Raw genomic sequence first — 144179 nt, 5'->3', positions numbered from 1 at the left:
ACACTGGACTCTTTTGGTTCACGTACACTCCCCCGATGGAACATTCGCTGAAACTGGCGACCCGCGAATTACCGGTGGATACTGACATCGCAAAACTCGAGGAGGAGCTGAAGAACCGAGGCTACGAACAGGAGTATATCCGCCCCATCCAGGCCCGCACAGGCAAGCCTGGTTGCATCTTCTTCGTGGAGATCCGGCAAACACTGGAGTTCCAAAAGATCTACGAAACCTCCGAACTCCTATGCATGCCCGGTATAAAAGTCAAAGCATAGAGAAGACCCAAGCGCCACAATGCCACCACTGCCAATAATTCCGGCACAGCAGCCACAACTGTCATCGTCCCATAGCCTGCGTGCGATGCGGTAAGAGCCATGCGGCGAAAGACTGCATGCCTCTCCGTGAGAAACAGGCTACCTGTTGTAACTGCAGCGGACTTCACCCGGCTAACAGCTCATCCTGCCCGGTACAGGTGCGCGAGCTGGCAACACGAATGGAGGGCACTACGCCATCAACGAGTGCAAGAGCCTCGAAACCCACAGCAGCAGCTACCGTCGCGAAGCATCCCAGCGAACTGACAGCCCAGAATTCGCACATGGCAGCGGCAGGCAAACGTCCAGATGGGCATAAACCGCACAGGTCGAAGCACTCACGTAAGAAGGCAAAATCTGCCTTGTCTGCCGCTGTGGATTCCGAACCACCACGACCAACACCAACCGCAACAACAACAGCGGTCGCCGCCCCTCCATAGGAGAAGAAGGCCAAGCGGAGACATTACTTCCTACAGTGAATAAGCTGGAGATGCTGGAGCAGACTATCCAGCTACTCTACGATATCCTGGACGCCATCCGAAGCAAGATAGACCCGGTGCCCATTATAGTGAGAGGCTTGACCTCACTACTAATCCAGTTCAGTGGCGGTATTGACCATCTCCATTGAACTGCCAACGACTGGAACGAGGCTGTCCACATCTACTACTCTTCGCTGAATAGTTAGTATTGTGGTCACCTTCGAGGGTGAGTGAAGTTTCCAAGTGGTAGTTAACAGTCGTCGCCCCAAACCTTCTTCAGACCGAGCAATATGACGGAGCAGCCGGACGGCTCCAACACCGGACTCGACCATCGCCACAAGCTGACGTGCGCTCACCGGGCCTCCCCCAATGGGTAACCACCCGGTGGGCTAGACCTCGCTAGTGGCAGAAATAAGGATTAGACCAACTCCAAATGGACAATCCCGTGACCCACTCGTATAAGTAATAATAAATAATTAAAAAAATGACTCCATATTGGTAGCTAAAAATAGTTACAGCAAATATGTCACTCCTTCCCGACTGTCGCGGAGTAACTGAGCGACGCGGTAACCCGCGGTCATATACGCGCGAGCGCGTATTATAATGGCGGTAAATGCGCATGACCAGTAAATAACGATGTTTTTAAATTGGCGTAAGTTGTCATTGTCTATAATATCATACTTGTTTAAAATGTAGTAAACAACGCCGATCAACAGATTATTGTCTAATAAATGTAGTAAACACAGTACGTTACTTAAATGTGTTATGCAATTATGCAGTAACCCGCACTGTACACCATTAAATAGTGCTGTAACTACAAGGATCAAATTATTTGCAAAAGCAAAGTTGGTGTAAAAGACATATCACAGAAAAATGCTGTTTTTAATGCTATTTACAGCAAATATTGAGTTGTCTTTTTGGAAAAATAAGCAAAATCCCAACGCTGTACAGAAATTTCTAGAGGTCGTAGAGCCATGGGAATAGGACCATTCGACGCAGAATTTTTTTCTGATTCCGAATCAAAAATAAAAAAATTTTGGCCAAGGTGTGGTTTACAGCAGGATTGCTTTTTACCGTCGATATACTCCCGATATTTCGATACCGTTGCAAGCGCCAAGATCACGGGATGACATATCTCTACTTTAAACGCGGTAAGAACCCGTTATTATGTGTTTTAATTATGATTATAACCGCGTAAACTTAAAACAACATGAGCCATGTCAGGGGCCTTTGGCGGCTCAATAATAACCCTGATACCAGGGTTGATGAGGTTGGTAATTCACCTCACAACCTACAAGATAGAAGAAAGAGTTTCCAGGATTTGTGCTTGGTTAATGGCAATAGTCTCGCCTCCTATTGGCGAGTAGTGAGTGTATGAACAGTCATGAGCAATATAATGTACCCACTTTAGGACTGTCGCACTAACATATTTGACATTTAGTGAGACTTACAGTTCAATTTGTCAAAAAAGTTAATGTGACATGGTACCAAAGTGTATACATATAATTAATGCTCGTGACCATACACCTCTACCTACCCCATCAGGGATACAGGCGTGATGCTACGTTATGTTATATGATCACACCCATTTCCCGTTGGGGTAGACATAGACCATGGAATTACACTTAATACAATCTTGATACATCATTTTCGCTTCTAGTAATTCCACTCATCAAAATCTTCATACACGCTCGCCGAAATATGTTTAGAAATAGAAATGTTTTATTGCGACTATGTGTTCGTACAAATAGTGGTGTTATAAAAATACAGAAGTAAGTATTATAGTATCAACATGAACCCGGTAAGGGCACTGCAACTTGTAGAGAGGACAACAAACATAATTATGTATTTTACAGTAAGTATTTTATACCACTTTGCTAGTGACCAAGCATGGACGATGAGGGCCCTGAGGAGAGGCGCGCGGGCAATACGCAAGTTGATCGACGTCGCCCCGACCAAGGGTCAATTCGCTAGATTCCATTTGTCTTAGAGACCGCATGTCATACATATTTTTGTAAAATTAAAATAATAAAGTAATAAGTACATTCCAGCTTCCAACATCCAACTCCAGCTTACGACATCGTATCAACAGTGGCTGCAAGTTGTCTTTGATTACTTGTGGCTCTGCCCACCCCATTAGGGATTACGGGCGTGAGTTTATGTATGTATGTATGTATGTAATAAGTACATTGAAGCTTAAAAACTGTTTTCTTTCCAACACGAAGCCTGTACAGCTAGATATCAGATATACATGCCAGCTGGTTAGTGAAATACACCCGCCTTTTTCCAAACATCACAAATGCCCCAAAATTGTAATCTAACCGAAAACAAATTGCAAAGAAACCAATTCAATTACAGTCTGGCAAAAACGCAAATGTCGATACCGTCACTATGGCGCCCGAGGGAGCGTGGTGATGCATAAATTATACAATTGTCGGTTTTAATCCTACCCCGGAGGGTCCGTTTTCATGTAATGTTTGCGAATTTATTAGCAGACCGTCGATATCGGAATGAAATTAAAATTGCTATTTTATGAGAATTTTTCGGCAGAAAAACTGGTTGTTTCTGGTTTGTACCGAAATGTAAGCGCAAAAATGCATCTTTATACTGTTTTCCGCGACATTTATCGATTGGGTAATTTGTTTTTTAATTGTATAACAGAGTTTCAAACAACATTATCGTATACGTTGTCTCAAAAATCGGAATACGTTACGATGAATTACTGTCCACCTGTGGTACACTGGCTTGCTTCTCATACGAAGAGCGCCGGTTTGAACCCCGGTCCGACCTGGTTCCAAAAAATATGTCAAGAGATACAAAAAAGTGAGGAAATGAGTAAAAAAAATATTAAAAGCATACTATATGGGGGTAATACCAAACCAAATAACTAATAGGGTGTTTGATTACTGATGCTGTGGGTGAGCGAGCCGATTCGCGCTCGTATAAACCTCATAAGGTTTCTTTAGTGGGTCTTAGAAATGGAAAACAAATACGTATGTTACTTGTATTGAACAATCACAAAAAAATATATATATCTTAAGTGCACTTTTCACTGACACTGGCTCGACCCCCAATCATGTTGGTCTAACTAAAAACTCGGTGGGATGTGGGTATTTATTTCATCTTACGATGGATTTATCTCTGACTACCCCATTGGGATATAGTCGTGAGCTTATGTTATTACGACAATGCCTGGTTCTAGGTTTTGGAAGACCGAAGGAAAGAGACATGAGAGCGATTTAGCTTCATCGTAAGATGAACTTCTTCATTTCACCCTCATTAATTCAGATATGTTTCATTTTTACCTTTACTACTGGATTTCATTCGACATGTCATCCAGGGGGAATAAAATGGCAGGTTAAAAAAATCTATTTGACATTTGTTGTTTACATATACTTTTATATGCGCAAATGTAAAATTCAAATGGCGTTTTTCATGTGAAATGCTCATCAGCTCAGTACTATATCCCAATCACAGCGTAGTCACAGCTGTAGGGTAAGGTGGTGCAAGAGTGCGCAGGCGATAAGAGTGCGCATATGGCTCTGTGCAAAAACTGAAAGATATTTGCTGCTAATTTCAATCATGTTTTGAACACCTACTATGCTGGTTTACACTCCCCAAAAATAATCGCGATTGAGTAAAAACTGTGTCTCTCAGGTAAGCTCGAAGTTTTTTAATGCTTTTTATGTTAAATATCAACTATTTCAATGTGTGATTGTTTCAAAAAACAACCCATTACAAGTATTTGATTACAATTATTAAACAACCTAACCTGTCAACTTGCCGCTCGAAAGAAATAATTATAATCGCTGCGCAGAGATGGTGCTAGTAAAGTCATTACTGCGATTTGAGAAAAAATGTAAGAGTGCGCACTACGAGGGTGTGTAAGATGGCGCGTGCGTACTCTTACACTACGGTGGATATTTTAGTGATTTCTAATTTTTATGCAATTTTTATTGACTTGCAGCATTACCAGAAGATAAAGGAAAACTGACCGACAAAATTGTCCACTTTCGTTATTAGAAAGAAGAAGCTCGTAAATGCGTCAATGGAGGTGAAGTAAGAGATCGGTTGCTAAATCTCTTGGAATTGCGGTATCTACTTTAAGAAAGAGGTTGCTCAGAACTTCAATTGCAACCAAATCAGGAAGATATGCTCTTACATTTCCGATAGAAGTAGAACAAAAAACCAAAAAAGCCTCGATTAGATTTTAAGACGCCTAAAAAGCCTAAGAATGCTCCCAAAATAAAAAAGTGGAAATGTGGAGGGTGCGACGTAATATATAAAAAACCTATTGATGAAGACTGTATTGAGTGCTCCGGATGCAAAAACTGGTGGCATGAAAAATGTACAGCGTATACAGGCGTAGGAGCTTACATATGTGCCTTTTGCGTGGACAAATAAACTGCGCACTCTTATCCGTCTCATAGCGCACTCTTACACACACCTGAGTGTAAGAGTGCGCAAATCTCATTTTGTGATTTAATTGAAATACGTCCAAAGATAATTATTATAGATGAAAATAATATATTCCAAATAATAGTCTATTAGTTACTGTATAATATTTAATAGAGTTGATTTTCCTAATTGCTTTTGTTTTATTTTTAGAACTAATTGAACTTTAAGTGCGCACTCCTGCACCACCTTACCCTATCCGTCGCAAGATGAACTAAGTACCCACATCTCACCGAGCTTTCAGTTAGACCAACGTAATAGGCAGTGACAAGTATCGCTGTCTATAATGGTAGAGCCAGTGTTAGTGAACTGCACTTAAGATAAATTAATAACTCATCGGTGCAAGTGCCGTACTAAGGTTCAAACCGGCGCTACCCGTTTTAAAAGCAAGCCAGTGAGTGTACCTCCATCGCAACGTTTTCCTGTTGTTTTTTCAAGTTTGTTTTTTGATTTACGCGCAAATATTCGTAGTTTGAGGCAACGTCCTATTTTATGGGCACCTTTTGCGAGAACTAACTATAGACATAATACCTACTTGATACGATCTATTGACAGTTTTAACAGCTTACCACCTGAGTACGATCTAGACTTGTTTTGTTCTAAAGTATCCATGATGCGACAAAAAATTGCGACCGCTGAACAACAGGCCTGAGGGTGCCCAGTTGGGTGCGAACTTCGGCTCAAGACGTCGTCTGAGAGGAAACATATGTGAAAGAATTAATCGACCCTAGTCTGTCGATAGCGATAAGCGCTGATTAAGGGAAGTCGTTGACCACGCCGGCGGGGTCGGTATCGCGGTGTGTTTGGTGTCGCGAGCTGATTGGCTGCCTCTATGGCTAGAGTAATCGGATCGTCGGGAATTCCAATAGATAGATATAGATAGATACTTCACTCGTACTTCTGCGAACTCAGTTGAAAAATACTCGCCATATCTGGTATCTTTTAAAAAGTTACCAGAGGGAGTTACATCTGCGAAAGTTGTGAGGGCTGCGCCTTAATTAAGTAACAAATGGCTTCGCGATACACAATGGCTTAATCAAACCGCATTAAGATAAGGGAAACAAAAGACCCTTTTCTTGGAGTATGGTTCTGGGCATAAGCGTCATGTTTTAGAAGGTACATGTAACGTACCAGGGTATCATCTGTTAGCGATTCCGTAAATCTGATCGTATTTACCCGATTGCGGCGGAGCAAAAAGGAGTTTCATATTTGAAAAAGGAATTGCGCGTTTATGGCGCCGTCATGCGGCTTTTTGAGGTTTGTGTCAGCCTTAATAATGAATTTGTGATGTGATGATTTTTCTACACTTAGACAGAGGTGACAACTAGATATGAAGCAATGACATTATAATCTAAGTGCAAATGAGTGTTAAAAAAAACCATAAAATCTATATCTCAATAAAAAATAATAATAAGAAGAATAAAAAAAATCGAAACACTTCCTAATTCGAATTCAACAAAACATTCGACGAGTCTAATTTTATTTTAAAATTTAAACTTGGAATATACGTTATAATACGTGGGTAAAATGTAATTTCTTTTTATTCATAATAAGTACTTACTCGAATTTGAAATTTTTTGATAATTCTTACGACACACAAACTTGCGAGTTGTTTTATTTTTTGATGAAAAGTTTAATAAATTCGTAAAAGAATGTGCTAATTTTAATAAACTATAAGTAAGTTGCATTGCTCTCTTATTATGGACCACAATTCAACTTCTGTAAGGGTCCTAATAAAAAGTGACAGGATAAAATGATTTATGGGGTTACTAGATAAAGGCAGTGCCAAGTTAACATTCCTCTGATAAGATGATAATAGATCCATTTCAGCTGTCACTTGACATCGCAAAAACGATCCTTGAGCGAAATTAAGACCGTCTTGTTTATGGGCGATGGGTAGTATTGATGTAGCGGGCAATTTGATTAACCGGCCAGTATCGTGGATCAGTCGTTATGTGATGATCTATTTGTTTTTATTACTTTGCCCGGTCAGTATAGATAATCACGCTATCTTGGGCAAAACAATAAAACAAATGAACGGTAATATTTTTCTTTATTATGTTATCATGAACTCACATAAACAATCAGACACAAAACAGACAATCACAAAAACAGAAACACAGAAAACTTGAACACAACAGAAACAAAAAAAAAATATACGGTCGAATTGAGAACTTTCTCCTTTTTTGAAGTTAGTAAAAAAAATAACAGAAAGCTCGGTGAGCTTAGTTCATCTTGTGATAGATGTACAATCGGTTTCTTGCAAAGTAATAAATTGTCTGGTTGCACTTAAGACCTCCTGGTTAGACGTCGTTTCTGTAATAGACCAACGCCTATAAAAACATAAATTTAATAATGATGACAACTAATGGTTCATAATTTCGCCACTGTTTACTAATAATTCGCTAGGCTCAGTGACTGAATTTTTGCTCTTTGACTGTACCTCTAAGTATCTCAATTGGCAAATATTCCTGAGCTTATGTGTTATGTTAAATCTAAACAAGTAGTTTTCATCACATTGCCTCTTGATGCGGGTATTATTAATACAAATGAGGCATTAATAATAATGACTGGATTTCTCAAGATACCCGTAACGTAGATATTAAATACTTGGATACCTTCGAGAGGTTTCGTTGCTTCGAGCCATATTGTATTACTTTTTATATTATAATAACAGTCCTACACCGTGGTCTTACTAACGGCTAACATTTGCAAAGTGATAAAATTATCAATCGATTCAATATATTTTATCGAAATTGATAAGTTTGTTTTTTCCAACATGCGTGCCACATGATTTTGTTGATATTTTGACAAAAGCACCAATCAGCAACACGACATAATTATATCGTCAGAATCGATAAGATGACCGTGACAACATTTTATCACGATGCGCACGTTAGCCTTACTGCGCTACTTGGTAGTGTCTAACCTTAACTTATAAACATTTTTTCTAAATATTTTACTCATAACATCGTGAGGAAACCCACATGCCCTAGAAATGGTTTTTCGGAGGTATGTGACCTAACCTGTATTGGGCTGGTTTTCCCTCCGCAGGTTGGAAGGTCAGAGAGGCAGTCGCTTCTATAAAAAACCGTGCATGGGCCGAAGCTAACACGTGTAGGACTAGTGCAGATTATGGGAACAAAGGGAACTGGGCTATTAGACTTTCTGTTCTATTTCGTATTTCCTGTTATGATTTAATTAATTTTATCCGTTTTTGACATTCGTTTCTCTCTGTTGGTATTAAAGATAAGCCCGGAAAGATAAACCGTTGGATGCGCTCATTGTTTTTGATTCGCTCTCAGTCGAAGTATGTTGGTGATACTTTCTCGCTTTTGTTGTATGATAATATTGAATAATCAGTATTAGTTATTCAACTCAATTAGTTTCTGTTTAGCCATGCTAATGAGAACGTACTAATTTACAATTTTGTTAATTGATAACGAGACTGCGTGAGATAGTTTCAATTAATGATGGAGGAAGCAATTAAATGGAGCTAGGGTGGCAATTATAAGATCTGCTAATGAATACTATAATTATTATTTTATTTTATTTATATAACTTTTATCTACCATCAAAGTGTATTTGTATCAGCCGTTCGAATTTTCAATCACTTACCCACAAATAAAATTGCTAGAGGGTAAGACATTTAAAAAAGCCTCTAAAAAATTGGCTAGTTGATAAGGAATTTTATGACTTGAATGAATATTTTCAACCAATTATCAATTCAATTCAAATAAAACAATCCATTTATTTTAATTTATTTTTTTTTCAATTTTTTTTTATTTTTTTTTATTTGTTGTTTAATAATGACATTATTTGTAATATTGTACGCCCGACATGGACATTTTATAATGTTTGACACCTGAATGTATGTACCTACACAGCTTCTCAATAAATTTTTCTTGTTTCTTGTTTATTAGACGGCGAAACGGCTCACCACCTATCACGCTGGTCCAAAAGAATGCTCGGTGAGGTGTGGGTACTTAGTTCATCTTGCGATGGATGTACCTTTGAATATGCTCTGTCTGCTTTGGGATAAAGTCGTGACCTATGTTCTTATGTTACACTGTTGAATATTTTGCTGGCGTAGGTACGGTCACGAGCATTAATATGTATACACTTTGGTACCATGTCACATTAACTTTTCTGACAAATTGAACTGTAAGTCTCACTAAATGTCAAATATGTTAGTGCGACATAGTCCTAAAGTGGGTACATTATATTGCTCATGACTGTACTAATGGAGTATGCTCCATATCCCCTCCGGTTGATTGAGGGGAGGCCTGTGCCCAGCAGTGGGACGTATATAGGCAGTTTATGTTTTTATGTTTATGTATGACTGTACTATGTCTACTGTTTTATTTCTTCAGGGGTGCGTGTGAGTATTGAAGACTGATGTGTGCTCAGTGGTAGATACTGACAAATGTCACAATAACATAAACTTATAATAGACACGTTTCATCACAATCGTCTTTTCGTGTGGGTTGTAATTAAAGGTCGATGACCGATTTCACCAAGGTGGATTAGTTCTTTTTTGTTTTAATTAGCTTACCTTACCTTAACGGTAAGGCCACCTTTTGTATCCATTGTTTTTGTTAATTTGTATGTCTTTATTGTGTATACAGGGTGTTAGTGACATCGTAACGAATACTGAGCCCGATGATGATTCTGAGTTAATCTGAAATGAAATTTTCCATCGCAAAAATCCAAGTTGTTTTTCGTGTTCTAAAAATTCAAAAATAAAACAGTCAACTAAGTACTTTATGATTCGATATGGTTATTGAAGACAAGACGAGATTTAGTAGTAATAAATATTACTTAATAGGCCAAACTTTACGATACAATCCGCACAACAAAACTTCCCGTTCGAGCCGAAAAATGTCTGCCTTTCTTATTTTTTTGTTACATTAAAACTGCGAAATAATCTGCTAAAGCGCTGGTCATTCCATTGTTAAGTTTGAGTGATGGTTTGGGAACCAACTGTCTATTGAACGATGTGTAAAAAAAACTATTTTCACAGTTAAATGGTAGGAAATCGCGTGGTCACGATTGGGAGATTTTTTCCCTTAACCCATCTCCTGCCACCGGGTGCCCGGCAAAACCGCGCATGGTACACTGTCAGCGAGTAACGACAATCAATTGTTAAAAAAAAATCTATATGTGTTCAGTAATCAAGTCTTACATTTACACGATGTCACAAAATGCTGAATAGAAAGTTACAAAAAACCATTGTTAATGGATGTAACTTACTAGGGATCATAAAATGATTTTTGCGATTATGTCCCCACCAGGACTTGAAGCCAGGACTTTTTTCAGGATCGTGAGCCCAACGCTCAACCATCACCACTGAAGCTGTTGAACGACATTAATCGTAGGACTACAGTTGGTCTAGTTAGGCCTCCAGTAAAAACAAAGACTAAAAGATAAAATACTTACATAAGTTACCCCTCTCTGCTTACCCCGGTGGGAAATAGGCGTGAGTTTATGTATGTATGTATGTTTGTTCACTTCATGTATAGATATTGCCACATGACTGTTACGACCAACATTTTACATATATATCCTTTTTTATATCAAGAATGAGTATGTTTGTGTATTAAATATCTATATTTAGTGTACTACAGACATGTGTTTATTATATATTTTTTGTTCTTTTTACGTTTCTGTTCAATGTAATTTTGTGACTTTTTTCTGATATTTTTGTATTGTTATTGTAGCGTTTGCGAATAATAAATAGTTTCTTTCTTTCTGTCTTTTTTATATTAAGTGTGTAGTATACCTTAATATAGATATTAAGATACCAAACCAACTGACCCCAACATTATGACGCTACCCGCCGAGGCCCGTGATCGGCAAAAAGCCCCACAAAAACTGCTGAAGGGAAAATTACTTTCCTCACAACCGGTATAGGGAACAGAATTGTAGGATGGTTATTCGTCATGTCACGATTAAATAGCATCTTATAATTGAGATGTTCTTGGAAAAAAGTAAATTAATAGTAGATGGGGCGTGATGAATCAGTCTGTGATAAAAATAATATATATTGGGAGATATTTAGGTATATCGATCGCAAGTTTTCTGACGCACATCATACCTGAGAAATTTTGTTGTGGGCTGGTTTTCCCTTCGCGGGTAGGATGGTCACACAGGCAATCGCTTCTGTAAAAAACCTCAAAGATAATGTTAATGGTCGAAAGATCGAAATTCTTAAAAGGCGCTTTGAGTTACGCTTTTTACCTCAACAGTTTCAATAGTTCAATAATAATCTTCCTAACGTTATTCTGCTTTCACAGGGTTTTTGTATTTAGCGAGAATTACGTATAGGTTTTTTAAAGAAAGACTTTATCCACCTTCTTTTACATCTGTAGACATTGTTTTAAAATAGGGCTTAATACTAATTTCATTTCCCAAATAAATTTAAGTCAATAAAGACTTTTAGCTACCATCTATTTAAGCGTACCTAAAATTGTTTTCAAATATAAACCTGACCATCACTTTAATCCTCAAAAACTACATGAAGCATTGGCAATAAACACTCATACTTGCTGCTCGTATCGCTAGTATAAAGAACTGTATTCTAACCATAAATTCGTTTAACTGCATCCTATATACAACCGTGCAAGATGCATGCTCGACTACGACTTTAAAAACGTTCATAAATTCGCCAAATCGTTCGGATCAGCGTGCTAACGCCACGTACACAGATACACAGTGTCACAACTTAAATAACTTACCGCTTATCTTGTTTGTTCAAGAATCGAAATGAACGGCGGTTTTTTTTTGGTAATTATGTCCTCTACCTGAGTGACTCAATAGGCCACATTGCCATCATTAAAAAAACAATATTGCAAATTGACATTTGCGTAGACAAAAGTAAGTGTGCAAAGCAAACAAATTTTAATGTCAAATAGCAATAAAATGATAAGACGTATTGCTTCAATGTGGCCGTTTTAACACTTCTGGAAATAAAATCCTTTCGTTATTTGACATTTGTTTGCATTTCGCAATTACTTTTGTCAAATAGCAATATTGCTTTTTTAGATGAATTGCTTCAGTGTTAGCATTATACTAATAAAAATCCACCTAAATAATACAATGCACACATGTAGAGAACACAAAAATATTTGTGTTCTATACCTCATATTTATTTAACTCTGCGGCACTGAAAAATTCGAATATAAAGGACTTTTGTTTATATTATGTAATAATTAATACGTTGAAAGTCTCTCTTGTCACATAGGTCAGCTGGAAGAAATCTCTTTGTTTAGAGATAAGCTTGCCTGTACTATCTGTTTTCTTTGTATGTTTCTTGTGTACAAATAAATAAAATAAAAATAAATAAATAATATATATCTGTATAGGCGATTCAACACGTGTGCGATTCGTATGTAGTTGCCAAACTATCTGTATTTATCAGTTGCTAGTACTAGTTTCAAAGTGCCAGTTTATTTTGAAGAAATATGGATATTGAATTTAGGTCTTAGTTATTTATACTGAGCTAGAGTTTTATAGCTCGGAACCAGATTATGTTGATAACAAATGTATTACTGGATTTTCGGGTATTATTATAGCTGCGTTGGGATTTTGTGCAGGATAAACATAAAAATACGGATCGAGACATTTCTTTTATGACGTGACTTAATGATGGTATTAACGGCCAAGTGGCCGGACAAATAGGGAACGCTTTTTATTAACAATAATACGAATGTCTTCTTCTTCTATCGTGTGGGTTGTGAGGTGGATTACCAAACCCATCAACACTGGTGTCAGGGTTACTATTAAACCAAACTAGGCATGATAAAGTGATATTTGTGATATGTCCCCACCGTGATTCGAACCCGGGACCTCCGGATCGTGAGCCCAACGCTCAACCACTGGACCACGTTAGAGACTAAGTATTGAATGTTTTTTTTTTTAAATTCGCCTTATCTAAGGCAGGCAAAGATCTGAGGAAACATGCAGCCTTGACGTTAGTAATTTACTCTTCGAAGTATATGTTCAAAATAGGCCTGAGCGTTGTCTTCAGTTTTTAATCCATTTAATGGTGCTAATTCCTGTAAATACCAAAATTTTATTTTAAGTTATATCCGTCATTTTCTTATACGCCGAAAAGGAAAGGGACGGGTAATCGACAAGCATAAATGTATGGAACACACGTCAATTTTAAGGACAAATCTAAAACAGCCGTCTAAAAATTTTACATTGGTCAATCACCCGACAGAATTAAGTTGACAGCACACGTCAAACGGTTTGCATACCAGCGAGATACCTTTTTGATTCCTAAAATTAAGAGCTGTCAGTCATCCATCCCTTTCCTATTTGGCGTATAAGAAAATAACAGGTATAACTTAAAGTTAAATTAGGAAGTGTCTGCAGGAATCGGGGCCAATATCCATTTCAGGCCAACGTTGATGGTCATCTACTTAAACTTGTCACTTATTTTCATCTAAATAAGAGGCAATGGCGTCCACTCAATCAACTAAGGCGTACTTTCCGAAGTTTTATCTACTCCTCTACGAAATTCAATTACAATACACAATAAGATACTCTTTATTGGACAAACACACAAGAAAAGTGTAGTAAAGAAAGTACAATAGACTTAATAGTATTGTAAGTAAACGAAATCCGCAAAATTCTTCCGTTTCCTTTATGTATGTATTAAAGTTTCGCCTCGCATGGCATTCACTTATTGGCCGGACAATTGGGGAGCGCTGAGGACTCTCACCCGTATCAGCCGAGTCATACCTCTGACTACCCCAATTAGGATACTGTTGTGAGTTATGACTTATAGGGCATATTATTATATGCGTATCGTCGTAAAACGGCCTTTATGGTCCAGTGGTTGAGAGTTGGACTCACGATCCGGAGGCCCCGGGTTCGAATCCCTGTGGGGACATATCACAAAAATCACTTTGTGGTCCCTAATTTGGTTAAGACATTCAATTCAATTAGGCTGATCACCTTATTGTCCGAAAGTAAGATGATTCGTGCTTCGGAACGTATATTAAGCCGATAGTGCCGGTTACTATTTACGGATGTAAGTGAGTCATCGTTATATGAGCCTGGTCAGGGGCCTTTGGTGGCTCAATCATAAACCTGACACCAGGGTTGATGAGGCTGGAATTTCACCTCACAACCCACACGATAAGAAGAAGTCGTATTCGTAAGCTGAAGTATCAAGAAGATAAATTCATCATACTTTGGATTTATGTTTTGGGGTCTTTATCGGCTCAATAGTAACACTAACACCAAGGGTGATGATGTTGGTCATTGACCTCACGACCCATACGAATGAAGTTTATATTTTTTAACATTGCAGTCACGCGAGCTTGGGTTATTGTAGGTTTATTCTTTCTATTTCGTTGTTTCAATTTAATGTATCCTATCATTTTATGTAATTTTCCTATAATTATAATTTTGAAATAATTATCATAGGTAACTAAGTAGAAACCTTTGGTTGGAGAGCCGTGGTAGCCCAGTTGGGAGAACGCTTAGTTCGAATTCCAGCATAGGCCTTTTTTTGACGTTGGGAAATGCGTTATTTGTTTTATATTTGTAACTGTGGTGTCCCTTTATAATAAACGTTTCTTTCTTTCTTTCTTTCTTACGCATACCACGCCGCCCGGGGGGACGACGTGGTTATGTGGGACTCCCCGGTTGTCGCCACCCGGTATACCCACTAAAACCCAACGGTGTTCCTCTTTGCCGCCGTGTGGCGGGGATACGGGAACGCAATTGCACACAACCGCGTCCCCGCCGGATTCCAGCATAGGCCTAAACCAACAATTTTCGAATTTGTTTACGATTTCATGTTTGGATCATAAATGATTATCACGTTGTGAAATTCACATTCCCGAGAAATGCACTTCCTATATTGGGTTGGTTTTCTCTTCGCGAGTTGGAAGAAACTGGACCTGTCAAATCTTCAGGTTAGGTAAGCGGACTTTGTTAAAAATGGGATATCGCTAGGGAGATGATGACCAGCTAGAAACCTACCTAGCATTTAGTTAATCCAATTCTGAGTTCTCAGTATAGAGACTATATCCAGAGTATATTTCGATAGGGTAAATGCCCAATGGCAGACCCACACTCGGCAGCCTAATCCGCGTTGCCGACTGGCCACTAACGACGGATTAGTGTCCCCGCAAACAAAAGGGACGTGACACTGCCTGGGATATCTACCCTAACTGATAAAGAAATTATATACGGACTTGAGAATTTATATGTTTACACTTTAGTACCCAGTCACAGTAACTTTTTTAACAAATTGAACTGTAAGTATCACGAAACGTTCATAATGTTAATGTGACAGGGTTCTAAAGCTGGGGGTATATGATATTGCTCGGACTGTACACTTGAAAAATTTATTTGTAGATTCAAAATAGAAATGACTGACAACGATGGGCTTAAATGTACATACAATCCTGACGGCCCGATAATTCTAACCATAGAGGCCAATAAGGTCGCGCCAACAAATACTTCAAGACCCCGTTCGTTACCCCGCCAGCGTGGTGGACGATTTATTTTATTCAGCGCTTATCGTTATCGACCCACTAGGGTCGATTAGTAGCTTCAAATCCTCTCAGGCGACGTTCTGACCCGAGGTTCGCGCCCAGGTGCCTGTTTAATAAAACTTACAATTGTAAATTACAACGACAATTTGGTGTTCATTACGTAGCTAATATGAAACTGCAAAATATTTGTGATCACAAACTCCGCAATGTACATCAAATTGTCATTGTAATTTACAATTGTAAGTTTTATTAAACAGGCCCCAGATGGGCACCCTCAAGCTTGTTGACTTAAATTTGGACAGGACACAGGGTGCCAGGGACCTCTTAGCGGTCCCCATTTGTCCAGCCAAATAGCCAATGCTGTCTGTGGCAAATCTGAAAGAAGGCATTTCAAAAAAATACAACGAATTTTGCGACGGAAATATCCATAAAAACATAAACTGCCTATATACGTCCCACTGCTGGGCACAGGCCTCCCCTCAATCAACCGGAGGGGATATGGAGCATACTCCACCAGCGCTGCTCCACTGCGGGTTGAAATATCCACTTGATATTAAATTAGAATCATGAGCTAAATCATCCCCCTCAGTATTCGTTACGCTGTAACACCCTGTCACTAACACCCTGTATACACAATGAATACATAACTACATAGTTAGCCTCATTACAACTACATTGTGTTACTTTTAACGTTTCCAAGTTTAATTAACCGGTTAACTGTAGCTTTATAAACGCATTTAATATCTTACAGCCGTTTTTGGTCCAAGTAACAAGCGTAATGAAACCAAAATACTGGTTGTTAGTGACATCATAAGGAAAATTGTAGGATGATTTTGAATTTGTATCAAGAGGAATTTTACAAATTTTATGGAACTGAAAATAATTAAAAAAAAATACTAAGCATGAATTTTCCGACAGAACATTCTACTTGATATCAACTCAGAATCATGGTCTGAATCATACCTGAACTATTAGTTACGATTCAGACACACTTCTCTTGCTTCCTCCAAACTCATGAATCGTTCCATACACGCACGCCGGTTCAAAGTAAATTGTTCTTGTAATAATCTTATTATAAGAGCAGTGACCTCACCTCGATCTCAGTGGTCCAATGGTTGAGTGTTGGGCTCACGATCCCGAGGTCCCGGGTTCGATTCCCGGTGGGGACATATTACAAAAATTACTTTGTAGTTCCTAGTTTGGTTAGGACATTACTGGCTGATCACCAGATTGTCCGAAAGTAAGATGATCCGTGCTTCGGAAGGCACGTTAAGCCGTTGGTCCCGGTTACTACTTACTGATGTAAATAAGTAGTCGTTACCATGAGCCATATCAGGGGCCTTTGGCGGCTCAATAGTAACCTTGACACCAGGGGTGATGAGGTTGGTACTCCACCTCATAACCCACACGATAGAAGAAGAAGAAGATAAGAGCAGTTTCACAGTGCGTTTTCACCCACTCGCTTATTCCTGTGACTTGGGATAGCATTCGCAATACGGTCAAGTTATAAATCCTCCCTCTTTGAGATATAATTTACTTACCGCCTTCCAACTAGGGTGTTACTTTCAACTTTCGTGCCTCCGGTTTATGACTTAAAACTGCATCTTTATTGTTATTGCTTTATAGGTAGGTAAATAAGAAAGAATAAAGTAATTTTTCTTCAGTAAGTAGCTTTTTTTATTAAATCTAGATATTTTTTAGTTACCCCGACACTGGACTTGCACCTATTAGTTATTAATTTATCTCAAATGCAGTTTTCACTAACACAGTTGGCTCGACCTTTATAGACGGCGATACGGCTGACCACGTATCACGCTGGTGTAACAGAACGCTCGGTGAGGCGTGGGTACTTAGTTCACGTTGCGATGGATGTACCTCCAGTACCTCTGAGCAACCAATTGGGATATAGTCGTCAGCTTATACGTAATATGTTAACTTGTCTTTATTAAAACTAGGCATGTTTGTTGTATAGCCCTCAGCGTTCCCCATTTGTCCAGCCATGTTAATGTCGTTTGCGGCAAATCTACGATAAGTCAAAATTTTCCTATAAAGATTCCGATTTTTCTTTATGGAGTTCGGAATCCTAAATTCAAAATTATTTATTTGCTCATAAAACATGGTACAATAAAGGTCTAAAAAGAAGTAAGAAATAAAAATCTTTGAATTTAATATATTAAGTATTTCTTGATGAACAAACTAACTAGTAATCTCCCTAAAATTTTCGTCTTCTATCATTTGCGTTTTGAGGTGGATTACCAACCTCATTAACCCTTTTTTTTTTTGGTTACGAAGGGGAAATCCTCATGGATACCTCGCCACCCGGGGGAGCGACGAGGTTATGTCGGACTCTTACGGACTAAAACCCCTCCGATGGCCCTCTGCTTCGCATGTCGGGAAGCTCCGGGATCTCTAAGGAACGCACCGGTGCTTCCCTCGCGCCTGCTATAAAAAGCGCGTCCCGGGGTAGGTCCCCACCCCTACGCCATCCCAGTTTTACGGCAATGCGAGGCCATGTCACATTGCCGTCCCTCCCGGAGACCGTATGAAGAGCGGCTCGGGCCCCCGCCCTTACCACTCACGGTCTCCAGTGTCCCCTTTCAGTCGCCTTTTACGACAGGCAGGGGGTACCGTAACCCTATTCTTGCGCCCGGAACTACAGGGCGGACCTCATTAACCCCTGTATCAAGGTTATTATTAAGCCGTCAAAGGACCTGACATGACTCATGTATATGCTCAACCACTGGACTACGGAAGCCGTGTCCTAAAATAATGAAGACTATAGATTACCTGCTTTGATATTTAGTCCTTGGAATTCAAATTCAAATTCAAATTCAAAATATTTATTTCGGAAACTAGTCCATATTTAGTTAGTAACAAAAGGCTTAACCTAGTATTAGTAACAGATTCGAAAGACGAACAATCATAAAAATAAAACACAAGAGACCGGCCCGAATCACCGAAGCCGCGGACCAATGTTGAGGACTTCAGGCTCTCGTCTCCTTTTTTCTTATGGGTGTGTGCAGGCGCTCTTCAATGAATATCTTTATTACGTTGTTAACAAATTTATTTATTTTAGAACAAAGGTAGGTAAGTCTACAGTAAAATAAGCGATGTGCGTATTAGACGACGTCGTGATAATATGTGTTTCAAAAAAAAAAGGTATGAGACGAATGTGGCGGCCGCTGCAGGAACCGGAAGACCGTCATCGCATAATAAGTCGATAGGTGGCGCCACGCGATGTGGATGCGTTTCGTTTGTGCGCTTGTTAACATGCCCCCGGCCTTGGAAGCTGCTGGACTGCTGGTTCCAAGAAGCTGCTGTCCCTAGCGGTGGAAATATGTTCTCTGTCTTCATGTTTAGGTCGAGGTTCTCTGTCTTCGTTGTGTGTGAGAAGAGGACATATTTTAGGGAATGTCCGTTGAATAATGCCCGTAGAAGTCTTAATGTTTGCGACACGTGACAGGCCGTCTTTCCCTGTGAATGTGTGAATGACTCGTCCTACCCGCTAGTTGAGAGGAGGCAGGTTGTCTTCCTTTATTAGTACCAGCATGTTGTTTTCTATGGTTTCATTGTGGTTCTGCCATTTGGTTCGTTTCTGAAGTTCAGCTATGTATTCCTTAGCCCAGCGGCTCCAAAAATGCTGACGCATCTGCTCGACGCGGTCATAGCGAGTGAGGCGCTGCGCAGCTGTGGCGGTGAGGTCTCTGCGAGCAGGCGGCGCAGTAAGCGGCCGGCCAATCAGGAAATGAGCTGGGGTTAAAGGGAGTAAGTCGTTCGGATCTGTGGACATAGGTGACATGGGACGGGAGTTGAGGACGGCTTCAATCTGTGCCAACACCGTACTCAACTCCTCGTAAGTTAGATTAGCATTGCCTATGACGCGGAGAAGATGAAACTTGCAAGACTTGACTCCCGCCTCCCACAAACCACCAAAATGAGGAGAATAAGGCGGAATAAATGTGAATTTAATTAAATCATTAGCGGTAAGGTTAAGAATATCTCGTTCGTTATCATTTAAAAAACTAGAAAATTCTTTCAGAGCCCCTACAAAGTTCTTCCCATTATCTGAGTATATTTCAGCGGGTTTACCACGTCGTGAGAGGAAACGTTTAAGTGCTAGTAAGTATGCCGCGGTAGTAAGCTCCGTGACTAACTCCAAGTGAACGGCGCGCGTAGCAAAACATACAAATAGGCAAATATAACATTTTTGTAGTTTTGCGCCTCTGCCTTTGCGGTTTAGCATGTATAGTGGACCGGCATAATCTACACCACAGCGAAGGAATGCGTATCCCGATTCTAATCTTTCATAAGGTAAGTTACCCATTTGAATTTGTAAAGGCTTTGGTTTCATGCGTATACACCTAACACAAGAATGTACTGTTTTTCTTGCAAGGTCCCGCCCTCTGAGCGGCCACCAGCATTCTCTGATATTAGCCAATAACAGTTGGGGACCGGCATGTAGTGATAGTACATGTTGGTATGAAAAGAGCAGTCGAGTAAACCTATGTTTCGAGCACAATAGTATGGAATTACTCATAACTTTGATATTAAGTCCTTAGAATTACTTTTCACTTTTCTTAGTTACTTTGTCATCGCCTTTGTAACTCTATATTAACTTAAAGCAGCAGCGTATAAACTGTCCCTGGTAATTTCCTCACTGAACCTAGTATTTTACTCTACTAGATATTAAAAGGCGCTATTTTTCAGCTTAAGAGCAACACGCTGGAAAATGAGTTGAGCGTTACAATACCTTTGTCGCCATTAAAAGCTTGCCGCTCTCAAACTCTTAAATCTTCGGCACAGCACAGCTCGGAGGCACGCTTTTATACTGTGAATGGAGTCACAAGATCCATTCCTCGTCTTGGAGCTTGGTGACGAGATACGCGGTAGCGGAAGCGGAAGCGGATATGTTTAGTGATGTGCCTTGAAATGTTCCCGGCACTAAAAAGGCACAAAATTTATGCAAAAAGAACTTTATTACCTAACCTTTAGGCAGGTGGGATCAGAGTGCAATAAAGAACAATTAAAAATGGCAGTGTCTTAACCATGAAAGATATTTTTACAATAGGTACATTCCCACTTTGGGAACATTCTCTGGCATCACAGCTCTGGCATCATAGCCTTATTGATTTTTTGACGTGCTCACGATCTGGAGGTCTGGGTTTGATTTCCGATGGAGATATTGTCGGAATAACTTCGTGTGAATGTCCTTTGTTTAGTAACACTGCAGGATTCGATAATAGATTGTCCGAAAAAATAAGATGGATCCATGCTTCGGAAGGCACGTTAACTGTTGCCGGAAAGTGGGGTCCCGGCAATAGCCAAATCGAAATCGAGTGCAGAAAGCTGTATTGAACACAAAGCCCTCTCCGAAACGTTCAGTCGTGTTTACAGCTTTAATGGGCCGTTTCTACTTGAAACTAATAACACAGCTAATAAGCTGTATAACATCTCCACCAACCCACAATGGTGCAGCGTGGTGGAGTGTGCCATATACCCGTTATTACCGCTTTCGCCTCGTCAGTGTGACGACAGGCTTTATAGTCTTATGCATAGCGGAGTGCAGGCCCAGTTTCAAGTAGAAACGGCCCATTCAAGCTGTAAACACGACTGAACGTTTCGGAGAGGGTTTTGTGTTCAATACAGCTTTCTGCACTCGGTTTAGCCCCTGGGATTACAACTGGCGACGCTTAGACAGTTTTGGTGACGACGCGACGATACGAGTAGTGAGAATGGAAACACGCACGCGCGTTCTCTTTACAAAATGTTTTGCGATAACTTTTTTATAAGTAATAAAGCGGCCAGCGGTGCTGCCACCGACGTTTGAGCTTCTAGTTTTAATCCTTAACTTTATATGAAACTGACATAATTAAAACACATAATAACGGGTTCTTACCGCGTTTAAATGGGGATATGAGACTCCCGATATTTCGACACTGTTGCAAGTGCCATGATCACGGGATGACTGATGAGATTGGAGTGGAGTAGGTAGATCCATAATTTTCTACGGGCAGTCATATCTGTCTACCCTCTTTCTTTGCCGCTTGTTTATGTTTTTGATATCGGAATCCAATCTCATCAGTCATCCCGTGATCATGGCACTTGCAACAGTGTCGAAATATCGGGAGTCTCATATCCCCATTTAAACGCGGTAAGAACCCGTTATTATGTGTTTTAATTATGATAATAACCGCGTAAACTTAAAACAATGAAACTGATATGTCTCCTTTATGTCAATCCCATATTTTTTTTCGTCATTGTCACTGTAGCGTTTCGAAATCGTTTGCTTGTTATGAATTTTCCGAGAGGAAATTCCACTTGGTATCAATTCTGAATCGTGGTCTGAATCATCCCCCTCGGTATTCGGTGCGGTGTCACTGAACTTACACCCTATATACCCAATTATAACGACGTCGTCGATTGAGAATTTTTAAGCGCACTTACAGTTAAAGGTAAGTCTAATATACATAGTAGTTAAGGAAAGTCAAAACTCCAAGTAAGTACATATACGTTATGAACTTGAGTATCGGTCAGCGACATATTTCGCGTTCCAGCATCCCGTTGCACTCAAGCCTGCTCAACGCAAGGAGACCATTCAATATTTACGATTGTTTTACTAAAACGCGCTGGTCTGAACCACGAGATTACAGCGAGGTTAAGAAATATTTAGGCAAGGTGTGTGAAAGAGAAAGCGATGATTGTGAAAGAGGGAAGAGAGAGTTGTGGAATGACAAGTGAATGGCGGTCGGTCGGTTGTTTTTGTGTCGAAGCGTGTAAAATCTAAAAAACTGAAATAAACAAGTTTTTGGATAAATAATTATAATCGTTTCCATCATGCTCCGTCCCACATTTTTTGAGGCTTTTAGTTATCTCTTGAGTAAATAAACAACTTAATCTATAAATACCAATGAAGGATGTATGAAAGATGTAGTAATCTGACTTTTTGTAATTTTTTCTTTTTATTTCGGTGCAATAAAGTGTATTTGTATTGTATCGTATCGTATCGCATCGCATCGCATCGCATCGCATCGCATCGCATCGTATCGTATCGCATCGCATCGCATCGCATCGCATCGTATCGTATCGTATCGTATTGTATTGTAATCTGTGGCACCCTAAAATTACAAATATATCTTTATTTACTTTACACTGATGTAACTTAGCGAAATGGCCATACTTGCCAAATAATAACCACCACCACCACATATACCATATATTTTGATTATGATGTAGTTTTTGTGAAGTTAGGGCTTGTTGATATTTTTACAAAACCTATTGGGTTTATAGAGTTAAGGCTAGTAGAGTAAGAAGCTCTGATAATTTAGTCAAAATTAAATCGTGACTATCAATCTATGTCGATGACCCTTCTTTGAAAGTAACAGATTTCTTTATTTTTTATCACTTTGAGCAAAAGTGGGCAGTTTGGCATCAAGCTTACACCTTAGTCCAAACAACCAGGTGTCCACACACGGCAGTATCCGGCAGCTGTCTCGGGACTTAGCCTGAATGTGGCTATAGCTCCTGATGGTAATGCTCGCTCCAACTATAAACACGCTTCGAAGCTCCTCTGGCTTAGGTACTACGCCGGCGAAATATTCCAGTATTAAGATAATATTGAAGTTATGCTAAGATGGCTTAGTGTGTACAATGGGTCTGGGAAGTGCAGATTTTTTCGCATGAAATTTCAAATAGCTACTGCTAAAAACTCTGCCCATCTCGATATAAATACGAATTTGATCTTATATACATTTACCTACGTGTCATGTTAAATTTACTGTAGGTACATAATACTAAAAATATAGCGTGTTAGTGACATCGTAACGAAAATTCTGAGGGATGAATCAGACCATGATTATAAGTTCATATCAAGTGGAATTTTCCGTTGCAAAAGTATCTAACTATAACTTAAAAAAATATTTAAAAAATTTCGGAGAGGAAATTCCATTTGATATCATGTCAGAGTTATGGTCTGAATTATCCCCCTCAGTATTTGTTATGGTGTCACTAACACCAATACGTACTTGGGGTAACGAATACTGACAGGGATGATTCAGCTCATTATTCTGAGTTAATATCTGTTCTCTTTAATTTTGTACCGGGTGAGAGCCCTTAACGCTTCCCATCTGTCCGGCCAAGTAGCTAATGCCATCTGCGGCAAATCTGCAATAAGTCACGTCAAGAAAAAATCTGTCGTTATAATGTTTGTCGCTTTCTGCATTTCAGAAGCGAAAGGCGATGAATGAGTTTGTATAATAAAATAAACAAATTACTGACGACAAAAAGGGTCCCAGCACAATAAATGCCAACTTTTTCAATACCACTTAAGTTTTCTATTCGAGCTAGAGATTTCCAGAGCGCTCTTACCCTTAGGGACCTTCCCCACTGAGCGATTCGATATCGCATATCGCGATATTAAGGTAACGCAATCAGTATTGCTCCACACAAAACATATAAAAAAGTTCTTAATTTGACAGATGGTCGGAGGAAGCACTGGAGATAGGATCCTGGAAGAAATGGAGGGAGGTCTTTGCTCAGCAGTGGAAAAAGAAAAAGAAAAAGCTAGAAAAAGAACCAAAAATATTGACAGATAGCTTCTACGCTGGGTTTCCCAAAGCTTAAACACATATTCAACTGCTTGTCTTAGTAAGTCCTTTAAACCGATAGAAGGACTGCGTCCTTTTTAACATAGTGAACAATTAATTGGCTAGTTTCCATTTAGTCAAATTTGTTACTTTTTACTAAGCGTCAAAACACGAAATTACTATGAAACTTGTATGAAAAAGTACACTGTGACGTCATAGAAAAACTTGATAAAATGTGGGACTTATTATTACGTTTTTCTTGATTAAAATTCATAAATAAGTTATTAAATAGGAAAAAGAAAATGTTTCTTTATTTAGTACTACATAATTTATCAGAATTTCATAATTTATTTTGAACCTAGTACATACACGACCCAATTGTAAGTTGTCCCAATATCGAATCGCGTCGCGGTATTGGGAATATCGCTAAGGACTTATTAAACAACCTAATTCATCGGCCCCGATGAATCGGGTGTAAGAATAAAATGTACAGCGATGTCGTGGCCCACGCCCACGCCCACGTAATGAGCTAGTACAATACCCGATACCCGATGAGTCGGACCCGATGGATTGGGTAGTGTAATAAGACCTTTATCCATATGTAGCCGTAATCCCGTCCCAATACGGCTTGCGGGAACAATAAGGTGCAGGGTACACTGGATTCGAGTATTTGCCCTACACTTACATAGGATCTCGTATAGAATGGGGTTGAATTTAGTAGTTTACTCATGGAGGTATTTTTAGCAGGGACGAGCAAGCGGTTTTGTAAATTCGCGGAAAGTTATCCGAAGCCAGACGTTTTCCCTTTTTTATAAGAACTAAACTTACTGTGTCTTATTATAAACTTGTTAAATAGTAACTTTGCGTGACCACAATATGATGTTTTATTATAAATGTTTTCACTAAAACAGTAACTAACGTCACGCGTTTATTTGGTATCGAAAATGATTTTGGCGAAATACTTATCTACTGATAAATAGAAGTAGGTACCGGTAGCGTTACCGTTATTTTAACCCGGTTACCGTTTTTACCGGTAGCGTTCTTTAATACCGGTACCATAATCGCAATACTTAGCCTTTACCTGTCAAATACAAACTCAATAATATTTTTTATTAAGTTTGAATCGTAAATTTTTAGATGAAATATATTTTTGTCCGACAAAACTACTGTAACTTTTTACTTTTTTTTCTTTTTAGCCGAGGAAAAGTAGCTACAAGAAAAACCCTTGCTATTGAGACCTAGACGTTCATAAAACAAAATCAAAAACGATTGTAAATACTATTACAGTAATTTGGCTGCTTAATATTAGTTCCCAGGTGGTTATTATTCAATCGGTATCGTAATTTTATACCGATAGTGTAACCGTATACCTTAACGGTTTTCAAGCCCTATCCAGGACCGGGTATCTAGTTAAGATTGAGGTATTATGAACCCCGAATACCTCGCATTCATCCCGTCTTCCCCTTCGCAAATCCAAAAGCTTTGTTTATTTTTTTGTCTAACTTTCAAACTAGCGACCAATACCTGTAACACTTCAGATACTTTTTAAAGAATTCCGGTGCTTCCTTCTAGCCTTTGAACACCGATATATTGGGAAAGTTAACAAGCAAAGTATTGAAGAACTGGCGAATCGAGAAACTTATATTGGAGATTTGTATCGGTGAAGCCTCAATTTGCGATCTACGAGTATATAAACCTAAATACTTACTTACACAGAGATACGTACTTAGTGGAAGCTTAAACAAACATATCCGCTTTATTAAAGATTTTATTCCGCTTTATTTCCGGACCTCGCTTACTTAACTTGAAATTATTGTCAGGTCCGAACAATGATGTCACTTATCGGGTCCGCGTTTTTCAAAAGCCAATCTAATCCCATTTCAATAACCACACATTTTTTCTGGACAAATAAAAGTAGTATAAAACTATTATGTCTCCGAAAATAATATTCATTACATTAAAATAAAATTTTTTTTTTTTTTGATATTATGTTGCAAATTGGAAGCGACGATGGTGAATGTCGGTGTACGGACAAACCAAAGTTGGTTTTTGTTGCAAAAAGAAATACTTAAAACGAAATAAGGAAATTCGAAATTTAATTTTATAGTCACAAAAGAACACAAGGTATTTGAAATTCCGGAACAAATTAATCGGAAAAGTGCCTTCAAAAGTGCAAAATTTTTACTTTAATCCCCGTCGTCCCTTTAGGGTAAAAAGATACATAAATTCGGAATCTTCATCAAGATGTCATCGTTCTAAGAACGAGCGACCATAGAGTGAAAATACTTTAGATGCGACATTCAAAAATTATAACGGTAGGTATTTAGTAATAAAATAAGTAGGAACTGAGTGAACTATACAACTAATATCTTTGTCTAGTAAAAAATATTTTCTAAAACCAAATATTGCATAATTCTGGTCTAGTCTTTTTTAAATCTTTAAATCTATAATTACAAAACTTGTAATCAATGTTGGCTCAACTCATTAAAACGTAATTCTAGTTTTGACCTTCGAGTTTGTGATCAATTATCTACTTTTTTACGTTAAGATAATTTACTCTACCTACATATACATTGTATATTTGGTTACCCTACCTGCGAAAACAGCCATAGAATCACCCCCATTACTACCGTTTGCCTGCACTAAACGCTGTTAAAATGCTAGCACCGTAATTCACGTCTGTACAATCCTGATCTTAGGGGAGGAAATATAATTAACAATTAGTTAATGGAAGAGATGGCGGTGGTGAATGTTTGCAGTCAACTCATGGTCAGGGGTAGAGTGGTCTTTGTTTGCGACGATAGCAGACTTTAATATTAAACTTGCCTTCCTTGATAAATCTAATTTCGAGATGGGATTACCTGGAGCTAAACGATGGTTTGGGACGAGTTTTGGAACTAAAAAAGACTTCTGGAAAATCCAGTCTCGAATTTCGTAACTGCGGACTTGAATCATTGAAAAAAAAAAATCACGTTTATTGGTCAGCTTAGAGGCGCACATTTGCAGCGAATCGATTTGTAGACTTTATTAAAAAGAACCCTACCCTTAAGGTTTTTAATTTACGACCATGCCACGTGCCCAAATTTTTAGCCAGCTCCATCAAAACATTTGTTCCCTAAACATCCATTTGCGGTCACAATGCAGTCGCCCTCACACGGAAGCTACCTAAAATCCCACCATGGTATTAATTAAGTACATTACATTTCTCCCAAGGGAACATCGACGACGCAACCTCTAGATGCCTAGTAAAAGACGGATTCTGTCAACACATCTGATTAATAAAACTGTTATAAGATGCTGCCTGACAATGTTCGACCAAACGCGACCTTATGATTTTTGTGACCTTAAAACGTGTAAGACGTGTAAACCTTGCCAACGTGGCTTGCCTTTTGCCTTGACGTGTGCCAACGTATAAATCTTAACGTGTAACGTTAAGATATATCTTAACGTGTAACGTTAAGATTTTGAGTGCGCCATTCAGAACCCAGCGCCTCGCTTGCCGCTTTACCTCAGCTTGTTGACAGAATGAATTCCATATCCCCTCCAGTTGATTGAGGGGAGGCCTGTGCCCAGCAGTGGGACGTATATGGGCTATTTATGTTATGTTAACCGCCTTATTATAAAACGAAGACTATAAGCAATTCAAAGTTTAAAATGGAGTCCGCGCCACGAAAGAAGGCCTGCTACTGTACCTGATTAGAAGACGGGAACTTCTGCCCTCGCGCGGACAAATTGTTAAACCAGCAGGCTCTGCACGTCAACCGCTCCGGGTGCGACGCGAATAATATAGGGCTTACGACCAATAGACGCAGCTAATGCTATCTACGTGGATAGACGACGTACGGCTATTGGTGAAAGCCAATACGCTGGTTTTTAATTTTCGTTTTGTAATAGGTGGTTGGTATCTATTTGGTTGTATCGCCGATGCAACGGAGTCTCCTTACTATCATTACTCTCCCCCAATATTATTCTTTCCCATCGAGACGGTTCCATCTGCGATGGCCGGATGGGAGCTATTTGTTCTGCTCTCGTACCGAGTGAGAAGGGTGCATTACATGACTGGGAAGCTATTGAGGTAGCTAGTTTTAGAATAGTCTATACTTTAGTGAAACGTTTAATTTGTCTTTTTAATTTCACAGGGTCCGCTTACCTAACCTGAAGATTTGACAGGTCCGGTTTTTTACAGAAGCGACTGCCTGTATGTCCTTCCAACCCGCGGAGGGAATACCAGCCCAATACAAGTTAGATCACATACCTTCGAAAATGCATTTCTCGGGTGGCTGTGGGTCTTTTTAATTCCTTGTTTCACTAGGACAACATGGGTGCGTCACCAGATTTTTTTTTGGGATTCTGTTCTTTCTCTCTTCGTTGCGTTATTCTCACGTGATGTGGGGTCTGCTTTTCACATTTGCTTCTCGCGTGTCTTGTGTCATCTGTTTTTTATTTGGGATTCTGTTGCCAGCAACAAATTGGTAACGCTACCAATTTGCAATTCATCTCATAAAGCTGCCTGACAATTTTACATTTGCGCATATGAAAGTAGATGGATAGTTCAATGTGGGCTTTCTAGACCCCTTGACCTGAGTGAATTTCAAACCTTGAGAATTCGTTTCATAAGTGGCTGCAAATCGTCTAATTACTTACTTGAATGAGTTTATGCATAGCGAATAGCCATAGAGGCAGCCAATCAGCTCGCGACACCAAACACTTCAGGACCCCGATACCGACCCCGCCGGCGTGGTCGACGATTTCCCTCATTCAGAGCTTATCGCTATCGACCCGCTAGAGTCGATTAATTCTTTCAAATATTTTTCCTCTCAGTCGACGCCCTGGGCCGAGGTTCGCGCCCAACTGGGCACTCTCACACCTGTTGTCTTAACGTTATACCGAGTGAGAGCCTTGAGCGCTCCCCATTTGTCCGGCCAAGTAGTTAATGCCATCTGCGGCAAATCTACAATAAGTCACGTAAAAAAAAAAAGCATAGCGAATACATACATAGGATTACGCCTATTTCTTGTTGGGATAGGCAGAGTCCACGGAATTCTACATACTACCATTTTGATACCACCTTCGCTTCCTCTACTCTCATCAAATTCATGTGTGCTCGCGGTTTTAGAGTACCAGGGGAGTTAAAATGGCCACATCGAAGTAATTCATCTAAAAAGCCATATTGACATTTGTCTGCATTGCGTACTTACTTTTATATGCGCAAATGTCAAATTGCAATATTGCTTTCTTAGATGAGTTGCTTCTATGTGGCCATTTTAACCCCCTTGACGGCCATTCTGTAAAAGATTATAGCGAATTTTTCATCTGAAATTACTGGTATTAATTAATTTATGTACAGTTGGTGTTTGCAGGTAATTACTACAGTGTTGCGGTTATTTTGCGGGCTCTGGTTGCCGAGTCTGTGAGTGTGTGTTGAATAATTGCTCCTACCCACTGCGAATTATTTATTTACTGGCAAATAGTCACAATAAAAAGTTTGTTGGGTCGAGCCGCCAAAGGCAAGACAAAAATGTCAGGGGCCTTTGGCGGCTCGATAATAACCCTGATAATAAGGTTGATAATCCACCTAACAACCCACACGAGAGAAGAAAAAGTATGTTGGGTTACCTTAGTCTGAATATAAAAGTCTGCTCTGAACCGGCGTGCAAGTATGAAACGATTGATGAATGTGAAGGAAGCAAGAGAAGTGTGCCAGGATTGAAGCAAATGGAATTCCATAGTCTCTGCTTATCGAGGTCGGAAATAGGCTTGTGTTTATATAAGTAAATATAAAAGTGGCCTTTGATAAACAAAATTATTGGTTTTTAGATTAATTTATTTAATGTATTTTTAGACCCTCCTGCGGATAGCACAGGTAAGGGTGGGGGGATGTTTATAAGTAATAAATGCTTTTGTCGGCATTTGAAGATTAAGCTGTACTTAGATATTTCAGATTACATAACACACGAAGAATCTACTACAATCACAAAGTACAATAAAAATATAAGTTTAAAAAGTAAAACCCGGCTACGGAAAAATATCGCTCTAAAAATTAAGAAACAAGAAAATAGGTATATTTCTCTGAAATTCTTCCGAATTAATGAATGATGTTTAGAAAATAGCCGTGGTCGTATGCCAATCTGTGCTTATATACATACATACATAAACAGCCTACATACGTCCCAATGCTGGGCACAGGCCTCCCCTCAATCAACCGGAGGGGGTATGGAGCATACTCCACCACGCTGCTTCAATGCGGGTTGGTGGAGGTGTTTTTACGGCTAATAACCGGGACCAACGGCTTAACGTGCCCTCCCAAGCACGGAATCATCTTACTTTTTTGGACAATCAGGTGGTTCAAGCCTGAAAAGACCTTACAAAAAAAGGACAGTCTCACAAAGTGATTTTGACAATGTCCCCATCGGGAATCGAACCCAGACCCCCAGATCGTGAGCCTAACGCTCTAACCACTAGACCAGAGAGAGGCTGTGTGTTGTGCTTATATATATTATGCAATAAAAGTTTGCTTACCACAGCATATGACCACGGCTATCTACTTAACATCACTGTACGGAAAAATTTAAGAGAAATATTTTTATTTTCTTGTATCATATTTTTTAAAGCGTGATTTTTCCGTAAACCGGTTTTAGTTTTTATTTTTAGACTTATATTTTTATTATTACTTTGATAAATACTAAGGTGTGCTGCTGAGTACGTCTAAGCTTTTGCGATAGAAAAAAGTAGCAAATTGTGGCTCTACATCGGAGTAAAAATCGCACGAACGCGTTGCTATCCGATCTAACCATTTTTCAATGTCAAACTTTACAGTCATTCTATTAGCGCTTGGTATTCGTCACGTATTATGGCTGTTAAAGTATATTTTTACTGCTGACTATTTTTCAAGTTTTAAAAGTTTTTAAGTCAAGTAATTAATTATAATGAAGAATGAACTCTCCTCACGAAAAAAATGCTTCAAGAGAAAATAACTCTATCCTACCTACATGGTATATAAGTACCGTCACGATCATCAATATGCATAAACTTTGATACCATGTCACATGATGTTTTTTGACAAATTGCACTGTAAGTCTCACTAAATGTCAAATATGTTAGTGCGACAGGGTCCTAAAGTGGGTACATTCTATATTGCTTATGACTGTTGTACATGCCTAACATAACATACGTGGGTCGTTCTTTTTTATCGACAATAAAAAGACATTTTCCCAATTAATCGGACTTAACATCTTTAAAATTATAACGGCAATAAATATTTTAAAACATCATATAAAGATCTGTCCGTAGAGGACTATTTAGTGGTTCTCTTTATCTTGGTAACATACTTTTCTCTGCAGGCGCATTCCAAAAAATATTGTGACAGAGTGGCCCTTTTCATCGGAGACAGCATTTCAATATACCACTCTGTCACAAAATTTTGTGAAAAACAATGAAGCTACGTTAATAACTAATTGAGGAACCGATTAGTATTTTGCTTGTATTTTGAGTATAATAAGATAACTATATATTTGGACAATGGAAACATGAAATAAAATTCTAAAACATAACTTATTAAAAGCAGTACGTAAGACAGATCATTGTCGATAAAAAAGAAGAACGACTCACCTACATAAACAGGTACCTACTCACTGAATAAATAAATAAACTGAAAACACGTACAAAAATTAAATTGTTTTAAACTCTCGTTCTGACTTGATATCAAACGACTAATCGAATTTAGATGCATGTCTAAAATAGATACATTTAAACGGCGGTGTTCGTTTAAATTGGTTTTAGTCAAATAGAACCTTTCAATTTACTAGACAACACACAAATTAAGAGTTGAAAAACGGTCCCCTCTCGTTAAAAACACTTTTAACGCCCCAGTCTGAGTTTGAAAGTGTGATAGACATTACTTTGGCTTACCCTTATGATATTTGCTATGAATATAATATTCCTATAACATACCATAAAATAGCCTATATCCGTTCCACTGCTGGGAACAAATAAAAGAAATTAAAAAGAATAAAAGAAAAGGAATAATAAAAAATAATATATTATATTCAATTAAAATGTCATATTATATTAGGTATTAAGTAGGATTATAAACTTGTAATATTACCTAATACCTACAAACAAAAGAAATAAAAAATAAATAAAAGAAAAGGAATAAAGGAATAAAAAAATAATAATATATTAAATTATAATATTATATTAGGTATTAGGTAGTATTACTAACTTGTAATACTACCTATACATAAGTACGTATGCCATATATAACTATGTATTTACTTAATTGGAAGAGATAGTGCACCCCGTTTTAATACGGAGTCTGAAGTATACAGGTGTTTTAATTGTATGAAATTTAAGAAACTTCAAAAAAATATACCTACTATTTTCCTAGCTTTATGTATTCCAATTCTGAATTAAAAGCCCTTCTCTTTTTTTCACTGTAGCCCACCTATCTGGGTGCAGTCTCCAAACATAGCCGGTAGAGTTTTACGCAAAACACTATTTTGTCTTTTTGCATGCGAAAGTGTTTGTTCATTCCACTTTTACATAAACGGCTGAAGGAATTGAGTTGGATTTTATGTGAGGAGATTCAACTCTGGATTTACAAATAAGGTCTTTGTCTTCTTCTATCGTGTGTGTTGTGAAGTGGAGTACCAACCTCATCAACCCTGGTGTCAGAGTTACTATTGAATGAGGTCGCGAACCGGAAATTTGTAATGACTAATATTATTTAAAATATGAAAATAACTCTGTCTGTCTGTCTGCCAGCAAGCAGTTTTATAGCTTAAATGAGCTTTTCAGTTTATAAATAGGTTTTTTTTACTTTTTTCTTTTTTATATATAGATAAGTGTTTTTGTAATATTTTTCAGTACTTTATGTAAGTACTTAGTTATTATTGTATGTCACAACATGACTAAATGTGCTGAGCGCTATAAACTTTACTTCCATCGACATACTTACCACATTTATTGCAATAAATTTTCATTTCAAAATTTAATTTAAACCGTTAAACCGATTTAAATGAAATTCAGTATTGCGATAGTTTAAGATAGAGAAAAGAACTTAGTTTTTTATCTCCCCTAAAGGGATGAAAAGGGGTTTTTCGTAACTCATCCTTTAGATGGAATACACTCAACGTTTTTCCATATTTTATAGCAATTTATCACGAATTTTAGCTGGTCAGTATAACTGTCAAAATTTAGGAACACTCAACAGTGCTGCTGCCTACATTTGAGCTTCTAGTTTTTGTACTTATTGAGAAGATATTTAATAAGTATTATCAGTTTAAATATAAAAAAGTTGAACGTAGACTTACCGAAGTAATTGCACAGAACCGTGCAACCAGCCAAGCCGTGAATAAATGCTCGCGATAAATAAATTAGGCTCAGATTTAAGCGGTGCATTTTTCTGGGTTAATTCAAAATGGGGTCGTTCGCACAAAATGGCCGCGCGTCACGATGATGTATGAAAAGCTTACCATAAATTTATTTGCGTCTTTATCTAAATTGAAAGGGTTCTAAAGAGTGACGAATAGGTACTGTTAATATTTTAAAGTTTACTTAATATTTTAAATTATTTGTTTATTAAGTTAAAAAATTATGGCAAATTCGTAGAAAAATAATATTCGTGTCAATAAAATTAACGGAGTAATGTCAGTATTATTTTTCATTATTTGTTTACCTAACTTTTTCATTAAAAAATACAAAAGAGACTTACTTAACTAGGATTTATTTACATGTATTGTTGACTTCTTTTTATTTTCTTCTACATTTTCTTGATATAAGTAATAATAGATTGACTGGGTCCAAGATAAATCATAAAATGCCAATCTAGAAATAGAAGTCAATCTAACGTGATTCTAAATAAATCTCTAAATAAATAAATAAATCTCTTTCTACTTTCGACTTATTTTAGAATGTTATTTATGAATTAAGTAACAATGAGTACGACGTTTGACCGCTTTTATTGATGGCGTCCGAGGACAGTATTCTCATACAAACTCCAAAGAAAACTTTCGTTTTGACGTTTCATAAAATGTATATCATTTAACTAGGTTCCTAAGTAGTATTTTATTTTTAAATACTTACTCTTAATTGTATAAGTTATGAACGCCATAATTGTCATATATATATATATATATATATCAGTCACAATACCGTAACCTTCTAAAATTAAAAATGTTTTTATGTATGTGATGTGGCTGATGTGGATGTGGCTGTACTTTATAAATAAATAGCCTATCGTGTAATTGCTTTACAATATTTTTGGCTGGTTAATAATTTACTGGTAGCCCCTCACTAAAGTAATCTTCTAAGTATTACTATACTTATATCTAAGTACAGTCATGAGCAAAATCATGTACCCACTTCAGGACCCTGTCGCACTATCATATTTGACATTTAATGAGACTTACGGTTTAATTTGTCAAAAAAGTTGTTGTAACATGGTTTCAAAGTATATTCATATTAGTACTCGTGACCGTACCTACCCTAGAAGAATAACTAAAATTCTAATTAATGAATCTCTAATATGTAGAAGATAAAAACCTATTACTAATACTTACGTTGAACCCTTGAAAATAACTCCTATTCGATCCCGCTTAAAATACTTACTTCAAAACTCAAAACTCTTATTAGTACTCAAGTATACTTGCTACTTACGTTAACGATACCCTAAGCCCTCATATTAATAAAATTCTCAAGAATTTCAATACAAAAATTCCTACCCTATAATATTTGAAACACGATGCATGTAGGGGTTTAAATTTACGGGTGTACAACGTAAACTCGGGTCCCGAGGAAACCAGACCCCTAAAGCCTCATTATGTTTGGAGGAAGGGACTGTACGGGTCATCGACCTTGCATATGTAGAGCCTGATAACGACTCTGGAAAATTAACAGATTTTTTGTTATGGTAAGCAGTTTTTATTCTGTATAATTATTACTATAGGGACTTCTCCAATGTTATGTTTATTTTATCTTCGACGACATAAGTTAATTTTCCTTCAAACACAATAGGCTAGTTTTCAACTAATCAAATCACTTACTTTTAACTAAACGTCAACGGCCTCTGGTTCAGTGGTTGAGCGTTGGACTCACGATTCGGAGGCCCTGGGTTCGAATCGCGGTGGGGACATATCACAAAAAAAAACACTTTGTGATCCCTAGTTTGGTTAGGACATTACAGGCTGATCACCTGATTGCCCGAAAGTAAGATGATCCGTGCTTTGGAAGGCACGTTAAGCCGTTGGTCCCAGTTACTATTTACTGATGTAATCGTTACATGAGCCATGTCAGGGGCCTTTGGCGGTTCAATCATAACCCTGACACCAGGGTTGACGAGGCTGGTATTCCACCTCAAAACCCACATGATAAGAAGAACTAAACGTCAAAACACGAAATTACTATGAAAAAGCCCTCTGTGATGTCATAGAAAAACGTGATAAAATGCTTGATACTGCGTTAAAAGCGAAGGCCACGCGAACAAAGTCGCGGCCGAAAAGTTAGTCATTTAACGTACACACATTTAAATGGACGTAACATTTGACCGACTTATGTCTCTGCTCATTTAGGTACAAATTGGCCCCGATTCCTGCAGACACCTCATAATTTTATTTTAAGTTCCCGTTATTTTCTGATTTGCCGAAAAAGAAAGGGACAGATAATTGACAACTGTTAATTTTAAAATGAATGAGTGATTGAATAACCCGGGCAAATAAAATACGCATCTCGCTGATGTGCAACCCGATTGACGTGTGCTCTCAACTTAATTCTGACGGGTTATTAGCCAATATAAAATTTGTGAAAGTCGTGTGGTCCATAAATTTTTGCCTGTCGATTACCCGTCCCTTTCCTTTTAGACGGATAAGAAAATGACAGGTATAACTTAAAATACAATTTGATGATGTGTACTTGTATCACCACCAATATGTATGTATAATGTGTAAATAATAATAATAATAAAAACACTTTATTGCATACAAATTCACGAAACATTAAAAAAAAATAAAAATAATAATAATAATAAGTAAATTATGGTGCTAATTCCTGTAAATACCATCTAATTTTATTTTAAGTTATATCTGTCATTTTCTTATCCGCCGAAAAGGAAAGGGACGGGTAATCGACAAGCATAAAATTTATGGAACACACGTCAATTTTAAGTACAAATCTAAACCAACCGTCTAAAAATTTTACATCCGTCAATAACCCGACATAGTTAAGTAGACAGCAGGTCAAACGGATTGCATACCAGCAACGTACCTTTTGATTCGCCCGGGTTATTCATTCATTTACTCATTCTTCCTAAAATTAAGAGCTGTGAATCATCCGTCCCTTTCCTTTTCGACGGATATGAAAATGACGGATATAACTTAAAATAAAATTAGGCGGTGTCTGCAGGAATCGGGGCCTATGTATCATTAAAAAACAATTCTAACAATGCAGCTCACGCACGTTCTGAAACTTTCTACAAAAAAAAAACCTGTAGCAGAATTTAAATTCTAGATGAAAAGAATTTATTATTTAGGAAAGTACCATGTCTGGCTGCATGAGTTCGTTCATCCCCATTTGTTATTCAATTTTAAAACCTACGCTATTGAGTAGAACGTCACTTCGCTTAATTTATTTAGAATTTTGTGTAAAAGCGGGAATCTAAACATGTATCAGGTGGGGTCAATGACCTAAAATAATGTCAGAGTCATTGAAATTTAAAATACAATACACAATTTACAATAACGATAGTCATTTATATTTATTTAGAAAGAAAGAAAGAAAGTATTTATTATTAGAGGACACCACAGTAACAATACAAACACAGTAGGGGACAAAAATATTACACAAAATCACAATTATTAACAAAAACGTAAAAGAAACAAAAAAATAATAATAAAATTCAAAATATTGGTCGTACAGTCATGTGGCGGTGGTGGACGTCCTCAATAAATGGACCTCGCTCAGCATAAGCCGCGGCGTGAGCCACGACGCTGGTATTCTGCGGGCCCAGACGAGTGAGGCATGGACATCGTGTTCCATACTTATTTATTAATTTTAATATATTTAATATAATAATATTTAACATAATGTCGTATAAATGTAATTACAAAAATCCGTGATAACCCTGTTCAGCGATCGTGTTACGTAGTCGTAATGACACGGGTTTGGACCCCGGCAAGGGCTCTAAACCACTGAATGCGACTTCATGTTTGGAAATTACAGGGTGCTGGCATCAACACCAGTATATACTTGTACCTAACTAGAATAGAATAGAAAAAGTTTATTATAAAAGGACGCCACACATAAAAAAGACAACAACATCATATCAAATTTCCACTAAAACAATTACAAAAAAGCAAGACGGATGTTTGTCGAAATGACCATAAGGTGGTGGTGGACGTCCTGAGATAAAAGGGCCTCACTCAGCACAAGTCGCGGCCGTGAACCACTTATATACTTATAGTAAGATAACTTTGCCGTATGACGTCATCATCTTTTATTTAAGAGCCACGCTCTTCTCAGTGTAGCATTGTTCATTCTTGTCTACATAACATAAACTGCCTATATACGTCCCACTGCTGGGCACAGGCCTCCCCTCAATCAACCGGAGGGGGTATGGAGCATACTCCACCACGCTGCTCCACTGCGGGTTGGTGGAGGTGTTTTTACGGCTAATATCCGGGACCAACGGCTTAACGTGCCCTCCGAAGCACGGAATCATCTTACTTTTTCGGACAATCAGGTGATTCAAGCCTGAAAAGTCCTTACCAAACAAAGGACAGTCTCACAAAGTGATTTCGACAATGTCCCCATCGGGAATCGAACCCGGACCTCCAGATCGTGAGCCTAACGCTCTAACCACTAGACCACGGAGGCTGTTCATTCTTGTCTATCAAAGACCAATTATTTCACTTCCTTATAAGATACGACGTTCACTTTCTCTTTAATCTATTCCATGTACTTAAGCTTTTCTTGGTCTTCCCCTTCCTTCTGTCTTACCAACTATGATGTATTAAATTCGTCGTGCCATATGACGCAACAAAACAATTTGCATTCAAATTGTTCTCAAGGTGGTACAGCCACATCTGGCAAAGGAGAGTCGTTAAAGGACGATTAAAGACTAAAATAAAGTCAGTTGAATGTTTAACGCTAACTGCTAAACTAATTAAGCAAATGTTGGGACCTAACTCCTCAGACCGATGCCCCAGAGTTACTGTCAACGAATTTGCGAAGAGCATGTGTACCTCTATAAAATGCATATAATCTATACTGTAGGCGTATAGCTGAGTGAGTGATAGGTGAGTTGAGATGATTGTGTGAGAAGTAGACGAGTAAACAAGTGTGAATGAGTTAGAGAGAGATAGAAGGAGTGAGGAGGAAGGAGGGGATAGATAGACGTTGGCCCCGATTCCTGCAGACACCTAATTTTACTTTAAGTTATATCTGTCATTTACTTATCCGCCGAAAAGGAAAGGTACGGATGATTGACAGCTCTTAATTTTAGGAAGAATGAGTAAATGAATGAATAACCCGGGCGAATTAAAAAGGTATCTCGCTGGTATGCAAACCGTTTGACGTGTGCTGTCAACATAATTCTGTCGGGTTATTGGCCAATGTAAAATTTTTAGACGGTTGTTTTAGATTTGTGCTTAAAATTGACGTGTGTCCCATGAATTTTATGCTAGTCGAATACCCGTTCCTTTCCTTTTCGGCAGATAAGGATATGACAGATATAACTTGAAATAAAATTAGATCGTGTTTACAGGAATTAGCACCGTTACCGGATTTTGAAATAAGGTTAATTATCACCTCCATTAGGGATTACGGGCGTGAGTTTATGTATGTATGTATGTATGTATGTTAATTATCACGTTAAATCTAAATAACGCCATCTATATTGTTTTTTGTGAACCTAGCCTGGAAAGTCCCTCAATGGTTTCATTTAAAGTCTATTAAGGGGATCGTTCATCCAATTGCGTGTTCCTTCTTGGTTAATTCTTACGAGTATTCAGTATTATGTAAGTGTCCAAAATCTATCACAAACCTATAACGTTTGTGTACCAGAAAGTTCGGTGACGTGTGGGTACTTAGTTCATCTTGCATAAATGTACGTCTGACTACCCCAATTGGGATATAGTCGTGAAGTTATATTACGTTATTTCCAAAATCCTTATCTATTGAAGCTGTAAAATAAAGTACATCGTATTTGTCTCTCTCTCTCTCTCTCCTCTTCTTCTTCTTCTTTTTTGCGAGTCGATGGCGATCGATATTAAAGCTCCGCTGAGCAGTAATTGGCCACGCTTACGGCATTGTCAGTGGCTTCGTGAAGGTCGTTAATAGTGCAGGTGTTAGGGCATTTAGGACAGCATAAAAGGTGAGCCATAATTTGTGGTGATACTCCACACTCGCACACATTGCAACCATCAACCAGGTATCCCCACCTGCAGTGATTATCTTTGCAGCGGCCAACCTGTGTCCGGAGAATTTATTATTCCCATCTGATGGTGGGGTCTGCCTTCTTCGTACTTCTCTTCCACTTCGCTCTATCAGACGTGTCGTTCTCGGAGACATTGCACATGCACAGGTTCTTTTTGACCACATCCGCCCATCATCATCATCAGCCTATTAACGTTCCCACTGCTGGGGCACGGGCCTTCCCTATGGATGGATAGGGGGATCGGGCCTTAAACCAGGTCCCCGATACCGACCCCGCCGGCGTGGTCGACGATTTCCCTCATTCAGCGCTTATCGCTATCGACCCACTAGGGTCGATTAATTCTTTCAAATATTTTTCCTCTCAGACGACGCCCTGAGCCGAGGTTCGCGCCCAACTGGGCACCCTCAGGCCTGTTGTCTTAAACGTTGTACCGGGTGAGAGCCTTCAGCGCTCCCCATTTGTCCGGCCAAGTAGTTAATGCCATCTGCGGCAAATCTACAATAAGTCACGTCAAAAAAAAAAAAAAGAAAAAAAAAAAAAAAAAAAAAAAAAAAAAAAAAAAAAAAATGGGCCTTAAACCATCACGCCGCGGGCCCAGTGCGGATTGATGGTTATTAACGACTGCTAATGCAGCCAGGACCAACGGCTTAACGTGCCTTCCGAAGCACGGAGGAGCTCGAGACTAAATCTTTTTTTTATGTGGTCACCCATCCTATGACCGGCCTTTGCGAAAGATGCTTAACTTCAATAATCGCAGACCGAGCGCGTTTACCGCTGCGCTACAGAGCTCCTCAACATCCGCCCATCGTATTTATATACTAGAAAATTCATATTTTATATGTAGGTATGCATATTTTTTTTTTATTTTTACATTACAGTTACGCTGTAAAAAAGTTTCATATCATCAAATTGTAAGGTCTTTTTTGCACTAAAGTAGATTTTTAAGTTTGACTACTTATCTTTAGCAGCCAGTGGCTTTAATTACAGTTCCATGATAACATTAGTGTACTAATGAGAAGGCGGCGCGGTAGTTTTATCTCTAGATGGTTAGCTTCGCTTATCTACCGCTACTTGCACGTACTTTATTCTAAGTACTTACCTATCTACTAAGTATAATTAATCTTCTTCTATCGTGTGGGTTGTGAGGTGAACTCCCAACCTCATCAACCCTGGCGTCAGGGTTATTATTGAGCCGTCAAAGGACCCTGACATGGCTTTATTTTAAGTTATACCTGTCATTTTTAACCACCTCAAACTAAAGGGACAAGCATAAAATTTTAGGAACACACGTCAATTTTGGGCAGCAATTTAAAAAACCCTCTAAAAATTTTACATTGGCTAATAATGACCCTACAGAATTAAGTTGACAGCACACATCAAACGGGTTGCCTATTTTATTCGCCCGGTGATTTAATAATTTTAAAATTAACAGTTGTCATTCATCCGTCCTTTGCCTTTTCGGCGGATAAGAAAATGACAGGTATAACTTAAAATAAAATTAAGAAATGTCTGCAGGAATCGGGGCCAATCGTACTTAAATGACGGTAAGTATATCGTACACGTTTATCTACATATATTAACGTAACCTAAAGTTCCGTAAACGCACACAGAAAGTAGGTATCCTGTAAAATTTGCATGGGAAGTGGGCACTTAGTATACTCCACTGTAATTTGCAACATGTAATGAGATAAGGGTGGGCTTAAGTAAATTCTACATGCTAATTTAGAATGACTCGCGAACGTGAGCGCTCTTGTTTGAGCTTCTATTCTGTTATTCGGGCATCAACTCGCACCCGTTCTTTTATTTGTAAATTTGTGAAACTAAGGTACATAAATTTTACATAGGTAATCCCTTTCTTTTTAATTCCCTTGCAATGTTATACGGTATTTTTTTTATTTTACTTTTGTTTTCCTTTCACGTTTGATGGTAATATTGTTACCTAAAATTGTAAAATTACTTATGACTACTTATTCTGTGGCATTTTTAACTTACCTATATTCTTTTAAATTTTTATTATGTTAAGTTCATTTATTTTTTGATTGCTTGTTAAACTTATTTTTTATCATTCTATTTCAGTATTTCGAACACAATTCTTGTAATTGTTATGCGAATAAATACTCATAGTCATACTCAATCACCTCTCTAAACGCAATTCCCTTCACTGGTAATTTTTTCTACTTATAAATTGACACTTACACACTTTATTTCTTAGATAGGCTAGACTTCTACAATAATTACTTACGTATCTATCTAAACTAATATAGTCCTCCTTGTCGTATCCGACAACGGCGACCTCAGTCTCTTCTCTCGTGCGCTCGAATGTGACTGGCAAAGCCAAACTTTGTTCTGAAAACCCTAATAAATAAGCTATCTAAACTAATAAATAAGCGGTTAAATTAAAAAATATATACCTACTATTGAAATAATATTATCATAAAGATACATATTATTTGATATGCTATTAATAATAAATATCATAATCGGTATTATAATAAATGACTACACTTACTTTTCCAAACAAAACACAATCAGCATTTCATCAAGTGTAAACAAAACAGCTAGCCAATTAAAAGGCGTTCTTCTAGAATTTTCTATTATTCCAACCGGGGTCGGCACTGGCGGGACATTTGTATGCGCAGCGAGATATCAGACAGGACGCGGGTGTACAAGATTTACGGGCAAAGCGGGACAGTCCCGGGCGGACACGGCTACGACATGTCCCGTAAGATTAATTGCGGCCCCCACTATTTGGCCGCTGCTGATTTTTAATCTGTATCGGCGTTCGAAATTCAAGTGGGAATCTATTTTCGGATAACGGAGTTAGGAAGGATTGTTGGACGGTTTGCTGTGTTTTTTACGAAAACGTCTAGACACTCTATTTTGCATATAGCTGTTTATTCTTAATGTAAATTGCATAAATACTTACACAGGTATAAAGATAATGATTTAATATTGTAAAATCTAAAAAGAAAATGGAATTACAAAAAATATATATTTGTGTTTAAGTAAGTAGTATTAAGTTTGTAAGTTTTTTTTACATTAAGCTTACGAATAGATAATAATACATAAAAACATTTCTCCTTTACACCTTTTCCAGCTCCCACGAAACCGTAAAGGCTAATTGATAACAAATTCGAAATTCGATTTCAACCGGGGATTTCCTTGCCACTAATAAGAAAAAATTGGAAAACATCGGACGACGAAATGATATTAAATTTGTCTACAACGATACCATAACACATGGACACAGCTGGTTCTTAAATTCTATTTTGCATAAATACAATTTTTTATTCGCTTTTTGAAAACGTGTTAAGGGAAAATAATATGAGTACTTTTTCATGTTGAATTGGGAAAACAAAAGCTTTTTTATATTACTTATCTACACTACGCGACTGTATAATTACTACTCTACATTACGACAAGTCAACTAACCTATTATGTATTGGGCTACGTCTCCCTTCGTGGGTGGAAAGGTCAGACAGGTAAACGGACCTGTCAAATCTTTACGTTAGGTAAGCGGACCCTATGAAAAACGGTGAACTTTAATAAGAAGTCGAACACCGTTATAGACGGCGATAAAGCTCAACCTATGACGTTGGTCTAACAGAAAGCTCGGTGAGGTGTGGGTACTTAGGTCGTCTTGCGATGAATGTACCTCTGACTACTTATCCCATTTGTTTGGGATATATACGCCAGTAAGTCTTGAGCTTATAAATAAATGAATGTTGCTTATAAATGATTAGGATTTTGTGCTATGAAATGTGTACGGTCACGAGCATTCATAATTATGTATACACTTTGGTACTACGTCACATTAACTTTTTTGACAAATTGAACTGTAAGTCTCACTAAAATGTCAAATATGTTAGTGTGACAGAGTCCTAAAGTGGGTACATAATATTGCTCATGACTGTACGTACACCAAATATGCGTTTTAGGTAACCAAATAATCTTCTAACCTCAGAGCGTGTAGTATGTAAATGCAGCCAATCTGCAGTTCTGCACTTGTCGTGCAACTGCGCGCCACTGTCTCAGAGATGATTGCTTGGAAAGTGAACAAGCTCTTATTCGCGCCTGCATTGTGCGCCCCGGCTAAATGGGATTAGGTTGGCAGACGGGAAGTGTGAGGAAACCTGTATTAAGATTTTCTCGAGTTAGACTTCTCTTGGTGTGTTCGTGTCATGTTTAACTTAAAACACACCACTGAAGATAAAATCATCTTTCTTTACAGTTTACATATCGTTTTGTGCTGATTCCAGTAGACACCATTTAATTTTATTTTAAGTTATATACCTGTCATTTTCTTATCCGCCGAAAAGGAAAGGGACGGGTAATCGACAGGCATAAAATGAATGGAAAACATGTCAACTCTTCCAAAATTGTGTATTGGCCAATAACCCGACAGAACTTTCCAAAAGTTTCCAACTAGTTACTTAGTCACTTTAGTCTTATTAGTTACTTTAGTTTATACTTTTTATTATCAGTGTTGTGTGCGTCTTTAATTGGCAGGCATACCAGAACTTTTCCTATGTATATTTTATATTGCGTGTTTGTGTATGTGTACTGCTGTTGATTGATGTACCATAATAAATAAATAAATAACTAAAGCACATAATAACGGGTTCTTACCGCGTTTAAATGGGGATATGAGACTCCCGATATTTCTACACTGTTGCAAGTGCCATGATCACGGGATGACTGATGAGATTGGAGTGGAGTAGGTAGATCCATAATTTTCCACTCCAATCACATCAGTCATCCCGTGATCATGGCACTTGCAACAGTGTCGAAATATCGGGAGTCTCATATCCCCATTTAAACGCGGTAAGAACCCGTTATTATGTGCTTTAATTATGATAATAACCGCGTAAACTTAAAACAATGAATAAATAACTAGTTAAATCGAGCCAACTGTGTTAGTGAAAATTAATAACTCATTGGACAAGTCCGGTACCGGGCTTCGAACCAGCGAATGTAGTAAGCACAATGTGTGTAATAAATACTTGTAGGTGGTCCAACATTGCTGCTACGCGAGTCATTACATCCGTGCATTCATGCAAATATACAAACGATGTAACGTGCAGTTATGTGTAATTGTTTGACTTGTTCAATCGGTTTACATGCCGACAATATGTGAAATGAATTATAAATGGTATGCAAAGTTGCCCTTCGTGAGATGTAGGTACTGGAGTGTACCTTTATAGTTGCGTATTTAAGTAAGGAACGGCCCCGATTCTTGCAGACACCTCCTAATATTTTTATCTTCAGTTATATGCATAATTTTCAAATAAATAAATAACCCCAGTGAATAAAATATTTGATTTTTCCTCTCAGACGACGCCCTGAGCCGAAGTTCGCGCCCAACTGGGCACCCTCAGGCCTGTTGTCTTAAACGTTGTACCGGGTGAGAGCCTTCAGCGCTCCCCATTTGTCCGGCGAAGTAGTTAATGCCATCTGTGGCAAATCTACGATAAGTCACGTCAAAAAAAAGGGGAATAAAATAGGCTTTTCGTTCATATACAATCTGTTAGTTGTGTGTCAACTTAATTGGGTCGTTTTCATTTAAGTCCGATATTTTATCACGGTTTTCTATGACGTCACAGTGTGCTTTTTTCAAACAAATCCAATAGTAATTTTGTGTTTTGACGTTTTGTAAAAGTAACTGATTTGACTAGTTGGAAACTAGTCTATTAAGAGGAGGGGCGCACATACTCCACGACGCTGCTCCAAATATAGACACATTGTAGATAATTTAAATCACCCCCACACCCCAATCTAAATATATACGTATAAAAGGAGAAACTGACTAACTGACATATCAACGCACAGCCTAAACGGCACTTGAAATTTGGAAGGGACGTAGCTTAGGTACCGTAAAGGTGCACTAAGAAAGGAATTCCCACGGGAACGGGAATTAGCGGGAAAATCCTTTTGTATGAAAAATCTAAACCGCTTAAGTTAGACGCTTGAAATTTAGCATGCAGGTACCTTAGTTAACTTAAAGCTGAGTTGCAACAGGATATTGCAAAATTCCCACGGAAACGGGAGTTAGCGGGAAAAAACATTTGTATGAAAAAATTGAAACCGCGTAAGATAGATGTTTTCAATCTAGCGCATACCTTAGTAAATATAAAGTTTAATTATGGCTGTATTTTGAAAAATGGGAGTTAGTGGGAAAAAAAATTGTTTGAAAAAATCTAAACTGCATAAGTTAGATGCTTGAAATTTGATATACACACACACCACAAAGATCTCTCTTTTATAACACGTCACGCGGACGAAGTCGCGGGCATAAGCTAGTGTTACATAGAATGTAATAATCCTTTATAAAATGCAAAACACATGCTTGTCTGTAATCGAAGCCGACAGAGAGGCGCAAATAGAATTGTGACACAAACGTCATGTCGCATCTGCGATATGCAAATTGAATCCACATACATTACATGTATATGCATATCCTACATTAATTCTTTATTACACATAAAACAGATAAAAAATAACAATTACAAACAGGCCAAAGTTAGTACAATAGGCGGCCTTATTAAACTGTCAACCTTAACCTTAAGGTGAAAGAAACTGTCATCATCACTAATTTAAGATACTTACCAAAAACAAGAAAGACATCGCTTTGATACGTTGTTTACAAGTGTAAGTGAAGTATAGTTATTTTTAAGTATTTCTTCGGATTTCGCTGCGGTCACATCCCATTGAATAGCTTCGGATTCAAGACGGGCAAGGTAGAATGCCCAAACTGTGATTTATGCGGTATTATTAAAGATGTGACGCACATTACGGTGGAGTGTGATCGGAATGAATCGTTACAAAGAAGGTGTATATATAGGAATTACAATGTCGGTATTGTGAATAGTATTTTGGCGTCTCCAGAATCGGCAGATGCTAAAGTTCTATTTAATTTAGTGCATTTCGGCATTAAGAGCCGAACAGAGTAAAACTAGTTCAAGATTTTCTTACTTAATTTTATTGGTGCGTCATTATGAGGATGTCATGCCTTTAGGTAAAACCTACCTTAAAAAAAATCCGGGTCCTCCGGATTGTGATCTCAACGCTCAACTATTAGGCCACGCAGTCTGTTACAAAAAAGTATTACTATGTAACGTCGTGGAGATCCTTGGGGGAGGCCCATGCCCAGCAGTGGGCGTCGTACGGCTGATGATGATGATGATGTGACGCCTACATGCAACAGATCCGCAAAGACATAAGGTAAGTTACCATTATTAGCAATCATTACGTCTTTGTGAAACTTCAATTAGTTGAGTGACTGATCCCCGGAACTGACTTATCTCGTGTATCCGTTGCCAGGTAACGCTAATTGAAGACTTGAATCCTTTTACGCAGACCTAAATCTATTGAAATGTGTATATTCTAGATAGGATAGGCTTAGAACAGCGGGCTTAAAAATATATATCGATGCAATTCATCTAAGAATGCAATATTTATTTGACATTTTGCTGACATTGCGCACTTAATTTTACATGCGCAAATGTCAAATTGCAATATTGCTTTTTAGAAGAATTGTTTCGATGTGGTCCTTTTAACCCCCCAGCAATCAACTTAAATCTGTGTTATACGCCAACGTTAAAATTTTGACGAGGTTGTAGTCTACAACTTGTAAATTTTTGTCTAAAATTTACGTGTGTTCCATAAATTAAAAGACCGTCGATTATCCGTCCCTTTCCCTTTCCGCAGATAAGAATATGACATTTATTAAATTAAAAATATAATAAGGCTTCTGTTCACTGTACAGAGAGTTCAAAACGCCATATAAATAACAATTCGCAAATAGGTAAAAATATGTAGCAATTCAAAATAGTTTGCAATATCAACAAATGTCAAATAGCAATATTGCTTTTTTAGATGAATTGCTCCAATGTGGCCTTTTTAGTCCCCAAGGAAATAGCAAAATTATTTTAATAGATAAAGTCATATCTATTCCAGTTGTCTGTTAGTTTAAATCTTTGGTATTTATTTTACGTATTTTCTCGAGACGATATAGTTTGTCTGTAACCCAGGATGAAGGCAAGGTGGAGTTAATTACATACTTCATCTAATCTCTCATAATTAAATTTAAATTTATGACTCAATTATGAATTCGAAAACAATTTCGAAATTCACTGGCTTAGTTTAGACGACCTAAGTCTTTTTCTATAGTTAGTATTAGGTACATCATGTACTTCTTCTTCTTCAGGTGCCTCTCCAACTAGTGGAGGTTGGCCATCAGCTCCGAAAATTTATCCTTATCTCCTGCGAGGCGGAACAGTTCGTACGCACTCGTGATCCCGATCCACTCCCTGATGTCATGCAACCAGGACTTCTTCCGACACACTTTTATTTTTCCTGCGACTTTGCCCATCATTATGGGTTGCAGCAGCTCGTACTTTTCGTGTCGTTTTAGTACATAATGTACTAAGTCATAGTATTTGAATAATGGCGTTGACAGCGACTTGAATGGCGATTCTTGCCACGGCGAGTGCCTCGACGTCGCGCGTCGCGTGTCTCTACAGCCCGTTAATTAGGGTGTATATAATTGAGACACAGACTCCGGGAGACACGATACGTTTATTTAAGAGAACGTAGTGTAAAGAACATCTTAGAGCTAGTTATTTATGTTTATATACTGACCTAATGCAATAATAAATTGCTTACATCTAAAATCTTAAACTAGGTTATTGCAACAACATACAATTTCTTAATCTAGTTCTTACATATAAAGTTGACATCAGCATTCTTATGATGCGGAAGTGGATTCCTTAACTCGTTCGCTTTATTTTCCCTTTACATCGAGCGAATTTTTTTTAGTACTTACAGTTATGGTAAAATCTGTTTGGAAATCAAATTTTCATCAATCAGAAATGTATTTTTAGGAAATAAACCAGCAAGATTAAAATTTAGAAATAAGAAAACAACGAAAATTTGTTTTTTTTAAGGTCCGTTCTGGGGTCGAAGCTGTGGCATCACAATGAGAGACTAACGTTCTTCCAACTGCACTACTACGACTCTATTGTGAAAGTAATTTTGACGTGATTTTCTTCAAAATTAAAGTTTCTAAAACAAGTCAATTTCTCAATTTTCATTACTTACCTTGTCTACATTTTATAGTAATTACTGTTGAAAGCTAATTAATTAATCGGGAAACAGGGTGCCAAGTTTTCAACCAAAGACTTGAGTTATTACGTTCATTATTACCGGGAGACAAAAGAAAGGGGGAAATAGGGGAGGGGAATTTTAGGTGAAACATTGATGGGATTCTTCTCGAATGAACACTCAAAGGTTCTTTAAAGGAGGAAAAAGAAAAAACTTATTCAAATAATGTTCATTCAAATTCAAAAATTTCTTTATTCTATAGGTATAACATACACTTCGAATCGTAATTTTTCACATAACGAACGTCACATCCGCCTAAAACTACTGCTTCTCACAACCTGTACAGCCGGGGAAAAGGAGCTGCAAAAAACCACGGCACAGGGCCCTAGACTTTCTTTATAAAACATATATACTACCCAAACTCATGCCCTTTTCCCACCGGGGTAAGCAGATACTATGGAATTCCATTTGCGTCGATCCTGACACGCTTCTCCTGCTTCCTCCACGTTCATCAATCGTTTCATACACGCATGCCGGTTCAGAGTAGATCGTACTGAACTTTATAAAAAACATATTATTATACAATTTAGTAATTTGGATAGCCTAATATCAGTTCCCAGACAATAAATTCCATGTATTCATATCTTCTAAATAATCACTAACCTTATAATAATCTTTTTTACAAAGTTTTTGTTTAATTACATAACATACATAAACTGCCTGTATACGTCCCAATGCTGGGCACAGGCCTCCCCTCAATCAACCGGGGGGGTATGGAGCATACTCCACCACGCTGCTCCACTGTGGGTTGGTGGAGGTGTTTTTACGGCTAATAGCCGGGACCAACGGCTTAACGTGCCTTCCGAAGCACGGAATCATCTTACTTTTTCGGACAATCAGGTGATTAAAGCCTGAAAAGTCCTTACCAAACAAAGGACAGTCTCACAAAGTGATTTCGACAATGTCCCCATCGGGAATCGAACCCGGACCTCCAGATCGTGAGCCTAACGCTCTAACCACTAGACCACGATTACTGCCGTACTAATTTGACTGCCTTATACGATTACTGATTTGTTTAATTACTGCCTTATTAACTCGAACGCCGGAACGCGGATCTCGACCAGACACAATGTAAAATCTATTGTGTCTGGCATCTCGGCATATGAGAGGTTATTACTAACGGTACGGTTCCTTAATTGAATATGTCTACGTATTGTCTGGAACAATAAAAAACCTACGTAGTTACTTAAGTATCTACAATTACTTGGTAGTTTCTAGGTCGTTTGAAGCTAATGTAGCCTAACAATCAACATCCCTATTGTAACTACTTTCTTGTTTAAAAATTAGTGGGTCTTTTTCTAGCGATCCGTACTTTTATAAAAAGTCGGGTAAGTTGCGTTACTTTTGTACCTAAGTATATCACATCACTAATTTAAGAGCCGCGCTCTTGTCGGTGTAACATTCTCCATGCTACTTTTTAGGTAAAAATAGGGCAGTGGTGTCTCTCTTGCCTTCTACCCTACAGTACTCTGACGCGAGTGTGATGGCGCCCAGAGTAGTCTATTTCAAAGCCGTACTAGGACTCCTGTCCTCCGCCTCTGAATAGTACTGCCAGTTACTGCTGCCCTCTGTCAGGCTCCAGTTTACAATCTCTGTGACTCACCTCTTCCGTCCTGCATTGCCGTACCGATGGCTCCCATCTCCGTCTCTGCAACCATTGAGGTCTTCACCCGTATCCCTAGGCAAGGGTACTTAAAATGTATAGACGTAATAATACTGTCCAAATACAAAGATCTTCAAATACCAGTGATTAATCTCATACCGTTAACGCAAAAGTATCCTAGAATATTTGTTTTTTTTTGTTGCAAATATCGAGTTAGAATTTACGCAAATTGACGACATACATAAGTTATAACAGGATTTTTGCAAAAGGACAAAAAAATCTAGGATATTTTTGCGTTCACTGTAACGGCATTCGAAAAACCCTACAAAATACTTTATTAACTATTTCCTACCACTTTTCTTTCCATTTTAGTTGAAATGTATTTACGTTCATAATTTTCAAAATTCCATTTCAGATTCCACTCAATAATAACAGGATCCACACGCCACATTTCCGCTGCCATTTCCTTAAAATCCAAAATCTAGTTGAAACCAGTTTAAACTGGAAAATCCTCTAGATAATCGGCGGCGAGTGTACCTGTACAGTCAACTGCAGATTTCCCCCAGGACCTTGCCGGCTCATACGCCGGATTGCTCGCCTGTTGACGTCTGCCTACGACTTTATTTCTATGAAAAGGTAAATATTTTGTTTGGCTCGCGAAGGGGCCTTTTGAAAGGACGACTCGTTACAAAGCTGCATTTTGAAAGATTGTTTATTTTAAAGCGGTTTAGGATTTATTGGAATCAAATTCAAAGACGTTTTGTAGTGTCATCAGTTCGATAAGATATAAAGGTAAAAGGTAAAAAAAATATGGTAAATGTAAGATGATTCCGATCTTCGGAGGGCACGCTAAGCCGTTGGTCCCGGCTATATGCCGTTAAAACACGTCCACCAACCCATGTGGGCTACTCCACTGAGCAGCGTGGTAAAGTATTCTCCATACCCACTGCGGTTAAATCGTGATTTGTGTCTTACTGTCAATTGTAAAAGGTGTAAATCAGTTCCTAGAAAAAATGCAGATTCAATACAATACAATACAAATACACTTTATTGCACCAAAATAAAAAGAAATAACGTCAAACGTCGTTCAGATACGTCATCAGCAATGAATTGAGGGAAGGCATGTGCTTAGAAGTGGGACGTATATAGGAGGTTAATGTTTTTGTAAAAGATGTTTATTATGCAAAGACGCTATAAGTCTTTTACTTTGTACTATCTAATATATGTGATAGCTAGTGGAGGTGTAGTTCGGTGTAGATTGCTGCCTTTGTTCTACATTCTTGGTAGAGTCATTATAAAACCAGGCGGTCTATATCGGTCCCTTTGTCGTCACAGTTCAATACAACGTTAATACATTTTGTGGATATGGTGTCACGAGAAACTCTTTCGGAGTTTAACTACGTCATATTAATAATGTTTTTCGTAATAATAAAATGTATAAATAATAATATAAAAGGTATTATATATATAATAATAATAATATAAAATAATAATATAATAATATAAAAGGATATAAAAGGCTGATCACCTGATTGTCCGAAAATAAGATGATCTGTGTTTTGGAACGCACGTTATCCGTTGGTCCTGGTTGTTACTTACTGATGTAAGTACGTAGTCGTTATACGAGTCATGTCAGGGGCTTTTGACGGATCAATAGTAACCTTGAAACCAGGGTTGATGAGGTTGGTAATCCACCTCACAACCCACACGATAGAAGAAGGATAAAAATTAGTTTATATTTTTGGGTGAAATCATATTTTTATTCATCGTCATCATTAACTTAAGAGCCACGCATTTGTCGGTGTATTCTCCATTCTTGTCTATCCACAGCTATCTTCTTGGTCTTCCCCTCCCTCTCTTTCCTTCTATCTTCCCTTCATATTGTTCTTTTTTTTTCTGTCTAAATAAGTAAATAAACTCTCTAGGAATTCAAATTCCCTTAACAAAACTATTGACATATCAAATTCCATGCGCATCATTTGTATGTTTATAAAATCCTGCGTTTATATAAAGGACAATACTCATAAGTCTAGGTGCATACTACCTATCGTTATATCCACGCTATTGTCAAGTTAAGTATTCCAGTATTGTGTCTGGGTATTCGAGTATTTAAAGAACCGATTTGTTGATTTATTATTGGTATAATATGCCTATTAATTCCCATATATAGTCTACTAGACGGATAGACATAGATTTTATTGTGATAGGTGCAGCCTTCTGAGCATCAGCCGAGAGGTGAGTAAGAATTTTATTAACTTCTTTATTAAGATTTCATTTTTTTTCATACGTTGTTCTTTGATTTCATTTTCATTCATACATTGTTTGGTGATAAATGCGTTTCAGAGGTATGAGACCTAACCAGTATTGGATTGGTTTACACATCATGGCTTGGAAGGTAAAAAATCTGTTTTTTTTTACGTGACTTGTAGATTGATGGCATTAACTACTTGGCCGGACAAATGGGGAGCGCTGAAGGCGCCCAGGAAAGGTAAAAAACCGGAACTGTGAAATCTTTAGGTTAGGTAAGCGGACCACAGGGAAACGGGATAACGCTAGGGAGAAGATGACAATATGTTTTGGTAATATCAAACGAATTATTTATTCAAAACCTTCCAATTTGGAAAAGTCCGTAAACTACGCAATTGAAACATTTTTCATTTTACTTTAATTAATACAAGTCGTATTCGCGACTCAATTTAGCAAAGAAAACCTCTCCAAAATACTCGAGAGAAGCGACACTTTCATCATCCAAAGCCTCTTAAGAGGTCGTATTTAACAAGAAAATCCGGAAAAGTTAAAAGTTATGAACACCGTAGCGTTCAAAGGGACAGTCCGAATTAGCATCGGAAAGGCAGACATCACACGGCTCATTTCGCTTACATTGTGGTCCGATTGTCTTACGGCTGCAATAAAAAAAAAAACTAAGTCCTCTGTGTATAAAAATCGATTGTTGTGCGTTTGTCTCGCAAAACTCGAAAATGCGTAGACCAATTTTAATACTTTCTGATGTTCATAAACATACATATACGGTCCGGTTTTTTAGGAACGACTGCCTGTCTGACCTTCCAACCCGCGAAGGGAAAACCAGCCGAATACAGGTTAGGTCACATACCTCCGAAAAATGCATCTATCGGAAATGTGGGTTACCTCACGATGTTTTCCTTCACCGCTGACGTGATAATCATTTTATGATCCAAAGATGAATTTGAAAACAAATTCGACAATCATTGGTTTAGGCTTGTGTTGGATTCATACTCGATCTCAAAGTAAGAGCTAAGCGTTCTACCAACTGGGGTACCACGGCTCTACTTCATTATCTCCTAATATGGCGTAATTTAAGGGACATAACATTCGTGTATTTGCATAAGACAGATAAGTTTATTTCCTAAGGTTGACGACTGACGGCCCATCAGTCAGTGTAAGGGGTGAGCAAGATTTCCTGTACGTTTGTATATTATGACATTGTTTATTTACATGAGGGTTCACTGTGTTACACTCAGGGATGTGCTGTTCCCGGGAACTTTTCCAACAGGAACATTGAACTGTTCCTGTTGTCATCATCATCGGCCTTATACGTCTTTTTCCGACGATTTATGACGTCATTGCCTCGAAGAAATGCACTTTGTTTCATGGCTGTGTAAGCTAATCCTAGAGCGGCAAAGTCTACCACACACTCTAAAAAAATATATTTAAAAAAATCTGTTGTACGTTGTTCTGCTGTAAATTCATTAATAAGGACACTGGCTTTTGTTTTTCAAAATTGTTAGGAAATGAAAGAGAAGTACGATAGAAGTTTGTATATTATTTCATCATCATCAGCCGTATGACGCCCACTGCTGGGCATAGGCCTCCCCCAAGGATCTCCACGACGATTAATTAAAAATATGTGACAAGTGTCATCAGTCAAGCAAATGTTTTATCTTGGGTCACTTACTGGGATGTCTACTGGGTACAAGAGTCCCAGTGGTCTTATCAGTAAGTCTATTGGGAATTTCCTTCCCAATAGTTCAACTGGTACTCGATAAAACTACTGGGAATAGGTTTTCTTTCATGTATTCTGATACTATCTGCCTAAAGGATAGGTTAAATAAACCACTTTTGACAGACTCTGTGGTCCAGTGGTTGAGCGATGTGCTCCCGATCCTGTGGTCCCGGGTTCGATTCCCGGTAGGGACAAATCACAAAAATCACTTTGATCCCTAGTTTGGTTAGGACATTACATGGTGATCACCTGATTGTCCAAAAAGTAAGATGATCCGTGCTTCGGAAGGCACGTTAAGCCGTTGGTCCCGGTTACTACTTACTTACTGGAGTACGTAGTCGTTGCATGAGTCAGTCAGGCCTATGGCGTCTCAGTAATAATCCTGACACCAGGGTTGATGGGGTTGGTAATCCACCTCACAACCAACACGATAGAATAAGTAACACTTTTTCATAAATTTTTCGCCTTTTTACTGCGGGAAACATTCCCAAAGTGGGAACATTCCCTGGAAGGACATCACTGGTTACACTAGCGGGGGGTAGGGTAATAGACCGGATTATAAATGATAAATATAACTATACCTGATAACGGTAAATCACTGCTACCTGCAACAGACATATTCATAGCTACACACAGTTTATCAAATAATTAACTTCGATAATCGCTAATACGTAAATACAAAATTGAAAGCGTTGCATAGTTAACGTTAATCGTTAACACGTGATATTTGTTTTTTTTTTTACTTTTGATGGGTTTGCTCTTGGCACCAGACTTGCCCAAAGGCATTGAGGAGACGTAAGATCTCGCCCAGAAGGCGCCTGTTCACTCTGGCTTTGAAAGCACCCGGGTTATATGCATTCGAAAATACAGAAGACGGCAGAGAATTCCACTGCCTTATAGTATGTAGTTGCGTAAGTAATTTTAAGCATGACTTGAAAAGTAATAAAAGAAGTGTGTGCCTTACTTGTGTCCAGCTATGGTATAAATATAAATTAATGTATCTTAACACAAAAAAAACACACCATCAAAACAACCACCGCTCACCCCTACCCACCCAAACAACCGCCGTTCATCCCCCACCCACCAAAAGCTACCTGTGAAAAGTAACAAGTTATCTCCGTTTTTTGACATTTATTTTGTTTAATCAGAGAACAAACAATAATAGATATACAGACGTGTTAGTCTACTGTTAGGGCAAATGCTTGTTTATCTTAGAGCACTGACCGATAAAAAAAATACCTATATTCTTATGTTAGTTTAGACTGACTTCGGTACCGGACTTTTACCATCATCATCATCATCGGCTGATGATCAGCCCATTAACATCCCCACTGCTGGGGTACGGGCCTTCCCTATGGATGGATAGGGAGAACGGGCCTTAAACCATCACGCGGGCCCAGTGAGTTATTAATTCATCTTAAGTGTTGTTTTCAATAAGACAGTTGGCTTGACTAGTATAAACGGCGATAAGGCTCGCCACTTATCAAGTTGGTATAACGAAAAGCTCGGTGAGGTGCTGGTGCTCAGTTTTTTTTTGACGTGACTTATCGTAGATTTGCCGCAGATGGCATTAACTACTTGGCCGGGCAAACGGGGAGCGCTGAAGGCTCTCACCCGGTATAACGTTTAAGACAACAGGCCTGAGGGTGCCCAGTTGGGCGCGAACCTCGGCTCAGGGCGTCGTCTGAGAGGAAAAATATTTGAAAGAATTAATCGACCCTAGCGGGTCGATAGCGATAAGCGCTGATTGAGGGAAGTCGTCGACTACGCCGGCGGGGTCGGTATCGGGGTCCTAGAGTGTTTGGTGTCGCGAGCTGATTGGCTGTCGCTATGGCTAGATTAGTCGGGTCGGGAGGTACTTAATTTATCTTGCGATGGATGTATCCCAAGATATAGTCGTGAGATTATGTTATATGGTTCAGTTTATTTGTTTAGCTGTCTACCTTCGCTGCGACGGATTATTATTAATCAATAACCTCAAATTCCATAAGCAACTGAATGTTATTTCTGAGGATTTGTGGCTCCGTCTCGATCCGCCAGACGTGATTTTATATACTGAAGTTACTTATCTCGATAATAATTATGGAAACTGTATTGAAATTCATAATTCCAGAGCGCAAATTCCTAAGGCTATTTCATACATCGCCAGTTATTTATCAGTAAGATTTCAATTCATCATCACTAATTTAAGAGCCACGCTCTTGTCGGTGTAGCAGTCTCCATGCCACTATTTAGGTAAAAATAGGGCAGTGGTTTCGCTCTTGCCTTCCGCCTCGCAGTGGTCTGTCTAACGCGGTGGGATGGAACCCAGGTCTATTTCTCAATGCTGCCCCTGTGACTTGCCCCTTCCGTCCTGCATTGCCCTTCCCATGGCTCCGATCTCCTCTCTGCAGCCGTTGAGGTCTTCACCCGAATCCCCGAGCAAGGGTTCTACGTTATACCCAGTAGGTTTGGGTTAGATTTTCAATTAAGTTACCTAAAATTACGCCCGTAAGCCTAGAGGCCAAGGACACCACAGCATACTCGAATATCGTCGTCTTATAGTGAAAACTGCGCATGCATAAACTCACGCCTATTTCCCACCGGGGTAAGCAGGGAATATGGAATTCCATATGCTTCGATCCTGACACACTTCTCTAGCTTCCTCCATCATTTCATACACGCACGCCGGCAACAGCTTAACTCGATCTTTGTATATGTGTACATGAGTGGTGTATAATGTATGTGGAAGTATGTTTGTTAATTCCCACGCCAGAAAATAGAAATATTTGACATGCAGTCGATTAAGTAAAAACTTACATACATTTTACAGGTTTACCCTTACTTTCAAAATTATTAAAAAGTTATCAAACTATAAAGTTATTAATCGTACAATACAAATAACTTTACAAAATTATTATAAAACAATACAAAAATATAAATTGAATTATGTCAAATTAAATTCCAAATATACATTTAGGTCATAAACTTGTCCCTTACAAAGGTAAAAAAAACAGGGTAGAAGAACCTTCGCATCTGTTAATTAAATAAATAAACTCGACCTTAGTCACCCTCGAGGTAATCCCGGCTGGCCATTAATGTTTACCGTTCCACTAAGATTTTACGGGCAATCAAATTAGTATGTGAAAACCCTAATTCCTTCCCCGATGAATACAGTATATGCCAACGGACAGTTTGATAGTTAAGCAGTAATGAATTTCCGAGTTCAAATGCGTCTTCTATCGTGTGGGTTGTGAGGTGGATGACCAACCTCATCAACTCTGGTGTCAGGGTTTTTATTAAGTCACGAAAAGCCCCTGACATGGCTCATGTAACGACTACGTACTTACATCAGTAAGTAGTAACCGGGACCAACAGCTTAGCGAGCCCACGAAGCACGGATCATCTTACTTTCGGAAAACCGGGTGAAAAGCCAGTAACCTTACCAAACTAGGGCTCATAAAGTGATATTTGTGATATGTCCCCACTGAAACCTCCGGATAGGCTCAACGCCCAATTACTAGACCGCAAGACCGATCAGATGTGATACCATAGAAATGCTTATAACTGCCGATGACCATACCAGCTTCTATGCTGGACTGGAAGCAAATAAAAAACATTAAAATTGTGCAGCTGCTCGTCTTCTCGGGCATGTCGTAAAATCCAACAGAGGGATTTGTCTCCTTTCTAACATTATCATCATTAAGAGTCGCGTTCTTGTCGGTGTAGCATTCTCCATTCTATCAATGGCCAATTATTTCACTTCCTTATAAGACGCGACGTTCACCTTCCCTTTAATCTGTTCCATGTAAGCTCTTCTTCGTCCCTTGGTCTTTCCTTTCTAATATGATGCACAGTTGTTATGGGCGATAGGCTGATCCCTCGTCATCATAAGGTTCATTATAACCATCATAACTTGTAGCCATTGCTGAGTGTTGATACGTAGTCATAGGACTTCTACAAGTGGATACAAGTTGTCTATGATATTGCTTTAATAAATGCTAAGTAGTTGTGACACTACTATCTAAAATGTATACTGCGTTTAGGGTCCAGTGATAAATTTACTGCCTGACTAGATAATACCTGCTAATACTTATGTATGAGCCCTTAGGTTAGGCTCATTTGTTACAGGTTAAATAGTTCAGGCACATACTTACGTAGGTACATTAACAAAATGTAATCCCCCTGAATTAGACAGAGCTACATAAAGTTAAAATAAAATTTATTGCTTTATCTAGTTAAAAGACAATGCATATTTACATAACACATAAGAACACGCCAAAATCGGATGTGGTCAAAAAGGACCTGTGTATGTGCAATGTCTCCGAGAACGACACGTCCGATAGAGCGAAGTGGAAGAGAAGTACGAAGAAGGCAGACCCCACCATCAGATGGGAATAATAAATGCCAAGGAGAGAGAGAGAGATAAGAACACGCCAATTCCCGTAAAAAGGCCCGTGATTCAAAATATGCGTTAGTGTATATTTTTAATCATATTGTATTAAGTTTTATTATGAATTTATGACGAAGTGCTAGTAAGAGAAAAGAAACAAATATTGCGAGTTATTGATGACAGAAGAGGCAAGATGATTGGACACTTAATAAGACACGACGAATTTATTAAAAACATCATAGAAGGGAAGCTACAAGGAAAGAGAGGAAGGGAAGACCAAGAAGAGCTTACATGGAACAGATTAAAGAGAAGGTTCTGGTTCTATCGTGTGGGTTGTGAGGTGGATTACCAACCCCAACAACCTTGGTGTCGGGGTCACTATTGAGCCGCCAAAGGCCCCTGATATGGCTCATGTAACGACTACTTACTTACATCAGTAAAGTAGTAACCGGGACCAACGGCTTAACGTGCCTTCCGAAGCACGGATCATCTTACTTTCGGACAATCAGGTGATCAGCCTGTAATGTCCTAACCAAACTAGGGACCACAAAGTATTTTTTGTGATATGTCCCCTCCGGGAATCGAACCCAGGACCTCGGGATCGTGAGCCCAACGCTCAACCACTGGACCACGGAGGTCATTACAAAATCAACAAAATAAAAAAAACATAGCTTCGAACGACTTCAATATACAAGTCACACCCAGTGGCGTAACTTAAACTTTAACTACGTCGATTACGGCAGGTGAATATGTCGTTAAGTTAGAAAACAAAGAACGGAGGACTATTTATTTTATGTATTCCACGCGAATGATTTTCGGCCGAAGTTAATTTACTGCCCGTTTTAATCTGTTCGCACTCCAATAGTTGTAACTCAAAAAATATACATTTTGAGGTCCTGTCGTATGATAAAATAATTACACACATACATTCTTAAACTCACTCAGGTAAGCAGAATCTATGGAATTCCATTTGATTCAATTTTGCCACACTTCTCTTGTGTTCATCAATCGTTTCATACACACACATCGGTTCGGAGTAGATCGTACTAAACTATGGTCATCTATTTTCTATGGTCATCTCCAATTTGGTCCTAGACGGACGACATTAACCACCATCTCCCTAGCGTTATCCCGTTTTCTCGGGGTCCGCTTACCTAACTTGAAGATTTGACAGGACCAGTTTTATACAGAAGCGACTGCCTGTCTGACCTTCCAACCCGCGAAGAGAAAACCAGCCTACTATAGATTAGTTCACATACCTCCATACATTAGGATACATTTCTCGGGAATGTGGGTTTTCTCACGATGTTATCCTTCACCGCTGAGCACGTGATAATAATTTATAATCCAAACAAAAAACAAAACAAAAACACAAAAAAAACACAAAACAAAACAAAAAACAAAAAACAAACAAATTCGAAAACTATTGGTTTAGGCCTATGCTGGGATTCGAACCTGCGACCTCAAAGTGAGAATCAAGCGTTCTACCAACTAGGCTACCACGGCTACCAAGCCTTTAGGAAAGACGTTAATTAACCAAATAAATACGTCTGACACCTATATACGTCCCACTGCTGGGCACAGGCCTCCCCTCAATCAACCGGAGAGGGTATGGAGCATACTCCACCACGCTGCTCCAATGCGGGTTGGTGGAGGTGTGAACCAAATAAATAAATTGTAATTAAAAATATATTGTATTTTTTGTGGCATCCACATAAATTAGCCCGAAGCAGCTGGGAACAGGCCTTCCCTAAATTTGATAGAGGGGTCATGGATCAGCGTAATGGAGTGTATAAATATATGTCTGTAATTCCTATAATACACGTAAGACATACGCAAGCAGTAAGGCGGACAATAGTTTTAGTAAATTCAGTATTATGAAAACATGAGTTTTTTGGAAACAAGTAAATCTATAATTATATTTCAACTTGTATTTTTGGTTCCAGTAAAAAAATAGAAAGAAATTAATACAAAAATCTATTACACACATAATATTCGTTACCAAATTACAGTTTACTAATGAGTGTGAGTGTATGTGTGTGTGTGTGAGTGCAAGGGTATGTGTAGGTATATGAATGACAGCACAGAAACAAAACACAATTACTATAAATACAACACAGCAGTCTGACCATAATGCTTAAGGCGACATCTCCCAAATAACCAACCGTATTTAGCTTCTCAGATGACGCCCTGAGCCCAGTTTCACGCCCAACTGGGCACCCTCCACCCGATTGTCTGAAATTTTGTACCGGGTCAGAGCCCTCAGCGCTCCCCATTCGTCCGGCCAAGTGGTTAATGTCATTTGCGGTAAGTACTATAAGTCACGTCAAAAAAGGCATATACGGATGAAGCACTTCACACGGCTGCTGTTTATTTTTTCCCATTTCATATTTTTTTAAGTTACATCAGTTTGACAACTATTAACGTTACGGCAAAATTTTGTTCAGGCCGCATCCTTTGTATTAAAATTGGATTTCTTTTATTGAATTTGTCAAAATCGTCAGCAATGGAATCGCTTTATTAATTCCCATTGGAGTGTCTTTAGGGTTTTTTACAGTTTTTGACATGCCCGCGCTTCGCAATTTTATGTTATAATAATGGATTTATTTATCATCTTAGCGCTATCCCTTTTTTCCACGAGTTCCATTTACCGAAAATGAGGAAGAGAAGTGAAACCCCAATTACTGGTTAGGCCATGTACCTCCAAAAATATGTTTCTCGCGGGTGTAGATTCTTCACGATGATTTCCTTCACTGCTGAGCACATTACAACTAGTTTAAAACTCATTGGTATTCGAGTCCAACCTGCGACTTCACAGTGAGAGTCAAGCGTTTTTCCAACTGGGCTACCACGTATTGATAAATTAGTATCTATTAATAAAGTATTTTGCACTTTACGACACAACACAACACAACACAACACAACACAACACAACACAACACAGCACAACACAATACAATAGAATACAAAAACTCTTTATTGCACTTAAATCACATTAAAAATAAATAAGTATCAGTATATTAGTGGTTTCACACACCTCCACCAACCCGCATTGGAGCAGCGTGGTGGAGTATGCTCCATACCCCCTCCGGTTGATTGAGGGGAGGCCTGTGCCCAGCAGTGGGACGTATATAGGTTATTTATGTTATGTTATGTTATGTTATATTAGTGGTTTAATTCTCGTTGCGTTGGATATAAACATCATTTTCTAAAAATATAAAGTCTTAATACATAATTTATCCTTAAGTAAGATATACCATGCAGTTGCTTTTGGTATCAAAAAATATAATATAAAAATAAAGTTTAAAAACTAAATCCCGACTGCGCAGAAGACGCGCTCCCAAAAAGTATGAAACAAGAAAATATTTCTCTGAAATTCTTTCCCATAGTGATGTCTAAGAGATAGCCGTGGTCGTATGCCGTAGTAAGCATACTCTTAGGACAGTTTGGAAATTATATTTTTTTGTTATCAGTTTGAAATACAGTGAGGAAATACAGGGCAGTCTATTGATGTATAAATTACGTTACTATAGGGACAGTCCTTTCAAAACATTACCTAATAATGGTCACTCATCTACCCTTTTGTTGCCGAACTATTAAAATAGATGAAAATAGAATAAAACAAAGGTATAATCATCCATTGTTTTCGATTCACAAGTTTAATTTAGCTACAAGCTTTCAGAATAGTTTAAGTATAGCATAGTATTTATTTCTAAGAGCATTTTCACTTCATTTTAAGTACTTACTTATTACTTATAAATTCTGTTACAGTCTCAACGTTACGTAATATATAGGATATTATCCCAAATGGAGTAGTCAAAGGTACATCCGTCACAAGATGGACTAAGTGTTCACACCTCACCGACATTTCTGTTAGACCAACATGAGCCATATCGCCGTCTATAATGGTCGAGTCAACTGTTTTAGTAAAAACTGAAGTTAAGATAATCCGGTAGCGGGGTACAGACTCAAAATACCTACATAATATATACTCAAAAATATGAATAGGCAGGCGTGTAAATAAAGCAATGGAACTTCCAAGTAACAGGATATATTGTAATTGGTAACGTGATGAAAGTATCCGTAAAGAGAACGGGTCAGAGAGCTCTACATCAAAGCTTTAGTGCAACCTTTCGTCATGTTTTCCGTTGATTTCGCCCATCTCCACTGAAGAGGCTTCTCCTCTTCGAGTACTCGGGTCTTCATTAACTCCTCGCACTCCAGACTAGCGAAAAGTTCTCACGCGTTTCTGTTATCCTATTACACGTAGCCCATATAAACATCTAATTCTTTCCTGCGCACCTCTGCACCTTCTTCTGTCCCTTTTATGCGTATAGCTCTATCTCTGTTACTCGCAGTTCGGGTTCGAAACACTGTGAGCTCCTAGTTTCGTCCGACGGTCCCGGGCGCTCGCACGTGCCCGCCGTCCGCTAAAAACAGATTTCTCGAGTTACGCCGGTTTTATTGAAAAATTGATAAAAAAGATACAACGTCTTTTGCCGTTCGGGCGGAGCTGTGCTTGATTGAACGTTTGTGGAAAGGATTCGGTGGCGCGGAATAGGTGAGTACCTGGCAATATCAGGTGACTGAAACTGTCATTAGATACGGATGGTTTCGTACGTCCATTTGTTGTCGTATTTATGTTTTTGACGCTCGTATCTGATGGCTGTACGAGTAAACGTCGTGTCGTATTTGTAACCATTATTACGGGATAGGATATTTTGTGTCTTCATTAACGTTTTTTCTCGTTATCGCTGTAACGAAGCCATCAATTCAATCCTAAAGGGAAGGTAAATTATATAAAGTTTACTCAATTTTCATGCAGGATAGCTTTTTGCTGAATTAATTACAGTTATTTATAAACATTACGGTGATTATATAGTAACGTTTTGAGGGAAACGTATTAAAAGAATAGAGATTAACTTACCTGATTCGGTTCCGACTATCTACATTGGGAAGACTCTCACAGTGACTCCTTAGATTATGTTTTCTCTCATCTACCTAATTGTTTTGCCAAGTCGTTTTTATCAATATATCAGCACCAGTTGCAGTTGTACGTTATGATAATTTATATTATTATAAAGAAGACATTTTCTAAAGTAAACAAGCAATTTAAACGTAATCACGTGTATAACATAATGATCTTTATATTTACGATAGCCAGCTGGCAAATAGGTACTTTAGAATAAAATTTATTACCTAGAAACAGTACGAAGACTGATAAAATTCCCAATTGAATGATACATTGACAGACATTTGATCTTATAAAGGTTTGAGGAAAAATTGGGTACAAGGCATCCATTAAAAGGAAATACATACGACATTCGATTATTTACTTATTTTGATAAGTTGTCTACGTAACAAGGACCTACCTACGCAAAATAAATGTTAATGTACTTCTAAAGAAGTAGATTTCCATCTTGCCAGCCCAAGTATCTTATCAATGAAATTACAAACGGGTAAATTTTGTGTAATTATATTAAAAACATTTTTTTATTCATTATAAAATTATCACGACAATATTTTTTATTGTCACGTCACTAATTCAAATTCAAGATTCTCTTTTGTCCTGTATAACTCCGGCACTATTAAAGAAAACGTTAATATAAAATACTTACGCTATTTTCTACATTTATCTATGAACTGCTAGTTTCGTAGATAAGCAATATCCGTAGCACCCGTTCATCCTACGGCGTAGCAGTGTGCTACGACGCTATTATTATTATTATCTTCCACCCTTCCATTGTGCCTTTTATACTTTTATCCATTCCGTACAAATGGATTAAATGCAACACTGAAGCTCAAATAATGTTTCGCAAATTGACTCGTTTTTATTACAGGCCATTTGTTTGGAACATTACTTAGCAAAACGTCTGTTTTTGTGAAGGTATTTTTTTTGCTTAGACTCTGATAAAGACATTCTACAGTCATTATTTTTCGCCTTTATCCCTTTTGCAGACAGGTGAGATTGTAATTTAGCATTCTTTTTTCGTCAGATATCGTAGTGGGTAGTACTTAGATTTTCGCTATCAAAATATTATATTTGTTTTACTTATAGAATGATTAAAATTGTGAAGGAAAATAAAAATGAAAGATTGTGTAATTTCTAATATGGTAAACTAATGTTATGGTCGATAGGCTGATCCCTTGTCAGTACAAGTTTCATCACATCCATCTTAGAACTTCGTATGAACAGCTGCACGTTGTCTTTGATTACTTGTGTCTGCGTCTACTCCATTAGGGATTACCGGCGTGTGTTTATGTATATATTCCAACAGTTCACTTCTTTTAAATTATCACGACGATATCCTAATTAGGGTAGTCAGAGGTACATCCATCGCAAGGTGAACTAAGTACCACAGCATAAGTACCCACACCGAGCTTTCTGTTTGACCAACGTGCCAACTGTTAGTGATAACTGCACTACCTAAAAATAAATTAGTGATAACTGCACTAAAAATAAATTAATAAGTCATTGGTGAAAGCCCGGTACGCTCCTCCAACCACATGCCAACAGTGACTTTCCTTAAAAACCAATATAATTAACCGTGCAAACAGACAATTTGGCAGACTTGATACTTCGTTCGTCGGCTTCAGGTGAAAACAATTAATTTACGGCCTCTATTTATGAAATTCAGGCGATACCTATCTGAGAAAATGGCGTTTAATTAACTCTGAAACATTGCTTTAATCAGCTATGCGAGGCTCGTCGCCTGGTGGCGTTTGTTGATTGAATCGATCTACAATATTAAGCGGCTATCGGCATGGTCTAATCAAATTCTTTTTTTTACACCAATATTTGTTAGTAAAACAGCTTCCGTGGTCTAGTGGTTAGGCTCCTAAATTATATTTATTCGTTCAGAATTGTTGGTAGGTATTAATTAGAATTTGAGTTTTTTTTTCTTTTATATCTAAATATATAATATATATACTATGCAATCCACGTAGGTCCGTATTGCTGTATGATTTTACGTGACATGTGGACTGGGGGGTTAAAATAACCACATCAAAGCAATTTATCTTAGAAAGTAATGTTGCAATTTGACATTTACGCATATAAAAGTAAGTGCGCAATGCAAACAAATTTCAAATAGCAATATTGCTTTCTTAGATGAATTGCTTCGATGTGGCTATCTTAACCCCCCTGATTGTCCGAAAATGTAAAATGATTCTTCGGAGGGCAAGTTAAGCCGTTGGGCCCGGCTTTATCCTTAATAACACCTCCACCAACCCGCAGTGAAGCAGTGTTGTGGAGTATACTCCATACCCTCTCTGGTTGATTGAAGGGAGGCCTGTGTCCAGCAGTAGGACGTATATAGGCTGTTTATGTTACTGTAGACTAAAGATTCGACCCGTCTCTACCTAGGTACATATTTCATCAAAGCAGTAAAGATCACATTCATATTAATCAGAGGTTCTCGATACTAGCCTACCAGAGAATAGTTTTTTACTATTTACCCATTAATTTGCCACTTATAATTTGGGTGATTTTCTAACGGTAAAAGTCTAGCGTTGCGGCGTTGGTCCCTGTTACTACTTACTTACTCGTAAGTGGGTAAACGTTTCATGAGCCATGTCAGGGGCCTTTGGCGGCTTAATAATAACCCGGGTTGACGAGATTGGTAATTCTCTTCACAACCCACACTATAGACGAAGATACCTAAGACTATTAGATCTCTAAGTAACTTCTATCCTAAGTTCTAATTTACGTCTCTGGCCATGCATAAATGATTTATGTTGTTAACACTTCTTCGAGCCTTTTAGGCTTTGCCCATCTATATATCTACTTAGTTGAGTAGATTACTATCCTACAAGCAAATCCTAAGCCAGGTCAGACGTCGGGTCGGAGGGCAAAAACTTGTAATAACGTTGAAAAACCGATGAGATCTGATTACGAAAGATTGATGTAGGTCTAATGTATTTTTTATGTTCGCACATTTAAAAAATTCATTTTTTAAATTCGGAATTTTACATCTTTCTCTGTTGATGTCCGTCAGCTAGAATGCGAGTGTAATTAAGAAAAAATATTATTATTATTAATTTATTATTATATAGGCTGTTGGTGTACCTTTTTTTATAAATAAATAAATAAAAAATAATAAATATCACGTGGTCTCCTGGATTTTCGCCTGGTTAATGGCAATAGGCTTGCTCTCTATTACTTGGGACTTAACATAGCTGGTGAGGAGTGGGTGTACCTATATACCAACTATATACGTTTGCCTACCACTAAGACACATGTTATGTATAACGTAACATGTATAATGCACCATAATCATCATCACCAGCCCATTAACGTCCCCACTGCTGGGGCACGGGCCTTCCCCATGGATGGATAGGGAGATCGGGCCTTAAACCACCACGCGGGCCCAGTGCGGATTGGTGGTTATTAACGACTGCTAATGCAGCCGGGACCAACGGCTTGACGTGCCTTCCGAAGCACGGAGGAGTTCGAGATGAAAACTTTTTTTTTTGTGGTCACCCATCCTATGACCGGCCTTTGCGAAAGTTGCTTAACTTCAACAATCGCAGACCGAGCGCGTTAACCGCTGCGCCACCGAGCTCCTACAACATACAATATCGGTGGTAAATACAAGTCACTTCAGTCTACGAGAATGTTCTGGCGTAAATACATTATGTCATTGCCACTCTTCACCATTAAAAGCATCTGCCAATATTGGGATGTCAAAAATTTCAATACACAGTGTTATATTTATCTCTGAGCGTTCGCAGCCTGAACGCTTTTTGGCCACAATTTATATCCTTTTTTCAATTGAGGAAAAAAATTTTAACGTCCCACTTTCCATTAGCTTCTGCCACATACAGTGATTTAAGGCTGGTGGTTGTTGAGTTATAACCTCATAATTTTACTCAACAAATGAAGCTGGACTTGATTTTTATTTCTGCCTATTTTCTTGATTATTTTTCCTTATTGTATTGCTAAAGAAAGGTGGCAGTGGAAGGCCTACCGCGATCACATCCAGGATGTCTTAAAGAAAGGTCAGGTCAAAAGTACCTTCTCTTAACCGGTGAGCATACTTCTTTACGTATCTCCTGATATTCGGAAAAAGTAAGAAGAGTCTGTGCTTCGTAACGTATCATCACACGCATACAATCTGCCTATTAGGTACACATACTGTCTCTGCCTAGCAAGTACATAATTAAGAATATGTAATTAAACTTGATCCCAAGACCCTCGGGTCGTAGGGCTAGACAGCTTTTACCTATTATTTATTTTCATTATCGAAGTATAAACGCCATAAGCATTGTAATCTTTTTCTTATCGTGTGGGTAGTAAGGTCGATTATCAAACCATTGTAATAGTTGTTAAGTATTTAGCAATTTCTTTTAAGTAACTAAAGGTGCGTGCGCCCGCCAATAAACTGGTAAAAGTTTTGCGAAATTATTTTTTTAAGCAAAATTGTACCTTTTTTGGAATAAAAAAAAAATACGAAGCACACTCTTCTTACTTTTTCGGAAAATCAGGTGGTTCAAGGCTGCATGTAAGGACAGTCTTACAAAGTGATTTCAAAAATGGCCCCAACGGGAATCGGTTCCGGCCCTCCAGATCGTGAGCCCAACGCTCTAACCACGGATGCTGTCAATATACCCGCTGAAAAATATACCTGAGGTTTATTTATTTAGCCAATAGTTCCATCACATGACGCGCGATATTCCCCCTATTTCCAGTCTTACCGACTAGTCCTGCCCTGAATTTCCTTCCCAATAGACTAACTGAATAGTAAGACTCCGCTTTTCCCATTAATTTTACTTTGTCAAAACTCCATATACCACTATTTTTATGGCATGTAGTAAATGTAACACTTTTTATTCCAAAAAGCAATTGTAACTGAAAATTTTAATAGAGATTAAATGCGTAATATTTTTAAATGGCGGTAAAATGGCGCAGTGCAGTTTTTGTATTATTGCCCCGATGGGACTCGGCCGCTTTTGTTCGGCCCTTGAGTGCAGCATTTTAGTGAATTGTGGAGCAATTCCGTTATTCCGTGAATCTTTGGAAGGGGTTTTAAATAACGTAAATATTGGCCTTTCATTACTGTTCGTGTCTGTCTTCCAGCCTTTTGTTGTTCTCTAGTGGACATTGACAATTGGTTTTTATTTGTTAAGTGTGAAGGTTTTCACCCGTCTGCAAAACGGACATTTCGCATGTGTGTGAGCGATATGAAGATTAGGTAGTATGTATATTGTCCTTTTCTCTTGGTATTTCCTAGGCATTTTTCTTTTTGGTCAATCGGAATTAAATATACAAATCGTAAGTCAATCTGTGGACAGAATGACTTATGAGGACTATAATAATAAGTTTAGATGATTAAGGAAGGCGTGATCATTATGATATGAATACGTATTCATGTAATTGGGTAGTTTCCTAGGTCAAAGATAAATGATAAAATTCTGATTGATAGACAGATCTCATAATCACTCATTTAAGAGACACGGTATTGTCGGTATAGCATTCTCCATTCTTGTCTAACAAAGGCCAATTCCTTCACTTCCTTATAAGACATGACGTTCGCCTTCTATTTAATCTGTTCCATGAAAATGAAATGAAATGAAATAAAATTTATTCGCTCTAGAGTGGTTCAATGTAATCTCTTCTTGGTCTTCCCCTTCCTCTCTTTCCTTGTAGCTCTAAAAACAGATCTAAAGGTGATAAAAACCGTTTTCTTTTTTCTATTTAATTTATTTATGAATTTAAGAAAAAAAAATAATAATAAGTGCTACATTTTATCCCGTTTTTTATGACGTCACATGTTACTTTTTCATACAAATTCCATAGTAGTTTCGTGTTTTGACGTTTAGTAAAAAGTAACTGGTTTGACTAGTTGGAAACTACCCTATTCAATATAGACACAAAGCAAGCTTTTCACGCCTTTTGTTTACTGAATTTTTCTTAATGAACTCGCACTGTAGGCCAGGGGTTTACTTTTAGAAGTATCTAACAACAAAACAATAAGTGGTAGAGGAAAATCCACTAACGGAAAATATGTTCCTACATAACAAAAATATCCAGATAATCTTGTTTCTATATCTCCGGCCGTTATTGATTTACCTCAGCGCTTATAGGCTGAATATCTTCGGCGCAGACGATCCCTAGAGGTTATGCTTGTAAAGCGCTTTACGCTGAAAATTGAAAGTGACTTCGGTAGTAAAACGTACTCCCAGAATGGGTTAAAGCGCTTCAAGAAATATCAATTTTGGGATTCAGCGATGCTTCGCTGCTTTTATGTTTATTTTCCTTCTGTTGTAAGTGGGCCGTTAGTATGAGCGGATGGTTTTCGCGGGTCTATCGGATCTCTGAAAATTTTCAGTGAACGAATTTCGTGCAAATTCTGGCGGCCATTGAGTTTTTTGTTAACGTTAACGGCTTGGGCAACCATCTATTAAATTATTTTTTACTCCATAGTGATTCAATAATAAAGCTGTTGAGTTCAACAACAAAATAATAATGAATATTCAACAATTTCGGTTAAAACAATATCTAGACCGTGCCTACTGTAGGTATTTACAGAACTTTGTAATTACTTTTAGAAAACTTTGATGTTGAGATAAAAGCAAACTAAATCAAACAAACCTCCTATTTAAAATACTTAATTAATAATATCGTGCTTTGCTCGGTAATAAAACAATAATTTTCATTAAAGTACTAAGTAGTACTAAATATTATCATTAACTAAAAGTACACTCATTCATAATAATTATTATTTGAAGAGACGCTTAGTCTCAGTGTCCCACAGATAATAGCTGTATTGGGCTGCTTTTCCTTGACGGGTTGAAAATTCAGACGGTCAAATTTTTATGTTGTTTAAGTTGCCTGGAGGAAATTGCAACTTAGCAGTAAGGTCGCCTATTGTACTCTTTCTCTTTTGTTTTGTATTTCATGTTTGTGCTATAAATATTTTTTTTATGTTACGTAAACGGAGCCCGTGAAGAACGGAATAACGCGAGGGAGATGATGATAATGATGACTCAGTAAGAGTCATCATCATCATCATCATCCAAGCCGTGTCCGGCGACGGCGACTCCTAAATGTCTATCCCAGGTCGATGTTATGATAGGCTCTAATGTGGCTAGCAAAACCGAACAGTAAGAGTAGGAGAAATATGACACATTTTTTAATGTTTTTATTTTCGAATAATTTGAAAAGGAACCTTATGTAGGTGGGTATGAAGTATTATTGAGATAACACGTCAAAGCGAGAGATGCTCGTCTAAACTAAGACGAGTGTGGCCTACACACCTCGTCCAAGTTTTGAACTTATTGCGATAAAGCATAGTAAAAAAGGTTATTATAAGGTTTGTGATTATTTACAAGATATGAATGCATGGGACTGACTGTCTGGGAACTGAATGTAGGCAGCCAAATTTCTAAATTGCATAACAATATTTTGTGTTTTTTTTTTTTAAAGAACGTCTAGGGCCCTGGATCGAGTGTTTTCTTGCAGCTTCCTTGCCTCGGCTATACAGGTTGTGAGAAGCTGTAGTAGTTTTAGGCGGATGAGACGTTCGTTATATAAAAATGACGATTCAAAGTGTAACTATGTTACCTACTGAATAAAGATATTCTTTAATAACGGCTTAACGTGCCTTCCGAAGCACGGATCATCTTACTTTCGGACAATCAGGTGAGCAGCTTTTCCGCTTAAATCTTATATCTTACCACACAGAGTATACGCAACTGTGAAGATTTATTTCTGACTTGCTTTTGACACGGTTTGAGTTTGTTTAGTCGCTAACCACGGTTAGAGAACGAGCAGTTAAATTTACGACTTAACCACACGTAGTTAACCCGTAGTTTAATGCATGAAAACAATAGGTTCAAAGAAAATAGTTAATGGTGATTTTAAAGGTGTAATAAAATTTTGATATTTTTATGTGGCGAAGTGGTTTTGGAATGGAAACGTTGATTGAACCTGGGTATGAAAGTTAATGTTTTGATATTATTTTCAATTATTTTATTAAATTGTCTTTTCAGAAGAATATAACGCTTTTGGAAGGTGCTTATTCAATTTCCAAGTAAAAAAGTCTATCTGGCAGACATTGTACTATTCTTTTACGAAATAAACTGATTAAGAGCTCTGTATTAGTCAGGTTTTTTCTTTTTCTTTCACATGGGTTATGAGGTCATTGACGTTCTTATAAACACTGATTTCAGGGATCATAATATATTAAATTCCACCCAAGGCATAAAAAAAAGAGAAATGAAATCACTAACATTGGCAAAGACGTTGAAAAGCTATCGTTAAAATTCCTAAGCAAGACACGGTATATTTTCACGTCGCTCTGGAATTTACTACAATAAGCTTAGACGTAAATAAAACATAAATATTTCAGTAACTTTACTACCGTGTTGTAAGTTATAAAATTATATCGTAAAAATAAATAACTCTCACGTCCCACTGCTAGGCACAGACCTCCACTAACGATCAAAAAGCCCATGTACCTACACCACTATTCATGTCCCTATTATACTACTATTGTACCCAGAGACGTACAACATAGCATAAACAGCCTGTATACGCCCCACTGCTGGGCACAGGCCTCCTCTCAATCAACCGGAGGGGGTATGGAGCATACTCCACCACGCTGCTCCAATGCGGGTTGGTGGTGTTTTTTTACGGCTAATAGCCGGGACCAACAACGGCTTAACGTGCCCTCCGAAGCACGTACGGTTACCGGAAATATTCCCAAAGTGGGGATGTTCCCGTTATAAATACTCTTTAATAGTAAGGACACTGACTGCTTTTCTTTTTTAAAATTGTTCTTGCTTGAATGCTTGTCTTTTCTGCCTAAAGGTTAAGTAAAAAGCTCTTTTTACATAAGTTTCCCGCCTTTTTACTTCTGGGAACGTTGCCATAGTGGGAATACATAGTCGGTAAGCGCACGTCACCGGTACCTACTATACTACAACTATATCTTATGTCAAAAGTAAAAGAACTTGTATTTTTTAATGTAAAAATAATTACAGATGTCTATAAAACATACAAAAGTTTTAAACATCAAAGAGGTGTATTATTTTATTTGTATTTTATTTCCATCAATCACAAAAATCACAAATAAAAAATTAAAATATTCTCAAATTCGACAAAATTAAAATATCAAAATACATTTTTCTAATCAATTTACCACCACAAAAAGCTAAGACTTTTATTTTTTAATTTACTTTTTCATAGAGGCAAATGGCCACGCGTATTCAACCAAGTGATGCGCTCGATATTTCGCGTCCACACCGAAATAGACGTGAAATAGGTCATCGCTCGGTGACAGCGGAGGGAGTTTAGAGACAAATTTGGCACCTGTCACTATATTAAGTCCCATTAACGATGCATTGCTACCTCTATTAAGCTTAATTGTTTTTGGTGAGTGATGAATTTTAGTCATTAGATGAAGTATGATTGATTTGTGTATGTACTTTTTTGGAATAAAATAACTGTAGACAACTAACTAACTGTTACAAAGATTTATGGAATATTTTATAATAATTAAAAATTGTGTACCCACCATAAATGATAGGAGAAACGGAGTGTAATACCTAAAAGCGATAAACAAAACTATGACGTTCTTCAGTGCGAATGTTCATCACTGCTATGCACGTTACACTATGCTTCGATGTATCTTCTTGCGATGTGTTAACATCGTGAAAATACTAAATTGCGATGCATCCTGCATTTCACTGCGATAGAATAAAACTTTAGTACACTGTGTTATGCCTGTATCGTAGATTTATTTCTTCGATGTAACGTGCATAGCAGTGATCAACATTCGCAGTTTTGTTTATCGCCTTTAGGTTACACCCTAGGAAACTTCTGGATTGAAATGGAAAACTAGTCAAAATCTTATTACTCTCGCGATACCCACAACATTAGGGATTAAGGCATTAGTTTATATTTATATGTATATATGGAAAGGATTAAACGATAATTATTCATAATTGTATATATATTTAAAACGCCATGGGCAACTGTCGTTTAAATAATAAAAAAATAATAAATAAATTAATCTTAAAATGTTTGTAATTTTCACAAACCAAACAAGATAAAGATAATAAAACACAATCCGAAGCGCGTATCTCTTCAAGCGTGGACCTAATAATAATAATTTTACTCAGTCCATTCCGTTCAGAAATAACTGCTGGAACCGAAATATTTTCGTGTCAGTGTGTCATACGTAACGTTACATTGTCGAAGAGTACCAAGGCCGAATTCTTAAAAAAAAAAAACATTTAAAAATACAAGTTCAGGTAAACAAAACGAGAGCTTAGCGCCGTTTTTTATTAAGATTTAAAGATAGAACGCATTCGGCTGCTTTTCCTTTTGAGTATGTTGTAAAAAGTTGACAACACGATAATTTTAGGATGTCTGATGGGCTGCGGCTATTAGCCATAAAAATACCTCCACCAACCCGCAGTGAAGCAGTGTTGTGGAGTATACTCCATACCCTCTCTGGTTGATTGAAGGGAGGCCTGTGCCCAGCAGTGGGATGTATATAGGCTATTTATATTTATGCTATAGTTCAGAGCCCGCGCCGATATTCGAACTATGGATATTACTAAATCACACGTTCTAGAAACAGGGCTGTCACGAGTTTTTATGCCTGAAGTGGACTCTACACACCCCGAAAAAAAATCCCAATAAATATTGCAGCCCAAAAACCCTATTCTCGAACGTTTCACTCTGTTGCACAATATCCTGTAACAAAATCTGTTGACGAACATATTTTCTCTGCTGAAACATTTATTTAACACGAGCCATTTGTATTTAAAGCACTGATAGCTGGTTTCGGTGAAATTCATAGCTCTATCTTGGCTGTGGGCAGACTATGTGAAGCCTGCGACGTTGCCTGCAATATTTAATTACTTAACAATTGGGTAGTTACTTAGGTCAAAGATAAATTAGGAAATACTGATTACTAAATCAACACAGATAAAGGTGACAAAAAAAGTCTTTTATTCAACTTATTTATGAATATTCTTAAAAATAATAATGATGTTAGTGCGACATTTTGTCATGTTTTTCTATGACGTCACTCACTTTCTATGACTATAATCCATAATGGCTTATTTTCTAAAATGGTAGAATATTTTTTGAAAATTAAGTACAAACTTATTTATTAGTTTTATTTTTATATTATTATTCTAAACAAGACAAAATATTTGGAGACTACGTGTGAAAAATTATTTAAAAAATGTTTGACGAAGCCTGTGGTGGATGCCTATTTTTTTGTGATTTCTTTATTTTAAATTACTTATATAATAGTCATAGCTAATCTTTTTCGAAAGGCAATTAATATGTTTACACAGTTTTATTTAGTAGAGAGATACCTAAGGTAAAATAAACTCCGTATAACCCCGTACGCATAAGTAGTTTCTGTTTAAATTCCTATGCAAAAATAAATTTTCTTCATATATAAAATACAGACTGATTTACTTACATAACTTTACTAAGTATAACTCTCTTCAAAATACAACAGCGAAACGTAGCACCATTTTAGTTCCAATTCACTCAGTCGATAGAACGAACTGAAGTCTTATGTAACATAATTTATTCATTCAACCACTATCCACTTGAACGAATTGCCTTCATATAGAGTGTCTCTCGAAGTATAAATGTCACGAGTATAGACACTTCTATCGAGTATAGACAGCCTCCGTGGTCTAGTGGTTAGAGCGTTAGGCTCACGATCTGGAGGTCCGGGTTCGATTCCCGATGGGGACATTGTCGAAATCACTTTGTGAGACTGTCCTTTGTTTGGTAAGGACTTTTCAGGCTTGAATCACCTGATTGTCCGAAAAAGTAAGATGATTCCGTGCTTCGGAGGGCACGTTAAGCCGTTGGTCCCGGCTATTAGCCGTAAAAACACCTCCACCAACCCGCAGTGGAGCAGCGTGGTGGAGTATGCTCCATACCCCCTCCGGTTGATTGAGGGGAGGCCTGTGCCCAGCAGTGGGACGTATATAGGCAGTTTATGTTTATGTTATAGACACTTATATATAGATTTGTAAGAATACTAATCGTGGTTTTAGGCAAAGAATTGATTGTCAATCGCGCACGAGGCGACAAATATTGCTACAAGTAAAAACGTTTAACACTCAACATAACATATCATCACTCCTGTATTCCTAAAGGACTAGGCAGGTAATACATAGACTCCTCGCCAAAAAGCACCAAAATTCCCATGAATATTCCAACAAGAAATTCCACTTGATATCAACTCAGAATCATGGTCTGAATCATCCCTCAAAGTATTCGGTACGATATCACTAACAACCTGTATATAAAATTATTCGTATTAACTCAGAGTCATCCCCCTCAGTATTCGGTACGATGTCACTAACAACCTGTATATAAAATATTTAGGTACTTAGATTCAACAGACCCAGCTGTTAGATACTTCACCGTATTCGATTCCCTTCCATTATTTTGTTAACGCGGGTGTGTTATTTTTGGACTTGAATCGATCAACCTAACGCTTAGACATTTTAACATAATAATATAAGAAAAAATTAGGTACTTGTATTCTAAAATATTTTCGGTAACTATGTAGGCGTAGAACACGTGCTCAGCATTGAAGGAAAACATCGTGAAGAAACCCATATTCCCGAGAAATGCGTTTCGCAGGTATGTGACCTAACCTGTATCGGGCTGGTTTTCCCTTCGCAGGTTGGAAGGACGGACAGGCAGTCGCTTCTGTAAAAAACCGGACCTTTCAAATCTTCAGGTCATGTAAGCGGACCTTTTGAAAAACAGGATAAGGCTAGCGAGATGATTTTATAGGTGTAGAACACAACATAAATAAGCGAAAGGTAATATACATCCTGCTCCTCGCCAGTTATGATTAAGTCCCATGGAGCGAATCTATTGCAATTCAACCAAAAATACGGGAACCCACGTGACAAGATCGGAAAGCTCGGTGAGGTGTAGGTACTTAGATCATCTTATGATGGATGTACTACTCCACTAATTACTCCATTGTAATATAATCATGAGCTTGTGCTATTTAATGTAATCAATTATTCTTTTTATATAGGTGTACAAGTTTAAGGCTTATCACAACGTGAAGATAACATGTCTTAAAAAAAAATTATACCGCTTTCGCAAATCTGATTCTACGTATAAGTAAATAAGGCTTCATTTCTGATATCTCGTTCCGCCAGTCTGATCCAACCACAAATACTGAATACTTACTTACAAAATCTCTCTTAATTGAATACTGAAACTAAAACTAATTGGTTCAATCCTTCCTTTGACGTGTTTGGCAGGATATAACTCCATTTACGTTTAACATAGCTTGTTCCTTTAATGCTTAACGTAAATATTTCATCTTGTAAATTATTCTAGACCTTATTGGAAATAGATTTATTTCCCTCCGACAAAACACGATAAAGCTTTTACTATCGCGTTTTGGTTATTAACCTTTATCAATAAACTTTGGATATTTGGTGGAAGTTATAAGGGTCTTGTCCTACTGAGGACTCGACTGACCGTGAGTGAATTTAATGTATGGGCTTGTCAATGAGCGGTTAGCGTAGAAATTCTCTTATAAACGCAAAAAGCATGCCCATGTCCAGTAATGAGCCGATCCCGAGAATGATCCCACTTTAGGAAAGTTCCCGCCGGTAAAAAGGCACAAAACTTATGTAAAAAGATCTTTCTTCCCTTACTTTTAGGCAGTTAAAACCCGAGTATAAGAAAGAACAGCGTTGAGTCGCATCTGCGTGACTCATAATGAACTAATGCCGCAATGTCTGAACTAGACCTAATTTCAATTCTCTTAGGCAGTATAAGGATAAAATTTATAAATATTTATGTCCTCCAGCATAATATATATTTTACTATTTTAATGTATTTTTTTTTAATTATTTGTATTTTAAATTTTAATACAAATTATATCTGTATAATTTAGTTACGTTATCTTACACTGTAAAATGTTGTGTGCACCTATAATTGGCTTATGTAACAGTCTAATTCCTGATGTAACTTTTATTTTATTTAACGTTATATTATAATAAATAAATAATGAACATTTTGAAAAAGGAAAACAGCCAGTGACCTTACATAGGTAGTCACTCAAAGGATGTTGTATGCTATTATTGTATTTATTCTGCAAGCAACAGCTCGCGTATACGTATTTATAGCGCCATACATTCACCATTAGAAAGCAAGACGACGGACTTATACAGGGTGTTAGTGACATCGTAACGAAAACTTTGAGGGATGATTCAGACCATGATTCTGAGTTGATATCAAGTGTATTTCCCGTTGCAAAAGCATGGAACGGAAATTAATTCAAAACACAAAAATATCATGAATTTTCCAACAGGAAATTCCACTTGTACGAGGTGTAAGTGACATCGTAACGAATACTGAGAGGGATGATTCAGCTCATTATTCTGAGTTTGTTTCAAGTGTAATTTTCGATCACAAAAGTATAGAATTTAAAATAGTTTAAAAACTAAAAAAAATCATGAGTATTGGACCGGTAATTCCACTTGATATTAACTTGGAATCATGGTCTGAATCATCCCCCTCAGTATTCGTTACGATGCCACTAACACCCTGTATAATATACTGTGCATATTACGTGTTTATATCTAGGAAACTACCGTATTGCAAGTGTGATATAACCCTTAGGGTAAGTAAGGAGTATGTCAATCACTGTCGTTGATAGAGTGAGGTCAATATAACTCACCCTTTTACATTAGGTACAGTCATGAGTGATATCATGTACCCACTTTAGAACCCTGTCTCAGTATCACATTTGACATTTAATGAGACTTACGGTTTAATTTGTCAAAAAAGTGAAAGTGACATGGTTTCAAATTGTGTACATTAGTACTCGTGACCGTACACTCTCGTAAAACATAAAAACATAAGTAGCCTATATACGTCCCACTGCTGGGCACAGGCCTCCCCTCAATCAACCGGAGGGGGTATGGAGCATACTCCAGCACGCTGCTCCACTGCGGGTTGGTGGAGGTATTTTTACGGCTAATAGCCGAGATCCACGGCTTAACGTGCCCTCCGAAGCACGGAATCAACTTATTTTTTTCAGACAATCAGGTGATTTAAGCCTGTAAAGTCCTTACCAAACATAACAACATAACACTCTCGTATTAATGTAAATATATTTATCACGCTTTAGTATCCAACGATAATTCCGTTGTTTGTTTTATCTTAACTGTATTATAACCGGGACACTCGATACAAAAATCCCATTATTACCATGTGCTGTCTAACGCCTAAGTGGGAGCGAGACAAGACAATCCGCGCTCTCTCTCTCTCTCTCTTACTCCTTAGCAGTTTAGGTCCATTTAAAACTAAAGTACTGTAAGACCCAGAGGGGGTGAGATCGGCGCTCAATTTTTATAAAAGTTTTATTGTTTAGGGTTCTGAGCCTCAAAAGGAAAATCGGAACTATTAGTAGGGGAATCAAAACCTATGGAGTACATAATGGTAACGTTTGAACGTGACTTCTGCGATACGGGCTTTAGCCTAGTGCAGGAGTTACAGCTAATCTTGTATGAATGTTTAATAACAGTTAAAATATGTACCAATACTTTGTTTGAAGATGATTGTTTGAAAATAGTTATAAGTACTTAATGTTTATTCTGAATATTTTTTTATTATTATTATTACTTTCCATTGACCTAGTATCATGTAATTTGGCAACTAAGAAGGTCTTACAGGACAAATAAAGTAAACAAAATCGATATGTTTTAGCGATTGCAAACTTATTGCAGTTAGTTTTACTTATGTTGAATTATGGTGTTGACAGCAGCGCCTCGAACGGCGCTTCCCCCCACGGCGAGTCTCTTTACGGCGATTCTCTTTCCGGCGAGTCTCTTTACGGCGAGTCTCTTTAAGGCGATTCTCTTTACGGCGAGTCTCTTTAAGGCGATTCTCTTTACGGCGAGTCTCTTTCCGGCGAGTCTCTTTACGGCGTTTCTCTTTCCGGCGAGTCTCTTTACGGCGATTCTCTTTACGGCGAGTCTCTTTAAGGCGATTCTCTTTACGGCGAGTCTCTTTAAGGCGATTCTCTTTACGGCGAGTCTCTTTAAGGCGATTCTCTTTCCGGCGAGTCTCTTTAAGGCGATAATTCGGATTTATTTCGATATATGAAGACATTTTTTTTTAACGGCAAAGTCAAATCGCCCCCGACGCGCGAGTTGGATCGCACTTGTTTTATTACATACACCTCATAATTAATTACACAAACAATGGTGCTAATTCCGTTATACACCATCTTAACTTATTTTAAATTATACCTGTCATTTTCTTATTCTCTGAAACGGAAAGGGACGGGTAATCGACAGGTATGAAATTTTCCGTCGCAAAAGTATGCAACTGAAAATACTTCATAAAACGTGACATCGTAACGAATACTGAGGGGGATGATTAGATTAATATCAAGTGTAATTTCCCATGGCAAAAGCATATAATTGAAAATAATTTAAAAAGACACAAAAATCATGAATTTTGCGATGGGAAATTTTACTTGATATTAACTCAGAATCATGGTCTGAATCATCCCCCTCAGTATTCGTTACGATGTCACTAAAATATAAATACCTAAACTGTTAAAGCAAAACCCAATTAACATTTTAAAGAGACCTAGAGACCTTTGTGGTGGAACTTGATAACAGTTCAGAAACACGCTGAATTATTAAAACTTCATCAAGAACTCTGTATTGCGTATTAAGTGTGCTAGAGGTTATGACTCCGGCTTTAAGTGGCGTTTTGTATGTGAAATTAAACTTTCATGAACAATTTTGGGAAAATTATCAACTTTGCTAATTAAAATCGATTTGGCTATTACCGGAACGAACAACTTTAACTTATGTCCAAAGAATTTCTTATCCGAAACTCATACTCTACACTATCCCTTTACTGACCTCGCATTCCTGTAAGTTATTTTCCTTAAAAAAAAAAACATTTTTTTATGATCAGAAATAATAAAAAAAGGAAAGAAGACATATGTTTGAGGTAGGATACAATAATTATAAGTTTTACAAAATGAACAGAGGTTCCCAAACTAGGCGAAGCCTGTAACAGTTCCTTTTCCCATTTATAGGTTGTATCCAGCTATAGTCTCATTATATCTTCATCGTTTTCCATACAAACAGTTTTATGAACTTTTAACGAAAACAACAATGGTCTAATTTGTTAGTAATAACTAAGAATAAAATCTTGCACTTATGAAAAGGACAATATTACTCGTACTATTGTTAGAACGAATTCGTTCCAAGTAGATTTTGAATTTGTCAGAAAGTAAATTTAAAGCTCATGTGAAGCTTACTTTATGTAACTGATTAGCTAATCGATAAAAATGCTTGGATAACTTGTAATGTAAACCTAAATTTATTTAAAAGATGTGTTGCTGTTGCAGTTTCTTGTCATTTCTTCTTCTCAGCCGTAACACCGTAGGAAATGACGTAGATTGAACTTCAACAAGTTTACCCATGATAATTACGTTGAATAAATGATTCTGATTACTGATTTCTGTAGGCCTGAACCTTTAGAACGAGGGTAGAGCGGGGCTCCATACGTAGTCTAACCCATGGCCCGACCCTAACAAAGGACCATCTCTCCCCTTTCGCAACTCACTCTACGAGAGGCTAATTCGATTACGTTATGGCTTTATATCTAATATCGTTGGCAAGTTACACAGCATTTACACAGTCCATAATGCGGAGGATTCAAAACTAACAGGGGTGAATACATTAAACGAATACTGGATACATTTGGCGGCATGAATTGTGTGAAATTTGCATAAACTAACAGAATTATAGATGTGGAATATGAAGTGGAAGGTTTGCGAATGGAATGGTGAGTGTTTGAAAATGTGATGATTCACGCAGTAATGTAGATAATAGAATTCTTTTGTGAAATTACATTTACTGGGTATGTGTAAATCTTCACTTCCGGTGAGAATTTGGATTGTGGTCGAATGAAAGACATTTTTGTACAATATATGGCTTGAATCAACTGATTGTCCGGTAAATTAAGATGATTCCGTGCTTCAAAGGGCACGTTAAGTTTTTACTTTATGAAAATGGTTAAGAAAAAAAGCTTCTGCGCTCATTACGAGGGCACGTTAGACCTAGTAATAGCACGGCGTCATCTTACTTTCACATTTTTTTCTTTAATCATTCTTTTTTTCTTAGCAGTTGGTGTCGGTTATAAGCCGTAAAACATTTTCACCAACCTAACCAAACTAGGGATCACAAAGTAATTTTTGTGATATGTCCCCCACCGGGATTCGAACCCAAGACCTCCAGACCGTGAGCTCGACGCTCAACTAGTGGACCACGGCGGTCGTTACTTCTAAAATATTGCGCAAATGTCAACTTGCAATATTGATTTAAAAAATGGAAAGAAAAGGGTGAAATTCTTCGCTCCCAAACTCACGCAATAAATAGGGACATGGCTTTAAGCACGTAAGCAAAGCCACTTTGTAGGGCCAACTCATGAAAATACCTAATTCCTCGACTAAGGTTAAAAGGTCTTTGGAAACTCAAAACTATTCCCGTCACGTCCTTTCGTTTCGTTTTGCTTTTAAATTGGTTCTCCAGCGTATCGTAAGGTGATCGCCTCTTATTGCCTCCATAACGGCCCACGCTAGGGATTTCATTGAAAACTGCTTTAACGCCATAAAGAGAAATTAACGGTTTAGAAAGATTAAGAGTTCCACAACTTGAGCAAATTGTATTAAATTCTTTGGAAATTTCCGCGAGAGCTTAGACGGTGTCTATAATCCATCCATACTAATATTATAAATGCGAAAGTGTATGTGTGTGTGTCTGTCTGTTTGTTTCTCCGTTTCACGGCAAAATGGAGTGATAAATTGAGTGGACGTTTTAAGTAGAGATAGTTGAAGGGGTGGAGAGTGACGTAGACCACGTTTTGTCTCTTTCTAATTCCTCATTTCCCTACAATGGAGGGTGGAAATTTGTATGGAGCATTCCGAAATTTTCAAGGTAGAAAGCAAAAAATTGGCATGCGAACTATTTGTGACTAACAAAAAAAATGTGCATCTTTTTTTTTGGAAATCAGCCCCCAACCCATTCAAAGACCCCTCTTTGAATTTGATATGGGACTATTTCATTTTCAAGGTAAACATTGAAACATTAGGAAAGAAGAACCGTGTCAACACAAATTAAACGCAAACGAAGCCGCGGGCAAGAGCTAGTATTGTTATGTTTGTGTAGAGATGTCTTGTTAAGGGAGAACTTATGATGTCTCTTTTGTCAGATAGGGCTGTACATGAAAGACAGTTAGAGATTCCTTACAGAAGCCTACATGTTAAAACATTAATAATACCCGGGCTTACCTATATACTTACTTACTAATAGTAGACTATCCTAAACATCATTATTTTTAAAAATCCTTTCCATATCTCAACATGAAACTAATATTATATTCAACCCTGAAACAATGAAGCGTAGGACTAATTGCTCTTTAGTAACAAAAAAAAAGTTTTAAAGATATTATATTTTTTGCTGAAAAGCGTAGGTAATATTAATACCTGCGTAGGTTGAATTCTTTGTACTATCGTTAAGAAGAGTTGCCAACCCACATTTTTACGATGACACATCAAATTAATATATTCAGGTCAGATCGTAAAGTGTCCATACGTTGTGGTACGGTATTAAAACGTGTTACTTTCCCCATGACGTCAGCACCTCCCCATTTTGAAATATTGGCAAAATATTGGCGGGTAAGCCAGCGAAATTTCAAATAAAAGAAGGGTTCCGTCTATTATTATTTTCTTTTTTGCATTGCTAGCCAACTACCCCAGCCTAGGTGCCAGACTTACACCAATGACATATTCATTTATCACATTTTTCTCTAACACACGGCGATACGGCTCAACATCTATCACGTTAATTTTACAGAAGAAAGTATAACATTCTGTCTAATATCACTTCTAGATCTGACTTCAAGTTGTGCTTTGATGACTTTATATTTTACTAGGCTAAATCCAAACAAATAACAAGGGTTTTTTTTTATTTATATACCTTTTCCCAATATTGCGTTGCTTTTCAGTTGCTCCTGCAATTAGGGCTTATCTTATGTTTACCATCAGGCATAGTTGAGCCAACATACTTGGCCAATATAAAAAAAAATATAGACAAAATATAGAAAAAAAATATTCAAATCACTGAACCTTGTTAACAGTACATTTTTATCCAATGAACAACGTAGAACTTTAATAACAAAAAAGTTTGTATTTATTATGCACAATTTGAATTCAATTTGATAATTGTTTTTGCGCTAATCAGCCTGTAGGCAGGCGTTGGACAAAAAAGGGTTTTGAACCTTTCATTGGTCCCTAAATACCCGCCTACTGTCAAAGTCATAATATGAGGGTGAATAATTGTGCACTTAAATATTTACGATTCCCTTATTTGTTGAGTTTAAAATTGGCTTAAATTATATTTAATTAGGTACTTAGGTAAGTACTTAATTTATTATTGTACAATGCCAGGTATTAGATTTCAAGGGTCCAGGGGTAAGGAATTTATAGGTCGAGATCCCTTGGACTTCAATGGGTTTTAAAAAAAGAATTAACCATGTTATTAAGTTTCTTGAGGGACTTCTTTTCCGTAATACATTCCGAAATGCTGGTAGATAGTTAAGTGTCAAATAGAAATAAAATTGAAACAACTATCTTTGAATGAAAGAACGACGGGAAGTGGCGAGGACAAAGAAGAAGAAGAAAGTTTCGCTAGGTTTGGAAACAGGTATTTTACTACTCTCAGTAACAACTTTAAATCGGCATTATTTTTACGTTAATCAACTCACATAGGAATGGAAAAAGGGTTCCGGGCCAACTATCAACGGAACCCTCTCTCCCTGTCAGCCGCAGGCGGGCGGTGGTCGCATGCAATATTTATGACACACCCATGTGCATTGGGGTTCTGACCTCCTTTAGAACGTACGCTCAAGATCCTTACGCGTTAAATAAGTTCCGTATTGTTTGCGAGAAAATCTGAATAAATTGGAACGTCATTTTAAGTTTTGTTAGGGCTTTTGTTCTGTAAAAATGATGAACTATGTATGTGGGAACGAAAGATTATTATGAACGTCATGTTTATGAGATGAAGGCCTCCGTGGTCCCGGAGGTCCCGGGTTCGGGTTCGGATTCCCGTCGAAAATCGTCTTTTGAAGAGATTACGAGGCTGCGTCTACGCTCACTGTGCGTTCAAGGTCACCACTTTTATCCCACACATGCTCATTAAAATAATCGCGAGGACCCCCACATTCCCGAGAAATTCATTAACGGAGGTATGTGACTTAACCTGTATTGGGCTGGATTTTCCTTCACGGGTTGGAAGGTCAGACAGGCAGTCGCTTCTGTAAAAAATGAGACCTATCTAATCTTCAGGTTAGGTGAGCGGAACCTGGGATAATGCTTTTAATATACACAGCCTATCCTTCCTAATGGTCTCATTAATTAAAAACCCCAATGTACACTCAAATTCTACATAGATAAACCACTCGAGGATCAATAAAACCACATAACATACAACTATTGTGGTGAATGGGCAAAATGCGCCATTTACTCAAACATATCGGTTGAACCTGCAAAAATACGAGCTTGTGAACTGAAAAACCGAATATCGGAGTGAATATTTCACCGAATAACCGTATATAACCGGGTACGTCGTGCAATAATACGCTGGCGTTTAATCTCTCAGTATACGGTCAGTGGTACGGTCACGACTAGTGCTGCGAAACTGGGTATTAATAAGTAGACAGACAATCAAGTTTATTATTGTAGCATTGAAAATGATTACCCGGTAATCGACTGCCGTAATCAATCAATCTGAAATAACTGATGTGGGCACAAGCGCTCGGATATTTAAAATTAGAATCATTGTAGTAATTAAGTTAGGTGGTATGCAATCTCTCTCTAGCATTTTTTCGGTTTCGCAGGGTCCGCTTTCCTAACCTAAAGATTTCACAGGCCCGGGTTTTTTACAGAAGCCACTGTCCTGTCTGCCCTGCCGATCCGCGAAGGGAAAACCAACCCAATACAAATTAGTTGATATAACTCCAAAACGCATTTATCGGGTACTTATATGTTTTCCCTTAGCGCTGACCATATTGTGATAATCATTTTGTGATCCAAGCATGAATTCTAAAATAATTGATTTAGACCCGTGCTGCTTATCGAACCTGAAACCTCACAGTGAGACCCAAGCGCTCTTCCAACTAGGCTAAAAAAAAGGAAGAGTGGTGTCAATTTTAAAAGGCCGCCTGTTGTACTGTTTAACTGATTATAAATATTTATTCCCCGATACCGACCCGCCGGTATGGTCGACGATTTCCCTCAATCAGCGCTTATCTCTATCGACGCACTAGGGTCGATTAATCCTTTCAAATATTTTTTCCTCTCAGACAACGCCCTGAGCCGAGGTTCGCGCCCAACTGAGCGCCCTCGGACCTGTTGTCTTAAACGTTGTACCGGGTGAGAGCCTTCAGCGCTCCCCATTTGTCCGGCCAAGTAGGTAATGACAAAAAAGCTTATTTTTAAATTTTATTTTTAGTACAATACAGACATTTTGTATTGTATTTTATTCTAGCTCTATGGTTACTGCTACAAAACGGTTGACGCGGTGAACTACTAAATACTGAGCATAAAAAGTCTAAACGATTTACGTTTTTGAAATAACGCTTAGAATTATTGCATTCCGTTTTTAAATTGCTCTTTTATATTGGAACTTTTCTGGTCGTCCCAGTTACCTTCACTATGCAAAATAATCATAACCTGGATATTGATTAAAATTATGTTTGTTTGATATAACGGTGCATTTAGAATACTTAGTTTTATTATTATTGTTTTTATGATTTTGGTTTGTTTTTCTTTTTGTTTTGGATATATTTTTTTTGTCTGTGTACTTATTGATTTCCGTGTGGTTTCTGTCCTGTGTTAAATGTAATGTACCTGTCTGTCTGTGTCTGTGGTGTCCGGAAGTAATAAATGTTTCTTTCTTTCTATAATAAAACTATTTACTTAACCTCCTAAGCCCTGGAAATTTAAATATACAGCTTTTATTGGTTAGTTTCCTGAATCAAAATATAATTATAAAATTTTAAATACTTACTACAAATATAAAGGTAATTAAAAACGTTTCATGTTTATATTTTATTTATTTCCTAACTTTCATTAAAGGTTCGATATTTTGTCATGTTTATATACGACGGTGTACGTTTTCATACAGAGTAATTGGTACTTGTTTTGACATTGACTAAATAGCCATAGACTCGATTAGGAATTTCAGATGCATTTTATTAAATAAATTAAGATACTTATGAACTCCATGAGGAGCTCGGTGGCGCAGCGGTTAACGCGCTCGGTCTGCGATTGTTGAAGTAAAACAACTTTCGCAAAGGCCGGTCATTGGATGGGTGACCACAAAAAAAAAAGTTTTCATCTCGAGCTCCTCCGTGCTTCGGAAGGCACGTTAAGCCGTTGGTCCCGGCTGCATTAGCAGTCGTTAAAAACCATCAATCCGCACTGGGCCCGCGTGATGGTTTAAGGCCCGATCTCCCTACCCATCCATAGGGAAGGCCCGTGCCCCAGCAGTGGGGACGTTAATGGGCTGATGATGATGATGATGATGAACTCCATAGAAACATAGTTGGTTCATCTATCTATTGTGCTACGGAAACCTGGAGGGCCAAAAGGGCCACATCGAAGCAATTCATCTAAGAAAGCAATATTGCTTTTTACCATTTGTTTGCATTGTCGCACTTACTTTTATATATGCGCAAATGTCAAATTGTAATATTGCTTTCTTAGATGAATTGCTTCGATGTGGCCATTTGAAACTCCCAAGTAACTATCTGAATGGTTAATAGGGTTCACTTACCATTGCGGGTTAACAGGACTTTACTGAGATTACGGAATGGTCACCTGAAATACCACGGTTATCCGTACTTACTTCCTTATTTACGGTCGCAGTTCCACTGGCACTAAAACTAGCAGCACCCTATAATGGCTGTTTCGACATAATAAAGTACAACAATTCTCTTCGTCAATGAATCAGAATAAGAATCATTTATTCAACGTAATTATCGTAGATAAACTTGTTGAAGATCAATTTAACATTTTTGAATCTACGTCATTTTTCGCAAGGTGTTATAAGCTGAGGAGAAGAAATGACAAGAAACTGCAACAGCAACACATCTTTTAAAAAACAAATGAGGGTATAATACATTACAAGTTATTTAATAATTAGAGGAACACATTAAATACCAGACATTTTTATCATTTAGGTAATCTTATAAGAAGCTTTTTACATAAATTAAGCTTTACATGAGCTTTAAATTTATTTTGTGACATATTCAAAATACTGTCTGGTACTTTGTTGTAAAAACGTATACATAACCCCAAAAAGATGAATTTAATTTACTTAGCCTAGAATTTAGAATAGTAATTTGATCCTTGTATTGTCTTGTGGATCTTTAGTCAGTCGGCCCCATCGTAAAATCGGCCCCGGGGCCGAGTTGACATATATGTATATGTATGTGTGCTTGCGAGTGCGCGTGTGTGGTTTCGAATCCAGCACAGGCCTAAACCAATGTACGTCGAATTTGTTTTTGGACCATAAATGATTATCACGTGCTCAGCTGTCAAGGAAAATATCGTGCGGAAACCCACTTTCCCGAGAAATGCATTTTCTTTTTTATGTGACCTAACTTGTATTGGGCTGGTTTTCCCTTCGCGAGTTGGAAAGTCAGACAGGCAGTCGGTTCTGTAAAAAACCGGACCTGTCAAATCTTCAGGTTAGGTAAGCGGAGCGGCGGAGATGAAGTTGCTGAAATGTGGCTCTGTTCCTCAATTAACATAATATATACTTAACATAATAGATGTTCCATGAGTTAAGAATAGTTCACTCTATATAGAGTTTAAACTCACATGTGGAAATGTTTCAATAATCCCCTCATCAAAACCCCAATAGCTCACCTCAAAGGGTTTCAAAATAGTCTAGAGATGTTATTCTGGAAATGGTACCTGAAATAGACGTCACTTTATAATCGCATTTAAAGTCCAACGCAGGGCAATCAAGAACGCTCTGAAACCATCACAATACAAAGACGGTAATGAATACTCAACTGAAGTGAAAGTAGAGCTACAGACGAAAAGTTACTTACAGAATGAGACCCCAGGGCATTGACCTGTCTTCTTCACGTGTCTACATATTTCACGTCACTCATTCATGAGGGGAAAAATACAAAAAAAAAATGTTGTGGGTATTTTTAATCAAGTGTGTCGGGATTAGAAAGATGAGAGCGAATCAAAATAGAATCAATGGCGTTTCGAGGAATTCGGATATATTTTTTAAATCACTTTGATTTAGTGTGACGTATCATTTGCAGAATGAGTTATTTTGAGGGGGGCCCAAAGAGACTTGGTGACGCTCGGTTGACCGAGAGATGAAAATTCTCACCGTATCATCGGAGCAAGTACTAGTCACGAGTACTAATATGTATGAACTTTGAAACCATGTCACATTAACTTTTTTGACAAATTAAACCGTAAGTCTTAGTCAATTTCAAATATGATAGTGCGACAGTGTTCTATAGTGGGTACATGATATTGTTCACGACTGTACAGAGGCTGCAAATGATCGTGAGGAGTGGAAATGTGTTATTCAAGCCCTCCTACATCCCAACACCTGACATTTCAGGTTTAAAATACAGCCCGCGCGGCGCTAGTGTCGTAGACTCTGCTTAGAAATATTATAACTTGTCAATTAGTTTCATCAACATTCGTGGACTTGTTTCATGACGCGAACTACATATATTTTACATCTAGTATCTTTAAGTCTTAGCGTAACATAAGCTCATTACTATATTGCAACGGGGTAGTCAGAGGTACATGCATCGCAAGGTAAACTAAGTACCCACTCATCACCGAGCATACTGTTAGACCAATGTGATAGGTCGTGAGCCGTATCGATAGTGGTCGAGCTAACTGTGTCAATGAAAATTGCACTTAAGATAAATTAACTCATTGTAATTTTCGTCACAATGGTTTCTAATATTTTAATATTTCGCTATAGTATTTTGTCCTACTAGCGATTTCAAACAACACTTTTTGGAATATTCTTCTATCGTCTGGTTTGTGAGGTGGATTACCAACCTCATCAAACCTGGTGTCAAGGTTATTGTTGAGCCGTCAAAGACCCCTGACATGGCTCATGTAACGGCTACGTACTTGCATCAGTAAGTAGTAACCGGGACCAACGGCTTAACGTGCCTTCCGAGCACGGATCATCTTACTTTTGGCCATCAGGTGATCAGCCTGTAATGTCCTAGCCTAGCTAGGAATCGCAAAGTGATTTTTGCGATTTGTCCCCACCAGGATTCGAATCCGGGACCTGCGGATTGTGAGCAAAACGCTCAACCACTGAACCACGGAGGCCGTTATTCTTTGGAATGTAATACACTCATTCTGCCATTCAGTCATCATAGCTCATGAAAATAACATTCCTTTATAAATTATTAAAAAAAAAAAACATCCTGAATGAAGAACCCATTCTTTCACTATTGCTGTGATGAGACTTTACTTGTTCCTAGCGAGACAAAAGACTGGTTTCATAATATTATGTTTCTTATCTTGACCATTATCCCGTGAAAGTTCAAATTAGTTTCAGTACATCGCACGAGCTCCAAACGTTATCATCTCTTACCTTTTGTTAAAGTAAATAAGTAAATGCTAATCTTATTATAAGTAGTGATTGTGATAAGTCGTAGCTGACTTTGCAAACTGTATCTGCAATTTTTTGCTGAAATAATTTGTTTATTATTGACAGTAGCAGTGCAAATCAGATTCGCCAATAAAATCGGATACGTTAGTTAGCGACGTCAGCCGCGAAGTGAGTGTTGTGCACATTTTTTTTTTTTTTGCTATACGCAGTAATAATATTGTACAAAAGTATCCATATTCATTACAAATGAATTAGTAAAATAAAATATTTTCATTAAATCTCCACCATTATAGACGGCGATACGGCTCACCATCTATCACGCTGGTTTCGAACTTATGATATACCCCATTTGGGGTATACTCATAAGCTTTTTTTTTTTTGTGTCTCTAGTGGTGCGTTACATTTTTGTTTACTTAATATTTCACACACATTTTATATTCTACAGCTGAGGTGTAGAATATAAAATGGTGTTAGTTTGAAATGCCAATTTTATTTAGATTCCCTGAAATTTTCGTAAAAACTTTACTCTTACTTTATTACGAACCACCAGTGCCGTAACTAGCCTTTTATGCGCCCGGTGCGAGCTTTCAAAACTGCGCCCTTGAAAAATGCTCTAACCAGGCTCTGACAATAAAGTGGACAAATGTGCATAAAAATAAATCTATCAATTTTTTTTTCGAAGGTATAGGTACTTAGTAGATTTCTTTAAGATAAAAATTGTTTATTCAAAAATATTTGCTCAAATACAGAAATGACACAAAGTACTCGATAGTAAAGACCCAAGGCTAAGGTAAACCGTAATCACAAAAAAAGGACAGCTACCTACTCAAAGATTTACTTTCCGCGCTTTTCTCAAGTCCTTGATTACATTGTCATACGACAGGAGCCGTGTTATGTCGCGTTCAATCGACAAAATCGCTAGGCCAGACAATCTTTCTTGGCCCATCGTCGAGCGCAGGTACGTCTTTATTAATTTGAGCTTACTGAATGATCTCTCGCAGCTTCCTGCCTGCTTCCTGAGAGAGATTGTAGCTTCCTACAGTCACTGGCATCGTTAAAAATATCTTTATAGCGACTACTACATTGGGAAACATTTCCTTTAAATCCAGTTCCACTATAGCTTTGAGAAGACCCATACTTGACTGACATTCACATTTATCAAATAATGTAGTCGCTTCAACTTGACTCTTCAAAGTTTCTATTTCGGCCCAAAATTCTGTGGCATTTATATCTGCAGAATATTTGATACTCAAATCAGCTGCATGTTTTTTTAGTTCTTCAACCGAATATGTAGTTATGTGTTTTACGGTCAAAAAACCGAAAGAGTGGCGTAGTTTTTCGAATCGCCATTTTAATTCAGAAATTACCTATTGTATCTATTGCTTCATTTATCTGAATTTTGAAACTTTGTTGCTGAGTAATGTAGTAGCCGGCGTCTGAACTTTCACTTAAATCGTGTCTTTTTACTCGTTTTCGTCGCTTTTCAGGAAAATTGTCTTCAATGTCACATTGTTCACAAATTCGTTTTGCCTTTTCGAAAACAATGTCCATAGTGTCGCGAATATTCTGAATCTGGCTTGTCAATAAAATAAAATCATAGTTACGGTATAGGTACTTTTGTTTGTGTATGTAATATTGCGAGCAAGACAAGGTTTGTCTGATGTGTCGTGACGTGACGCATCAGAACTGTATCGGTTCCATACATAAGCCATCACAACACAACACGTTACGCACTAGTGTGAACGTTACCATCCTACTAATATTATAAACGCGAAAGTTTGTATGGATGGATGGATGGATGTTTGTTACTCTTTTACGCAAAAACTACTGAATGGATTTTAATGAAACTTTACAATAATATAGCTTATACATCAGAATAACACATAGGCTACAATTTACTTATAAACATATTGTTCGAAATACTAATCCTGCGCAGACGAAGTCGCGGGCACCAGCTAGTACTAAATGTATGAAACCGATACCGTTCTGACGCGTCACGTCACGACACATCAGACAAATATAAAACCACCTTTACAAGTGTTGTTGTTTCAAGATCGCTTGAAAAATGCTATATAGATATAGATAGTACAGAGGGCGCGTCTACCATGCATGAAACAAAACTAGATACTGGTCTGGTCATTTCTGCGCCCCTCCAGGGTCTGCGCCCTGTGCCTGGGCACCGCTGGCACCGCCCTAGTTACGGCACTGCGAACCACGTACCCTTTCCGTGTTTCTTTCATGTTCAACGAAACAATATAACAATAACTTCTACACAAAAAAGTTAAAGGCGAAATGTTCAAAGCTGTGTTTTTCTTTACAGGTACAAAGGAGTCATGTGACATCGCAACAGTATGTTCGAGGAATAGTGTTGTGACAGTGTCGGTAACGCGGTGTCGATAAAACGTCGATAAAAATGGCGCGAGTTTTGTTCGCGCTTCTGCCGGTGTTAGCGTCCGCGGCCGCCGTGGCGCTAGTGTCGCTAGAGACAGACGGTTGTAACCCTGATAAGATGACTGTGTACAAAATGGTGCTCCATACATATTGGACAAGGGAGAAGTTTCCGAAGCATTACCCCGATTGGAGACCGCCGGCGCAGTGGTCCAAGATTTACGGTGAGTGTCCCATGTTTATTGCGACTTTAATGTATCGCTTCTATAATTTAGAGCTGCTCAGTCGACAGTGCAACTTAGTGTGTCATGGGAGAATTTTACTGCCATTATGTACTTTGGAAAATTGGTTACCACGTCGGAACGTGTTTAAACTTGAGAAAATGCATGAGATAGTCAACGTGGTCCTGTGGTGCATCGACAAGCTTCTCAAACGAGGAGCGCCGGTTCGAATCCTGGTGCCTGGTATATTGTTTTTGAAGAATGTAGTTTAGAAAGTCCTTCATTGGATTTTTATTTGTCTTAGTGACAGGAGAATTATATAGGAGTAAGCGGGACCTTGTGAAACTTACCCCTGTTGGAAACATTAAAATATTAATTGACAATACTATTTCAAAGTCGTAACATAAGTTTTTTTGTATGGCAATACTGCCCTACCGGAGCGTCACGAGGCGCGCATAGTTTTGTAACAAATTTAAAAAAAAACTAAAAAACCCAATAAATAGTGAATATTAGTAAACAAAGGAGTTTAAGTTTTCACCACCGCCAGCACCACGCCACGACAGGAGACACCTCCACTTACAGTGCGGCATGGGACGTACGACCCCTGTAATTTCTAACAGCGCGGGTAGAGCCAAACGTAGTTAGAAGACAACTTGCAGCCACTTTTGGTATAAAAAAAAATACAAAAATATTTATTCAAAAGAGACGGTATAACAATGCTTATTACACTGCGATATCCACACTAGGCATGCCTGTGTCGTGGGTATCACTTCAGAAAAACTGTTTACTAGGACTATACCTGTCACAGAACTACATACAAATAAATAAACGAAAAAATAAATAAAGTGCTAGGAAGGATACAACGAACTATGTGATGACAAATGCGTAGGAGAGCAAATTAAGCCGTTGCACGTTGGTGCCGGCTGTTACCCATCAGAAACACCTTCACCAACTCGCAGTTGAACGTGGTGGTGTATGCTCCATACCCCCTCAATTTTTCCTATAATTTTACTTTATATAGTTTTTATCCAATTATTATTTAACTTCTACTTTTAAGTTACCTGAAATACGTGTACATGTTGTTTTATTACCTATTCGTTTAAAATTTTTACTTGAATGTTGTATGATATAACATAGGGTCATTGTCCGTTGAATTTTATTCATACACTGTTTTAGATTTACGCGGTTATTATCATAATTAAAACACATAATAACGGGTTCTTACCGCGTTTAAATCAGGGATATGAGACTCCCGATATTTCGACACTGTTGCAAGTGCCATGCACACGGGATGACTGATGTCATCATATCCCTGATATAACAGCAGTCTCATATCCCTGATTCAAACGTGGTAAGAACCCGTTGTTATGTGTTTGAATTTTATTTATGTAATTTTTTATGTATATACCGATGGTGTATCTTAAAGAAATAAGTTTGACTGCAGGGACACCTGTATCCATAATAATAATGATCTGTCGTATTTAGACAGGAAACAAACACTCATTCTTTCGGTTTTTACGACATACGCGATAAGAAAACCAACAAACAAACAACGCGGCGTTTAATACTACGTATAGTAAGAATCTACTGTGTCTAAATATTTTACCGTATTTAATTGAAAATCTGCCTAAAAGTATTATATTATTAATTATTCTATTCACCATACATTTTCATTTTCATTTCATTCACACAGAAATACTAATAAATTGCCCCAATAAACGATAAGTTGAAAATTTGCATTGTTAATTTGCATAGAAGTTTGAATTAATACGAGTACTTATTTATGATTCAATAATGACACGGATTCATTAAAATTCAATTCGAATTGAAAACGGGAAAATTGCTGATTAAATGAAGAAATTATTAATGGTTTTATCCGTCGCTTCCGTGGCTCTTAGGAGTACGCATGTGTTATGTATTTATTTAGTAAGGTCCTCTGTGATCCGGTGGTTAAGCGTTATTGGGCTCACAATCCGCAGGGTCCGGATTTGAATCCCAGTGAGGAAAGAGGAAAGTCCAATAGTGAGAACTAGGGGGTTAAAATGGCCACCTTTAAGCAATTCATGTCAGAAAGCAATAATGCAATTTGACATTTGCGCATTTAAAAGTAAGTGCGCAATGCAAACAAATGTCAAATTGCAATATTGCTTTCTTAGATGAATTGCTTCGATGTTGCCATTTTAACCTCCCTGGCCACACGCCTCCCTTCAAAAAAAGTACGGAGAATTTAGCCCGCAGTAGTGATGAAAAAACGATATGTCCTATTCAATGAAGTCGGTTAAAAATCAGAACTTAAAAAGTTTGTTTTGTTCTATGACCACTCCAAATCTGTAGAACCGATTTCACAAAGTCTTTTGCTGTTAGAAAATCTTATTCTGCGTTACAGTAGCGTTTTCCGAAGTAATTTGCAACACACTATCTATAATCTACAAGGTGAGGCTTGGAAAAATTACAATGTTTTTGTAATAAATAGAATAAAATTTATTTAAGGCTGATATTTTCACACACATAGGAGATTATAAGGTGATATGAGTAAAGTATTGGCTGAAGAACCTGCGTGGTTAGTGGTTAGAAGTTAAAAGGTTTGCCTTACGACCTAAAGGTCGTGTACGGTCACGAGCATTAATATGTACACACTATGGTACCATGTCACATTAACTTTTTGACAAATTGAACTGTAAGTCTCACTAAATGTCAAATATGTTAGTGCGACAGATTCCTAAAGTGTGTACATTATATTGCTCATGACTGTAAATGTTTTTTTTTTCTTTGACTCCTCTTTTTACGGATTTGCCTCAGTTTAAATTACTCGTCCGGACAAATGGAGAGCGCTGAAGGCTCTCATCCGATACAAAAAATTAAGTTTTCTTCTCATAACTCATAACCACCTCTCCCGTCACATCACGGCGAGTGTGTATGGTATATAATACTCGGTTATAAAATTACTGGCATTAAAAACTGATTGTTTTAATACAATGACCCATGTAACCGCAGATTTGATTCTCGGAATAAATCCACAGTGATTCATTGTGAATCAGTGATTACAATTATACGAGTAATATGCTTTAATACAGTGTGACTGTTTGATGCGTTTCACAGATGTGTCTTTGTGATTAATAAAGTAAATAAATTATAACATAACAGCATCACGCCTGTATCCACGAAGGGGTAGGCAGAGGTGTACAGTATACACACCCACTTCTCGTCAGCTATGTTTAAGTCCCATGTAATAGAGAACGACCACGTATATTAGTTTTTTCTTTTATCGTGTGAGTTTTGAGGTGGATTACCAACCCCATCTACGCTGGTGTCAGGGTTACTATTGAGCCGCCAAAGGCCCCTGACACGGCTCATGTAACGACTACTTACTTAGATCAGTAAGAAATAACCGGGACCAACACACTAACTTTCGTCAACGTGGACGATTTGGGAGGGTGGTCATTTTGGGAGTTGCCGTTTTGGGAAGTAGACTTTTTGGGAAAGTGGACGATTTGGGAGGGTGGTCATTTTGGGAGTTGCCGTTTTGGGAACTAGACGATTTGGGACAGTGGACGATTTGGGAGGGTGGTCATTTTGGGAGTTGCCGTTTTGGGAAGTAGACGATTTGGGACAGTGGACGATTTGGGACAGTGGTCATTTTGGGAGTTTCCGTTTCGGGAACTAGACTTTTCGGGAAAGTGGACGATTTGGGAGGGTGGTCATTTTGGGAGTTACCGTTTTGGGAACTAGACGATTTGGGACAGTGGTCCTTTTGGGAAGTAGACCTTTTGGACCGAAACGTTTCGGACAATTAGGTGACCAGCCTGTAATGTCCTAACCAAACGAACGATCAAAAAGTGATTTTTGTGATATGTCCCCACCGCGAGCTGAACCCGAGACCTTCGGATCGTGAGCTGAACGCTGAAATCACTGGACCACGGAGGCCGTATCAGTTATTATGATCTAAACATAAATTTAAACTTATAAAGTCCCCATAAAAGGCCGCCAGATCGTACTGTATCTATCATCCATTTGTGCAAATTTGTTTTGTATGTTGTGTGCAATAAAGTATTTGATTTGATTTTTGATTTGATAAATTCGAATTCAGCGGTTTAGAGTCCGAGCCAGTATTCGAACCCGTGACGCTAGTAAGTGTAAGTAAGTGTAAGTCACGCGTTCACGGTCACGTTCTCCGCACGGGGCTATCACGAACAAAGAACGGGTGAATTAAAAAAATAATGTCCAGAAAAATAGAAACAACTGTCGTTGAGAAAGCTGGATGTGATTCCCTTAGGGTTCCCAAACTATACGTACACCTACCATAAACAGAACATCATCATCATCATCATCAGCCTTACGACGCCCACTGTTGGGTATAGGCCTCCCCCAAGGATCTCCACGACGATCGGTCCTGCGCTGCCCGCATCCAGCGTCTTCCCGCGACCTTCACCAGATCATCGGTCCACCTTGTAGCGGGCCTACCCACTGAGCGTCGTCCGATATACATAGTCATAAACAGAACACCCACCAAATATATTTTATTTTAAAAAACCTCACATCAAATTATTACAAATGAAAGTAAACAGAAAAAAAAATTGACTAAATAATTTCGCGGACTCCTAGTGACATTACCACTAATACTTTCATAGCATTTGACTGATCACCTGATTGTCCGAAAGTAAGATGATTCGTGTTTCGGAAGGCACGTTAAGCCGTTGGTCCCGGTTACTACTTACTGATGCAAGTTAGTAGTCGCTACATGAGTCATGTCAGGGGCCGTTGGCGGTTCAATAGTAATCCTGACACTAGGGTTGATGAGGTTGGTAATCTACCCCACAACACACACGATAAAATAAGTTAGCATTTGATGGGATTTAATGGAGTTTAGGCAAAAACGAGCGCCAAAAATATCCAATCACTGATTAAGAAGAAAGAAAGAAAGAAAGAAACGTTTATTATAAGGGACACCACAGTTACAAATATAAAACAAATATATAATTTAAAACACGGAGTAACACACAACTTACAATCAAACAAAACACATAATAAAAACAACATACACGAGAAATACAAATAATTGAGTGTATGGACTGGTCAACGATGGTGTGGTGATGGTGGTGGTGATTATGGCTTAGCGACAACTATAAATACTTAAGTACCTACTAAAATAAAAAATCTCCCTATCCATCCATAGGGAAGGCCCGTGCCCCAGCAGTGGGGACGTTAATGGGCTGGTGATGATGATGAAAATAAAAAATAATCTTTATAATAAATATCAACCATACTAATGAGCGGTTGAAAAATATGCCACTTGATTCACATACATTATGAATGAGCTCATAACGTCACGTCACATATACTCCGCTTCACAATAGAAAGTGTCCCGTGATGTAAAACTAAAAATACCAAAATCCTATTATCATCTGAAACAAACGCCTGTGACTAATACAGAGCATTAATAACGACTTCAAAGTCGAAGAAAAAGTTTCAGAACGCGCTATTAATTTTATCTGTGGAGAGGAGACACAGTGTAATTTAATTAGATCAATTTGACAGTATCTCAACTCTTAAGTAAAATGGAATTCAGTTGGAAAATAACTCTTACAGTTTTTGTTCTTACAAATTATAAATCGCAAGGACCAGGTAACGATATTACATTGCGTTATAAAATAATGTTCAAATAATGATCTTCGCCTATGACAACATAACCATAATATAGGCTTTTGCCTAGGTTTTAGTCATTACAAAATTAGAGCAATGTAAAATAACATTATAATATACTTAACAAAAATGTCATTCAGAAGAAAAATGACAAACGTTAAAAATGTAAAAGAAAACTTCTACATAATAAAAGTAGGTATTTTATTTTAATATTTCCCCTGTAGTAATCAAATTACAACTTCTAGCCTATAACAATAAGAAATTGGGTAGGTACCTACTTAAATATAATTCATTCCCTCACACCACTGGTTTGTTTACACTACGTCTCCCACTACCGCGACGGCGGCTGGCATAACGCCAAAAGCGTGCGTCAAAATAGACACTTATCGATAGAGACGGGAAGCAGGTACAGTGACAACACTATTATGTTACAGCCCGGACACTCCATAGTAAAATCTCATTCTTACCGAGCATAAGAGCGAGATAAAGACTCCGTGCACTCTCCCTCACTCCTTAACGGCTTACGGCTTCAATAGACTAAAGTGGTCCCCGTCGAGGGGGTGAGGTAATTCAAGCTCGCGCCAAGCTCCTATTAGTACGGGGCGGAGAGTGTCCCTTCTATACGTAGCCGCGTAGTAACATAAGCAAGTATATCCCAATGAGGTAGTCAGAGGTACATCCATCGCAAGATGAACTAAGTACCAACACCTCAGCGAGCTTTCTGTTAGACTAACATCATAGGTGCCGTATCGTCTATAATGGTTGACCTAACTGTGTTAGTTAAAACTGTACTTAAGATAAATTAATAACTCACTGGTGAAAGCCAGTACTGGGGTTCGAACCGGGCTCCCCGTTATTAAAAACAACCCAAACCACAGGAATAATACTACGTACGTAACTCTCCGCTCCCCACCGCGCCGGCTGAGTTACGTTTACCTCACCCCCTCGAAAATGGTTTAGTCTTCAATCGTATGACAACAGGTGTCATACACAGATGCGCTTGTACGATAACGTCCTTATGTAGTGTGGTGTCTGTATAAAACGAGATGTTTTGTATGAAGTGTCCGGGGTGTGTCTATGATTAGGGAAGCTATTATTTCGGGAAGCGTATTTCGGAACTGCACATGAAACTGGGTTGGAACAACAAACCGTAACTTTACATATCTACATACGAGTACTTTATCAGTATATGTAGATATGAAGTTCATGAGCGTAGTAATCACGACATGGTTTGTCTTTGAAAATAGATTCGCCTTTGACTGCTGCGGGTTTTGAAGTTTGGCGACTAAATATACAGTTAAACGATATGTTATCTCCAAAACTACTAATTGACAGCAATGTGAAATGGATATGTTCGACGAAACGGATGGTATCCTGTTCCTTTATGACTTCCCCGCCTTACCTTTCTCGTCTGGAAGAAATCGCTTTAAGTCATAAGGCCGACATTTGCCATGTATCTAGTTAAGTCTCTTTTGAAACTATAAAGTATATTTGTATTTGTCAGATCCTTTAATTTGTGAACGGCTTCCGTGGTCTAGTTGTAAGAGAGTTGGTTTTTCGATCTAGAGGCCCACGCCCAGGCTTCTATTCCCAAATCACTAAGTGATTACTAGTTTGGTTAGGACATTGCGGTCTAATCACCCGATTGTCCGAAAATAAGATTATTCGTGCTTTGATAATCTAATAGTAAGAATATCCATGCATCGGATGGGGTCCCTTCTCATGTGCGTGAATCAGTGAGAAATTATCTAGACTCACTAGGTAAGCTCTTCAAATATTAGCACAATCTTCGTCGTTATAAGTACTTAACTTTTTCTCTACAAACACAGAGTTTACATAAGTTTTCATGTCACGTAAACTTCTCAAATACCGCGCTTGACACGCTGTCAAAATTGAAAATAATATGTGACAAGTGACTTTCAGGCGCCATGTCAGAGCGTTAGACTGATTTTAACCATTTTTTTTGTTTTGGTTTTCCCCGAAGGGCAAGGCAAAGGGAACCATACAGCCATGTCTCATGTATTTTTTTTCTTGATGATGATTACTAAAATGATGAAAGGTGATGACGATGAATGATAAGACCTAAGCCTAAGCCTTAACCCACCCTCGGACCCAAACGAATTAACTCAATAGTCCGAATAAACTTTCGAATTATAAAGCGGCTTGTTGGCACGAAGCGAAAATAGATACACTTTGATAGATAGGTACACTTTGTTTATTGAATATTCCGATATAATAACACTAGGTATCGCGAATGATTTCCGACTAACTTAATGTGATTATAAACCACAAAACACCACTTCGTATTAATTATTTAGATTATCTAATGAAGAAAGCTTCCGTCCCGTTCCCGTTCGCGCCAAAAAGCCATAACCAATGACAATGTTGAATGCTATTATGTGATTTGCGAACGATTTTGTGAGTTCTTAGCATTAACCTTGTATATGTCACCGTAAAATTGTAAATAACGTTAGATTATAATCTATCTCGCGAGATTGTGAACTGTCGAAAAATTGTGAAACGTAATATACTGCTTACAATTTAACGTATTATTATTCGTCAGATTATAATCTATCGAAGTAAAACTGTTAAATCACAATCTTACAATTGTCAAATTGTCAACTGTCCGACGGCTGTCCCTGATTGGTCGGCTTTACAGTAGACCGTTCTGTGTCCATAGAGTTAGGAATAAAACACAGGTGTCAGTCAAATAAAATAAATGCTCTTCAAGATTGTAAAATCGAGTACGTATTTATTAATTATTTAGTAAGTAATCAATAATTCTGACATCACATGGTAAGAAAAAATGTATCAAAATTAAAAAATCTGAAACGTATCATTCAGTATACTTTTTGTGTGTAAGATAAACATGTTGGCGGCATAGGGGTGGCCCAAGGGCCACCCCCGCCGCACCCTAACCTACTGTTATGCCTTGTAAAAATTATGACAAAACACTATTATTCTAAAAAAGAATTATGGATATCTATTTATTAATCCCAAAAATAAGTTATACCTAACAAACCAGTATTCCTAGATGTTATTATGGGAAAGTAAAACTATTATGCTAAAAAACGTTATGCAAAAAGGATTATGATAATTAAAATTATGACAAAAACATTTATGCATTTTAAGAGAATCCCAAATTAACATTATGCTCACTCTAATAGTTTTGTAACTCTATGGTATAGCACGCGAGGTGCGTTTCGTATCACAATTTGACGGTTTCACTTCGATAAATTATAATCTACCGAAAAATAATACGTTAAATTGTGAGCAATATGATACGATTCATAATTATTCGACAGTTCACAATCTCGCGAGATTCAAATCGATAGATTATAATCTAACGTTATTTACAATTTTACGGTGACATATATAAACAAATAGACTACCTCTGTAAAAAAGTCTCCGCCCTAAGCGACGCCGTGTCAAGATCGAATTTAGTTGCAATGGGCATAATGACGACAGTGTTCAATCGATATTGTTCTTTATTTTAACACTCTTATCATCTTAATTTGTGGCAACAAACTTATGCTATCTACATAACTTAATGTATACGTATTTACAACACGGTTCGAAGGCAGAATTAAAAAAATCCTTAGCGACTGTGAGTCTGTTTGTTTGTCAGTGGTTCTTAGGGATCAATCTCGCTAAGACACCAACCGCCACCAGCTTGAAATTCGATGGCGAATCGAACTTCTTTTTGGCCTCTCATGCAATTCTCCCATGCCGCGCTCTCGTCGGTATATCATTCTCCATGCTACTTTTTAGGGAAAAATAGGGCAGTGGTTTCCCTCTTGCCTTCCGCTCCACAGTACTCTGTCTGACGCAAATGGGATTGCCCCCAGGGAAGTTTTTTTCAAAGCTGTACCAGGTCTCCTGTCGTCGGCCACTGAATTCTAGGCTACAGACCCTGTGACTTGCCCCTTCCGTCCGAGTTGGGAGTCATTTCCGCCTCTGCAACCGTTGAGATCTTCACCCGTATCTCTGGTTCATTCAAAAGCTCACAAATTATTAAGAAATTAAATATAAATGAAAAATCACTTATTTATACAAATTCTGGATGAATTCTCTGTTCTGTTTTCTTTCATTCCTCAAAACTCAACCTTTGAAGTTTGGGAATTGTTTAATTTACCCAGAGTACCCTCTGAGGTTCTTTTTAAAGGGAATTATATTATTAAAACAAATTATTTTGTTAAATAATTATGCCGGAGCTCAGAGCAGTAAGTCTAACTAATTATGGAGTAGGTACGTGCATTTTGTAGTCAAGCTGTTATTTCTGTTACTGGTACCTAGTACTTATTATCAAATGAGGCAAAAAGTGACTAATTGTAGGTTATTAAAAGTGTAAAATGAATGAATAAACATTTTTTTGTGAAATGCAATAAAAAATACTATGACCGAGTTTAAAAATTTGCACGTACTAGGTAAGCTTATACACTTTCCTTATAAAGTTTATACACTCTAGCTTTAAAAACTAAACAAACTGGCTGTAATGGGTTGTAAATTGCAATTCAAAAATCAAATAATATAATATTAGCTAGAGACGTTTTTCGTTTGTTTCCATCTTTGGACTTCGTATCAACAGTGGCTGCAAGTTGTCTTTGATTACTTGTGGCTCTGCCCACCCCATTAGGGATTACGGGCGTGAGTTTATGTATGTATGTATGTACGTTTTTCGAATTTAAAAAATCGTTTATTTTAAATATAGAATCATTGCTCGACACGTTTATGTCATTACCATGATGGTAATACCATCATTAATATACGAGCCACGCTCTTGTCGGGGTAGCATTCTCCATGCTACTTTTTTTAGGGAAAAATACGGCTGTGGTTTCCTTTTAATATTATATTAGGTATTACTTGGTTACCAGCTACTTGATAATTCCCAACTCTCGAGGTTGAGTACGAGTAGCTATGCGACCTACATACCTAATTACCTGCCTGAGCTTCCTGAGATTTATTAGAAAAATCTCACAGCCAGCAGACCGTAAGAATTCAACCCTTTGGGAAATTAAAACTTTTCGTCTCGTAAAATGTTTGTAATACTTTCTATACCTAGGTACATACTCGTACTCTTATGTTTTTGTAGTCTTCAGTTACGTAGAGGAGTTCTATGAAGGCCGCATAGATGTAATTCACCTATAAAACCAATCTTTTTCTCTTCTATCGTGTGGGTTGTGAGGTGGAGTACCAACCTCATCAACCCTGGTGTCAGGGTTACTATTGAGCCGCCAAAGGCCCCTGACATAGCTCATGTAACGACTATTTACTTACATCAGTAAGTAGTGACCGGGACCAACGGCTTAACGTGCCTTCCGAAGCACGGATCATCTTACTTAAACCAATATTGTGATTTGATATTTGATGTCATTTTCAATTATTTTCCTATACTTTTCTATGGACGAATATCGCTTTCAATATTGCTTTTTTAGATGAATTGCTTCTAAGTGGCATCTTTAAAAAGCCTGACCTTTTATCTAATATTTGACTCGATGAAAAAGTTGGACTATTTCAAAAACGCTCATAACCTCTAATGGGATAAGTAGAAACACAAGTTTTACCACACAATCTTTATAATCAGAAGCTAATCAATACCAACTTTTAAGTTCTAGGATAGATTAAAATTAATGTATTTTTTTAATTTTTAATGTTACATATTTGAGATTAAGGTAGAGCCATTGTAACCTAGTTGAATGTACGCTTAACTTTCACTGTGAGGTCATAGGTTCAGATCCAGCACGGCTGTAAATCTAGTTTTTGAATTATTTGTCACATGCTCAGCGGTGGCGAAGGAGAACATCGTGAGGGATCTCACATTACCGAAAACGGAGGTAGGTGACCTCACCTTTAATTGTGCTGGTTTTCCCTTTCGGTTGGAAGGTCAATCAGGCACTCGAATAGCTTCTAAAAATAACCGGTCTTGTTAAATTAAATAAGGTAAGCTGACCCTGTCTGAAAAACAGGATACCCACCTAACGCTAGGGAGAAGATGATGACTTAGTCTATATTTGCATTTTTTTACGTGACGTATAACTACTTGGCCAAACAAATGAGTAACGATAAGGACTCATACCCGTAGAATTGATTGGGAATGCTGTCACTACCTACTTTGCTAAAATCACTATTACTTGGCTTGGAGTATACTAAAAAACTGGTGGACAATACATAGTGTTAGTGACGTCGTAACTAATACTGAGGGGGGTGATTCAGACCATGACTCTGTGTTAATATCAAGTGGAATTTTCCGTCGCAAAATTCATATTTTTTTTATGGAAAATTCCACTTGATGACTCAAAATAATGAGTATCGTAACCGATGTCACTTACACCCCATTATAAGTACGTACAGATACGTAACAAGTACGTATAGGTGTTAGTGACAGCGTAACGAATACTGAAGTGAATGATTCAGACCACAATTTTGAGTTGATATCAAGTGGAATTTCCTCTCGGATAATAATAATTCATGAAATTGTTTGTGTTTTATTTAATTATTTTCAGTTCCATACTTTTGAGACCACAAATTCTACTTGATATCTGCTTAAAATCATGGGCTCAATCATGCCCCAATTTTTTCGTTACGATGTCACTAACACTTTGTATAATTAATTACTTCGCGCTTCCTATCACGTTGGTCTGACAGAAAGCTCGGTGAGGTGTGCACCTATTTAGTTTACCGTGCGATATACCTGTGACTACCCCATAACTACCCCATATCTACACACCACTCATCATTCATACTACAAAGTAAAACTAAATGTATCGCCAATCATGGAGCTCCATCAACAGATATACCCTGATACTCGTATTACGGTACATTTGTATCCACTTCCACCATTTTTTATTCCATCGGGAGTTAATATTGTCATCTGGAGTGATGGATGTCAGATCGCAACGTTTGACGTTTTTAAATCTCTTGTGTGGGACGCGAGGCTGATAACGCTTGTCGTTTTTTAAATGAATCATTGCATACAATTGGAAAAAGGATTTGCATTCGTACATTGCGTAATCTACTATTTATATAGAGTGTTAGTGACATCGTAACAAAAACTTTGAGGGATGAGTCAGACCATGATTTTGAGTTCATATCAAGTGGAATTTGCCGTCGCAAAAGTATGGAACGGAAAATAATTTAATTGAAAAAAACAATTTTTTTCATGAATTTTGCGACGGAAAATTGCACATGATATTAACTCAGAATCATGGTCTGAATCATTCCTCTGAGTATTAGTTACGCTGTCACTAACACTGTGTATAGAGGTAAAGTTTGCAAGTTTCTTTGTAGGAAGTAATCGCTGGAACTACAGAATCAGTACAAGCCAAGAGCTAAGTCAGAGGTCAATTAACCCTGTCACCAAGATTATGGGAGCAGTTGTTGACCTCACAATCCTTACTCGAGAAGAACATAGACAGTAGAAAGATACGTTAGATAATCCTGAGTAACCCAAGGCTAAATTTTGATAAGATAACTAAAGTCCAGGCAGACGGAGTCTCGCGTGGAAAGCTAGTAAACATTACATGTCTTCTAGCTTACTTTTATGCGGGATTGGTAGCGAATAAACTGAACACGTGGAACTGATTATTTTCTCAAGCGTGTCATAATAACGAACAAAGAGATTGTGTCCGCTCTCAAATGTTGAGATCCATAGTAACCCGCAGCGGAGCAGCGACGTGCTTGGTGCTCCATACCCACTACGAGGAGAGGCTTATGCCCACAGTGGGACGTATATATGCTGTTAATGTTATGTTATGCTTTCATACGAGATAATAATGGCTCGAGAATCTCATGTCTAGCAGCGTCAAAATTTACATCTCCAAATTTTGGCTCGCTCTCAAGACGGGTTCGTTTCGGATGCCGATTCGGCGCCGACGCTCATGAATAACCAGACCGTTCACACCTCACCTGGAGTGAAGCTGCCAATTGATGCTAGATAATGTTGCTGTTACTCTGTGACTGAAATACGTTTGATAACGGCTGTGAAATTGTATGATAAATAGGTTTTAAATAGGTGGGGAGTCATGGTAGCCTAATTGGTAGAACGCTTGCCTCTCACTTTGAGGTTGCAGGTTAGAATCCAGCACAGGCCTAAACCAATGATTGTCTTTGTTTGGAATTGAAATAAATCTAACATAAACTGCCTATATACGTCCCACTGCTGAGCACAGGCCTCCCCTCAATCAACCGAAGGGGGGAAATAAATCTAATAAATTTTAATTAATGAGCATTTGTTTGTATTCAAAAATACGTCAATTTTCCGACAATAGAAGCACTGTTAGTTTCTAAGCCATAAATTACATTTAAGTAGGCTTAAAGAAAAACTGAAATTATTTCATAGATATTAGGTTACTTTACCTTTATGAAAGTCTGGAAAACAAATAGGATAGTATGTCCGTAATGTATTTTAATTATGAAGCTTTTTCAATACCATACAATACAAAATTATTTATTGCACAATCACACAAGAAAAGAACAGCATGCAAGTAGGAAAAAAGCTTTTATGGCATACTACTAATACTCAAATAACAGCACTCTGTATCCTCTTTGATCAACAACAGCTTTAAGTAAGTATTTTATCAGATTACCTCAAAGTAATGAGTAATAAATGCGTTTTATTATTATACCTAACCTAACTTAACAACAAAATGACGAGGAGGGCTGTAACAATAGCGATAAGATTTATCGGCAAATACACAATTTGAGCGAAAGACAAAGCGTCAAATCTTGGAAGCCATCAAGATATCGTGTGTCAGGGAAAATTATCACCTAGCCAATAGGGAGTAATGTCTCAATTTGATCTGAGGGTCGCCTGACAAAATGCTGCCAATTTGCTCGGGATGGGTAATCTTCAGGTTTCAAGTTTAGATGGGTAAATAAATAGCTCCTTTCTACTGGTAACTTGGGAAATAATGTATTTGTAATGTGAGGGTTTTTACTCTGCTTTGAGATGTTTTGTATGGGTATTTGAGGGGTGTTATCATCTCTTATGTTTTGTATGGGTATAATACTGTACGTATTATTAACTTTTTTTATCCGTCGTATCTCACGAACGATCGATCGACAAATTAGAACGATCAAATTCCAAAAGTAACGCCTCTACTTATATATACATAAACTCGCACCTATTTTCCCATTGGGATAAGCAGAGACTATGAAATCGATAAAACAAACGAAGTAGATGGACTATTATGAATTTTAATGTAAATTTACTACATTGTTTAGTTTCTGTTTATTCTAAAAATACTTTGACTTGTAATTCATTACGTTAGCTATAACCTCTTAAGGGTGAAGACTAATTTAAATTCTACTTTGTTTTAGGCGAACTTTTTTAATTAAGTTCTACAATGTTAATAACCTCGATGTCACGAACTGACCTTCAAAAATATTTATGAATATTATATTACAAATATTTGTTGAATGTTTTGCTTTTCATACTAAGCTACAATATTTTCATAAAACTTGCTGAATACAATAGGTACGTCTTAACACAAAAAAAAAAAAATATGAATTTTACGGAGGTATGTCGCTTAACTTGTAAATGGAACTGTAAATCATAAAAACGACCTGGGATAGACATTTAGGACACGGCTTGGACGCGATGATGATGATGATGATGAAATGGAACTGTTGTGTAAAAAAAAATAAAATAAATTGGGCTAGTTTCCCTTCGGGTTGGAAAGTCACACAGATAGTCGGTCCTGTAAAAAACCGAACCCGCCAAATCTTCAGGTTAGGTAAACGAACCCTGTGAATGGGATAAAGCGAAAGTTGATGGTAAGGCTGGCAAAGAAAGACCGAGAAGGACTTACATTGACCAAATCGGAGATGTCCTTAGAAAAGGTTTAATACGATCTAACCGAACCCGATCGCGCCGGTGAACCGGCGTGCGTGTATGAAGCGATTGATGAATGTGGAGGAAGCAAGAGAAGTGTGTCAGGATCGAAGCTAATGGAATTCGATAGTCTCTGCTTACCCCGGTGGGAAATAGGCGTGAGTTTATGTATGTATGTGAATGGGATAGCGTTCCAACCCGCGAAGGAAAAACCAGCCTAATACAAATATGAATTCGAAAATATTGATTTAGGCCTGTGCTGGGAATTAAACCTGCCCTTACAATGAGTCACGCGTTCTGCCTAATACCACGTCTTACAGCCTGGCTATAATAAACTAGTCGGGAAAAGAGACGACCTGATTTTCAGATCCCAATAATAAAGCGACCCCATATGAAAGGGCTGATCCCAATTTGTCACAAATAAACGGACTTATTTGTCGAAGGGTTTATATCGAACGAGATACGCTACTTCTGCACAAAGAACCGTTGTTTACTACACCAAGACATAACCATTTGTCAAAAACCTTACGACGAACGGAAAAAGGAAATCTGGACTAATGTTATTGACCTTCATGTGGAAGGTATTTTCAAGATATTGAGACTTATAAAAAAAGGAAAATTCAGAAAATAAATTTAAGCTTAAAAAATGAAGCTAACTTTATGTAAAAAGCTTATTATAAGATTAATGACTACCTAAATGATAAAAATGTCAGGTATTGAATGTATTCCTCTAGTTATTAAATAACATGTAATGTACATACCTTCATTGGTTTTTAAAAGATGTGTTGCTGTTGCAGTTTCTTGTCATTTCTTCTCCTCAGCCATAAATGACGTAAATTCAAAAATGTTACATTGACTTTCAACAAGTTAAGCTACGATAATTACGTTGAATAAATGATTCTAATTTCTGATTTCATAAGCTCACGACTATATCAGAATTGAAGTAGTCGAAAGTACATCTATCGCAAGATGAACTAAGTACCCACACCCCGCGGAGCTTCCTGTAGACCAACGTGGTAGGTGGTGAGCCATATCGAAGTGTATAATGATTAATTTAATTTTTTTGACGTGACTTATTGTAGATTTGCCGCAGATGGCATTAACTACTTGGCCGGACAAATGGGGAGCGCTGAAGGCTCTCACCCGGTACAACGTTTAAGACAACAGGCCTGAGGGTGCCCAGTTGGGCGCGAACCTCGGCTCAGGGCGTCGTCTGAGAGGAAAAATATTTGAAAGAATTAATCGACCCTAGTGGGTCGATAGCGATAAGCGCTGAATGAGGGAAATCGTCGACCACGCCGGCGGGGTCGGTATCGGGGTCCTGAAGTGTTTGGTGTCGCGAGCTGATTGGCTGCCTCTATGGCTAGAGTAATCGGGTCGTCGGGATCGTATATTACGTCCTTCGGACGCCGATACTTTTCAAAGTGTATAATGGTTGAGCCAAATTTGTTAGTGAAAACTACATTTAAGGTAAATTAATAACTCCACATAATGTATATATAAAATTGAAAGGTAGGTAAAATTGAAAGGTAGGTAAAATTGAAAAGTAGTCGTTACATGAGTCATGTCAGGGGCCTTTGGCGGCTCAATAGTAACCCTGTCAGGGTTGATGAGGTTGGTACTCTATCTCACAGCCCACACGATAGAAGGAGGAGAATGTAACGTCTTAAACATAAATAAAAATTATATCTATCTAATAATACGAATGGAGTACAGAATGTGCTACAGAATATCAATTTACGTCACCCAATACTTTAGAACTGTCTGGAATCCACTGGAGACAGTTCTCGGTTCTCTGTCACCGCTGCAGGCGTTGGTAGCGCAATTGAATTTACTGGATACCAGAGTAACAAATCGTCTTGAATTTCATGTACTTACTGTTAGATAGAGGTTTCTCTCTTGCTTTCCGCCAAGCAGTACTCTGTCTGACGTGAAGGGCGCCCAGAGTAATCTATTTCAAAGCAGGACTCCTGTCCTACGCCTCTGAATAGTACTAACAGTTACTGCTGCCCTCTGTCAGGTTCCAGGTTACAGTCCCTGTGACGCGCCGTCCTGCCTCTCCTGATCTCTGCCTCTGCAACCGTTGAGGTCTTCACCCTGGGCAAGGAACAACCACTGCCCTATTTTTTCCCTAGAAAGTAGCATGGAGAATGCTACACCGACAAGAGCGTGGCTCTTAAATTAGTAATGATGACTGTTAGATAAAAAAGAATCGATCGACCTAATCTTGACTGTAACATCACTATGCTAATGAACGTCACAACACCAGCTTACGTACTTTGACATATCTATTTTATACCGCGCATTGAGACTATTGTAAAATGTTATCTTATTGAAAAACACATGTTTGTACATATTATGTTTTTTATGTTTTTGTGCAATATTAAAGAATTTATTGATTGATTGATTGAAAATCGTAATCATCATCATCATAATCGGTACTGATTTCAGTACGGTCACGAGTACTAACATGTATACACTTTGAAACCATGTCACATTAACTTTTTTGACAAATTAAACCGTAAGTCTCATTAAATGTCAAATATGATAGTGCGACAGGGTTCTAAAGTGGGTACATGATATTGCTCATGAATGTACACACCTTTTAAGTTTATTAGTTACGAGGGTAGTTAGTACTTTTACCTCATTTCACCACCTATCACGTTGGTGAAACACAAAACTCAGTGAGGTGCGAGTACTTAGTTCATCTTGCGATATATCTGAGCTAATGTTAGTTAGGAGGGAACAGACGTACATAAACACTAAGTTGTTGTTGCTGTTGTGTGTGTCGTCAGTTTTACCTAAATAAACTTATTATTATTATGTTTGTCATGTCCATATCTCGGGACTATGGAGTCCCGGACTTTTGGAAGGCGTGCGTGGGCCCGAAGCCAACACATACCTAGAGGCCCCTTAGAACAATTTAATCTAAATGTGGTGTGACACCAACCGGCGATTATCCCTGTATACACTATGAGAGTGCACCCAAAGACAATCCTCGGTTCGTGTAGGACTATTTATTATTATTAAACACTAACTGCCCTTTTTGCTTCACCGCAGTCGGGTAAATAGAAATGTTGGTGTAAGTCTTAGGAAAAAAACAACCTGAAATTGTCCGCGTGTTTGTTGTTAGCAGAGTTATGGCTTTGCCCACCTCGTTACGGATTATGGGTGTGTGTAGGTTTACGTTCCAGGAAGGAAATTAAACGCAAAATTCAGAGGCAATGAAATGTTAATGATAGAGTCATTTTGGAAACTTTTGGAAACAAATGTAATAGGGATCAGTTATATTCCAGGAAAATAATTAATGAGGCATTTATAAAAATACCCTTGAATATTATAATAGGTTATTATTATATACGTAGGTACTTTTTACAGAAGTAATGTTTAGCTTATTCTCTTGATTATATTTAATGTTATATAATACAATTATTATTAGTTATTATTTATTATTATTAAGTAGTCGTAATCGTTGAACCGCCGCATTACAAAACGGCCCTGTTTTTGAAAACAGCTAGCCGTAATGTAATACAGCGGATTATACAATCCGACTGCGACAGGTACATCACTACGCTAATGAACGTTACAACACTGGCTTCTGTACTTTGATAGATGTAACTCGTATCGCGCACTGAAGCTATTGTAAAACTTTATCTATATAGGAATATAATCACTAATTGTACTGAACTAGATGTTCTGTTTAATAGTAGCCCATCAAACAAGTCTCTCTCTTGTCGGTATAGTATTTCTCCATGCTACTTTTTAGAGAAAAATAGGGTAGCGGTTTCCCTCTTGCTTTCCGTCCAAACTGTTCATATATTTATTTGTTATACTATTCTTACTTTCCTTTAAAATAAATATAATAATTATTAGTGAAAAAACGCAAAATATTATTATTATTTATATGAAAAACATGTATTTATTTGTTATACTATTCTTACTTTCCTTTAAAATAAATATTATAATTATTAGTGAAAAAACGCAAAATATTATTATTATTATCGATCATTAAAACTTCGAATACGAAAACCTGTACATTCGTGTTAAAACAAACATTATTTTCTCTGAGACTTATATATTTACACGTGTATAAATTTAATTTATTTGACGCGATAATAATTACCTAATGGCCAAATTATTAGGTACATAATATCATATTCGTGAAATCTTATTAATTAACAAGATATTATTACCATCAAGACAAATACAGAGACGCCAAACCTGTTATTAGGACGAGTATTTATGAGTATAATAAACATATAGTAGAATTAATGTTGTCGTTATGCAGACCAGCGTTTCTCAAACTTTTTGGTGATTGAGACCCCTATGACACATAATAGCAGCGTCGTGGTTCACGCTGCGACTTGTGCTAACTGAGGCCCTTTGATCTCAGGACGTCCACCACCACCTTATGATCATTGTAATGAACATCCTTCTATGCCTTTTGTAATTGTTATGTGATTTTTTTAAGTGATGTTATTGTCTTGTCTTTTTGTGTGGCGTTCTTTTGTAATTAACAATTTCTATTCTATTGTATACTAAACAAAATATGCGACGGAACGGAACCCATAACTGAAATAAACTGGTGGACAAAAAAAGCTTTGACTGCACATTTGGGAAAATAACTCTACAAAAATGTTATATGTAATAACAAAAAAAAATCATAATATTATACAGGTTCTGGATACCTTCCTCTTTATTATTATATGTGAAAGTGCGAAAAAATATGAAGGTGCCTGTAAATAAAAAAAACATAGAACACGTTCAGCTGCTTGTCTTCCCGGGCATGTCGTAAAATCCGACAGAGGGATTGTGTCCTCTAACATTATGGACTAATGTTATGAGCGATAGGCTGATCCCTTATCACCATAAGGTGCACCATATCCAGCTTAGGACATCGTATCAACAGTGGTTGTCTTTGATTACTTGTGGGCCTGCCCACCCCATTAGGGATTAGGGGCGTGAGTTTATGTATGTATGTATGTGCTTGTAAAGATGAAACCCTACCAGAACTATGTGGTGGCAATCCACCTCATAACCCACACGATAGAAGAAAAAGAAGAAGCCTCTGTGGTGCAAACTTTGAGAAAGGCTGGTATAGACTATTTTTCTTGGAGAAAAAAGAAATTAGGGAGAGAGGTTTCGTTACAGGAAAAACAGGGTCATTAGTTAGAGGTGCGCCTGAGCTTAATTGGTATCGTTAAAGAAATATACTGAGGTATGTGAGTACATGTAAACAGCCTTCACGGTTTAGTAGTTAGAGTGTTCGGCTTTTAATCTCAAGATCTGAATTCATAATTGTACTGATGTACAATCCAGGACCTCTTTAAGGCAAGAGTGAATATAAGTACTTACTAGGTAAGCACGTCCCATCTTCGGCCACAACGTCACTTACCATCAGGTAAGATTGTGGTCAAATGCTTACCCATTTACTATAAAAAAACGCATGTCAGTATGGACTTTAAATCACTGCATGAGACTAGTCCAAGTTGCTTGAAAAAATATAAAAAATCATGAATTTTGCGAAGGAAAATTCCACTTAATATTAACTCAGAATCATGAACTGAATCACAACCCTCAGTAATGTTTCACGATGTCATTAACACCCTGTATATATTAAGTTTTGTATTTTATATTTGTTTGTATTAAGTTGGTATTATGCTATGCGTTATTTGAATTGAAGAATTTATTATTATTTTTATACTCTCTCGACATTATAATCATCATTCCCCTAGCATTATACCGTTATTCACAGGGTCCGCTTACCTGAAGATTTGACAGGTCCGGTTTTACAGAAGCGACTGCCTATCTGACCTTCCTAACCGCGAAGAGAAAACCAGCCCAATACAGATTAGGTCACATACCTCCGAAAATGAATTTCTCGGGAGTGTGGGTTTTTTCCTCCACCGCTGAGCACGTGATAATCATTTATGATCCAAACATGAATTCGAAAACAAACTTGACAATCATTGGTTTAGGCCTGTGCTGGATTCATTAAAGTGAGAAGCATTCACGACACTATAATATATGAGAGTATTCGTAAATAGAGGCTTTTTGCTACCAAGAAACTGATCTTGGGGAGAAACATGCTTTTGTACTTAATCCGCTGATCCTTAGGCGGTAAACAAGCAAAGTTGGAGGAAATTCGGAACTATTAAGTTCCGCCACTCCCCATCAAAACATAACTGTAATAATAAATATGTTATTAGTAGACTACTTCATTTCACTTCAGAACAAAAGCTTCTCTCCTTTCCTAAGTCATGATTAATTTAAAAGCCACGCTCCTGTCGGTGTAGTATCCACTCATGTCTATAAAAGGCCAATTCTTTGATTTCTTTACACGACGTTCACTGTAAACTAACCCTGACCCTGACGTTCGCTGTAATAACTCTGTCACCAGGGTTGATGAGGTAGGTAATTCACCTCACTACCCACACGATAGAAGAGACTGTAAACTAAAAGAAAGTAAAGTAAAAGTAAGAAAGTTGTCTGAAAGTAAAATTATCTGTCCTTCGATAGGCTTTGTAAGTCGTTGGTCCCAGTTACTACTTACTGATATAAGCACGTTATTACATGAGCCGTGTCAGGGACCTTTGGCGGCTCGATAATAACCCTGACACCAGGGTTGCTGAGGTTGGTAATACACCTCTTAACCCACACGATACTCATAGTAGAAGAAGACTGTAAACTCTTCTTGGTCTTCCCCTTCCTCTTTTTCTTTCTTCCCTTCTATGATTTTTTTCTGAATTTGTCGAGACTTATTAATTGTCCGTGATCTATTATTTTTCTCTCCTAAGTATTAGAAAACAACTAAATTATCCTTTTATGCTGGACAGCTCTACAGCACGTAGTTTAGGAGTAAATAAAACATATAAGTTAGGTAGCCACTCGAACATCGTTAGCAGTTGTACCAACCTTATTATTTAAAAAAATCATCTCAACGTCTGTATAATATTTTAAATTCAGATATAATATTTCATGACACTCTTGTTCTGTTGAACGATAATTCGATTCGAAGAGTTTCGATTACTTTTTATGAAATTAAATATATTCGAAAATAGAACAACATCTCTCGTAATCTACCTATAAACCCTCGATTCAGTCTGGGTATTGTCGTAAAACCTAGAGGCCTTCGGGCGACTTCAAAACTGATAACTGGGTTGGCTACTAGCCCATACGCTTCGTCAATAAAGTACCGAGATGAAGTAGTCTCCATACGCCCTCCAGCAAATGAGCAAATGCCAGGACGCTGACTCGAACTCTTAGGCTGGTCGCACTGTAATCTGTTTTCATATTATGAATTTGATTCATACATTCGGTCACGAATACTACTTTAGCATCATGTCACATTAAACTTTTTTCACAAATTGTTCTGTAAGTCACACTAAATGTCAAATATATTAATGTGACAGAGTTCTAAAGTGGGTACATACTATTGCTCATGCATGTGACTGTCATGCGTGCACATTGGGTCCCTAATTTGGTTAGGACATTACAGTCTGATTACCTAATTGTTCGAAAGTAAGATGATCGGTGCTTCGGAAGGCACGTTAAGTCGTTGGTCACGGTGAGTAATTGTTACATAAGCCATGTCAGTGGCCTTCGGCGGCTCAACAGTAACCCTGACACCAGGATTGATGAGGTTGGTTATTCTACACACAACCCATACGATAGAAGAAGAGGTTTTGGTTGCGAGTTGTCGGTCGTAGAGCAGTCTATCCAATCGTACAAATACGAGCCGAATTCTTACTAAAACGCGTCCTAAGGGCGACTGACCTTATTGTGAATGTCATAGCCTAAAGAAGTAATTAAAAAAAAAAACTTACATCTGATGATTCGATACCTAATCGGGAAGAGCCACAAACAATGAAAAAATTAAAAAAGCTTTACATTTATAAGCCTAAACTCATACCTTTTACTCATGAATCGTAATTCCTCTTAAAAAGTCACAACAACAAAATAAGATGCTAATTCATGTCCATATATCTCCTCTGAAGGGATAAATATTTAAATAAAAATAAACGTTTTACACATGAGAATAAAATTAAGCCTAAATTATACATGACAGAACAAATTAAATCAAGACAAGTGGATATTGGACGAGTGTAATAAATAAACATGCAAATGTCAGAGTGGTGCAAAACAAAACGATTCAGTGGAGAGTGATAGTTGATACGTATTTAATAGGGGTGCTAAATACATTATTATAATAATAATGAATACAACAATTATGAAGCCATGGTATCCCAGTTGTTAGAACGCTTGCCTCTCACTTTGAGGTCGCTGGTTCGAATCCAGCACAGGCCTAAACTAATTTTCGAATTTGTTTTTGAATTCATGTTTCGATCATAAATGAGTATCACGTGCTCAGCGGTGAAGGAAAACATCGTGAGGAAACCCACATTCCCGAAAAATGCATTTTCGGAGGTATGTGATCTAACTTGTATTGGGTTGGTTATCGCTTCGCGGATTAGAAGGTCAGACATGCAATCGCTTCTGTACAAGAGCCCCGATACCGACCCCGCCCGGCGTGGTCGACGATTTTCCTCATTCAGCGCTTATCGCTATCGACGCACTAGGGTCGATTAATTCTTTCAAATATTTTTCCTCTCAGACGACGCCCTGAGCCGAGGTTCGCGCCCAACTGGGCACCCTCAGGCCTGTTGTCTTTAACGTTGTACCGGGTGAGAGCCTTCAGCGCTCCCCATTTGTCCGTCCAAGTAGTTAATGCCATCTGCGGCAAATCTACAATAAGTCACGTCAAAAAAAAATGCTTCTGTACAAAACCGGACCTGTCAAATCTTCAGGTTAGGAGAGCGGGTTCTATGAAAAACGGGATATTGCTAGGGATATGATGAATGAATACGATTTCACAAGACAATGTTTATGTGAGTAGTCACAGTAGTCCTATGGTTCATCGGCTTGCTTCTCCAACAGGGAACGCCGGTTTGAACCCCGGTACCGAACTTGCACCAATGGTGCTAATTCCTGTAAATACCATCTAATTTTATTTTAAGTTATATCTGTCATACTCTTATCCGCCGAAAAGGAAAGGGACAGGTAATCGACAAGCATAAAATTTATGGAACACACCTCAATATTAAGCACAAATATAAAACAACCGTCTAAAAATTTTAACATCAGTCAATAACCCGACACAGTTAAGTACACAGCACGTCAAACGGATTGCATACCAACGACATACATTTTTGATTCGCCCGGGTTATTCATTCATTTACTCATTCTTCCTAAAATTAAGAGCTGTGAATCATCCGTCTCTTTCCTTTTCGACGGATATGAAAATGACGGATATAACTTAAAATAAAATTAGGCGGTGTCTGCAGGAATCGGGGCCAATGTGTTATTAAATCTTAAGTGCACTTTTCACTAACACAGTTGGCTCGACCAATGCAGACGATACGGCTCACCACTTATCTCATTGGCCTAACAGAAAGCCCGGTGAGGTGTGGGTACTTAGTTCATCTTGCGATGGATATAGATAGCTGTGACTACGCTGTGATTGAGATATAGTCGTGAGCTGATGAGCATTTCACATGAAAAACGCCATTTGAATTTTACATTTGCGCATACAAAAATAAGTGTAAACAACAAATTTCAAATAGATTTTTAAGCTGAATTGATTGGTTGATGAGGTTGGTACTCCACCTCACAACCCACACGATAGAAGAAGAAGCTGAATTGATTCAATATGGCCTTTTTATTCCCCTGACAAGTCGAATGAAGTCCAGTAGAAAAGGTAAAAAGAAAACGTATCTGAATTAATCAGAGTGAAATGAACCAAAAGAGAAAAACGAGCAACAAGTCGACTTCATAATTCACGATAAGAATGAAGGAACTAAATCTATGAAACGATGGTCATTTGTCTACCATTCGAAATAGTTAATGTAATCTGTAACTTATCAATGGAACATATCCAAGATTTTCCGGTGGGACAGAACGGATGGGGTTTTTAACATAACATAACAAATACTTTATTGCACAAACAGGAAAAAAACAAAAATCAACAAGGTTTTTCGAGGTTTTTATCTGATAATCACGCACGAGCGACAATTCATCTAATTAATGTTACAATGCAATTTTTATAGGTTATGTTGTTTGTGGCGTGTTTTGTTTTATCACAGTATGCCTTTTGTTTTTGTTTTTTTTTTGACGTGACTTATTGTAGATTTGCCGCAGGTGGCATTAACTACTGGGCCAGACAAATGGGGAGCCCTGAGGGTGCCCAGTTGGGCGCGAACCTCGGCTCAGGACGTCGTCTGAGAAGAAAAATATTTGAAAGAATTAATCGACCCTAGTGGGTCGATAGCGATAAGCGCTGATTGAGTGATATCGTCAACCACGCCAGCGGAGTCCACGTCCAGGAGTGTTTGGTGTCGCGAAAAAAGTGTCGCTGCTTGGCCGCCCTTATGGCTAAAGTAATCGGGTCGTCGGGATCGTATGACAGACAGTATGGCTCTTTTATCACTTTACTCAATAAAACGAAAAGCCGTTACCGTGTGCGTATTACCATACGTGTGAGTGAGACAGACAGCTCGCGCGAGCTCCCTTACTCATTAATAACTAACGGCTTAAATCGTTGCTGACGTCGCGAACTGACGTATCTGCAATTTTTGCCGAAACTGATTTGCACCTTTTGCAATTGTCGTTAAAACACAAATCAGTCTAGCAAAAAATACAGGGGGGGGGAGGTATTCCTGCTCCAAGTTCTTATTGGTGCGGAGCGGATAGTGTATCTTCCAATGTAGTGCTATTGTTTACGAGTATTGGAGTTTCCTAGGTCAAAGATAAATTATGAAATTCTGATTACTTAATACAGACAGGTGTCAAAAACCGTTTTCTTATTTCTATTTAAGTAACTTAAATATGAATTAAAAAAAAATGTAGTTTACTAATAAGTGCGACAATTTGTCACGTTTTCCTATGAGGTTGCTTTTTCATGCAAATTCCATAGTAGTTTCGTGTTTTGACGTTTAGTAAACTCCGGCCAAGTAGTTAATGCCATCTGCGGCAAATCTAAAATAAGTCACGTCAAAAAAAAAAAACAAAAAAAAAAGACGTTTAGTAAAAAGTAACTGATTTAACTAGTTGGAAACTACCCTATTCTATGCCTTAGTTCAATGTTGAAAAAAGACTTGCTTTGCTTACAGGTCGATAGGTAAGGAGAAGTCGATTGAAAAAAAGAAATATTGTCGCATTTGCGTGGTTTCTAGGATTCGTGCCCGATTAATGACAATAGACTCGCCCCATATTACGTGGAACTTAAACTTAACTGGTGAGGCTACCCCTTATTTATTTATTTATTTATTTATTTATGGATCACTTACAGCTATGCACATTATAACATTTAGTTAGAACATAATTAAACAAAGTAAAACAGTACTTATGAGTAAGCCTATTACAAGTGAACACAACATTCGCCATAAAAAGAAAACAACATCTAGTCTGTTGAGACTAACTTCTCAACAGCTAAAATCTCACTATTAATAACACTAATATATGATATTATTGCACTAGATGGTACAAAAAACAAATAAACTATACTAATTTAACAAATTTTTGATGGAGATAGTGTCTTGTCAGTTTGCTCTTCAGAGCTCGCTGTGAATCTGAAAATATATCTAGTTGAAGAGATTTCGCGTTCAAATCGTTATAGGATATAGGCGTGATGTTATGTTACGTACGTTGTTTTGTCTAAAATCGACACTTACTTAAGTATTTACGTCAACTTATCTGTTAGGAATTCAGTCAACAAGTCTACCCATTAATTTTTTACCCATTCTCGTCTATCTATAACCCAGTGACGAATATTCCGAATATCTAGCAACCCTAGTGTTTATCACAGTTTTGTAACACTGCCAATTGGCAACTCCCGAGTTCAGTACCCTGGGATATCGGTGAATCACTGCATCGTGGGTTATGTAAACAAACTGGCCAGGATGACATACATAGACATACGCAAAAGGTATAACGTTTTTGTGTTTTTTAGGGTTCCCAACTTCAAAAGGAAAAACGGGACACTTATAGGATCACTTTGCTGTCCATCCGTCCGTCAAGACCTTTTCTCGGAAATGCGGAAGATATCAAATTGAAATTAACTTGTAATCTGGGGGCACGGCAGAAACGGACGAAACGGACACGCCCCAAATTTTGCCTAACGTGTAGAGTTTGTGAACTTATAGTTTGTATAATTAGGACGTGTAGAGTTAGAAACTTGGCGCTACATGAGACTTTTTGACATTGTGATCGATATGATCTCGTATTGGCAACATTTTTACATGTTTTTTTTTTGTTGGGATACTTATGTCTGCCATTGCGGACCCACCATACCACTAGCCCTACCCCTGGTAGTAGGGTGGGTCCCAAACCATACCACCATCATGCCATCAAGTAATAGTGTTGTTATTAAAAATTAAAACATTATTAAAACAAAAGTTTTGACATATACATACACTTATTATTATTTACAGCAAATAAACTAAAATGGATACACCGCTATTAATACACATTAAAAATTAAAAAGGAACAGAATAAAAAAAATATTATGTACGCAATTTGTCCAATGCATGACCAATGGTAATTTCTTTGTTGACTAATTGCATTTGTACATCAATTATAAAATCGTCGTTGATAATTTGGTTTATTCGCCGTTTTTTAGGTACCATATTTGCATCATGAATCTTATGTAATACATTCAGTAAACGCATTAATGTCACAGTATTCTTGTTAAGTAATTTATTTATTTTCGAATGAAATGATTCTAAAACGTTGGTTGTTCGATGGCGCTCACCGAAAACGCTAAATACTACAGGGGAATGTATTTTCAACCAAAACGTTTCGATGTAGTTTATAAACTTTTCCATTGCATGATAAGACTTACATTATTGCAACAAATAGATAATAATAGTTGCGGAAACAATAATCATAGATAAATAACCATACGAGTACTTTGTCACATCATTATGGTGGTATGGTTTGGGACCCACCCTACCACCAGGGGTAGGGCTAGTGGTATGGTGGGTCCGCAATGATGTCTGCGGTCTTATGAAGAGTATGTACCGTTCACACATCAGCGCCACTTTGTGACTTAGGGGTCACTTTGTGATCCCTAGTTTGGTTAGGACATGACTGATCACCTGATTGTCCGAAAGTAAGATGATCCGTGCTTCGGAAGGCACGTCAAGCCGTTGGTCCCGGTTACTACTTACTGATGCAAGTTAGTAGTCGTTACATGAGCCATGTCAGGAGCCTTTGGCGGTTGAATAGTAACCCTGACACCAGGGTTGATGGGGTTGGTAATCCACCTCACAACCCACACGATAGAAGAAGACATCAGCGCCGCATTTAAGCATAGGCTATCTGTGTTTAGACTACCTATAGCCTAGGTGTCTGCATTACAAAGGAGCCCACCACAAATGGACTCTTGCCAAAATTTGACACATTTGCAAAGTAGATGGAAAAGTGGGAACTTATTTTTCTACCAATGCGTGCTGAAAAAGTATAACTCGTTGTATTGAAAACCAAATCTATGCTTGTTTATTATAATTTACGACCGTCTTTCATTTTATAAATTTTTGTTTTCTCTCTCTTTCTTATGTTATTTCGTGGCCTGTGTGAAATATGTATAATGTATATGCCAGCAAATGATACATTTAGTGAGACGTAATTTGCAACTATTACTGCAACATTTATTTATAACTGTAGGAAGACCTGTTACTGTTACTGTAACAGGTGGGTGTTGTGTGTACTGTTATATTGTATAGTATAGGCTATTTGTATGTATGTATATGTGTGTATGTATGTATGTGTATGTATATATATATATTTTTATTATTACTACTATTTTTTATTTATTATAATATTTATTATTTATTATTACTATTTTCTTATTTTATTTTATTTTTCTTTTTATATTGTTCGTGTCATTATATGTTTATTGCACCAGCCCGTGCTCCAATACATTAACTTCTTTCACCCTAAGGTTGCCTGGCAGAAATTGCTATTTAGCAATAAGGCCGCCTATTGTACTTATGTTTTTAATCGTATGTTTATGTCCTTTGTATATGTCGTTGTGCAATAAAGTATTATTGATTGATTGATTGATTGAAGACCGAGAAGGACTTACATTGACCAAATTGGAGATGTCCTTGGAAAACGTTTAGTACGATCTACTCTGAACCGACGTGCGTGAATGAAGCGTTTGATGAATGTGGAGGAAGCAAGAGAAGTGTGTCAGGATCGAAGCAAATGGAATTCTTTAGTCTCTGCTTACCCCGGTGGGAAATAGGCGTGAGTTTATGTATATATGTACGTATGTATTTATAACTGTACCTTATATAAAAATCTTGATCTTTATTCGTCTTTCGAGTGGATGACAATTCATTCACGGTCTAAAAATGGAGCCCCTATCACAGGTGGCCTAGAGTCCCACAGACCTTAAATACATTATAAACTTATAAACGTTTTCTTTTTTATATTTAATTTGAAACATGAAAAACGTAATGTCGGACTTATCTGACGATTTATCACGTTTTTCTATGACGATAGTTTGCTTTTTCAAACCTATTCCATAGTAATTTCAGTTTTTTTTTTTGTTTTCCCCGAAGGGTAAGGCAAAGGGAACTACGCCCATACAGCCATGTCTTACGTATTTTTTTTCTTGATGATTAATGAAATGATGAAAGGTGATGATGATGAAACCTAACCTAACCTAACCTAAACCCACCCTCGGAGTAGACTCCTACTCCGAAACCCAAACGAATTAACTCAAAAGTCCGCATAAACTTTCGAGTTATGAAGCGGATTTCTGGCACGAAGCGAAAATAGGCAGATACACTTTGTTTATTGAATACTCCGATATAATAACACTCGCGAATGTCTTCCGACTGGCTTAATGCGATAATTAACCACAAAACACCACTTCGTATTAATTATTTAGATTATTCAATGAAGAAAGCAACTGTCCCGTTCCCGTTTCCCGCCAAAAAGCCTGACGTTTAGTAAAAAGTAACTGATTTGACTAGTTAGAAACAAGCCTATTCGTACAAACTAAGGAGATTGTATATAAAATCCAAAAAAAGTATTATAGCCATAGACCATGTTCGTGCGTCGTTTGCACTCCCACTAGAAATGGCACGGTATTTTTTTTCTTTTAGCAAGGAATTGTTGCAGCATTTCTAACGTTATTTATTTTCCGATGTTTATTCTCCATTCTGTTCGCTTAATGGGAATCGTATCGTAACGAATAACCGCGCCACGCCTTGTTTGTATTGATAACTAGCTTTTCAAACGCGACTTTGGCTATCGCAGTAAATACACTAAGTCTATCCTTAGAAATAGTCTATGGTCGTCGGTCCAGCGAAACGTGTGAGCAGAGCCGTGGTAGCCTAGTTGCTAGAACGCTTGTCTCTCACTTTGAGGTCGCAGGTTCGAATCCAGCATAAGCCTAAACCAATGACTATCGAATTTGTTTTCTAATTCACGTTTGGATCATAAATGATTCACGTGCTCAGCGGTGAAGGAAAACATAGTGGGAAATCCACATTCCCGAGAAATGCATTTTCGGAGGTATGTGACCTAACGTATATTGGGCTGGTTTTCCTTTCGCGCGTTGGAGAATCAGACAGTCGCTTCTGCGAAAAACCGGACCTGTCAAATGTTCAGATTAGGTAAGCGGACCCTGTGAAAAACGGGATAGTGCTAGAGCTAATCCTAGGGCAATAACGGTCAACAGATAAATAGATATTTCACTTTTACGAAATATGTACAGTAAGTGAACTAAGGCCACAGGCCTACATCATATTTAAGAGAAATAAACATTACTTTTCTTTTTGTTTATTCTATGCCGGAACATCAACCTTTAAAGAGCCAATCTCACTTCAAATGAATGTTTAATCGCCCTTGTTTTGGCTGATAACGTTAACAAAAAAAACTTCAGATTACAACGGGCCGGTTACAAAGTTCCGAAGATTGTACAAGTTTTTAATTTTTCCAACATTTGTTTACGAAGTAATTTGTTACCCCATCGCCCCTTAGCTTCGTCTGAGATTTAATAAAACTTCATCAGGCTCTCTCGGTGGAAATAAGTCGGCAACGTATTTTTAAATGTATTTTAAGCGGCCTCCGTGGTCCAGCGGTGGAGCGTTGGGCTCACGATCCTTAGGCCCCGGGTTCGAATCCCTGTGGGGACATATCACAACAAAGAAAGAAAGAAACATTTATTATTTAGGACACCACACACACGGATTAAATATATATACATTACAATGAAATCACATCAAAAGACAAATAACGCACACGTGAAATATTTTCTATATAGAACATGGAGAACGAATACAGAAACTTATACCTAAATTAAATGTGACGTCATGTCGGCTTACCCATGTGTAGCGGATGGCGTCCCGTATAAAAGGTCCTCACTCAGCTTATGCCGCGGCGTGAGCCGCGACGCTGGTATTCTGTGAGACCTGAACAATCACTTTGTGATCCCTAGTTTAGTTACGACATTACAGGATGATCACCGGATTATCCAAAAGTAAGATGATCCGTGCTTTGGCAGGCACGTTACGCCGTTGATCCCGGTTACTACTTACTGTTGTAAGTATGTAGTCGTTACATGAGCCATGTCAGGGGCCTTTGGCGGCTCAGTAATAACCCTGACTCCAAGGTTGATGAGGTTAGTATTCCACCTCACAACCCACACGATAAGAAGAAGAAATGTATATTTAAAATTACTTTTAGTTACTATTCAGTTTTATTGCATTTATACTGGACCTAGCCTTAGCCAAGTTGCAAACGAATATGTCAATCGACTATCTTTGACGTGACTTATTATAGATTTTCTGCACAAAAAACACATCCCTAGCACCTAAAAGGACGTACATTGGACAAATTGGAGTTGTCCTTAGAAGAGGTTTAGTACGATCCAATCTGAACCGGCGTGCGTGTATGAAACGATTTGAATGTCGAGGAAGCAAGAGAAGTGTGGCAGGACCCAAGCAAATGGAATTCCATTATGCTTATCCCAGCGAGAAACAGGCTTATGTTTACAAAAATAGTTTTAAAGGATCACAGTTAGCAAATACAAAAATATTTTTCCCAGCAAAAAAAGACTATGGCCAGGCGCGCACTACGAGTTTTTCGCCGCGCGGCAGAAAAAAGCAGCGGCATAATGTCGTAATGTAATTCTGTACCAAACAGTTTTAAATTGTATTGCGCGCACATGACGGCAGAGCCGCCGCAGCGGCGCAGTATTACAGTGCCACATTATGCCGCTGCTCTTTTCTGCCGTGCGGCGAAAAACTCGTAGTGCGCGCCTGGCTTAAGGCGTCATCGGATAAGAATATTTCATCCTGATCCCGCCTCCTTGTAAGAAATAAGACTTGAATATTAAAAACAAGGTGTCTGCAATAAAACTTGCTCCTTTGCTTATTTCTTTAAAAACTACTTCTCGTTTCTAGAAAATAAATCTCGTATAATTCTTGCATTAGTTTAACTCCGCTATTTCAGTTTGTCTCGGACTTAAAGTACCTATTTCCTTTTTGTATACTTACATAAATATTTAGATTTCATTCTTCTTCTATCGTGTGGGTTATGAGGTGGATTTCCAACCTCATCAACCCTGGTGTCAGGGTTTCTTGTGTCTTTCAGAATTTCAAAAAAGAGCTAAGTAAACTATACGGGTGGATGAACTTGTTTTTGCCTTAAATCAATATTCTAAGTACCTATTTATATTTATTTTTGTTGCGAGTCGAGCATGACGAACTTTCTAAAGTGTGTGAACCGATCACCTACCACTCAGTATCTTCTGCAAGTTTACTTAATCCCATGGCTTGTTACATCTAATAAGTAGATTTATTACCCGACCGCGCGACGTAAAGGGTTAAGTAAGTTATGTGTACTATAAGGGAATTAAGTTGTAAGTAAGCTTCTTCTTCTATCGTGTGGGTTGTGAGGTGGATTACCAACCCCGTCAACCCTGGTGTCAGGGTTACTAATGAGCCGTTAAAGGCCCCTGATATGGCAAAAGCATAAGCTAAATTTATAATTCATAATCATAATTATTTTATTCGCAATAAAAATGGTATTACAGTTTGCAGGTCAGCATTTAACATTATTAATATTATATTGTTTTATATATTATTATTATTTTTATATATTATTTTTTTAAAGACTTATATGATGAAAACTTCCCCCTATTCTAAGGTTGCCTGGCAGAAATTGCTGTTTAGCAATAAGGCCGCCTATTGTGCTTATGTTTTTATTCGTATGTTTATGTCCTTTGTATATGTCGTTGTGCAATAAAGTATTATTGATTGATTGAAAAACTGACCATGAATATTTCCTTGCCCTCAGGAGCATCACACGACCGCGCGTACACGCTGTTCCGGTTAGGACGGCGTGTGTCGCCGGCCGTCCGGCAATTCGCGGAGACCGGACGGTCGGACGCGCTCGGCTCCGGTCCGGGCAGGCTCGACATGTTTGATGCGCCGGCGATCACGCAGGGGTCGGGGAGAACTGAAGCGGAGTTTTTCGTTGATGGCAATCATTCTAGGGTGAGTATATTTTATCAGTTATCAGCATGTACATTTAAATATGGTGACGGGGTATGGATGGAGGACGGAGAGGGGAGGAGATAATTATGTTGTTTTGTCGGTTGAACCCAAATATGTCATGTTGTTCTGTCAAAATACGAACAAAATCACGTGGTACGCATGTTAGTGAAAAAACAAACTTATCGATTTCGGCAAAATTTATTAAATCGATCGATAATTCTATCACGTTGCGGCATGTTTGCCCTGCTGGACACAATCCTCCCCTCAATCAACTGATGGTGGTATGACGCATACTCTGCTACGCTGTTCCAATGCGATCTAGCGTGCAAAATGAATATTTTTAATTTAGTTTTGATAAAATAGATGGGACACAATGGTGCTAATTCCTGTAAATACCATCTAATTTTATTTTAAGTTATATGTGTCATTTTCTTATCCGCCGAAAAGGAAAGGGACGGGTAATCGACAAGCTTAAAATTTATGGAACACACGTCAATTTTAAGCACAAATCTAAAACAACCGTTTAAAAATTTTACATTGGTCAATAACTTAATTCTGTAGAATTAAGTTGACAACACACGCGAGGTACTTTTTTGATTCGCCCGGGTTATTCATTCATTTACTCATTCTTCCTAAAATTTAGAGCTGTCAATAATCCGTCCCTTTCCTTTTCGGCGGATAAGAAAATGACAGGTATAACTTAAAGTACAATTAGGAGGTGTCTGCAGGAATCGGGGCCAATATTTGCTAGTGAATAATACCGTAACAAGGATTCCTATTTGTCTACCAACCATTTAAAATATAGAAAATCTAAACTTGTTTGCCTATATGACCTGAAATTTTAATATATTCTCGTGAAAATAAGTAAAGCTCATAGATATCTTCCAAACGAACGAAAACTAACGGTCTGTAACAGGATATTAGCAGAAGGATAGTATCTACACATTTATAGTTAAATGACTTGAATGAAATTGGGCGTGGTGCAAATTATAACATACGAATTACGAAGCATGCAATTCGACGGTCCGTTGCGGCGACATAACGAAGAAATACCGCCCGTGTGGTCAAAACTTTTTTTCTACTCAACTAGGAACAGGAGTACATTTTTAAAAAATAAATATCCATTATGCATTGTATGTATTAGAATAGACTTTTTATTGTTTTCTCTCTCTTAAGTTATTTTATTGCCTATGTGAAATGATTATATGCCTGCAAAGGCAATATTTAGTGAGACGTAATTTGCAACTGCTACTGCAACTACTAAATTTATACACAATAAAAATCTTTATCGTACATAAAAAAGTCGACAAATCCATACAAAACGGAATATAGGATTCGGAAGAATATGCACCTGTTTTCAGCATTACACAAATTGTTGTCAAATAAGTAAAGTACTTGCGTTGAAAATAATTTATATCATTCGCAATTTATGTAAATTCGATACTTGCGCTCGTAAATTTGGTAATACCGAGTTTTATCTGTACAATACCAATGCAAGCACAAATAAATTACGTTACAAAAACTAATAAAACTGCCGTTTTGCCGATATCATTATCATAACTGAAAATCCGATCGCAATAATCGGGTATTTCAGGAGCGAGGCAATAATTTTACAATTAAATTTCGGTATTTGTGCCGTAACAAATAACATGAATGGGAAGTGAAGTGCAGAATGGACATGGGTTTCGTTACTACGCATAAACAGTTTACATATATAAGTACTTTTATATCCATCACTAATTTAAGAGCCACACTCTTGTCGGCGTAACATAAGATAACATAACAAACACTTTATTGCACACACAGGACAAAACAAAATAGAAATAGAATGAGTACAATAGGCGACCTTATTGCTAAGTAGCAATCTCTTCCAGTCAACCTTTAAGTATAGGAGATATTTAATAAAAAGCTAGCAAAGGTGTAGCATTCTCCATGCTACTTTTTTAGGGAAAAATATGGTAGTGGTTTCCCTCTATCCTTCCGCCCCGCAGTACTCTGTCTGACGCGACTGGGATAGCCCCCGGAGTAGTTTATTTCAAAGCCGTGCTACGACTCCTGTCCTCCGCATCTGAATAGTACTGACAGTTACTTTTATATTACTTATATAATATAATATTATTTTTATATACTTATCAACTAGCCAACTATTGATAGTTTTTGTTTTGGATTATAGCAATGTGTCGTACAAATATTTCGTATAGCAATTCATTTAAAAAAGCAATATTGCAATTTGACATTTGCGCATATAAAAGTAAGTACGCAATAACATGAAATGCCAAATATAGGCCAAATAGCAATATTGCTTTTTTAGATTAATTGTTTTCATGTGGCCTTTTTAACCCGTCTTGTCCTAAGGTACCACAATGATGAACTGTAACTAGGTTCTGCAATAGTAACAACTCCACCAAGCTTAACATGCGCGATAAAATATAGTCACGGTCATATTATCGATTTCGACTAAATTAATCGCCTCGATCTGTAATATTATCACGTTGCAAATAATAACTACCTAGTCTAACGATAACGGATTAACTAGTCCAAATTTAGTTTAGAATACCTACTGGTAGATATGTTAGAACGATGACGCGACACATTGCATAGGTAATACAAAAAAACTATCAATAATAGGATAATTGACAAGTATATAAAAATATTATATTTGGAATCTAAGATATAAATTGGAAGCCCAACGTAAGAACAGAATCGTAATCCGTCAAAAATAACAATGGGCACATTTGTATTAAAGTTGGTCCAAGAACCTCCACTGATGAGACGTATATGTAATGAAAGCTTATGCTTTCTCTATGATTCTGGCAAAGTTCTATCAGATTCTGTCCCGGGGTTCTTTTTCTACGGCCATGTTTGTCCTGGTTAAATGTGATAAAATACAGTGGGGGACTAAAATCGACTCACGATTTGTTGCTGAATAACTAAGTCTACATAAATAATTATGTATCATAATATATATCATTTTAAAGAGTATTTTTTGCAGAATCGCCTATTCTCCTCCACAAAAGTTATCATCCGCTTTTAACCATTCGAAATCAGGGAGTTAGAAAGAAACGGTAATATAAGCTGCGAGAAGTAACGTAAACAGTTTCCGTATTAAATATCGTATTTCATCACTAATTAATGCCCCTGCGAGCAAACAACAATTACGATACGTCAGTCGACAAAAAAAACCGACTGTTTTCGAATCGAGTCGTGCAATAAAATGGGAATTTTATCGTATCCAGTGAGTGTTTGTGTTTTATTGGCAGTTAAGCCTAATTTCTGTTGTTTGCTGTTTTCCCGTGTCTCCTTTTTGTGTTAGGGTTGTTTGTTTTATATGTGTATATATTTTGTGGTTTATACACGGGATTATGTAGTTTTTCATGTATAATCCGTTATAACCCTGTTTGGAGAATGCGTAACTCAGGGATTAGAATTTCGGCCCGAGCTCTTAACCACTGAATTCGACTTTATGAGTTTGAATTCGTGATAGTATGTATTTATGTAGAAGCCGTGGTAGCCCTAGTCGGAAGAATGCTTACCTCTCACTTTAAGGTCGTGGGTTTGAATCCAGCACAGGCCTAAACCAATGATTGTCGAATTTGTTTTCGAATTCATGTTTGGATCATAAATGATTATCACGTGCTCAGCGGTGAAGGAAAACATCGTGAGGAAACCCACGTTTCCGAGAAATGCATTTTCGGAGGTAGGTGACCTAATCTTTCTAGTTGGAAGGTCAGACAGGCAGTTGCTTCTGTAAAAAAAACTTAACCTGTCAAATCTTCATGTAAGGTAAACGGACCCTGTGAAAAACGGGGTACTGCTAGGGAGATGATGATGTATTTATGTATATTTTACGTGCAATTTCCAACCAACGAACGGTCTGTTAATTACACGGATTTAACCATTCGCGTTCCGTTTTCCGTCAGAAAAACACAGAAACTCAGTAACCTGCCAAAAGCAAGCTGACGTGTGCGATTGTCTGCAAAAGACGTAGTAATTACCGACTGTCTGAACCGACCCGATTTATCTGCTAGGGAACAATGTACTAAGAACGATTCAATTAAAATGTCTATTACATTGTTTTGGTTATGACGGAAGATGGTATACCTATAACAACCCTTGTTTTTGAATTTGGAAGTAAGTACTTATTTAAATTGGTTGGTTGGAAAAGTTTGGGCAAATTTAAGACTGTATTTTTTAATCCCCGATATAAAATGAGGGGTGATTCTTTTGTTTCCTTACGAATTCTGAATTATTTCTAAGTAATTTTACAATTATTTTATTTAGCTAAATTTACACAAAATAATTCTCTTAGCAATTCGTCACAAACCTAGAAAAAAATATTGAAACGATTCGAGAAAAAACTAAAAAAGTATTTGAATAAGTAGGTATTAATTCCCCTGTATTCAAAATTGAGGGTCTGAAATATGGTACTTCCTATATCCGGACCCAAAATTTTTGTCAGTTCGCGAAAATAATACACTAAAATATTACTATTTATTGGTTTTAGAACAATATTCCTCTATCCGTTTTCCTGTAGTAATGCATCAACTTTTGTATGGAAAACGGATCACCTTAATGTAAATAGAGTTAATCATTTTATGAATTCGCGACAGTCTCGTTCGTAGAACGTATGACTTACATCGTAGTAGGGTTAGAATCCCATTTCGGGCTCTATACATAGACTTTATGAGTTTGAATTTATGTTTGGATTATAATAATAGATATACGTGGTCGCCCCATATTATATGGGACTTAAACATAAGTGACCTGACAGAGGGCAGCAGTAACTGTCAGTACTATTCAGAGGCGGAGGATAGGAGTCCTAGTATAGCTTCGTAATAGACTACTCTGGGCGCCATTACACTTGCGTCAGACAGAGTACTGCGAGGCAGAAGGCAAGAGGGAAACCACTGCCCTATTTTTCCCTAAAAAAGTAGCATGGAAAATGCTGCACCGACAAGAGCGTGGCTCTTAAATTGATGATGATGAAACATAAGTAGCTGATGAGGCGTGAGTGTATATACTATAAATATCTGCCTACCCCTTCGGGGTTACAGGCGTGATGTTACGTTATGTGACTCATTTTATCAATGATCCTCATTCCGCATAATAAAGTGTAAATAAAAGCTTTAACAGGAAGTTGACTCTTGTTTTGTAAATTCACAACCGCAAATGACCTAATTGCGGCTTCGCGGTCGCCGCTTCCTAATTCAATTCAAATTAATTACTTACTCAATATGAACCTGAGTTTGAAGCAAAACAACTAGCAGTTTCATTTAGTCCACAGAATAGATATGACCACAGAATAGAAGAAAAAGGTTGGAAGGGCCAATTGAGCGTGAAAAGCGCGCCATTCAAATATTCATACTTCCACTTGTCCACAAACCTTACAACTCACGGAGCGCCGCGAATGTCATCGTGCAGGACATCATCATCATCACTAGCTAATTAACGTCCCCACTGCTGGGGCACGGGCCTTCCCTATGGATGGATAGGGAGATCGGGCCTTAAACCACCACTGGGCCCGGGTGGTGGTTTAAGGCCCGATCTCCCTATCATTGCCTCGAAGAAATGCACTTTAATAAGCTCACGGAAAATGTCTTTGTGATCCATAGTTTGGTTAAGTTAAGAGTATGTATTGTTCATGGTGAATTTTGTTCCAGGTATCACTGATGGCGAGAATGATCCCGTCCCCAGATTGGTTCATCGGCGTGGACGGGTTTGATCTCTGCGTTGATGGCAATTGGCTGGACAGCATTACTATTGAGGTACCTACATACATAACATAGCGACATAGCCGAGGGGGGGATATGGAGCGTACTCCACCACACGCTGCTAACCAACAGTTTAACGTGCCTTCCGTCCGAAACCTTACTTTTTCTGACAATCAGGTGATCAGCCTGTAATGTCCTAACCAAACTAGGGACATGCCCCTACCGGGGTTCGAACCCGGGGCCTCCGGATCGTGAGTCCAACGCTCAACCACTGGACCACAAAGGCCATTAGTTACCTCAATGTTACGAGGGTAATAAAAATAATTCCAACAGTTTCCACTCTCACCCTCACTTCCACAACGGCGGCAGAACTTTGCCCACAAACTTTAATTTGCAAACTTGCTTTTAGGGTTCCCTAGCCAAATTGGCGAAAACGGAACCGTTGTAATTTTTTCGTAACCGTAGTTTGTCAAAATTGTTTTACATTGTAAAATATGTAAGTAAAATTGTCTTATACAGTAAGCACAACCATGTTATTGCGATTAATGCGAAAATATAATGAGCACAACGGACACGTAAAGATACAAACATTTTCTTCCTGGCAACCTTTGGCTAGAGGAAAATGCAATTTAATACTTTCAAGGACAGAACGTCTACGGACGTTCCGATTCCAAGGTGTCATATTACCTATTATGAACCATCAATGACCCATGGTCTCTGTTCGTGAAAGGATTAATGCAATTTTAATCAATTCAGGAAATTTTATATTCAAAAATTTAATGATGTCGAAATATTAGTCTTACTGAGAGCTCGGTGAGGTGCGAATACTTAGGTAGATCATCTTGCGGTAGATGTACCTCTGACTACCGCAATTGGGATATTTAGTCGTGAGCTTTTGTTCTGTTAACGGAACCCTACCAGAATTTACACCCAACACATGCCCAGTTTTTACAATTAAGAACACTAACTACTCCGGAACTTCGTACCCTAGTGCTAAAGTAATTGTCATTCCCAGGTGGATCCACTGGACGCCGGAACCGACAATGGGTTCACATTCACTGCTCCGAACTGGCCCACAGCCCCTCAAGGAGTAGCTTACCGCATCACGTCCAAATATCCTTCACATCCTGCCGGATCTTTCTTCTACCCGCACTTGAGACGACTACCGCCGATTGCCACTTTCCAGTTTATTAAGGTAAGTAGGATCATTATTACAAATAAATAATGAAGAAAATTAAAAACACGGGTGCTAGCAAACCGATTTTTTTCCGCCTCGAAATTTTCATTTTTATATGGAATTAGCGACCCGGCTTCGCTCGTATGCAATGCTGAAGAAAAATTAAATTATTTACGACATCACATTAAAAACCTCTAAAATAACATTATTTCTCCACTGTTTAATGGATGTTATTACAAATATAAACCTTCCTCTTGAATCACTCTATCCATTAAAAAAAACCGCATCAAAATCCGTTGCGTAGTTTTAAAGATTTAAGCGTACGGTCACGAGCATTAATATGAATACACTTTGGTACCATGTCATATTAACTTTTTTGACAAATTGAACTGTAAGTTTCACTAAATGTCAAATATGTTAGTGTGACAGAGTCCTAAAGTGGGTACATTATATTGCTCATCATGACTGTACATAGGGATATAGGGACAGAAAAAGCGACTTTGTTTTATACTATGTTCTATGTAGTGATGTAGTGATTATAATCAGTCATTAGAACAAAAAATAAGAATAAAATAAATTTATTGCCAGTAACAAAGAAGATCGTTTTTTGTTTTGTTACTTAAAATAATTCGGATGCTATCCAGTTGCATTACGGGCAGAGTTCTTCTGATGACGTCATCAGATTTCCACAAAAACCGCCATTTTGCCGTTTTGTTCATAATGATTTGTTTCTCTCTAGCTCCGCGAATACGAACTCTCCGAAGTCTTCCACCGCAGCAGCGATGACCAGAAATACGACGTTCTTCAGTTGGACAAGCTGAGCCATAACAGCATTGACGTGCTTGACGGCAATAGAGCGTTGTCCATCGCTGAGGAAGTGGAACGAGCAGAGCAGGCTCCGAGGATCTACGCCCAAGGTTCATTGACGACACCGGATTCTTCGTACGCGTATTATTCTCTGTAAGTGGATAAACTTGTTTACTATAAATATAGGTACAATCAAAGAGCAAAAGAACAGTCATTGAGCCCAGCGAATTATTTGTAAACAGTGGTGAAATTATTATAGGTACCTATATTTATTCAAGACTTTTACTGATTGTGTATTCTGTTATGTTCTAGGGTGCTAGTCACCTGTTTCCATACTTATGATTTATCACATCCATCTCTGGTCTTCGTAACCAAATTGCTTGCAGGTTATTTTGTGATTATTTGTGTCTCTGTTCATTCCGTGAGGGTTTACAGGTAAAAGTTTTTGTATCTCTAAATGTACATATTTAATCCAGAACCAATACTACGGGCAATACAACAGAAGAGCCGCGGTCAGCGAATCAGCTTCCATCATCGGGGCCGACAGCGAGCGAGCGGTCAGCGCTGAGGAGTCTCGCGCGGCGGTACCGGGCGCGGCGCCGGCGCAGGCTCCACGCTGACGACAACGCCGACCCTGCTGAGAGGAGGAAGCGGAAAAGATCAAGTAAGATTTTTTATTAATCCACGTAAAACTCCTCCACCAAAACGCAATGAAAGAGAAAGGTGGAGCATATCCCCAACAGTGCGTCATTTTATACCTAGGCTGTTTATGTTTGTGTAATAACAGCAATAGCAGATTAAAGTGAGGGAGCTAGAGATAATTGTGATTTAAATCTCGCCTAAACGGAAGTGACGTTTAAGTTCATAATCAAGTTAATGCACTATGATTTAAAGAGCTCACAAAAAGAGAGATATTTGCTTGTTGCTGGAGTAAGTATGGGACTTGCTTGACACTACCAATGTGGTGGTGATACAATTCAGATTTGCATCCATAAATTGTCACAGATGTCTATTTAGAAATGCTTCACTGTTTAACTTTCTTTTCTCGTTATCGAAGTCAGCCTGGTTACTTTTCTGGATTAATATTTATTTTCCATGAAAATATCTTCACGTAAGCGGTCCCGTGATAACGGGTTAACACTAAAGAGATGATGATGACATTTTTTTTTCCTGTCACAGAGCAGCGGGACTGCCGAGTATCGCAGTGGGGCGATTGGAGTTCATGTCGGGGTCACGACGGCGGCTGCTTCGGCACAATCGTGCGCAAACGCAAGATCCTTCGCCAGCCAAAGCCAGATGGCAACCCATGTCCACCAACCACACAGTCCCGATGGTGTACCACCAGTTGCACCGCAACCTTACCACCAGATTGGCATGAGACCCCCGACTGGCGTGAGAATCTGACGTAATATGTAATCCTGATGAGTCAGGCCGATTTCAAAAATGTATTGCCATTTACTGTCACTAGTTCTATTTCAGGTGAAAAGCCTTCATTTATTGCTGCAGCTTCATCGAATCTATGAAGAATATAATAGTAGATATATTCTTTCTTATTTCCTTCTTTCTTTCAAGGATCTATGATACTTCATTTTGACAGTAAAACTAAAGATAAATATCCAACCGAAATAAACATTGGTCCTAGGTTCATCCAATGCAATATTCGGCACGGCTAGTGTTGTTGAGATGCTTCAATCTTCAGGCGAATTATCATAATTCTGACTGGTTCATATCCCAGCATCAAAGCGTTTAGCTTTTCGGAGATTATGTAATTCGACTACAGTGGGACTAGTGACTACAATGGCAGCTCTTACGTTTGTTCGAGTTTTAAGTTTATATTTCTCTGCACTTTCCTTTTCATTTTCATTATTAAGTTCAGTTTCATTCGCATCTGTGTCTGTCCGTCCAATGGTATAATTTTTGTTTATTCCAACAATAATGACCTTTCTGTTCAACTGTAAATTGGTGGCGTGTAAAAATAAATCAATAAAATTGTTGTATAAAATAAATTAGTAAGAGACTGTCGATGTTCGGAATAGATAGAATTCGGTTGTTTTCGGCTGTACCTAGTTAAGCTTCTTCATACATTTTCGTTTCTTTGTCAATTATCGTTAGGTATTAAGATATAGGATTTTAAGTAAAAACTTGACTTTGGCATCTATTTTTTCCCAATAATTCCCATGTATCCTCGTTACCCTCATATTACCATCCATTAAGATCAATTATTCAAAACATCTTCCTCGTGTATTTTGTAGCATAATTGATATTTATTTTGTCGTAGCTAGAAATGTTTTATTTACAATCTTCTGCTCTAGTACAAAGGGATATCGTGTCTTATGCTATAAAAGTTAAAAAAATATAATATATATTCATTTGATGTTTGTACCTATTCTATATTTCTTATATTACATAGTTCCCTGACAATATTTTGGGAGGATAAAATGTCTGTTGCTTATTGACGTAATATTGAATACCATAACTTCACCCTTCATCATTTACGGGTGGTTAAATACTGGTGTTGATTCCAGCATTCATTTCCTAATTTTAGTTTAAGTTATATCTACCTGTCATTTTTTTCCTGCCAAAAAGAAAAGAGACGAAAGAGTCAAAGCTATTAATTTTAAAATGATTAAGTAAATTAAACAATCATCCGGATGAAACAAATTTGCAACTCACTGGTATACAAACTGACGGGTGTTGTCGGCTTAATTCTGTCGAGTTCACGCCAACGTTCCTAAACGTAAAATTACGACCTAAAATTTACATGTTTCCATAAAAAACTCTCTCTAAATTTAAGAACTACGCTCTTAGATTGTCGGTAGTGCTTTTTTCTTTTTCTTTTTCTTTCAACTGTTTATAAACTGTCCTTTTCACTCTCGGCGGATAAGAAAATGACAGGTATAACTTAAAATAAAATTAGGAGAAATAATTATGTTACTACAAATACTACAAATCGGTAGTACCTACCACAAGTTCATTTCATACTAACATATACCACAATCATCACAATAAGAAACAGACAATTTTGTATACTTAGTTTAAAAAAATACATATCGTTTAAGTAAGTACTTTAACATTGTGACAGTAATTCAATAAAGAGTAGCTAACTGTTTTAGTCTGTGTAAAATGAATCCAAAGATACAGCTTTTATTTTTCATACTGATAAGTGTAAAAACAATATGTAATGATGTAGGTAAGTATAAATAAGATACCTATTAGTTAGGTCACAAAGCCTTCTGTGAGATTTCCGACTTTATTAGCGACTGAATGACGTTGCTTTTTATTTTGAAACGCGTTGCGTCTGTTTGCATGAATTCCATTTTTACGTTAAAACATTGTGAAATAAGGGAGATGGCAAACTTATCGATGTGGGATCGGTTTTTAAAAGGCTTAATTATTTAGCGATTTGGTGTTTCGATCCTCTTGTAGCTGTAGTTCTTGATTGTCCGGCTACTGAACTAGACGTTTAAAATTTTGTACCTCACACGTTTCTAGTTTTGATATGACTATTATGTCATTGGCTTAAGCTTAACCCGTACCGACTATCGATAAGTTAAAGAACATCACTAATCACGCGGAACAAGAAATGCCAAAGAAATTAGTCAAAATTGAAAGAAAATGTTTCGACTCGAATTGCATAAAGGCCCGGTACTCCCTCACCGCGAACATTCGCCTGCAGTGTAGTGTTATAGATCCGAGAATTACATCGATGAGGGACGAGAACTGCTAATAAGCAGATAATTATGCAGTATTGTAATGTAATGCTCAAAAACGTTACATTTCACGCGAATGTTCCTAGTAAGGGAGCACCTTTAAGTTCAACATAGTTTCTTTTCTACACTTTAAAATTATCAAGAAAATATCTAAAAATAACAATACTCGTAAATGTTAAAAAGCTATATTAATAAAAAAATGTAAAATAGAACCAAATTAAGCTGAAATGTTAACCTTAGTGTTACTATTGAATTGGAGTGTGTGTATTTTTTACAATGTAAATTATTCTGATTTCAGTAATAAAAACATCTCAAATAATATTGCAGTTGAGTTTCATTTAGCGGGAAATTATCTGTGGCATCCCTATTACTTAACCATAACCTTACTTTATGTGCATTCACATTGAGGAACCATGTCAGAACTTCGAGGTTCTGAGTACTTTAGCAGTAAAAGTTCTCAAACAATTGTAAATCAAAAGTTAGAGATCCCTACACTAGCGTCTTTCGAGCGTCGTCGTCGTGTCAGCGTCCGCGCAACGTTGACGCGACGTCGACGACGCGGCGACGCGACGCCAGCGCTGGCCGGCTGCCGAAAGCCGAACGTGCGCGGCGCCGGCGCTTGCGTTCAACGTTTTTTTGCGAACAAGCCCCTGCCATTACATTATATTTTTTAATAAATGTGTACAGTCGTGAGTAATATCATGTACCCACTTTAGAATCACATTTAATGAGACTTACGGTTTAATTTGTCAAAAAAGTTAATGTGACATGGTACCAAAGTATATACATATTAGTACTCGTGACCGTACCCGAGCAACGAAAAAATAGGGAATTATCGCGTAGAAGTCAGGTCTACCGCGCCATCTGTATTTTTTTTTGTTAAAGTCCCTCATTGATCGTGTTACACTTTTGTTACTGTGGTTCCCAAGAGAACCAACCGAATTACAGTTTTCAGTCTGGTATCAGGCATGCCTCCCAAAGGATGGATGTGACCTGATTTTAGATCACTGCCATGTTCGCAGGAGCAGTTAGATTGGTGAATATATTAAAAATAAAGTTACTTTAACACGTATTTGTTTTAAACGTGTAAAGTGTGTTTCTATGTGGTAGCGAGAGAAAATGAAAATATTTGAACGGGATTAGTGGAACGCGCCTGAGAATCTAAAAAGTGACAAACAGATATACTTGAAATAAATAATACCTACTACGCATATAACGTCAACTCTCCGCTCCCCACCAGCGGCTGAACTAGGTTTACCTCACCCCTCTCGGTCTTACTTTAGTCTTCAATCGTATGCGGGTTAGGCGGCACACACACAGTTGCGCGTGTACGCGATATGCCCTGTCACGTAACCTGAAAAATGCATTCCTCGGGATTGTGGGTTTCCTCACGATGTTTTCCTACGCCGTTGAGCACGTGATAATCATACAAAAATGTCTAATAATAATAAATTGTAGGTATCAAAAGAAAAAATCAAAGGTGCGTATCGTTGGAAACTCATCCGGATTAAGAGTCCCACTTCTTCATTTAGCGATGCTCGCAGCAAATTGGGTTGGATAATTACGTTCCGAACGACAAGGGACGAGAGTGTTCGTTTTTTTTTCACGAGGAAATGAGGACAACGGAATTGAATCCGTTCTTTTTTGAAACACATTATGGAGTTAAATTGTTATTTTGTTCCGTTCTTTTGATTTTAGGTAATGATCTTGAGGAGAGATTGGCAAGCGCCGTTGAAATGCATAACGTCACACACAATTCGGCTTATTTTACTTTTTGCTCACTTGGTACTTCTCAGACGATGCCCTGAGGTTCGCGCCCAAATGGCCCCCCTGAGGCCTGTTGACTTAAGATTTGTACCGGGTGTGAACCCTCAGCGCTCCTTGTTTGTACGGCCTAGTGGTTAGTGCTAATTGCGGTAAATTTCATCATCATCATCACCAGCCCATTAACGTCCCCACTGCTGGAGCACGGGCCTTCCCTATGGATGGATAGGGAGATCGGGCCTTAAACCATCACGCGGGCCCAGTGCGGATTGATGGTTATTAACGACTGCTAATGCAGCCGGGACCAACGGCTTAACGTGCCTTCCGAAGCACGGAGGAGCTCGAGATGAAAACTTTTTTTTTGTGGTCACCCATCCTATGACCGGCCTTTGCGAAAGTTGCTTAACTTCAACAATCGCAGACCGAGCGCGTTAACCGCTGCGCCACCGAGCTCCTCAAAAGCGGTAAATTTACAATAAGTAAAATAATACTTGGTATATTATATTATATAATTTTTGATGCAATACAGGAAATAGTTAAAAAACTATTTATTAATTGAAAGTAACTTTTATTTTACACAAAGTTTAATTCTAAATTATTTTTATTGAAAAGGGGTATCCAAAATCATTATTTAAAATTTAATTTCTGTAAAAGAAATAAATCTTTTTTTATGTCAATTCCATACATTATTTTTTTATCATTCCCTGTGATTGGTCATAATCGTTTGCAACTTGGCTTACTCCCCAGTTCTAACATAGCATCACGCATTTGTCTTCGAAGGGGTAGGCAGTGGTGTACAGTATAAAAATCCACTCCTCGCCAGCTATGTTTAACTCCCATATAATAGAGGGCGAGCCACCAACACCACCACCATATCATCCAAGCCGTGTCCGGCGACGGCGACTCCTAAATGTCTATCCCAGGTCGACGTTATGATAGGCTCTAATGTGGCTAGCAAAACCGAACTTCGATTTGAAGGTTCGGCCACATGGCGCACAGAATAACTGGCCAGCAGAATTAAACGTATAGTTGTAGGAGGGCTTGTGTCGAGTCTTCCATAGGGGGCGAGCACATTGCCATTAACAAATCCAGGAAACCACGTGATAGCAATTATTTATCTATGATCTTTGATTGGTGTGATTTAGAGCCTAAAACAGGATTCGAACCTATGCCTACAATATAAGTTACGGGCTCTCCGAACACGGTTTTCACGGATTCTTGTGGATATACCACCAATATGTCTCTTCCTTTTTGATGCGAACAGCGAAGGACTGCAACTGTCTGCCGTCGTTTCGTTTTTCCAACTCGTTATAATCTAGGACTCTTCAAGGCTAGAGTGAATAGGCATTTATCTACTAGGTAAGTGCGATCCACCCTAGACAACATCATCATCATCACTGCTGGGCATAGGCCTCCCCCAAGGATCTCCACGACGATCGGTCCTGCGCTGCCCGCATCCAGTGGCTTCCCGCGACCTTCACCAGATCGTCGGTCCACCTTGTAGCGGGCCTACCCACTGAGGGTCGTCCGACACGTGGTCGCCATTCTAGAACCTTTCCGCCCCATCGGCCATCGGTTCTCCTCGCTATGTGTCCTGCCCACTGCCACTTCAGCTTTGCAATTCTCCGAGCTATGTGACTTTAGTTCTCCTGCGGATCTCCTCATTTCTGATTCGATCGAGCAGGGAAATACCGAGCATAGCTCTCTCCATTGCCCGCTGAGCGACACCGAGATAGACAACATCGTCCCTTAGATACCATCAGGTGAGATTGTGGTTAAACGCGAGCGTACATAATTAAAAAATATATATGACAGATTCTCTATTGGTAATAGGTAGTTTCCATACGAAATCATTTCCATAGCCAGAACAATCAATCCCGGAGTGGTTTGTAGTACAATGAAGGTCCTTACAATTCCTTCCCCATTTTTCAATGTCCCACTTCTCCCGTTCAGTCGGTCATTACGAATGCCAGCACAAGCCCTGGTCAAAGTTTTTCCTTGCCATTCAAACAGTTTACCGCACTTCCTACTTCGGAACTTTAACTCTACGCCAACAGAATAAACGTTAAAATGGCGTGCGCACAAATCCTCTACAAGTTTTGCACTGTTTAATACTACGCCAAGACTTCGTTACGTAGATAGAATCTTTAATTTCCTCACTTTGCGTCAGTGTCATTCGTTTTATAAAGGTCCCTAGTTGAAAATCGTTCACTGTTCGAATTTTCACCGGATTAGTTAGAACTAGACGGGCGGAGGGGAAGCAAATTGCTTCACCTAGCCTAACGAGATGTCGATGCGCGGCCCTTTGTTTAAGTTTCATGCGAGGGAAATGTACCTCAGTACAGTCATGTTTTGAAAATATTTTTTCTCCTCCCATATCTACGGTACGGCTCACCACCTATCACGTTGGTCCAACAGAATTCTCGTTGAAGTGTAGGTACTGCATTCATCTTGCGATGGATGTACCTCTGACCTCGGAGCTCATATTAAGTTATCCATATATTTTATCTATACTTATAATAAATCTGTAGAGAGGTCAATTCTGTACATTAAATATTTTTTCAAAATAACTATCAGGGGGTGATAAGTGGTCGATACTGATGCCAAAAATGCAATCAGTAAAATTTTTGTCTGTCTGTCTGTCTGTCTGTCTTTCTGTCTGTCTGTCTGTCTGTCTGTCTGTCTGTATGTTCCTTATAGAAACAAAAACTACTGGACGGATTTTAATGAAACTTGGTACAATTATTCTTCACACTCCAGGACAGGTTATAGTATACTTTTCATCACGCTACAATCAATAGGAGCAGAGTAGTGAAGGGAAATTCTTTTGTATGAAAAATCTAAACCACTCAAGTTAGACGTTTGAAATTTGGCATGCAGGTACCTTAGTTACCGTAGAGGTGCACTAAGAAAGGAATTCCCGAAATTCCTACGGGAACGGGAATTAGCGGGAAAATCCTTTTGTATGAAAAATCTAAACCACTCAAGTTAGACGTTTGAAATTTGGCATGCAGATACCTTAGATACCGTAGAGGTGTACTAAGAAAGGAATTTCCGAAATTCCCACGGGAACGGGAATTAGCGGGAAAATCCTTTGGTATGAAAAATCTAAACCACTCAAGTTAGACGTTTGAAATTTGGCATGCAGGTACCATAGGAACCGTAAAGGTGCACTAAGAAAGGAATTCCCAAAATTCTCACGGGAACGGGAATTAGCGGGAAAATCCTTTTGTATGAAAAATCTAAACCACTCAAGTTAGTCGTTTGAAATTTGGCATGCAGATACCTTAAGTACCGTAGAGGTGCACTAAGAAAGGAATTTCCGAAATTCCCACGAGAACGGGAATTAGCGGGAAAATCCTTTTGTATGAAAAATCTAAACCACTCAAGTTAGACGTTTGAAATTTGTCATGCAGGTACCTTAGATACCGTAGAGGTGTATTAAGAAAGGAATTCCTGAAATTCTCACGGGAACGGGAATTAACGGGAAAATCCTTTTGTATGAAAAATCTAAACCATTCAAGTTAGATGTTTGAAATTTGGCTCGCAGGTACCTTAGATACCGTAGAGGTGCACTAAGAAGGGAATTCCCGAAATTCCCACGGGAACGGGAATTAGCGGGAAAAGCCTTTTGTATGAAAAATCTAAACCGCTTAAGTTAGACGCTTGAAATTTGGCATGCAGGTACCTTAGTTAACTTAAAGCTTAGTTGCAACAGGATATTGCAAAA

General features: G+C 38.0%; 1 protein-coding gene across 1 annotated transcript; it reads left to right on the top strand.

Moving 5' to 3' along the window:
- The first annotated feature begins 63292 nt into the window (after window positions 1–63292).
- LOC126371275 (spondin-2) lies at window positions 63293–139004 on the top strand. The gene is made up of 8 exons (XM_050016561.1): window positions 63293–63448; window positions 92948–93239; window positions 127081–127280; window positions 132941–133045; window positions 134007–134186; window positions 134908–135128; window positions 135452–135639; window positions 136155–139004. Exons 2-8 carry the CDS (start codon window positions 93041–93043, stop codon window positions 136382–136384), a joined length of 1323 nt encoding a protein of 440 aa, XP_049872518.1. The 5' UTR covers window positions 63293–63448; window positions 92948–93040; the 3' UTR covers window positions 136385–139004.
- The last annotated feature ends 5175 nt before the right edge of the window (window positions 139005–144179 follow it).

Source organism: Pectinophora gossypiella, chromosome 12 (assembly GCF_024362695.1).
Source record: "Pectinophora gossypiella chromosome 12, ilPecGoss1.1, whole genome shotgun sequence".
Classification (NCBI taxonomy): Eukaryota; Metazoa; Arthropoda; class Insecta; order Lepidoptera; family Gelechiidae; genus Pectinophora; species Pectinophora gossypiella.
Note: the sequence above shows the minus strand (reverse complement) of the source record. Positions and strands in the feature narration are given on the sequence as shown.

Bases quoted from the DNA above. Each gene is read 5' to 3' on its own strand.
- LOC126371275 (XM_050016561.1), top strand. From the start codon at position 93,041: ATGGCGCGAGTTTTGTTCGCGCTTCTGCCGGTGTTAGCGTCCGCGGCC. The intron at 134,187-134,907 runs GTAAGTAGGATC...GTTTCTCTCTAG, and splicing joins CCACTTTCCAGTTTATTAAG to CTCCGCGAATACGAACTCTC. The intron at 135,640-136,154 runs GTAAGATTTTTT...TTCCTGTCACAG, and splicing joins GAGGAAGCGGAAAAGATCAA to AGCAGCGGGACTGCCGAGTA.